Below are 111,622 nucleotides of genomic sequence, written 5' to 3' on the forward strand. Positions count from 1 at the left end.
CGCCTCCTTCTGGAGAATCTCTAGGCTCTGGGTGTCCGCAGAGGCGGCCCGAGGCCAAACTCAATGGCGGAGCGCAAAGAGCTGCCGAGACGGTTGGCTTCGGGGCTCAAGCAAGGCGCGTGGGGCGCTGCGCACGGGCCCACTTCTGTCCTCGAGGGTCCCGCTCGCCAGCCCTGCGCCCCGGGGACCCGAGGACATCACGGGGCCCAGTGCGGGCTGGAAGCTGCAACCTCTTTCTGGGCCTTCCCATTGCCCCTCAGGACACACAGCTGGGGTTGGAGAGAACCAGCCTGACTCTCCACTTGTGCACCTGATCCCCAGAGGGGTGCAGTCTCTGCAGGCGGCTGTCTACAGAAGAGTGCCCCTGCCTCACTGCTAAAGGGAACAGAATACATTATTGTATGCTTTCTTCATTTTTTTTTTTTCCCCCTGCCTCTTACTTTGCTGAACTAGGGAACCAATCTGGGGCCGGGAAAGTGCTCTACAACTGAGCCACATCCCAGCTATATTTTTAAAAGTAAAGCAATACAGTACAATTTTTGTCCCTTTGGATACCTTTAGATAAAAGATATCCAAATATGTTTGTATTCTTTTATAAATTTCTAATTTTAAATTTAGACTCAAAAATAAAAATTTTAGTGAACAGATTTCGATTCAGTTTTAAAATACTAACATTTACATGATATCTTTCGTAGCTAATTATGGCACAACACTCTTATACTGAGCACTAGAAATAGGTGTCTTGGCCATTATTAGGTGAAAAGCCTACCACCCCAAAAAAGACGAAGCTGGGGACAATGACACATACCAGCACTCCCGAAGTTAAGGTGGCATGATGGCGGCCCGAGCTCAAGAGTTTGAGATCAGCCTGAGCATGCAGAAAAAGCCAGGCAAAACTGAATGACCCACATGGTCCCCAATCGAACCCAAAAACAATGAGGTTTGAAAAATAGACCTAAAATCTTGTCATTAGACTTGGAGTATTTTGAGACAAGGTCTTGCTAGGGTTACTAACCTGCAATTCACTTGCCTCAGCTTCCCAGAGTATAGGGCTTACAGCTATTGGACACCTGTAAAGTGTTCATTGGTATATTTTAGATGTACTGGAATTACACCACCACACCTGGTTTAAACAAGTTTATTATTACATATTTTACCTTAGCATAAGTACCACTTTTCTTGCTAAGTATTCTCTGCCTGTAAAATACAGGTACACAGCCAGGGATATACCTCGGCAGCACAGGGCCTGCCTGGCAATGTGAGGGCATGAGTTTGATTTACTGTATAGAAAAACAATCATAGATACATACATATATATTTACTTTTCACTATGAAAAGGTAGGGGAAAAAGAGAAGTCAAGCTCATCATTAATGATTAAATGATTAAAACCCTACAGAAAACTGGAATAGATGAACTTTACCTCAATCTAATAACATCCATTTATGGCAAACCATCAGCCAACATCATACTAAATGGACAAAAACTGAAAGCTTTCAACCTAAAATCAGGAAATAGACATCAATGTCCACTGTCACTACTTATATTCAATATAGTTCTGGAAACAATAGCCAGATACTTAGACAAGAAAAGAAATAGGATAGGAAAGGAAAAAGTGAAATTATCATTTTTACACACAAACCACAAACTCACTGAGAGAGAAATCAGGAAAATCACAATACTCACAGTAACATCCAAAAACCAGAAATACTTAGGAATCAATCTTACAGAAGTAAAACATCCATACACTGAAAATTACAGTACTCTGAATAAAGAAATCAAAGGAGATCTCAGAAAATGGACAGATATTCTTTGCTCATGCATAGGAAGAAGCAACATTGTCAGAACAGCCATACTCCCCAAACAGATACAAAGATGTAATGCAGTCCTGATCAAAATATCATTAGAACACCTTGTGAATCTAGACAAAACATTTGTAAAACTCTTCTGGAAACAGAAAAAACATAGAATAGCAAAGGTAATCCTGGGCAACAGAGCTAAAGCAGGAGGCATCACAGTTTCTGACTTATACTACAAAGCTACTGAATTATACTATCTGAATTATGCTATCTGAATTATACTACAAAGCTACTTTGATAAAATCAGAATGGTACAAACAACTCAAAAGAAAATAAAACAAACCTGAAGATCAGTGGAACAGATTAGAAGACACAGACACAACCAGAAACACACTCAGCCACCTTATAGCCACCTTTGATAAAGGGACAAAACATTTTCACTGGAAAAAAAAATAGTCTCTGTAATAAACGATGCCGGAAAAAACTGGCTTTCCGTGTGCCGAAGACTGAAACTAGACCAATGTCTACCACCATGTACTAAACAAAAATTAAAAAAGGGTCAAAGATCTATTAAAAAATCTAAATATTACAATATAAACACTAAATGTACTGGAAGACAAATTACGTGGAAATTTCAAAGACATAGGGGTATGCAGACCGTTCCGGAACAAAAACCAAACTGCATGAGAAACACTTGAAAGAATCAACAACTAGGATCACATCTTATTGAAAAGTTTATGCACAATGAAAGAAGTCACCAACAGAATGAAAAGAAACCCCATGAACTGGGGGAAAACTTTAGCCAGCTGTCCCTCAGACACGAGACTTTGATCTGGAACATACAAAGAATTAAAAAAAAATGAGGTCTCCCCAAATTCAAAGACCCTATCCAAAAAATGAATACATACTTCTCAGGTGAAGAAATACACATGGAAAATAAATATATGAAAAGATGTTAAGCATCACTGGTCATCTGAGAAATGCAAATGAAAACAATTCTGAAATTTCACCTCAACTCAGTAAGAATGGCTATCATCAAAAATTATCCAATAACAAATGCTGGTGGGGCTGTGGGAAAAAAGAACACTTTCCATCCCTTAGTGGGAGCATAGAGTGGTGCAACCATTGTGCAAATCAGTGTGCACATTCCTCAGTAACTAGAATTATAGGTGCCATTTATACCAGATATTCCCCTTCTGGGTATCTTCCCAGGAGAATGAAAAACATCGCACCACTGGGATTTATATGCACCCATATTTTTAGCAGCACCATTTCTAATAAGCTAAACTTGAAAACAATCCAAATTCCCATCAACCAAGGAATGTACAAAAAATATGTATTATTATAAAATGAACTACTATTCATCCATAAAGATAAACTCAAGATTTTTATAGGTAAATGGATGCAACTTGAAACCATACCAATAAGGGAAATAAATCAGGAAGTGCTCACTTTTTTTTTTCTTATGGGTACCAGGGATCGAACTCACAACTGCCTGCTTGCAAGGCAGGTGCTTATGCCACTGAGCTAAATCCCCAGCCCCGGGAAATAATTCAGACTTGCATGTGGACCCACTGCCCACTAAGGCACTGCTAGGGGTTCTTTTTTCTTGTGCCAAGGATCAAACTGACAACTTTGGGCTTCCCAGGCAAGTGCTTGTACCACAGAGCTCAATTTAGGATCCAAAATTTAGTTCTTTTTTTTTTTTTTTTGGTACTGGGAATCGAACACACAACCCAGTGCTTACCAAGGATATGCTTATGCTGCTGAGCTAAATCTCTGGCCCCACAAGCTGCCTGGGATTCTAATTCCATGTTTCTTCACCAGCATTTGGTATGATTTCCTTTTGGAATTTTTGCCTCTTGCCAAGCTCACTATTGCTTGCTCTTAAATAGTTTTACATTTTCTGATTATTAATACTATCTGATGACTGGAATCTTTAACAATTCAAAAGTACTGGCCAGAAGATCCCTGGAGGACAGTTTTCCCATCCTTTAACTCCCAGAGTTGAAAATATTTCTGGCGAGCACGCATAGGTCATGTTTCCTGAAACCTGTTGTGAATTTGTACATTTGGGCAGTCAAAGCAGCACAGCTTCTGGCAAAAGTGATCAGTGCGATGCGGAATTAGGAGGCAATTTATTGGCAAAGCCTGGGGAGGCTGTGGGTGGATGCTCACAACATGGGGTTCAGTTGTGGCAACTCCTGTGTGTGAGGCCAAGGAAGCTGTTTCAAACCTCCTCTGCCTGAAGAAAGCCTGCTCAAGGCAGAGCCACAGGGTCCTAAATGGCCAAAGTGCCAGAGGGAGCGAACATGATAGTGTTTGAAAAAAAGAATACCACACACAGGCTGCTACCAAAAGTACTTCTAATTCACATAACAATAAACAATTTTTTTCTCTAAACAAAGGACATAGGTTGAAATTGCTAGAGCACCTGGGAATGTAGGGGGCAGGTCAGTCTTCCTGCTAAGTCCTGGTCCAGGATCAAGAAGGGTAGACTGGCAAGGGAGACTGCTGGACCTTGAAATGGAGCTGGTCTCTTCAGGTGGGATCCCCTTGGCAGGCAGAGCCAGTATGGGGTCAAAGCACACAGTGGGAGGTGAAACAGGCCTTGGGTGAAACGGGGCTCTCGCTGGAGGCTTGCGGGGGAGGGGGCAGGTAGAGATGGAAGGGCTGTGGCTTGAGTGTCAGGAGGGGGTAGCAGGGCCTGACTCTTCAGGGGATCCAGGAGGCCAATGGCCTGGGCTGCTGTGGTGGGCTGGGGAGGGCAGGAGAGCCTGAAGTCCCCAGTAGGAAGGCTCCTCCTGCCAGCTGTGCAGCAGATGCTGGCGGGCTTCACGGCCTGCTTGCGCCCAGCCCAGCGTCCCTGGCCTGGGTACAAGGATCTGGTCACTCTGTTTCTGGTCGGCCCCACCTTGCAGGCAGATAGCGCCTGCGTCTTGCTCTTGCATTCCGGGACCTCCAAGGAAAAGAGTGCATCCAACCTCTTCTTGCCTGCGCGGCAACTCCTTCGGGACTTCCCTGGGCTCCACTTGTCATAGGTCCTATGGTGACCACCGGTAAGGGGGCCTCGGGGAGGCTGGCTGGGCGCTCGGGGCCAATGTCTTCCACTCTCAGAGGGCCGCGTAAAGGCAGATCTGGGTCCGGGGCGGGCCCTGGCTGGCTCCCCCTGGGAGTGCGGGGCGCCCAGGGCAGAGGTGGCCCGCACAGGGCCCGACCGGTCAGTTGACGGTCCATTCTGGCTCGCTGGCCCCTGGCATAGGGGCAGCTGCAGAGGCAGCGGCGGCGGGCAGGCCGGGATCTGGCAGTCTCGCAGCCCAGCACAGAGGGCGACGGCGGCGGGAGCAGCATCGCGGCCTGGAGCTCGCCGGGGTAGCTGCTCAGGAAGGCGCCCATGACAGCAGCCAGAGGGGCGCCTCCTTCTGGAGAATCTCTAGGCTCTGGGTGTCCGCAGAGGCGGCCCGAGGCCAAACTCAATGGCGGAGCGCAAAGAGCTGCCGAGACGGTTGGCTTCGGGGCTCAAGCAAGGCGCGTGGGGCGCTGCGCACGGGCCCACTTCTGTCCTCGAGGGTCCCGCTCGCCAGCCCTGCGCCCCGGGGACCCGAGGACATCACGGGGCCCAGTGCGGGCTGGAAGCTGCAACCTCTTTCTGGGCCTTCCCATTGCCCCTCAGGACACACAGCTGGGGTTGGAGAGAACCAGCCTGACTCTCCACTTGTGCACCTGATCCCCAGAGGGGTGCAGTCTCTGCAGGCGGCTGTCTACAGAAGAGTGCCCCTGCCTCACTGCTAAAGGGAACAGAATACATTATTGTATGCTTTCTTCATTTTTTTTTTTTTTTCCCCTGCCTCTTACTTTGCTGAACTAGGGAACCAATCTGGGGCCGGGAAAGTGCTCTACAACTGAGCCACATCCCAGCTATATTTTTAAAAGTAAAGCAATACAGTACAATTTTTGTCCCTTTGGATACCTTTAGATAAAAGATATCCAAATATGTTTGTATTCTTTTATAAATTTCTAATATTATATTTTGACTCAAAAATAAAAATTTTAGTGAACAGCTCTCGATTCAGTTTTAAAATACTAACATTTACATGCTATCTTTCGTAGCTAATTATGGCACATCACTCTTATACTGAGCACTAGAAATAGGTGCCTTGGCCATTATTAGGTGAAAAGCCTACCACCCCAAAAAAGACGAAGCTGGGGACAATGACACATACCAGCACTCAGGAAGTTAAGGTGGGATGACGGGCGGCCCGAGCTCAAGAGTTTGAGATCAGCCTGAGCATGCAGAAAAAGCCAGGCAAAACTGAATGACCCACAAGGGCCCCAGTGGAACCCAAAAACAATGAGCTTTGAAAAATAGACCTAAAATCTTGTCATTAGACTTGGAGTTTTTTTTAAAACTTTATATATGAAGTGAAATGATATATGAAATTTATTTTTAATTATTCTAGCAAGGTTGAAGACAAATTAGGGATCCCAGGTAGATGGGACATATGAAACTGCGACTCTAGCAGAAAGTGGATCATTGCTGATGCTGAGTAATATATGAGTGAGCATTTATTACTTTATTATTTTAGCTTTTGCATAGTCGAATTCTATTAACGGGAAATTTTAAAAGTTCTAAATATGCATTATTATATATCTAAGGTAACATCTGTAACATGCCCAAGAGAATAAAAACAACTGCAAATGAGAGCTCTATGTGGAGTCTAAAGTACTTTTGCTATTTATAGTCAAGTGAAAAATCAAGACTCCTAACAGTAAGTACCCATTAAGTAAAAAAGGTAAAAGTTGAATGAAAGACTACTATTGCCACCTACTGGACACTGTAGTTGACTACCGGCTACAAAAGCTTATGGAATTTAAAAAAAAAAAAAAAAAAAAAAAACTGTCTCATGCCACCTGAAACATTCAGGTTTTAACAGAATAATATTAAATGATGCTATCAAGTTTGCCTCATTTGTGTTAATAAAGTACAGGGATGGTGGAACATGCCTGTAATCTCTGGACCCTGAGAGGCTGAGGCAGGGCAATCAAAATTCAACAACTAACCTGAGCATCTCAGTGACATCCTGTCTCTATAAGTAATATGGTCTGGTATATAGTTCGGTGAGAAGGTCCTGGGTTCAGTGCTCAGTAACACACACACACACACACATTTACATGCACACACAATATTGGTGATCATCTAATGATTTCCCTATTTCACATGATCTCTCATAGTTACAGACCAAAAAGTCAGAAGAAACTAGACCTGGCTCTTAAATTGTTTATTTTTTCATCTTATATTATCAGTTCTATATCTTCCGTGACTTGCTTAATAGAGTATGTTTTTTTGTTTTTGTTTTCCTTTTTTCTGGTAGTGGGGATCGAACTCATGACCACCTGCTTGCAAGGCAAGTGCTTATGCTGCTGAGCTAAATCCCCAGCCCCATTAATAGAGTATGTTATGGTTTGTGTCTAGATGTTCCCCCAAAGCCTCACGCAGTCATGAGGGCAGTCGCAATTGATTCATGGTCCAACGCTGGGATTAAGAGAATGAATCTACACCTGCGATAGGGCAGGTGGCCTGCATACAATGTCAGAGACAGAGAGAGGCTCTCACTTTCCAGCTCTTGCTGATTTTGCTGTCTTCTGCTGCCTCTCTGCCATGTACCACCCTGCCTTGGGGCCAGCTGATTATGTTCTGAAACCTCTACAAAGTGTGAGCTAAATAAATCTTTTTCCTTTTAACTTTGAGATCAGGTATTTTGTCTCAGTAACATGATAAAAGTAAATAAGACAGTATGTAACAGTGATTCTCAACCCTAGTGCTTCAGAATCACTTTACAGTTTTGAATCCCAAGTTTAACTAATCCCAAGATTAGAGTTTTTTAAATTACAGAAAAGGAACCACTGGTGTATATGTGTGGTCCTCAAAGTGTGGCTTCCTGGGCCAGCATTACCATCATATGGTTAGAAAAGTGAATTTTCAGTATTCATCCACAAGGTTGGGTGAAGTCTAGCAATTTTGTTTCATACAAATTTGGATAATGTGGATGCAAATTAGAAAACCATTAGTATTTGCAATAAAAACTTGTTAAGTCTACTTTTCAAAATGATTTAATTTGCTGTTAAGTAATAAACACAAATAATCCCATTAAGAGAATATATGACAATTCCATTTTTCTAGAGGCATACACTGTAAACACTCAAGGTTCTTGTCCCTATTAGAATTGAAAAATTCTAATAAATAGGGACTAGTTTGTTCCACAGGTCAGTTAACACCCTGAAATATTCTGAAAGCAAACTGCCACTGAGCAGATCTCATGCAAGTCTCACATTTTTTCTGCAAAATGAGAAACCACTTTCTCCATCCAATCACTGTGAGGACAAAATGAGAGCATACAGAGCACAAGGTAGCAAGAGGTGCTCAATAAAAGCAAAGTGCTCTTACTGCTTTGTACTAAGGTGAGAGCTTAGTGAGCAGCCTCTAAATTTTAATTTGCCAATGAGATGAGTAAAGCTTAGTGAAATACAGTGTTGTTCAGTTATTTAGATCTCCCAGGCCCATGAAACTTTTAAAAACAACTTGGGAGACATACATGGATCTGCAAACTTTCCCTCCCAAACTAGGTGTTATTAAAAACTCACCTAAAAATTTACTATCATTAGTTTTTTATAAAACAAATATCATTTACCATATCCTCTTTAAAAGTCTCAAATGAATTCATTCCTAAGAAAAGACACTTGGCAATCACTTGCCAAAATTATCTTTATATTTTCCATTTTGTATCAGTAAATATTTTGGGATCAACACTGGTCTTCAAACTGGCACTCAATGAAAGACTGCATCTAGTATCTTAGCCTGATTCTTCATCCATGAGAAAAGTTGTTCTATCTACTTCAGAGGATATCCATTCAACAAACCCTAAAACCTATTATGCTATTAAGCGGAAGAAATCAGGATCAAGTAAGTCAAATATATGCAAGTGATATCCACAGGACTTTATGTATGAGCATCAGAATATACTGTATTACAAAATATACAAATAAATTCTTGCAAATTGACTTCTAAAAAATCACTCACACACATTTCACTGGCTCAGTAATTTTCTATATTCATGGTATTCAGAATTACTCAGAATGAGGACTGGAGAGATAGCTCAGTGGTACAGGGCTTATCCAGCATGCACAAGGCCCAGGCTCCATTATGCGAGGGGTAGGGGAGAAAGGATCCTTAGAAAGAGCTCTTGCTATATTTTCTCTAGGAAGCAGTCATGATTGTGATGTTAAGTCATGACTCTGACATTCTCTGCGTTCTGGGAACTGATGATGTTATTGCCTTAGATGGCTATAGTTCCCAAGGGAGTTTGAAAGCTAGAAACTGCTATTATCTATCAATATGTAGACTGTGGATACTAAGGAAGATAATAATCTAAAAGATAGGTGTAGACACAGAGAAAAGTTTTTGAAACAGTTGTAAGAATTTTTAGTATTAAGATCCACTTTCAAAATGGGTGTGGTGGTGCACACCTGTTATCCTAGCACTTGGATGGCTGAGACAGGAGGATCACCATGAGTTTTAGGCCACCTGGGCTACATAGTCAGCTCAGGGACAGCCTAACCTATATAGCAAGATCCTGTTTCAAAAAACAAAACATAAGGCCATATATAGGCTGCCACTGCTGGGGGGACAGCCAGCCTTTCCCTGGAGTGTCATTTATGGGCTGTGGGGGAAGAGAACAAGAGGTCAACAAGAAGTAAGCTCTCCCTTCGAACCAGCACTGCGTGTGGGCCAGCACCACTGATGGAGGACAGCCAGACCACAGCCACTTTTGGCATGCAGGCTGGGAAACAAGAAGAGCCAACCCTCCCTACCTTGGGACTGGCTCATCTGGGGAAACACAGGCTGTGTTGATAACTAATGAGGTAAAATACAATTTGATGCTGTGGTGTTTGATGTTTTACTGACTTTGCAGGTCTGGGGCTGGTGGTCTGATCATCTATTCAGAAGATAACAGTATGCAGTGTGGTATTTATTAGGGCTCTCCTAAAGGTGCTAGTCATTGTTAATTCCCTATTATCTTGTTTGAAAGTCCTGTATCATTTTTTTTCTTAAACACATGAAGTTTTTAATATTACAGTCAACAAAGTATACTTCAATAACTATAATGGGAAAATTATAAAAATTGTATAACTTCTTCACTGAATGTTTACAAATAGGTAACTTACAGAGAATTGCTAGTTTACTCAAAACTTTTTGTATTTCCACAATAACTACAAAGAAAGCCTAAAGTGAAATAAATTCTTCAGACCAAATGCCTAAATGCACCATCACTTTATGTATCAATATTTAAAGTTTTTAATGTGAGAGTAGCATTGTCATCAATCCAACCTAGATTAGGCAAACTAACAAGCAAGAAAGCAGCTCACTTATCATATCTCATTTTCATTTATTTGTTGGGTTGGGTTTTATTCTGTTTTGCTTGATTTTGTTATATTTGATAGCATGGGCAGCTACTTCAAAGATAGCAAGATATATTATGGGAGCCATTTTGGATTTACTATTGTCTTGCTTTGAAGTCTTATTGCATTCATTATTTTGTTTTTATTGATTCTATTCTGTTCTGTTTGGTTTGATTTTTTCTAAGTCTGAAGGTATCTACAGCTATTTTGAGGACAAGAGGCATTATGGTAATCACTGTTGATTTTGTATTGTTTTGAAGTCCTGTGTCATTTATACTGGTTTGTTTTGATTGGCTTTTTTCTGTTTTATTTTGCTTAGTTTTATTCTCTTTAAAATAAAAAAACCCAAAAAATCATAAAAAAAATTCATTTCAAGGGTAATAATCAAGAAATCACACCAAGTGTAGAAATTATGAAGTTTTATAATTTTCTCTGTTGCTTCTTAATGCACGCAAATTAATTTCATACTTTTAGGCAGCTTCTTTACTTTTTTCAATTTCTTCTTTAGGCAATAATGGATCAATCTTTAATAGTAAACCTTCACTTGTTGAACTACGAAGGAAAGCGCGGACCACAAAGGGACCTGGAAACAAAGACAGAAATCATCTTTGATTTTATTTCACAGACTCCTCAGAAGAAAATACAAACATACAACAGGAAACTTTGCAGGATTCATATTTTCACTTGAAAAGTACTATATTACCTAATATTTTAAATTACAAGGAAATAGGGTTTCATTTCAGGAGACTAGCTATCCTAGAGATTTATCTTTGAAACTACATACTCACTAATAATTCATTTCTGTCTTCTAGAAGATGATCACCTGAAATTTATTTTATTGCAAAATCAACAATGAAGTGAGCAGGTGGTGATATTTACATTTGATGGAAATGCTATAAATATTTATTTAAAACAGCACAGGTGTTAATTTTGTGCTACCAAACAGTTGGTAAAATTCTCTAAAAATTAAAAAGCTTTTCAAAGGAACAATGCTAAAGAGTTTCATTTAAAAAAAATAACAATACTGCTCTAGAGGGTTTACTGCCCACCAATCCAATCCTGTTGTAGTCTCAGATGATCCTATACTACAAGCAAAGTCTCCGTGAAATATAAGTATTCGTACACATATGATCACTCAGTACTACAACTGTATTAAGAACAAAGGAATTAACAAATGAGGTATTTAATGATCAGCATGCTTAACTCCTTTATAAGACAAAAAATAACTTAATATTGGTTTTTATTACCATAGTTATAAAACTAAACCTGACAAAGTTCTATCATGGTGAACTTGTAAATGAATAATCAAATAAGTATAGTAGACCCTTGACTGCCTTCAATTATCCATGAGTGCAGTTTGAGAAAGGAATTTGAATGGCACAGAACACAATAAAGGTGCTAGATGAGCTTGCATTCTGCCCTACTGCAAGTTTCTACATCATGATCAACTTTCATGATTCTGTATGAATCACAACATTTAAAAAAAGTGACTCTTATGACAAAAAATAACCTTTCTTTTCTAAAATAGGCAACTGCTAGTATAAAGGAAAAAGTGAATGATGTGCCTTTAAAGTGGCATTTCATAAATGATTATTTTTTATTTTTGGGTACTGGGGATTGAACTCATGACCTCGCACTTGCCAAGCAGGTGCTTATGCTGTTGAGCTAAATTCCAGGCCCTCATAAATGATTTTATACCATTTTAAGTTCCTATTTAACATCACAGTAGGATTAAAGCAATCATGCCTCCAACTTTGTTATATTTAATGGTAGACATAATATAGGCATTTATGAAGATTTCAGGATATATTCTTTTTATTAATGATAAAGTCTCTCCCTAAAAACTGTAAATCTTTTAGAAATTAAATTTTATTTCTCTAATTCCTAGAAATAGTATTGCTTCATAGTTGGATGTTAACTGTTTTCTTAATATTTTACCTGTTGAAAAGTATCACAGGGCTATAGGGAAGTCTACCTTCAGCAAAACACTTACCCAGATTTAGGGGTCTGTGCCTGCAGACTTCATTAATAACTGTCTGCAGATTAGCAGCTATCTGGTCACACGACATATCCAACTGAAAGGAAAGGATATGTATAACATTAACAATGGAACAGTCAAAAGATGACACAGTTTGGGTAGTGTATGGGTAGTGTAGAATCCAGATGGTGTGTTTCAAATATTCATTTGGACTGGGGATGTATCCTAATGGTACAGTACTTGCCTTCCATGTGCAAAAACCTTGAATTCACTCTTTTAGTGCTGCAAGAATAAGAAAAAGACTAAATAAAGCAACATTCACCTAATATACTTACCTATTATGAGATCTTACTATGAATGTGGGGAAAAAGAAAACAACAAAGAAAACCTCTTTAACTCTTCCTTTAGAATGATACATTTTATATCAGAGATGGTGGCTTACCTGTAGTTCCAGTTTCTTGGGAGGCTGAGGTAGGAATAAGGCCAGCCTATGCAACCTGGCAAGATGCCATCTCAAAGTTTTTAAAAAGGAGTAGGACTGTAGCTCAATGGTAAAGCACAAGCCTAATACACATGAGACTCTGGGTCCAATCCCGGGTCTTCTCGCTCTCTCTCTCTCTCTCTCTCTCTCTCTCTCTCTCTCTCTCTCTCACACACGCACACGCACACGCACACGCACACGCACATACATACAGCTGCATTTACATCTGTATGTCAAGATTTTTTTTTTTCCCCTTTTCCAGACAAGGTCTCACTATGCAGTTCGGGCTGCTCTTGAACTCACTTTGTAGCTCAGGCTGGTCTCGAACTTGCAACAATCCTCTTGCCTCAGCCTCCTGAGTGCTGGGATTGTATGCCTGGCTTATATGTCAAGATTTAACAGCCATATAGAATATAGTACCAAGTGTTCTGAAGTTTTCCACTTGAAGGTCCTTGATTTCCAAGTAATTTCTGCAAGGCATATTTTGAATACACATACTATTTTGCATCCTCATTCCCAAGTAATTAGTGGTATTTCCTCTTAAAGTTATTTGTTGATTTACTTACAGACATTTAAAAAATAATGCTTTCATGAGCCTAAAATAAAAACTACTTGATTACATGCATGTAGATATACATACCTCAAGAGATTTTCAGAATGGTATGCTAACATTCCAATTTTTAAGCACTCTAACTAGGCAACATTAATTATCTTATTTGGCAAAAAAAAGTATATACAGTAAATGAGTCGTATTCATAAAAATCCCTAAACCCAACTTACAGTACCCTTGAAAAGTTCTTGTGTGGATTAATCAAAATTACTGAGTTTTTATTCTTAAACAGACCTGGTAAACTTAATTATACTCCGCTGTTTAGAGAATATTGCATTATGCTAAATAAATCAATTTCTAACAATTCATTTAAAGCTTCTGGCAAAAAGAAAGCATAGAGAAAATGTCCAACTCCAAACAAGATTTCTATTTTGCAATGATTCTGAAAGCATTGTGAGAAATGTCTTAAATAAGCATAAAGAAAATTCCTCCCAAACAAAGATAATTCTCTCATCATAATCAAACAACATTTATTTGACACTCACTTGGGCTGATGTAGTACCAAAAGCTAAGTGAGAAAACTGGGTCATTACTGGAAGAACTCTCACTGCGCCAATCCCCAGGAGGGAAGTTCCGAGGGAGGTGGGTGGCGGGTGGAGAGTGGGAATCAGAGTAAGGCCTGGTTCATTAGGTCCACAAACCTTGCAGGCTTTAATTGTGCAATGAAGCAAGAGTTCACTTGGCAGAAAAGTCACCACACTTATTTTACGTTAAAGAGAGCAAAGACAAGGCAAAGGGTATCCTTGTCTCCTTTCAGTGTTCTCTCAATTTTCCACTTTAATTCAATTATCCTTCTTTCTATTGCCAAATGAAGTGACCATCACAGGTCCGATACACTTACTTGGCCTTTTCTAAAGAACTATAGCCAGGCTGGGGACAGCGTGCAGGGGTAGAGTGCTTGTCTCACTTGTCCCGTGCTGTGTGTTCAATCCCCAGTTGGGGCGGGGGATGTTAGAGCAATGTTAAATTTGGAAAGTAGACAGAAGAAAAAAATGTCCAACGTATCTTTTTTGTATATGTAAAGTTGTGTTACACTTCATACATTAAATTTCTCAGGCTTTTAAAACTACATTCTGGAGAGGAGGAGCTGGGCAGATCTGGGGTGCCCTCACTGGCCTCTCTGCGTGTCTGGAGGACTCTGGATATCTGCGCCCAGACTGCTGGAGTTCCCTCAGGCTTCCAGGTGCAGTGAAGGAGAGAGGTGGGTTTGAGGCTTCCACATCAGCCTCCCCATTCCCGGCTTCATTTGGAGACCTGCTGAGCTCCCGATAGGTGGGCTGACCCACACTACCAGCCTAGCCCAGCCTGTTTAGCTGCCGCGCCTGGCCATAGGTCTGCAGAGGAGGAGCTGGGCAGATCTGGGGTGCCCTCACTGGCCTCTCTGCGTGTCTGGAGGACTCTGGATATCTCTGCAACCAGGGAGGGTCCACAGGTTCCTGAAGCACTGCGGCCTGTGGTGAATACCCTAACCCGGCTGCTACTGAAGAACTGTGGAGCTTCCAAGGGGCAGGTGGGCGCACAGTGTCCCTGAGGCCCAGCTTGTCTGGAACTGCGGAGTTCTGAGCAGGCAGAGGAGGGCCACTGGTTCTGTAGGCCTAATGGCTTGGAGTAGCGCGGCGCCAGAGTCTCAGTAGCTCCAAACATAGAAGGGGATTTTCAACAGATCCTGAGGAAGCTTTCAAATAACACTTGAAACACAGAAATATAGGAAAATGACAAAACGAAAGACCAAATTACAACCTCAAACCTCCAGCCCATCTCAAGAAACCCTAGGAGCGATGTATATAGAAGAAAATATATCCCATCCACCTCATATATTGGACACAATAGCCACTGAAATTGACAAGCAACTCCAGGAAGCTTTAAAGAAATTCAAACTCGAAATAATCTCCCAGATAAAAGAAGAAATGATAAAAGAAATGAAAGAGACTCTAAATATATCTAAAGAAAACACAGATAAAAAATTGGAGGAACTAAACAAAAAGATAGAATCCCTAGACGAGCAATATAAGAAACAAACAGAATACATAATGCAGATGCACAGAGATATACAGGAAATAAAAAACTCCACTGAAAGTTGTAAAAACCGCCTTAATGAAAGTGAAGATAGAATTTCAGACCTTGAAGACAGGATTGCAGCTAGTGAACAGGAAAGGAAAGATCTTTTGAAAATAACAAGGAACCAGGAAACAACAATTCAACAACTGCAAGACGATGCAAAGAAGAATAACATAAGAATGACAGGGATTAATGAAAGAGAGGGAGACAACATGAAGGACGTCAGGAGGATATTTAGAGAAGTAATAGCTGAAAATTTCCCAAGCATGAGATCAGAAACTGACATCAGGATCAGTGAAGCATATAGAACTCCAAACAGTCATAACCAAAATAAAACTACACCCAGACATATAATAATCACCATCCCAGAAATCCAACACAAGAATAGATTATTAAAAGCTGTCAGAGAGAAAAGACAAATCACTTATAAAGGAAAACCTATCAGAATCACAGCAGACTTCTCAGCACAAACGATAAAGTCAAGAAGAGCATGGAGTGAAGTATTCCAGATCCTAAAGCAAAATGATTTCCAACCAAGACTGATATATCCTGCAAAACTATCATTCAAAATAGATGGTGCAATACGATACTTCCATGACAAAGAACAGCTGAAGAACTTCATGAACACCAAACCAACCCTGCAAAAAATATTGAAAGACAGTTTAGATACACAAAGGAAAAAACCACAAAGCAAAGCAAATAATTAAACAGAACAGAAAGATAAAGATGCAACAGCAGAGAGATAACATTCCTACAATTAACCAGCATTTAACAGTAATAACCATTAATGTAAACGGTATCAATGCACCAATCAAAAGAAACAGACTAGCAGAATGGATCAAGAAACAAAATCCAACCATATGCTGTTTACAGGAAACCCATCTAACCCAGAAGGATACTCACAGACTGAAAGTCAAAGGATGGAAAACAATTCTTCATGCAGCAGGAATCCAAAAAAAGGCAGGAGTAGCCATTCTGTTTGCAGACAATGTGAACTTTAAACCAACAATGACCATAAAGGACAAAGAAGGTCACTACATACTCGTAAGGGGAAAACTCCAAGAGGAAGAGATAACTATCTTAAATATATACGCACCAAACTCCAGAGCACCCAGTTATATAAAACAATTATTAACAGAAATGAAAACTCAAATTATCAGTAACACAATTGTAACAGGAGACCTTAATACGCCACTGACACCAAGGGACAGATCAACCAGACAGAAAATGAGCAAAGAAATAACAGAACTGAATCACATCTGTGAACAAATGGGTTTGATAGACATATACAGAATGTTCCACCCAACAACATCAGAATACACATCCTTCTCAGCAGTACATGGATCATTTTCTAAAATAGACCATATATTAGCTCACAGAACATATTTAAGCAAATGCAAAAGAGTTGAAATCATCCCTTGCATATTATCGGATCACAGCGCTCTGAAATTAGAAATTAATGACAAAGGATACTGCAAAAATTCCGCAAACACATGGAAACTAAATAACACACTCTTGAGTAATCAGTGGGTCACAGAAGAAATTAAAGAAGAAATTAAACAATACCTAAAAGAAAATGAAAATGCAGATACAACTTACCGGAATCTGTGGGATGCAATGAAAGCCGTTCTGAGAGGAAAATTTATTGCACTGAGTTCCCACATCAGGAAAACAGAACGAATACAAATAAATAACTTGATGCTACACCTCAAACAGCTAGAAAAAGAAGAGCAAGTCAAGCCCAAAGCCAAAAGAAGAGAGGAAATTATAAAAATCAGAGCAGAAATCAATGCAATAGAGACTAAGAAAACAATCCAAAGAATCAACGAATCAAAGAGTTGGTTCTTTGAAAGAATAAATAAAATCGATAAGCCCCTAGCCAACCTTATTAAAAAAAGGAAAGAAAAAGCTCAAATTCATGCAATAAGAAATGAAAAAGGTGAAATCACTACAGACCCAATAGAAATACAGAGGATCATCAACACCTATTTCGAAAACCTCTACTCTCAAAAGTTTGATAACACAGAAGAAATAGACAGATTCTTAGAAGCATATGAAGTACCAAAGCTAGATCAAGAGGATATAAAACTGTTGAATAACCCAATCTCTGCTAATGAAATTGAGAATGTAATTGGGTCCTTGCCCACCAAGAAGAGCCCAGGCCCAGATGGATTCACTGCAGAATTCTACAAGAAATACAAAGAAGACCTAATGCCGACACTCCTCAAACTATTCAATGAAATTGAAAGGGAAGCAATCCTTCCTAAGTCATTCCTGGAAGCAAATATCACTCTAGTACCAAAACCTGAGAAAGACCCAACTAAAAAAGAGAACTATAGACCGATCTCCCTAATGAACACAGATGCAAAAATCCTCAATAAAATATTGGCAAATAGGATCCAGCAAATCATCAAGAAGATTATACACCATGACCAAGTGGGATTCATCCCAGGAATGCAAGGATGGTTCAACATACGCAAATCAATAAATGTAATCCACCATATCAATAAAGCCAAAAATAAGAATCACATGATCATCTCTATAGATGCAGAAAAAGCCTTCGATAAGGTCCAACACTTATTCATGATAAGAACTTTACAGAAAATTGGAATAAATGGTCTTTACCTCAATATAATAAAGGCCATTTATGACAAACCAACAGCCAGCATCATACTAAATGGCCAAAAATTGAAAGCCTTTACTTTAAAATCGGGTACAAGACAAGGATGTCCTTTATCACCACTCCTATTTAATATAGTACTGGAAGTACTAGCCAGAGCAATTAGGCAAGAAAAAGAAATAAAAGGGGTAAAGATAGGAAAAGAAGAAGTTAAATTATCATTGTTTGCAGATGACATGATACTCTACATAGAAGACCCCCTAAACTCCATTGAAATACTCTTAGATACAATAAATAAATTCAGTAATGTGGCTGGATACAAAATCAATACTCAGAAATCAATAGCATTCCTACACACGAACAACAAAATTACAGAGAGGGAAATAAGAGAAACTGGACTATTCACATTAGCAAGCAAAAAAATGAAATATTTAGGAATTACTCTTATGAAAGAAGTGAAAGACTTATACAGTGAAAATTATAATACACTGAAAAAGGAAATTGAAGAGGATCTCAGAAAATGGAAAGACATCCCTTGCTCATGGATAGGAAGAACAAACATTGTGAAAATGGCCATTCTCCCAAAACTGTTATACAGATTCAATGCAATCCCAATAGAAATACCATCAACATACCTTATAGATCTAGAGAAATCACTCCTAAATTTCATCTGGAACCAGAAGAGACCTAGAATCGCAAAGGCAATTCTAAGCAGCAAAGACAAAGCAGGAGGCATCACAATCCCTGACTTGAAGTTATACTACAAAGCAACAGTAGTAAAATCAACATGGTATTGGAATCAAAACAGAGCTGAAGATCAGTGGAATAGATTAGAAGATACAACCACAACTACGAACACACTCAACCACCTTATTTTTGATAAAGGAGCCAAGCAGGTTCACTGGAAGAACGACAGTCTCTTTAATAAATGGTGCTGGAAAAACTGGCTCTCCATTTGCCGAAAACTAAAGCTAGACCCATGTCTATCACCATGTACTAAATTAAAATCTAAATGGGTCAAAGATCTGAATATTAAAACAGAAACACTAAATCTATTGGAAGACAAAATAGGTAGAAACCTTGGAGACATAGGAGTAGGTAAAGAATTCATGAACAGGACTCAAACCGCACGGGAAATACTTCCCAGAATCAATAACTGGGACCACTTCTTATTAAAAAGTTTCTGCATGTCAAAAGAAATCTCCAGCATAGTGAAAAGAAAACCCACAAACTGGGAAAAGATTTTAGTGAACTCTCTCTCAGACAAGGGCCTCTTGTCTAAAACATATAAAGAATTAAAGAAACTCAGACCTCCGAAATTCAAAGATCCAATCCAAAAATGGGCATCTGAGATGAATATGCAATTCTCAGATGAAGAAATGCAAATGGCAAATAAATACATGAAAAAATGCTCATCATCATTGGTCATTAGAGAAATGCAAATTAAAACCACACTGAGATACCATCTCACTCCTGAAAGAATGGCCAGGATCAAGAAAACCGACAACAAATGCTGGAGAGGCTGTGGGGAAAAAGGAACTCTCCTGCACTGCTGGTGGGAGTGTAGACTGGTACAGCCTCTGTGGAGATCTGTCTGGAGATTTCTCAAAAAGTTGGGACTGGAAATCCCATTTATTCCAGCTATTCCACTTCTAGGCATATTCCCAGAAGAACTGAAAGCATCATACCACAGTGATATATGTGCACCTATGTTTATAGCAGCACAATTTGTAATCGCCAGATCTTGGAAACAACCCAAGTGCCCATCAACTGAGGAATGGATAAAAAAGTTGTGGTATTTCTATACAATGGAGTATTATTCAGCTATAAAGAAGGATCACATTGAGATATTTATCAATAAATGGGCGCAGCTTGAGACCATACTCATTAGTGAAATAAATCAATCTCGCATGTGTGAATACCGAATAGTTTCCCTAATGTAAATAATGATTCAAATATATAAAAATATGTGGTAATCATGATTCCCCATTAGGTGGCCTTGAAGCCTTATAAAGTTTTCACTCATTAATTAGAAAGGCTTTATTCTGGGCTTCTTGATATGAAAATATTTGAAGCTAGAGTATATGAAGTTTTACCCAAATATTTCAAGGAAAAAGACAGTATGGTAACTACTATTAAGTCAGGTTATAAGGTGGTGAAGTACTAGGTTGTTGAAACAGTCATGCTGTGACCTCTATTGTTATATTGTTATGTCCTGTTTTATCTCAATCTCCCCCTTATTGTTTCAAAAAAAATTATTTAGTCATTTCTTATGTTTGTCTTAATTAAAGAAAAAATTCAAAAAAATTAGGATATATAAATAGTAACTCTTTTCGATTTCCTATTAACTTGTTTTGAAGTCCTGTAGTACTCCCACAATCTTGTTTTGACTGATTAGACTCTGTTCCATTCTATATGATAGTATCAAGTTTGAAGACATAGGCAACTACTTCGAAGACAATATGATTCACTAAGATACCCATTCTGGTTTGACTATTGTCTTCTTTGGAAGTCCTGTAATGTTTACAATGCCTAAGTTTTATTGGTCTTGTTCTCTACTGTCTTGTCCAACTTTATAATATCTAATAAGATAGACAATTCTTTTTAAGGAAACAAGGGAGAACGTTGATAACCATTGTTGATAAACTTGTACTCTGTTCTACACCATGTGCTATGTCTATCCTTGGTATTGACTGACAGCTTTGTTTTGCCATATTTGACTGTATTCTTCCCCCCCCCAAAGAAAGTAATAAGCACTAAGGAGTAATAAAATCCAAGATGTGTAAATTTTGTTGTAAAAAAGAGAGGGAAAAAAAAAAAGAAAAGAAAAAGAGCTCTAACGGATATAACAGCAAGTGTGTTTGGGGGTGTTAAATAGCTGACTTTATCAATGTTTTTGGAACATTGAACACAGCTGTTTGCAGTCTCCCTGTTTGAATGTCCACCTTGTGTTCTTTGATACTGTGATTTGAGGAATTATTTTCAAGAAAATAGTGTGTAATCTACTAGCAGGTAATTTCTTACTGTTATGTTTTTTTGTTTTGTTTTGTTTTGGTTTTGTTTTGTTTTGTAGTTCTGTATTGCGTGTACCCTTACGCCGCTTTGGTTTGTTTTGTGTTTTTCTCTTTTTCCTCTTTAAAAAACAAAAAAAAACAAAAAAAAAACTACATTCTGTGGGCTTATATTGCCATTCCTACAATAAGTGAAAAACAACATGTTTCAGAAATGTGAAACAATCATTTCCTTTGCAACTTTCAGGGCTTCCTTAGGCTCTGCCTCTGAGGTTCATCCATATCCCTTAATTTAAATTTTAAAAAATATGACAATGTTTTAAAAACAGTTTATACTTTTGTCCAAATTTTAACACCTCTAATCTTTAGTAATGTGCACTCTACTGAATTTTAAAGTATATTTATAACCACAGCACTTTACTTTTTCTTTGAAATATTGTTCAAAATTATGGGATTACTGGCTACTGGTGACAATCAGTACTGGTAGTTATATAAAATAACATATATGCATGTATTTTATCAAAACTTGCACAGGAAGTTTATTTGGGCTGAGCACACGTCAGGAAGCAACACCTGTGAGCTTCGCTCCCTGCATCTCAGCTACTCCGCACTCCCAGTTGTGCTTTCCTATGGAATAACAATTTGTGGTCTTATGACAGCTGGAATGAGTTTTTTTTAAGGCGAGGATGTTATCTGTTAGATTCTCAACAGCAGTGTGTGTGTGTGTGTGTGTGTGTGTGTGTGTGCGCGCACGCGCGTGTGTGGCCTGGTGCAGAAGGGGGAAAAAAAAAAAAAAGCAAAGCAAAGATTGCATTGACCTGACCCCTTCAAAGAACTCTGCTAAATACTGCCTTTGAACATACAGTTAACAGTCAACATAGTATTTATGTTTGGCTAAAGTGATTGCTCACTACAGTGTAAAATACTTATTTTCCTCATCCTATAGCATAGGTGCTTTGAAGAAAAGATGCTTTTTACTGAATCCTACATTCTGCTTAATATTCTAAGTGGAAGATTTTACCAAAGATGTCAAAGTAGCAAATCAGTGGATACAGGTGCACTGTGCCTTGATTTTTTTTGCCTTCACTCACAGATTAACCCCTTTCCATATAATTCTTAACCTTTTTCTTCAATAACATTTTTTAGCATTACAAGAAAGCTAAAAATCAGTCATTTTAAACATTTTCGTACCTTTGAGATGTATGTTGTTTCATCTCAGCAAAATGTAGCCATGAACATATCCAAGTCATAAATTCTTAAACTTTTATTAGGCTACTAAAACTTGCTCCAGAAAGACACACACAGGCAGATAAAAAGTTAGCCTATGTTTTCAGAATCTACACAGATTCTCTGATTTAAAGGTGAAGAGAAAAAAAAGTCTTCTGAGGAAAGTGCCTCAGTTAAAAAGGATTTCTGGGCCACACTCTGAGAACCACCAGTAGAGTAAGTTGTAAATTTGTTCAACTATTTTGGAGGACTATGGATTACAGTGTTTTAAAAATAAAAAGGAAAGATTTTTACATTTTACAAAGGACAGAATTAAAAACAATAATAACAAATATGAAAGAGGACATACTAATGACCTTTAACCAATACATGCTTCTTTTAAAGTAACAGCCTCTGTCACTGTAACGTGCCGATGGTCTTTAGATGACCAAACTTCTCTCACTGGAAACTCCTGCTTTGCATAAGCACTTGTTCATCCACTTGGCCCTCCAAAACCCCTCCAAAACTCCTCCAAAACTCAATACTGTAAGATTAAAGTGTAGACTAGAGTTTCTGAATATGGGTCAATACTCTTAACCCCTTGACTACCACCAACTTAACTCAAAGAAAGGCAGATAATCTGCATTTTTCTTACAGAACATTAAACAGTAGTAATAATAATTGATGTCCAACTCCATTACTGGGTACTTGCTCTGAGTCAAGCTGTGGTCTAATATCTACATAAATATTTATTTTTCCAAGAACTCCACAAAGTATGTAGAATTAACCCTCACAACAGGAACTGGGATCTAGAAAACTTTATCTTACATGCACAGTAAGAAGTGGCCTAGGACTATGAGTGCGAACTCTCAAGAAGACAAACATCAAAGTGATGTTTGTCTCCACTAGTTTGTGACCTTGGCTGCAACTGTAGTATGTTGCTGATCTTCATGAAAAATGAGCAAAACTGTCTGAAAAACACAAATTGTTTTTGTAAGCTATCAAGAGAAAAAAAAAAAAGAACTATGTGAGACAATGAAAAGAACACTCAAAAAGTTGAATTTTTCTTTCTACATAATTGATCTTTTACTTTCTAATTTTTAGAGTTAATGTCTGTATAATTTAGTAGATTCATTTAATCTCCACTTTTTGTCAAGCAATATGTTACAAACTAAAACCAGAAAGATTAGTAAGAAACCAGTCTTGACCTCATGAAGCTCACAATCTAGTTTAAAATACAACATGACAGGTGCTACCCTAGGCAGGTGAGCAACTGCTACAAGGGCAAAGAAGTGATAGACTGTCATGGAGGATTTCATAACAACGGTGATAAGCTGCGTCTTAAAAGATGAGGGTTTTAGAGGACACAGAGCATCTTCCAGGCAGAGAGGGCCAAGCCTAGGTGAAAATGAAGTGGGTGAATAAGTAGTGAATAAGTAGCTCTGTGTCTAGATAACATGCAAAACTGCAAAGAATGGGGCTAAAGAGCACATACACATACTATCCACTTGACACAGGCTGAGCAGAGTGGAGGGCAGTATGCTGTGGAGGAGAGAGAGGAGCTGCCCCGGGCAAACAGACTTAGCCATGGGGAGGGGCTGGAGGGGGAGGCAGCAGTGTCATCATAACTGATTTGTCAAAAATGGCTAGAGCAAAACAAAACCACTATCTGGGTCCAACAAAATAAGTCTGGAGGCCAAATTCAGCCTGCAGCTGCCAATTTCTAAGTCTGGTTTTCAGGCTGTACCACTGAAAACAACAGGAAGTCCATGGCCATACCACTCTGAGCACACCCAATCTCATCTGAAAAGGGCAAGAAATACTGAATTTGAACCTGAGGTAGTGATTTGAGATTAGATTTCACAGAGATTTAAATGTAAGGACTAGAATATATCCTGTTAGCAGTCAAACCTATTTAATGTTTCTTAGCAGAAAAATGTCATATCTGGCCTGTTTCAGAAGGAATTCTCGAGGAAGGGTGTGAAACAGAAGTTGGCATAGTTCCTTTGTAAATGGTGAGACAGAAAATATTTTAGGCTTTGCAGGCCAAATGGGCTCTGTTACAACTACTCAACTCTGCTGCTGTAGCACAAAAGAAGCCACAGACAATACATAAATGAGTGCAGCTGTGTTCCAAAAAAACTTCATTTACAAAAACAGGTGGGGAGCTGGAAGTGGCCCAAAGTCCACAGTTTGTTGATCTGTGGTATGGAAAACAGACTGAAAGATGTTTAAGGGGGTGAATGGATAAACGCAGCCATTATTATTTGTTACAGCAAAAATGGTTTTTCTTTTACATTGTTTTCTTGAAAAGGAACTTTTTCTGGGTACTGATAGACTTACCGTTTATTACTATGCATCTATTATGCAGATGAGACAAATATGTGTTTGTTGGGCTAAGAATTGCACTGCCATTTTAAAATAACAGTAGAGAAAATGTTTGGCAATGGTTTCAACAGCTGCTGCAAATTTTCTATATATATTTGAAACAAGCTTTTTTAGGACTCAAGAGAGGGCCCAAATCTGAATGCAAAAAGGCAAAATTAGTGTACTATATGCTAAATAAGGCCATCAATAAAGGCTACCAAAAAGACTTTACTATAACTAATACCTAATCCAAGTAAAAGCTAAAGTCAAGACAAGAGACAAGGTTCTAAGGGGCACAGGGAGGGGTCAGCAAGGAGGACTGGCAGAGGGGACAAATGCTGAGGAAGGATGTCAACAACATCCAAAATGGCGACCCCAAGTATGGAGAGGTTAGCCGGGGCATTTGCCTTTCTGCCATCACTCTCCTTCCTTGGCAGAGCTCAGGCCTAGACCAGACACTAGGCAAGGCACTTTAAAACTGAACACTCCACAGTTTGGAGTGTGACAAGGCTGCAAGTCCTCATTTCACATTATGGGAGCCTTAAAATCCTGGCTGCCAATTGGGTGAGGAAGGCCTTCGTCCTATTATGTGAGGTTAGAGTTTTGAACTGGGTAGGCTGTACTCTCAATTACTAACTGTCCCTGGAATTACTATATCTAACATGCCTGACCAGCCTAACAGTGAGTGAAACTGTACAGCACACAGGTGGGGGCACAGAATGGAAAAATTTGCTTTTATCTCGTCAAATTCAGACTTGTCAATAAATAGCCACACACTAAGGCAGTGACAGAATGTATTGTGTGCATGAATGTATTATCTTCATAGAAGTGATGTATATACATTGTAATGCAATATTTAAAACAATCAAATGCCCGTGAAAAGGAATACAATTGAGTAAGTTATAATATAGCCATACAAAATACTATAGAACAGCCATTAAAAGGGTATTTTAGGGCTGGGGATTTAGCTCAGTGCATAAGCATCTGCCTGGCAGCTGTGAGGTAGTGAGTTCAATCCTCGATACCAAAACAAAAACAAAAAACAACCAACTAAAAGGATATTTTATAAGAATTTAATGACAAAGGAAAGTGTTTAAGATAGTGTTAATGAAAAAAATCCAAAACAATATGTAGTAACAGTCAAATTTTAAAGACTATGCATCAGAGCAGAAGTGAAAAGTACTGAAATGTCACTGACAATCAGGAATTTTGAATAATTTCCCTATGCTATCCAATATTCCTATTCTTTCCTATGCTATTCAGTATTTTTCAAATATTTTATTATGTACACTTATCTCAATTTAAAAATTAGTTGTAGTTTAGCATTTAAAATTACAGAGGCTAGAGATTTCACTTAGTGGTAGAGTATTTGCTTACTTAGCATGCACGATGTCTTCAATTCGATCCCCAGTACTACACACACACACACACACACACACACACACACACAACCACAAAAAGTAAAATTATAAAACCAGCCCTTTTAAGATTCAAAAAAGTTTAAGCCTATCTCACTTTACTCACTGTACTCTCATTGCTGAGACAAAATACCCCAAACCGAAAGTTAAAGGAGGGAAGATTTATTTAGCTCAGTTTGTAGAGGTTTCAGTCTGTCATCAGCTGGCTCCAAGGCAGGGGGGCACAGCTGAGGGGCAACAGTTTAAGGCAATGAAGACAGCAAAAGTAACAAGAGCAAGAGGAGGAGAGCATGCCTCTTCCTCTCTTACACTGTAGGCAGACTAACTGCCTTAAGGCCTGTGTGGCACTTACACCATCTCCATGCCTCCCTCTAAGGGAAGCTTAGGACTTTTGCAAAATGAGGGCCCTGACCTCCTGCTGAGTCACTTAATTAACCTGCTAAACTTCTCAAGTTTACACAATGTATCAACCATTGCAAAGTGATACTTTATTTCTTTATAGAGAAACAAAGCAAAATCAAACTAAGACATATTCTCACTGTTGGCAATGAGAAATAAACTCAAGGTCCTATCCGATCACTACTATGGTGGTAACAAGCTAATTATGTTATCACATGGTTAGATATTTTTTAAACTACATTTTTACACTGAAAGATTTAAAACTGACCTGGAAGTGTATAGAATTTCATGTATTTTAACTCATACATACATATGAGTAACAACCATTCTAATACAGGTTATGGAACCTAGAAAACTCATCTGATTTCTCCTTAACGAACACACCATCCACCCTACCTCCTGGTTACTACTTGTCACTAGGGTTTTGTGTCTTCAAAAATGTCATAATCTGTAATTTTAGCTATTCAGGAGACAGCAGCAAGAAGGATTGCAAGTTCAAGACCAGTCTGGACAACACAGCAACACCTCATCTCATGATAAAATAAAAAAGACCTTGAGATCTAGCTCAGTGATAGAGCTCCCCTACAATCAATCCCTAGCACCACTACCACCAAAACCAAAACAAACCTCCCCAAAATAAAAAAAACACTCGCCCCAAAAAACCAGATAGAATAACAATATGTAACTCATTAAACAATGTCTCCCCATTTCCTCTTCCTGCTGCTTTCCTATTTTTTTTGTCTCAACTTCATTCTTCTAGAATGTCATATAAGTGAAATCATACAGTATTTATCTTTTAGAACTGACTTCACTCAAAACCATGTCTTCAAGGTTCAAACATGTTATAGCATGTATCAGAATTTCCTTTCAAAGGCTGACATTATTTCTTTCTATGTATATACCAGATTTTGTGTTTCTATTATCTGCTAATAGACCCTTGGGTTGCTTGTATTTTTGGCTGTTATAAATAATGCTGCTATGAACAGATACGCATGTATCTGTTTTACTCTTTGCCTTCGATTCTTTTGAGTATATATCTAAAACTGGAATTGTAAAATGATAGGTATAAGCATTTCAACTTCTCCACATCCTCACTAACACTTGTTTTAGAGACATTTATGGGTGTGTACATGTGTACATATTATTAAATTTTTATAGCAACCATCCTATTGGGCCTGATACAGTATTTCACTGTAATCTTAACTTGCCTTTGATGGTTTACTGGTGTATGTTTTCTTTTGTTTATCATCCATGTGCATATCTCCTTTGGAGAAACCCACATTCCGATGCTTTGCTCATTTTAAAACTTTTTATGTTGAGTTGTAAGAATTCTATTCATATTCTAGTTTTGTCATATTTATGATTTCTAAATGTGTTCCCTTTTGTACTCTGCTGACAGTATCCTTTGATACTTAGAAGTTTTAAATCCTGATGAAGTCCAGTGTCTTTTTTCTTTTGTTGGCTGTACTTTTGATATCATTATTAAATAGCCTATAGAAGCTGCTATGTCTATCAATAGTTCATACCATTTTTACTGTTGAATAGTATTTTACTGCATGGATATGCCAAAGATTTTTTAAAACCTGTTCATGTGGAGAAGGAAAATTCAGTTCTACTAACTGTTAATGATTTTCAATAGAGCTATAGGTTGAGCATTACTAGTCAGAAGACTCAAAAGTGCTTCAAAATCTTATATTCTTTGAGCACCAATATGATACTACTGTAATTGTTTCAAATTCTGAAATATTTCAAATTTTCAGATTAGGGATGCTCACCTAGTAAAGGTTATATAGACATTCAAAATATGAAGAAATATGAAATCTGAAATACTCCTGGTCCCAAATTATTTCAGATACGGGATACCTAACCGGTAGTATAAACATGTATGCTTAGATATTTGTATAAATAGCAATTTTTATTTTACTTTACAAGTTTCATTTCTGTGGGATACAATCCCAGAGTAGAATCTCTGGGAATCATAAATGCACAATTAGTTTATAGGATACTACTAAACTGTCTCCCAGAGTGGCTATCCTATTTTACAATTTTAAATGTATGAGAGTTTAAGTCTCATCACAATATGGCCATTATTTCTTCAATTTTCTACATGACACTTTCTCCTCCTCTTCTAGGGTTCTAACGATACGAAAATTAGATCTTTTGTCATTGTGCCAGAGCCTTTCCAATTTTTTCAGTCATTTTTTTTTCACATTGAGTAATTTCTATGACCTATTTTAAAGCTTTGTCTTTCCTCTGTCATCTTGATTAAAGTCACAATTTTCTAAGCCCCCCCCCCCCCCGCAACTTGTTCCCTTTCTGTGATCACCCAGTGACTTCACTGGAGCTCTTGTTTTCCAGTGTTCAGCCAGAAGCTGGAGCTTTATTTGGCCAGTTCCAAACAAGCTGAGGTGAAGGCTCACCTCTTTCCTGAAAGCAAGCTCCTCTAATCAAACAGGAAGGTTCTTCTCTTTCAAAGATGCAGAACCCGTATTCTTATCCACACCTGTCACTACAAGGACAAAAACATGTGGCTGCAGGGCTTCTCCTGCCACTTCCTGAGGTCAGGCTGAGTACAAGTAGGCCAGGTGACAACGGAAAGTGACAAATGTTAGCATTTATCATCAGTTGGTGGTACTTCAAAATCTGGTCTTTTCCCCTACGCTGCTATTATTCACTCTTCAGAGCCATCCGGCTCACTGTTCCACACTTTTGGTCCAGGTTTTATAGGGAACCTCTCAGGTATGAGGTGTTTGTAACCCACTTTTTTCTGTAAACGTATGGGCAGTAAATATTTTAGGATTTAAGAGTCACATATGAATCTTCTTCCTTGCTTTATAAAGAAAACTCCTTAAAAGACCATCCTAAACTTATAGGCTGTATAAAAACAGGCTATGGAGCAATTGTTTGCCTATGATTGCTATAGAAAACATTAGTCAACAAGTATTTAAAGATGTATTGATGCAGTCAAGCTATGGTATGAGTTATGTTCTATATCATTCTAACAAATTAGTATGTTTACCAAGACCTACAATAAGGGGGAAATGGGTATTCTTAGGTATGAGCTTTTATCAGGGATTGTGATAAAGCTATTTCAAAAATGCTTCACTTAGTGCCTATATTTCACAGCAAAGCTGGGCACAGTGGCTGATGCCTGTAATCCCAGCACTTGGAAGGCTGAGGCAGGAGGATTGCTGTGAGTTTGTGACCAGTCTAGGCTGCAAAGTGAGTTCAAGGTCACCTGTACTGAATACTGAAACTCTGTCTCATCTAAGATATACTCCCTCTATTTACATTTTACAATTTAGTTTCTTCTCCTAAGGACCTTATACATGACATAGTATACTGAAAAAAAAAGATAAAAAACCACAAGAATTTGTAATAGGATCTTAAAGATGTTGTGGTTTTTACCATGAATTCTATATTAATGAATGTCATAACTTGTATAGAGCTAATAATAAGGAACTAACTACATTTCAGATCCATTCAAATTCTCCTCACACTTGGATAAAGACAGAATTTGATAAAAGTTATACTTAATGTCCTGAATTTTAACAAAAGTTGTTAAGTAAGTATGCTAATAGCTACTTATTAACAACTTAACTGCCAACAAAGGGGCTGCCAACAATGAGAAGCAAATTAGTGTTATCACCTCTGATATAATGCTACATTTATGTTTTTAGCATGTGTTATTCTACTTATGAATGGTCACTACCTTGAGTTAAAGTAATGAATTAATGGGAAAAGCTAGATGTTGGTCTCAAATAGCATGGATTTCCTGATGCTATTATTTATGTCTAATAAAGGGAAAGTTATCCTTCTAATTCCCAATAGTTCTAGAAAATTATCATCCGATTTCATGACAATAAAGTAAGAAAAATGGAAATAATAAGTATTTGTATTCTAATATTCCTCCTGGTAAGAACATTGGCAAAAATCCATCCAAAGGACATAATGTAAAATATAATATGAATGATTCATCACAATTAAATATCCATCTCTCTCAATAAAGAATCATGACAGTGTTAGTCCATAGTAGATTCTGGATGAATATTAACTTCTTTCTTAGCCTCACACCATGAAAGATCTAAGATGTATTCCCCCTCTATTTACATTTTACAGTTTCTTTTCTTTACTTTTTAAGGACCTTATATATGATATATACACTGTAGTACACTGAAAAAGAATACAACAAAAGAAAAGTCATTCATTAACTAAAAGGAGTGAGGGAGAAGGAGGAGAAGTGGCAGTAAGCTGTGAGCAAATGGCTGCCGCCGCCTTTTATTGTGCTATCATTGTTAGTAGTTGATTTGGACAACGCAAGGCACTTTCTGAACATAGGAACTTAAATCATTCAAATTCCACTTCCCATACTGTCTAGCTTAACTGAACTCCAACACACTCACATTTTCTTTTCCAACAGGTTTTCAGGAAAACTCAAGCTCTGATTTCAATACAAGGTTTTACTATGTTTTTATTCCCTTACCTTGAACTTGTTCATTTTTGCTACAATATACTCCAGCTTTTATCAGCAGCCACACTGATAACATTCTTGCCTCAATACAACTCACTATGACACAAGAAAAGAAAGTGATACCTATGAATGGATGGTATATGCAACTTTAAAATGTGGAAAAGGGAAGAAAAGAAAAAAAGAACACATCAAAGACACTGCCTTAGATTAAGTAGTTCAAAGTTCCAAATATATTTGAAACCCAGACAAGAAACAAGTTAAGTCAGGTCTTAGCATGATTTGGTATAAATAAAGATTTGAGTTGCCCCGCTCTTTTGTAAAAAACAAGCTCCACCTTGCTTTATCAATATAATTATTGTTTACAAGTCCTCAAAACCTGTTTATTTGTATGACAATAAACGAGGGAAACATTGTTTTCTTCAGTGTTATAACTTAATGTCAAAGCTAGGCTATTAAATAGATGCATTTATATAATGTACTGGGGTAGGCAGAGAGTTCATGGACAAAACACAAACTGCTCAGGAAATATTTCAAAGAATCAACAATTGGGATCTCACCTTACTAAAAAGTTTGTGCACATCAAAAGAAATCACCAACAGCCGGCCGCCCTGTAATGCCAGCACTCTGGAGGCTGAGGTGGAAGGATCTGCAAGTTCGAGACCAGCCTGGGCTACAAAGTGAGCTGGAGGCCAGCCTGAACTGCATAGCGAGACACTGGCTCAAAAAAGACCAAAAAAAAGAAAAGAAAAGAAATCACCAACAGAGTGAAGACAACCCATAGAATTGGAAAAAATTTTAGCCAACTATCCTTCAGACAAAGAACTTCTATCTAGAACATATAAAGAATTGAAAAAAATGAGGCCTCCCAAATTCAAAGACTCTACCAAAAAATGGGCATCTGAGACGAATACACACTTCTCATATGAAGAAATACAAATGGAAAATAAATATATGAAAACACGTTCAACATCATTAGTCATTTGAGAAATGCCTATTAAAACTAAGATCCCATCTCACCCCAGAAATAATGGCTATGATCAAGAAATGAACCAATACCATGCTGGAGGGGCTGTGGGAAAAAAGGACTCCTCCACAGTTGGTGGGAGTGTAAACTGGTACAACCACTGTGGAAATCAGTGTGGACAGTCCTCAAAAAAAACAAACCAAACAAACAAACAAACAAACAAACAAAAAAACCTCTAAGACTGGAGGTTTCATCAACCCAAGCTATTCTACTTCTGGCTATTTCCCCAGAAGAATTAAAAACAGCATACCATAAAGATATATGTGCACCCATGTCTACTACAACAGCAAATTTGTATTAGCTAAAACTTGGATATAACCCAAATGCCTATCAACCAAGCAATGGATAAAAAGATATGGTATTTTTATACAATGCAGTACTACTCAGCTATGAAGGGTAAGCTTGAGACTTTTATACGTAAATGGATGCAACTTGAAACAATACTGATAAGTGAAATAAATCAGATAAGCCAATACTCATAAGTGAAATAAGTCAGAAGCACATGTGTAAATATCACATTGTTTCCCTAGTGTGAAAAACTAAAAGAGTAAATAAGATGTGTAATAGATGTTGTGAAAGCAAAAGGGGAAGAAACTGCTCAAAAGGAAATAACAACTGACCAGAATGGGGGAAAGGAGAAAAGAGAAGGGATATATATATCTATGATAGAATAACTATGCTAATTTCTATTTAGTTGATTGAAAAGAATGCTTTGTGCTTACTTTGATCAATTTCTCATGTCTTTATCTTGTAATCTAAGCAACTACTTTTAAAATAATATGCAACATATTAACTGTTTTTAATGTTATCTTGTTTTGAAATGCTGTATCATTTTTAACTTTTTAAAATTAAAAAATATTTCTTCAATATCTCAGTGATATTTTTATAACTCGTTCCAGATTATTCAAGATTTTCTATTCAACTATGTGTTAATAAACATGAAATAGTGGCATGCATGTAAACAGCACAGGCAGGGAGAAGCAGCCAGCCCAGCCTCTGAGTGCATGCCAGCTGCCATTAGGACTCTCTAGTGAATAGCCGGTACAAGCCAGAAGAGCCAGCAAGTCATGTTTTGAAAAAGCCATGAACCTCTACAGAAGAGCACCCCATACTCCACTGTCTCCTAGGGAACCTGGGTTAGGAGACACTGAGGTGCCTAACCCCTCCTTCTACACTGTGGATGGGTAGTCAATGTGAGAAGCATCTGGGACTTCATCTAGAGAAACCCATGAAAATGTCAAGCCAAAGAAGCAAAAGGTGATCTCTGGCCAACAGCCCAAAAAGAACAAGTCTAAGAAACTTGGTCATGGAAAAAAGTGGAAGTCACACACCTAAAATTTCTAGGATGATGGCAACTTCATCAGGCTATAAAAGAAATCAGATCAGAAATATCTCAGGTAAAAGAAGAAATGTCACATATAATAAAAGCGTTGCTGAGCGTATCTAAAGAAGATATAGATAGATGAAAAGAGAAGCACAGGAGAATGAGGAAAACCTTAAATGACAATATAGAAAAGAATTGGAATATATGAAACAGATTTGAAGAGATATCCAGAAAATTAAAAACTCCATCAGAAGCTGGCAAAATCACTTGAAAAAGACTGAAGAGAAAGACTTTCAGACCTTTAAGACAGGATGGCTTCTAGCAATTGTGAAAGGACAGAGCTCTTAAAAATAACAAGGAATCAGGTAATAATAATTCAATGGCTGCAAGATGATGCAAAGAAAAATATTTAAGAATGATAGGTGTCAGCAAAAAAGCAGGAGTTAACACAGATGACATAAAGAGATTATTTAAAGAAGTAATAGCTAAGAACTTCCCAAGCATGGTAAAAGGACCTGACAAACAGCTAAGTGAGGTATAAAGAACTCCAACTGGCCATAACCAAATAAATCTACACGCAGACACATAATTTCAGAAATTCAGTACAAGAACAGAATATTAAAAGCTGTTAGAGAAAAGAAAGAGATCACCTATAAAGGAAACCAGAAAAAACCAGGGTTAGCTATACTATCTGCAGACAATGTGAACTTCAAACCAAAAATCAAAAGATATAAAGGTTACTACGTACTAGTCAGGGGAATAATTTAAGAAGAAGAGGTAACAATCATAAAGATGTATGCACCGAACATAGGAACACCCAACTGTACAAGACAAATACTAATAGGTATGAAAAGCCAAACAAGCAACAACACAATTGTAGTAGGGGACCTAATACCCCATTGTCACAAAGAGATAGATCAACTAGACAAAAAGTCTGCAAAGAAATAACAGAACTGAATCAAACCTGTGAGCAAATGGACTCAGTAGATGTTTACAGTGTTCAACTCAACTACATTAGAATAAACATTTTTTTCAACCTAAACATTCTTTTTAGCTGTGCATGGGACATTCTCCAAAATAGACTACATATTAGCCCATACAACATTCTTAAGTAAATGTAAAGGGACTGAAATTATCCCATGCATATTATCTGAACATAGTACACTGAAATTAGAAATAAATAGCCAAATAAACTATAAACCCTACATAAACACATGGAAATTAAATAACAACCTCCTGCATAACCAATGGGTAACAAACAAAATTAAAGAAGAAATTAATACCTATAATTCAATGAAAATGCAGATACAACGTATTGAAACTTGTGAGATGTAATGAATACAGTCCTAAAAGGGAAATATATATCAATAAATTATCACATCAAGAAAACAGAACAAGCACAAATAACCTAATGCTACACCTCAGTCTTCTAGAAAAAAAAGGAGCAAGTAAAATTCAAAGCTCATAGAAGAGAGGAAATTATAAATATCAGAGCAGAAACTAATGTAATGCAACTGAAACTAAAAAAAACTATATCAAAAATTAATGAATCAAAGAGCTGGTTATTTGAGAGAATAAACAAAATTGATAAATCTCTAACAACCTTATCAAGAAAAAGAAAGAAAAAACTCAAATCCATGCAGTAAGGATTGAAAATTCATGCAATAAGATGGCATGGAAATTCAAAAGATCATGAATACATACTTTGAAAATTTTTACTCACATGGGGTAAAAAACACAGATGAAAGAGATTTCTAGAAAAGTATGAACTACCAAAGCTCAATCAAGAAGATATAACAATTTTGAATATCTCACTATCAGCTACTGAAATTGACAATGTGATTAAAAACTTAGCAACAAAGAGAAGCCCAGGTCCTGATGGATTCATGGCTGAATTCTATAAGAAATTTAAAGATTTAACGCCAATACTCCTCAAACTCTTCCATGAAATTAAAAGGGAAGCAATCCTCCCTAACTCATTCCTGGAGGCAAGTTTTACTCTGATACCAACCAAACCAAAAAGAAGTACTACAGGGCAATCTCACTAATGAACATTGATACAAAGATTCTCAATAACATACTGGCAAAAAGAATGCAGCAAATCATCAAGAAGATTACACATCATGACCAAGTGGGATTTATCCCAAGAATGCAGGCATGGTTTCACATATATAACTCGATAAACGTAATATACCACATCAACAGAGCCAAAAACAAAAATCACAAAATCATCTCAATAGACACAGAAAAGGCTTTTGATAAATTCCAATACTTGTTCATGATAAAAACTCTACAGAAACTGGGAATAGATAGTATCTACCTCAATCTGATAAAGGCCATCTATGACAAACCAACAGACATTATACTAAATGGACAAAAACTGAAAGCTTTCACCCTAAAATCAAGAACAAGACAAGCATGTCCACTATCACCATTCCTATTCAATATAGTTCTGGAAGCGTTAACCAGAGCAATCAGACAAAAGAGTCAAACAAAAGGAATGGCACAAAAGGAAGAAATTAAATTATCTCTATTTGCAGATGACATGATACTCTACATAGAAAATCCCCAAAACTATTAAAAGACTGCTAGAGTTAATAAACAAATTTAGCAATATAGCTGGATACAAAGGCAGCACTCAAAAATCAATAGCATTCCTGTACACAAATAACAAACTCGCTGAGAGAGAAATTACAGAAATAGTATCTGTCACAATAGCACCACCAAAAATTAAATACTTAGGAGTCAACTTAACAAAGGATGTTAAAGTCTTATATGCTGAAATTTTTACTACTCTAAAAAAGGAGATTCAAGAGGAAGTGAGAAAATGCAAAAATATCCTTTGGTCTTGGTTAAGAAGAACCAACATTGTGAAAATGGCCATACTCCCAAAACTGTTATACAGATTTAATGCAATCTCAATCAAAATACCATTAACATACCTTACAGAGCTAGAGAAAACATTCCTAAAATTCACTTGAAAACAAGAAACCTAGGATAGTAAAAGCAATTCTGAACAACAAACACAAGGCAGGGGACATCTCAATTCCTGACTTGAAATTATACAACAAAGCAACAGTGATAAAATCAGCATGGTATTGGCAAAGAAATAGACCTGAGGATCAATGGAATAGGTTAGAAAAGAAATAGACCTGAGGATCAATGGAACAGGTTAGAAGATGCAAACACAACTACAAAGACACCCAGCCACCTGACAAAGAGGCTAAACATGTTCACAGGAAAAGGATAGCCTCTTTAATAAACGGTGTTGGAAAAATTGGCTTTCCATATGCCAAGGACTGAAACTTGAGCCATGCCTATCAGCATGCACTAGTTAGTCAAAGTGGGTCAAAGACCTAAATATTAAAACAGAAGCACTAAATCTACTGGAAGACTAGATAGGTAGAAATCGTGGAGACACAGGGGTAGGCAAAGAGTTCTTGAATAAAACACAAACCATATAGGAAGTACTTCAAAGAATCAATAACTGGGATTTCATCATATTAAAAAGTTTTTGCACTTCAAGAGAAATACCAACAAAGTGAAAAAAAACCCCACAGAAAGGGAATGAATTTCGACTAACAGTCCCTCAGACAAAGGACTTATATCCAAGAACACACAAAGAATTAAACACCAAGCCCCCAAATTCAAAGCCCCATTCCAAAAATGGGCATCTGAGACGAATACACAGTTCTCAAATGAAGATATACAAATGGCAAATAAATATATGAAGAAATGTTCAGCATCACTGGTCATACCAGAAATGTAACTTAAAACAACACTGAGATTTCATCTTACTCTGGAAAGAATGGCTGTCATCAAGAAACTGACTGATAACAAATGTTGGTGGGGCTGTGAGGAAAAAGGAACACTTCTCCACTGCTGGTAGGAGTGCAGACTGGTACAGCCACTGTAGAAATCAGTATGGAGATTCCTCAAAAAACTAGGATTGGAAGTCCCATTCAATCCAGCTATTCTCTTCCTGCATATATTCCCAGAAAAACTGAAAAGGTCATGTCACAGTGATGTATGTGTAGCCATGTTTATAGCAGCTCAATTTGTAATAGCTAAATCTTGGAAACAAAGTGGCCCATGATCTGCAGTATTTTATGCAATGGAATATTACTCAGCTATTAAAAAGATGACATTGAGGCTTTTTTTTTTTTTTTTTTTTTTTTTGGTCTTTTTCCTTTTTATCGGTACCGGGGATCGAACTCACGACTGCCTGCTTTCAAGGCAGGCGCTTATGCCGCTGAGCTAAATCCCCAGCCCCGACATTGAGGCTTTTATAAATAAATGGAGGCAATTTGAAACTATCCTCATAAGTAAAGTCAATCAGACTCACACTTGTAAATATTGTATTGTTTCTCTAGTGTAAAAAAATAAAGTGAAAGAGTAATGAGATCCAAAATGTATAATAGATATTGCAGTAATGAAAGGGAAAAAAAAGTGCTCAAGAGAACAACTTGTAGGTATACACATACAACTCTGTGTATATTTAAGTGCGCAAGACAGAATAGTTTGTGCTGTCATTGTTTGTGAAAAAAAATAGTAAGAAAGGGACATGATATTTAAAAAGATGTTAGCCCATGCAGAAATACTAGAATATGTTCACTTTGACTAGATTTATTGTGACATTAAACTAAATTACTAAATCATGGGGTGAATGGAAGGGAGAAAGTACTACAGAGAGTAAAAACAAAATAACAGGAGAGGAAAAACATTTTACACATAACAAAAGGATGTATGTTTAGCCTAAATCAGGCTTTGTGTTTGCATTTGAAGATAAAACCATCCCAGGTATTAACAACAGGAAGGAAAAAGTTGTAAAGCTGGCTAAAATGCCTTATTATTAATTACTGTCCTTGAAATAAACCTCTTTCCATTTCCTCCTACCCAGAGGATGAGGCGTGGCTGCCAGGGTTCTGGGAGCCGAGTCAAAGCTCAAAACTCAAGTCTCACTAGGTGCCATGGCGCACATCTGTAATTGCAGAAACTTAGAAGTCTGATGTAGGAGGAGCTCAATGAGGCCAGCTTGAGCCATTCAGCAACAGTGTCTCAAAAAAAAAAAAAAAGGTCTAAGCATGTAGTTCATCATTCCTTGGGTTCAAATCCCAGTACCACATAAAGACACACACAAAATCAAAGGGGCATAGCCACACATTCCTATAATCCCAGCACTTGGGGAGGCTGAGGTAGTAAAATCATAAATTCAAGTGCTGCCTAGGATTTTAGTATGACCTTGTCTCAAAATAAAAAACAAAAAGGACTGAGAATGTAGTTCAGTGTGAGGCCTTAGGTTTGTGCCCCAGTACACAAGGAAAGAAAGTGCTAGAAACACAAGCAGTTTCCAATGTCCTAAGGTGAAATGAAGATGAAACATCAAAATTTCTTAGTTTACTTTTTAGAAAACATTATGGTGAAAATTTACTTTGAAAACTTCACTTGTAGGTATACACTTGAAAACAATTTCCTTGAAAGGCTAAAACCAAAAAAGTTTATTGAAAATGTAACAGCCAGTCACTAAACACTTTTCTGAAGGCCATTTTTATAGTGTGGAAGATTCTACCAAGTTGCCGCACTGATAAATGACTTATAAAGAGGCCAGAACTATTTTTAAAATAACTGAAACTAAGTAGACTTCACAGAACACTGTACCTTTAAAAGGTGTAGGGTGCATTATCAATGTAAATCTATGTTTTCACCTCCCATTTCAATCTAACTTTATTAACCTCCAAGAGGTTGATTCCATTAGAATTGACTTAAAAATCAACATTAGAAACCACAAGGGCTGTGGTATAGCTCAGTTTGAAAGTGCTTGCTTGGCATGCATCAGCCTCTGAGTTTAACTGTATAAAATTTTAAGTTTAAAAAAAAAAACTCATGAAAACTACTATATTTTCATATATGTGAGATTCTACTCAACTGGATTCAGACAATAGTTAGCTACCTAATACAAACATATATACAGAAATAGGGATCTGATTTTATAGGCTCTTAAGTATACATAATAGGTAGGGACGGTTATATAAGTTAGTATGGTATTATATACTATGATAGGTTAAATAAACCAAGCAAACATATTCCAAGTTTTCCTTTAATTTAAATTACACTCCATTTGTTCTCTTACTTATAAGTGCTTCATACTCAAAATCCTAATGTACCGTATTTTAGGTCTAGTAATTTTTTTCTTACTGAAAAGCTTTATTCCTTGACCTTCATTACTCTCCGCAAATGAAACTTCATCTACAATGCTTATACCACTTGAAGTAAGTGATGCAGCTAACACTACCAAAAGTGAAAGGAGAAAGAGGAAGACAGACAGACAGAGAACACAAGACAGGAAAGAAAGAGGAAGAGAGAAAAGAAAAGGGGGAGACAGAAAATTTAATTTTTAATATGCCTGTATGAAAAGGGATAGTCAAAATTTATAGAAAATTAGAAGGAACTTTTATCATGAAGGACAAGTCAAGAAAGACAATCAACAGTACAAATGGCTTTCAATTACATTCTGAAGTATTCTCAAAGAGCAGGCTGAAGGCCAAACACAATATCTTAAACAAACAGGAAACCATCAGTTAGGGCGGAAAAAAACAAAGAATGTTCTGAAAGCCTCGAAGCTAACATAAAATGGATTTGTGGTATGTTATAAAATACTAAAAGGAATCCTTTGAAAATTACTTTAATGTTCCTATTTGGACAGGTTTAGGCTTCAATGTCTGGATAGTATAATTTGCTTATGTCAAAATATACATCTGGCCAAGTACTTTCATAGTCAGTAGTGGACAAAATTCTTAATTCTGATTCTCATTTTACTAAATTCCAGCAATAATTTCATTTGCAGCACTGCTCCAAAAGGACTGTTTGAAAATGTATTGTAAACTGGTAAAATGTTTGTAAGATTTTCCATTTATTAAATAGAAATGTCTTTTTTTTGGTACCGGAGATTCAACTCATGACCTTGTGCTTGCAAGGCAGGTGCTTAGACCATTGAGCTAAATCCCTGGCCCTTAGAAATGTCTTAATAATTTCTAAACTGATCTTCAATTTGTGAATTGTTTATTTATACATATATTCATGCATTCATCACTATTGAATGCTTACCATCTGTTAGAAAGAAAAGGAGGGTGTTGGAAGGAAGGAACCCTTAATGTACTGATAGACATTTTAAACTCTTCCTAGAAGATATCCTTGATCTAATCCATGGCATGATGATGTCAATCATTGCTTCTTTTCTGTAACTTCCATATCTTTTATATATGCTATTATTATTCTTACCATATTTTCCTTATTTCCAATTTATATTCTTCTACTAGATGTGTCCTTCTAAAAGAAGTTGGTGAGGAGAATCAAGTCTGGTTTTGTATCACTAGCCTTATGCCAGGCACAGATATTAGTATTTGTTCAATAGAACTTATACATTAGTTCGACTGTTTTATGTTTTTACTTTTTGTTGTTGTTGTTAGATTATAATGAGCTAACAAATTTTCCTGTTCAAAGAATAAAGTTTTTAAAAAGTTTTTACATTAGGATAGTTTTTAAATATATAGGATAAGGTAAAAATCTCCAACATATGGGTCAGTCCCAAACACTGAATAGAAAAGGTTCTATTTTCTATTAGCAGTTAGCAGCTGTCAAGCAACTCGGTGTTTGTGAACATTTTGTTAAGTACTAAACCCTTAGCAGATAATGGGAGAGGTGAGTCAATTAAAGAGGGGTAAAGAATCAGTGAAGGCAGGGCCAGAAATGTGAAAAGGAACAAGAGTGATGGTCAGGCCAAGAGACTCAGAATCTTTAAGAAGCAGGATAAAAGAAGACGGTAACCAAAGAAGAAAGCAAAAGGAGTATCACACTAAATTTTTTTTTCTTTCCCCCTTGCCAGAGTTAGAGATGGAATGGAATTCCTGAGCCACTAAAAGAATGCACAGAACTTGTATCACTAATATGTCACCTATCAAACTGAAAAATATTTAAGTTTGATGATATCTGGTATTGGTTGGAGTATGAAGAAAGAGACACTTTAAATTAAACTAAACTAAATTAAAATTAGTTTAATCATTTTAGAAAGTAATTTGCAAATACTTACAAAATGTTCAACATGCATATAGTGGGAGACAACTCCAGTGACTCCCCCTGAATGCAAACAATTACTGTGACTTTGATTATTTGGAGACTTATTTCCTTACACTGATATGTAGAGAGCTGGCTAGGGTATTTCATTCTCTCCTCAATTGACTCTAAGCATTGCAAATAAGGCTAGCCAAGATGCTGGTATGTAATCTCTAAAGCCAACAAACAGTCCTGTTTCCTGGCATAGTGTTCTCCATATAGGATATGAGCACAGTGGGATGTTAGAGCTATTAGCTCCAGGAATATCAACCAAGTACTAGCCTCAAGGTAAAGAGGCTATGACTCCCTAGGGCACAAGAATTTGCATATCAGAAACTGAAGGGGCAGCCTCCCTTAATTAGATTATGCAAATTGATTCTTTTGCATATCTGTTTTTCTCACCTGGCTAGCCAGCTTAAGTTACTCATGTAATTCCTGCCATTCTCACTGTCACTCATCCCTGAGCCACCCCGCTTCTTCACAAGATAATAAATTCTGGGAGAGGCCTAAGGTCAAGGCCTTTGTCCACACATCCTTATGGGGATTGGATTTAGGATCCCTTGGCTGCCCTTAACTTGGAATATGTCTTGGTGTTTTTATTCTCACCATGGTGGTAGATTGGAATTAACTTGCTGGAATTCCAATGACATTTCAATGGGATTACAAATATAACCTCATGGATTGTGAGAAAAACTAGAAAGAGGATTTTAATACTTGGATGAATAAACTTGATATTTGGGATTACAATACATATGTTCTATTTCTGGAAACTTACTTTATGGGTATACTTGGAAAATGTTAGCAATATTGTTAAGAATTGCATTAAACCATCATTCACAATAGCAAAAATCTGGATAAAAATTAAAAACCCATCAGTAAGGAACTGACGATGGTTAGTGGTGGAATGTAACTCTATGCTGGAAGTAAAAAGAACAAGGCCTGAATACAGCCCCAATATTGACCCCTGCCAAAAGAGAGAAAAACAGAAGGAGATCTCTTTGCATCCAGGAAGTCACCATTCTATATTTTCATCCATTAAAAAGAAAGTTATAGAAAAATGTCTGTCGCATATCTTATATATAAATTACTGTTGCAAGGGTATTTATGCTGTGTGCCTTAACATTTCAATTACACAAAAAAACTATTAGGCATCTCACAAGAAAATAATTATACGAAGAGAGGTTTAGTGTTTCCTCATATACTTCTTTGATTTATTCATGTGCACATTAATATGTAATTTTTATACTGTAAGAGAGATATAGATAACAGAATTACGACTATTATATTGTTTTACATATTATAAGCTCAGATAAATTCTTTTAAAATTATTTAATTACTATCTGAAATTAAACTAATATTTAGATTATAAATATTGGCCAGATACATGTGTTTCAAGCTTGTTTCACTTTTTAAGAGGAAAAGCTATTGGGGAAAAAAATTGAAGAAATATGCTTTTCACTCTACAGCCTTTTATTTTTAAATTTAATGTTTTAAGACCTTCCCTTAAACCTGATCACTTAGCAACTTACTTTTATTTCCAATTAAAAATGCTTCAGGCCAAGAAAGAAGATAAATGGTGGCAACAGGGTAGCAGTACAAGTGATTAACAAACAATAATAATAACTTGTTCTGTCCTCAGGATGTTCATGTTATCATCTAAATGAGATTTTCACTGAAAAGAACATTTGATATGATATTGCATAGATATGATCAATTTCATGGATATGTAAGTTTTAGATACAAGTGGCAGGAAAGATTGAGTAAATTTATCTGCAAAAACTGCTGACAAATGTTAAATACTAGTGAGTAGAACAGCATTTGTATAGTTCTAATATACAAAAGCATTAGTGACCTGTTTATAATACCTAAGATACTAATCTTTATAATGAAGAAAGAGCTATATAATGAAGAAAGAGCATTTCTGACTACATGTATCACTTTGCTACAGAAGAAAATGTAAACTCAAGATCAATTAATTTCACATTGTATCAATACTAGAGCAAGATCTTGAAAGAATACAGTACTACAGAATATACCATTTGCACAAACCTAACAAGGAAGCAGATGATGATTTAAGTAGAATTTAACTAGTCTCTCCTGTACAGACAAATAGAAACATAAGCTGGTCGCTTTTCACTTACCCAAAAAAACATCTTTCTAGATCTGGGGTCAGCAAGTCTTTTCTGTAATAAGCCAAACACTAAATATTTTAGGCTTTGCAGACCACACCCAAGCTCTGTCATATGTTCTTTGTTTTGCTTTTACAACCTATTAAAACTGAAACCTAGGTTTAGGTCATAGGCTATACAAACACAGGCCACAGTCATGATCAGTCTAGCCCTGAGCTGTTGTTTATTGCTATTTTCCTTTTATCAAAAATAAGGAGGATTCCCTAATAGCATGTGCTGCAGTAGGTGTCCTTTATTCTACATTTATTCTCAATCAAAGTCTGCTAACACAGAGACCCCCCCCACCAAAAAAAACCTTTCAATATTCTCGTTCTCATTATATTACTTTGAAATATTTTAAAACTTTAATGTTATTACTTCTGATAATCATAATACATAAAATTTATTACATAACTGCTTTTGTCAACAGTAAACATTTTAGTCTTTTTTTTTTTGTACAGGGGATCAAACTCACAACTGTGCGCTTATGCTCACAAGGCAGGCACTTATGCTACTGAGCTAAATCCTCAGTCCCTAACAGTAAACATTTTAATACTTTTAAAACTATTTTGTAATGTCTGACACATGGTATATTTTTAACAATTTCACATAGTTTACATATCATATTAGTATTTTCTAATGTATAATTCAATAATCTTTTAGATTTATCAAGTTGTACAATCATCATAATAAATCAGTTTTAAACATCTTTATCACTCTAATATGATCCCTTACGCACCTTTATGGTTTATGTTAGTTTCCCCTCCTTTCCATGTAAATACTCATCACTTTTTGTGTTAAGTTTTCACTCAATGAACATTTCATACAAAGGTGCCATCTGTGCAGTTTGTGTCTGGCTTCCTTTCCTACGCATAAAGTATTAGAGGTTCAACCATATATTAGTAGTTATCTAGGGTTTTTTTAATTGCTAAGTAGTATCCTATTAGATATGCTACACATTCTTAAAGTATACAGTTGACATGTATATATATACTTTTGAAACCATCACCACTCAGGATACTCAATCATTTCCAAAATCTCCTTTTATAATTCCTGCTTCCTGCCCCTCTCAACCATCTCTGTTCTCAAGCCAACCACTGGTCTGTTTTCTGTCATTGTATATTAGTTAGCATTTGTAAGAATTTTATATAGGTAGAATCATGCAGTAAGTACATTTTTCTGGTTTCTTTTACTCAGCACAATTATTTTAAAATTTATCAGTCTATGTAGCATTATGAAGTTTCTTATTATTACTAAAGACTATTTTTGGTTATAGATTTACCTGTGACAGATTTTTACCTGAGATAGAGTCATTGTGCACTTTTGCACTTAAATATATTTTTATTTCTCCTGGGAAAATATCGAAATGCAGAATAATGTTTGGTTACTTAAGAAACCAGCAAACTGTTTGCCAAAGACAGTATATCATTTAATACTCTCCCAAATAGCATGAGTGGTCCAGTCCCTCCACAACCTCATCAACACTTGGTATGGTCACTATTTTTAATTTTATTCACTGCACTAAATGCGTAGTGACAGTTCACTGTAGTTTTAATTTGCATTGCTGTAGTGACAAAGATGCTGAACACCTTTTTGTGTGTGCTATCTGTTGTGTATCCTTGGTGAAATGTGTTCAATTCTTTTGCCAAGTTTTAAAAATTCAGTACCATTACTGAGTTTGGAGAGTTTATAAGTATTTGTGACTTATCAGATACATAATTTTAAATATTTTTTTGGAAATCTATGATTTGCCTTTTTATTCTCTTAACACTATTTTTAAAGAGCAGAAGCGTTTAAGTTTTCACTCAACTTTTTCTTTTAGAAGTACTATTGCTTTAGACCTCACATTTAAGTTTTTTATACATTTCAACTAATTATTAGATACTGTTTGAAATGTAGGTCAAAGTTAATTTTATTGCATGTAAATATTTAATTATTCTTGTGTTTTCTGTCCTTTGTGTTACCCTAATCTACTGACTGCTTTATCTCTTGACATCAGTATCACATTATCTTAATTGCTATAGCTTTACAAATCTTAAAATTGGATAGTTTTCCAAATTTGTTATTTTTCAAAGCTACTTTGGCTGTTTCAGATCCTTTACATTCTTGTGTTGGCTACTTTTCTCCTGCTGCTGAGAGGAAATATCTGACACCCAAAATGAAGGAGAGAAAGGATGATTTAGCTCACAGTCTGTGGAGGTGTCAGTCCACATTTGGCCAGCTCCAAGGCAAGGGAGGCTAATGGCACAGGGACACAGTTCATGGGGGTGGAAAACAACAAAAGGAACAAGAATAAAAAGGGAGGAGTGTGGAGAGAAGACTCTTTCTATATGATATTGTATGTAGGCCACACCCATAGCACTCACACCTATAATCTCAGCATTGGATCATGAATTAATCAAAAATTCTAGAAGCTTGTCCCCATGATAAATGATGGGGAGGACATGTTCTTGGGAGGACATCCAGACACAAACCATAACAATTCCCATATGAATTTTAAAATAAGCTAGTCATTTTCTAGAAGAAAAGCTGACTGGACTTTGAAAACCCAATAAGTTTATCTATAGATAACTTTGGGGATAACTGACATTTAATAATATCCAGTCTATAGATGCATGAACAAAGTACATCTGACCATTTATTTAGATGTTTAATTTCTTTCAACTATGTTTTGAAGTATTCAGTGTACAAGGTCTTTTGTATCTTTTGTTAGATTTCTCCTATTTCAGTTTTGATGAATGGAAATGGCACTGTTTTTAAATATCAATTTTTAATTGTTTGCTGCTATTGTACAAAAAACATAAGGGCTGGGGATTTAGCTCAGCGGCATAAGTGCCTGCCTGACAAGCACGAGGTTGTGAGTTCAATCCCCAATACAAAGAAAGAAAGAAAGAAAGAAAAGAAAAAGTACAAATGATTTTTATATAGGAGTTTGTGTCTTCAACCATACTTAAATCATTTCTTTGTTCTACTAGCTAGATCATATACTTGGTGAATAATGACATTTTCATTTCTTTTCTATTTTAGATGCCTTTTTACCTCTGATTCTTGCCTAACCACATTGCCTAAAAACCTCTAGATCAACAATGAACAGAAGCATTAAGAAGAGATAGTCTGTCTTGTTCCTTATCTCAGGAGGAAAGCAGCACTTAGTCTTCTGTCACTAAGTATGATATCAGCAGTTAGTTTTTCTCAAACATTGTTTATCAGATTAAGGATCTTGCTTTTGGGGGAGGAAGTTGCAGCTGAACCCAGGGTCTCACATGTGCTAAGCACATGTTCTATCACTGAGCAGCACTCCAGCCCAAGCCCGAGGATACTAACCTCTACCCCACGTTTGTTGAGACTCTTAAATCAGTGTTTGGATCCTGTCAAATGTTTTCTCTGTATCTCCGAAGGTGAATGCCTTAGTTTGACAACTACAACAAATGATTGTTGAATGTTACATACACTAAACTTGACATTCCTAGGATAAACCCTACTTGGTCACTGCTTCAGTCTGAATGTAACTTGGCCTCCCAAAAATATCATGTTGAAATTTGACTGCTATTATGGAGGTGTTGGGAGGTGGGACCTGTTAGAAATGATTAGGAGGTTAAGAGTGAGTATCCACGCCTTTCTCACAGAAATGGATTCATTCTCCAGAGAGCAAATTCTTTTAAGGCAAGGTAGTCCCTGTGTTCTGCCTCTTCAACATGCCTGACTGCTCTTCCATTTTTCAGGCACATTATGATGTAGTATGGGGCCAGTGCTAGAGTTGGCACCATGCTCTTAAACTTCTCTGCTTCAGGATCATCACCCCACATAAACCTCTATTCTTTATAAATCATACAATCTCAGGTATTCTGTTATAGAAAGAGAAAGTAGGCTAAGGCTGTCAAGATATATTACCTTTTTTATATACTCTAGTATTCAATTTGTTAAAACTTAGTTTAAAATGTTTACTTCTGTGTTCATGAATGATGTTGTATGGTAGTTTTCTTTGGTCTTAGTATCAAGGTAATTCTCAGTTTTACGTGAGAAAGTAAGTGAGGTCTCTATTACTTCATCTAAATCACATGCAGGACCAGTGGTTTAGCTCAATGGCGCAAGCGCCCACCTGGCAAGCAGGAGGTCATAGTTCAATCCCCAGTAAAAAACAAACAAATAAAAATCACATACACTCTTCTACATAGTTGTTGTTATGTAGCAGCTCCTCACCTGCTTCTTCCTACCCTAGTAGTACATATGTATCATCACCACCATTTTACATGTGGGTACATACTAAATAGTGAAAAACAGGCTCAGAAGCAAGATAATGCATTTCTTTCTAAGCCAGAACAATGATTAGAAGTACAACAGAATGAATCTAAAATATGTACTTAGCCTCCTACTATATCTATACTTTTTCACTGAGGAAAAATAAATTTCTGTCTCCAAAAAATCCAAGTAATATGATCTGGAGCCCATATCTTAATCATTATAGGATTTATTGAAAAAAATAAATGAGATGTCATGGATTCTTACACGTTAAGTCAGGAAGTATATAAACTAACAACTACTGAATATACTGAAAATATATCTTTAATTAAGAATATTATAAGGATATTCTATAGTCCCCAAAAGCCAGCCAAAGCAATGGTACCAACAAGGACTACCATTTAAAAATTTTATCTAATCTTCAAAGCCACATTACAAAATAAGTATTAGTATACACAGTCTATAGATGAGGAAATTTGATGAGGAATATAGATGAGGAAATAGCTTTAAGGCAGTTGCTTGAAGTCTATCATTCCTTATATAGACTAGGTATTCAAACTCAAGTCTCTGCAGTTTCACAATATCCCTTAAAATCTGTATCTGGATTTTTGTTTGCTTTCTAGATGACAGTAAGTCAACTCAAAGAAATAAAAAGCACTAAAAAGCTCTGCCAAGGACTTTGGGGAACAAGGAAATTTCAGTACTAGATTCTAGCAGAGCTCAGGTCAAGTAAGTCCAAGTTGAGCTTTGACGATGATGCTGCACGTAGGTATTTCACAATTGCCCATCATACAGCTAGCTGAATGCTTTTTCTACAGTTCTCATGATCTACAATGAACACAGCCCAATTAGCTTGGAGTACTAGCTGCTGGCTATAATGGAGAATTTCTGCTAAGAACTGAGCAGGAGAAAGAGAAACAATAACAAAATAATTTCAGCCATAAAGCAAGATGGCATGGGACAAAAAGCCTAGATACTTGAAGATACTCTCAAGTTTCAAATACTGACCTATTCTGTCTCGTTTTCACTGTGAAACTGTAGCAAAGTTTTCAACCTCTCTGGGCTTCCATACATTTATCTATAAAATGGGGATAATAATTTTGCCTCTCATATGCTTGACAATTAAAAGAAAGAATATACAGAACGTATTTACATCATCTGATACTTGGTAGGCAGGGTTTAAATTTTGCTATCAATACTATTATTATTCCTATAGTTATGAACAGATAAATCCTGCACTATAAAAAATAATTATTTACAAATAACTTTAAATATACGGGTAGTAAAATAGTAAACACATAGTTTTATAATCCTGACATATCTATATTAGTGTTCCAAAAATGGAATTGAAAACTGATTCCCAGCATGTTCTAAAAATAAGAAAATAATTTTTAAATCAGACATAATTTGTGAAAATAAATCAAATGACTTGATTCCATTAAATATTTCAAAATACCTACTACATGCCAGCATTGTATACTTTATATCCTACTCTCAATAACATTAGATAACAAAACATACATACTTAGAATAAATAACTAAGGCAACATACACATAAATGTGAATAAGCAGCACACAATTCTGGAAGGAAGAAATTCTTAGGTACCATTAAAATCTACGCATTCAATTTATAGAACAAGAAAAAATTGCACACACACAAAGACTGCCAAAAAATGCATATACTTTAAGAAAAGAAAAACTCGCGTAAATATTTTGATATTAAATTTACTGTGACATCATGAGATGAACACAAGTTACCTTTGACCACTACAATTACAACGGGTACTCAAAGTGGTAGCCATTAGCTTCCAGTCAGTTATTAGTATGGCAACCTGCTGCTTGGGTACCCTTGAGATTGCTGCACTTGTATTTTCAATTTCTTCTTTAAGGGTCGGCAATGTAGTGGGTTTTCTGTGATATATGACATCCTCTATGGTCCCCCCCTTATGAGGGCAACACCATCTACTGAAAAAACATCATAATATTTTTCCTTTCCTGAAATGTGTATACATCTTTTTGGCAGACACTATATGTGTAGTACCATTTCTAATGCTAGATCCAAAAACAAGTTCAAATGTATCTTATAAATTATTCATGAATACATTAAACAAAAAAGAAGACTACTTCATTATTTCCATTGTAACTTACTGTTGCTATTTTGGTACTGAGAAAGTTCTCCCTTTCTTCATCTACTTTAATTTCATGTCCATTTTTGAATAACGCAAGCATTTTGGGAATGTCACGGCCAATGGAATCTGGATAGAAAAATTTAAAAATCCAAAGTTATCTACTACATCGGTAGCAAAAATTACTGAAGAAGATTAATATATATCCATGCAAGACTACAGCAAATAAATTGCAGTGTACCTGTGAGTGGCAACTAGGGTCCCAGTTTCATAGTTCATGCCATTTGTGATGGCCTCTCACTGAATGTAGGAAGATGAGGCCCACAACTTGCCTCCAACCACAAGCCAGAGTGATTAATACACAACACAAAACACCACTGCCTGCGTTGGAGGAGGCTCTTACTAGCAGTGAAGAGCAAGCAGCAAATTATTGAGCTGGCACATGGGAATCACCTCAAGACAAGGAGGTGAGTGCAGCTTCAGACTAACAACAACAAACTAAAACCCTCCATTCAGCAGCCCGCAAGGAACTGAGTTCTATCAATAAGCCTCTGAATGTGAGAGTGGGCCCTCGGCAAGCCGGCAAGATGGAGGTGTTACCAGCTATGAGACCCTTTAGCAGAAGTCCCAGCTCAGCTTACATCCATTCACACAAAAAATGGTGAGATAGTAACTATGTGTTTCCTTAAGCCACTAAACTTGTGGTAATGTCTTTATACATTATAAACAACAGCTGCAAAATTGGTTACTCTGCTTTAAAACATAGATGACAAAATCTGTAAAATAATCTATGATTAAAGCTAAAAGTACAGCCTTGAAATCTTTTCAGGACTTTTATTTACCTTTGTCCTCAATTATCTGACCTGCCTTATCATAAAGAAATGAAGAAAAATAAAGTAAGATTTAGCAATGGAAACAATACCACAATGAATAATAAAGTCTGAAGGCAACTCATTACTGTGCAAAGGGCTACAGAAACTGGCCTAAGAATTAAGAACTGCAACTTAATTTATTAAATTATAAAATCACTTTGATCTCTATTAACATATAAAAGGAGCTAGAAGTAATATGCCAATGAGGAAAAACACAGCCAGGGAGAAAACAAGAATTTTCAAAGAATTATACATAAGACTCAAAAAATAAATTATATGGTCACTATCATTTGAACTCAAACATAATATTTCAACTCAAATATAATTTACAAAATATTTTTAGCAATTTAGTACTTGATGACAACTTTTCAGTAACATTCTGATATAAGGAGTAGTATACAATATGACACAGTATACAACAAACAGTAAGCTGTTAATATAAAAATGAGACAACTCGCTAAACTATTCATAAATCTATTTAACCTCTTGACTCAGTCTTTGTTCTATTTCCATACAATAGTGCCTGTACTTAGTAAGAGCTGAAAACTTATTTGGTGATATCTGAAGGTACTACTACTTTCCTTCCTGTCACTAAATATAAACTCTGTGCATCTACCAAAGGCCCTTTTCTTCCTTATCCATTCCCTGAAGCCCACTGCCACTCACTTATCAAAGGACACTGTTCCTCCTCTCTTCTACATAGTTAATTTTCCTGGCTTTTCCTAAATAACCCTACTAGATTACAAACTTGCTATAAAATCACCTGAATCATCCCAATTAGTTTATAAACTTGCTATAACATTTCCCATCTTAAAAATCAAAGAAGTCTCCTATGATATCACATAGCCTTCCAGTCACCACCTAATAATAATCTTCGGTACATTAAGTTCTCAAAAGAAAAGCTTTTTACCTTTTCTGTCTCTGCTTCTTTCATTGGTTCAAAACTACTTCAATCAGGTTATCATTTCCATTAATCCACTGCACACAATCTTGTCAGTGACCCTGCCAACGACCTTCACATCTATCAGGAGCCACTGAGCTAATGATTGTTCACGCGTGCTGAACTGAGAGCTCAAAGAGCCCAAGGAATGCCCTGAGGGCACAGAGCGACCCAGATGAACAGGTGTTCCCACCCTGAGAACACAGGCCTAAGAGGCGAGCTACTTAAACACAGGGATGTCATATGACAAACATAAATAAACACGCTGCGGTAGTTAAGTAGTTCCTTTCCTCCCCCATCTAGAGAGAGAGCTCCACCTGATCCCAAATTTCTGTATACTGTCTCTTATCTTTATGTCTTCATCCTCTCTGTCTTTCCCCCAGGAGCTTTGAAAGCCGTGAGTGCTGCGGCACACAATGCCAAATCTTGGAGCCATTTCTTAGAGTTCACGTAACTTGACCTCACAAAAACAGTTCACTCAGAACACCTCCCCTCTTCCCACAATATCTTGACTTGTCCTCTGAAACACATTCTCCCTACTGTCCCACTCCATTCTTATGGGCTGTCTTGATTGAACTTTACTACGTTGTGGCTCAATCAAATGGTCCCTCTTACTGTATGTATCCTTGCACACCCACCCCAGTGATGTCATCCAGACACAGAGCTTTAAATACCATTTAGTCATTCATAATTGCTAAACTTGTACCTCCATCTACAAACTCTCTGAATCCCAACATTTACTTGCTATCTCCACCTATATGCGGGTAATTAGTAAGGTATAAATGTGACAATTACTTGAAGAAAGAACAAATAAATGACTTCATGATTTTAAGTCTAATACAAGTGGGAAAAGAATGAGACTTAAAAAGTAAAGAGTATTTGTTTTCCCAGCACACGCAATACAACTGAAATACAGCAAAAAAGATTAGAGTGGCCTTTCCTCAGGAATAACAATTTTTGAAGCATTCTATATTTTTAAATGATAAATGTTTAAGAAGATGCAAATTACCTTGATTTGATCATGACACACTGTACAGGTGTACTGAATTATTCTACTGTACTACTTAAGTATGTACAATTATTACCTGTTAATTTTTAAAAGGAGAGAAGTTTCATTAAAATATGCTGAAGTGGGCCAGGGATATAGGTCAGCAGCGCAGCATCTGCTTGTCAAGCATAGGGTTATGAGTTCAATCCCTGGTGCCCAAACAACAAAAACAAAAACTGAAGTGAAGGCAGTTGATGGAATACTAAAAAAAGTATTTATACAGTTACAAATACAAAACCAGAAGTGTAATAGATTGTGCAGGATTTGAGTTTTTAAGCCAGTACCAGTGTAAAACAAGAAAATAAAACTGAAAAAATTTTCTTTTCTTAAATGTGGAATGGAATTCTCCAATAGGAGGACATATAGGCCTGTATTTTTCACTGAATTGTTAGAAATTACTATGCAACTTTACCTGATGTAGAGCTATATAAGATGCCATATTTCTTCCAGATACTTTTGGTAATTTGTGTATTTCTAGAAATTTATCAATTTTGTAATTTTTCAGATTCATTAAAATAATACTGTTTTCTCATTTCATGTCTATAGGGTATATACAGTACTTTTTTGTGGTATTAGTCTGTATCATCCATTTGTGTGTGTGTAAAGAGTGGTATTAATGGAGACTGAACCTAAGTCCTTCTCCTGAGTGACTACATTCTCAACTCTATTTATTTATTTTGAGACAGGGTCTCACCAAATTGCACAAGCATGACTTGAACTTGTAATCATATTGCCTCATTATCCCAGAGTAGTGGGATTACAGGTATGTACTATCATACCTGGTTTATCTTACAGTTTTTAAAATAAACAGTCCAGCTAACGTTTCATCAACGTTATCAACCTGTTTAAAGAACCAGTTTGCTTTTAATGATTTTTTTTCCATTTCATGTATTTCTATAACTTCTATACTGATCTTTAATACTTTCTTTTACTTTCAGTTTTTTTGGGGGGGGGCGTTAGGTGCCTAGAACAATTATTTTCTTTTTAAATGCCTGGTTCTTTTGCCTATTATCTTCTTTAATCTTCCCTCGAAGCCCTGAGAAGTACCTGCTTTGTAATGAGAAAACTGGCTCAGGGAAGTTATATCACCACTAAGAAATATCAAACACAAACTAGTCTGTGAGTCTTTTGTTTTGACTATTGTGCCCCAACTGAGTGATGCTCATCAATTTAAGCATTTTATGACCACTATACAAAGCACATAGTTTTGTGTTTTTGCCAGTGTTGATGACTGGTCTTATAGATTGTCATTTCCTATCTTCTTAGCTTTTTCAAATTGAGATCAGTTTCTTGGGCTTAGCTTAAAAGATATTTTCATTTTACAGATGAAATGGTGAGGGATCAATGTAAAGCACCTGATAGCAGCTCTGGCCTAAAGAAGGCTACTTGATAAATTCTGCCTTTCTTTTCTCTACTATATTTTTTATTTTTCAATTTTCACTCTTTATTAGTACATATTTCTAGTACTAGTGGGACACTGGCACATGTATATATCTTAATTCTTTCATCATCACCCGTCCCTCCATCTCCTAGACCCTTTTGCTTTTGTAAAGGTCTATCTGCCTACTTTTTATTATCTTTCATTTTGATCTTTTTTTTTTTTTTTTTTTTTTTTTTTTTTTTTTTTTTTTTTTGAGACAGGGTCTCATTATGCAGTTCAGGCTGGCCTTCAGTTCACTTTGTAGCCCAGGCTGGTCTCGAACTTGCGACAATCCTCCTGCCTCAGCCTTCCAAGTGCTAGGATTACAGGTGTGCACCACCACACCCAGTTCTCATTTTGCTCTCTTTATAATTTGGGTTTCTTATATAAGAGAAACCATGTGATATTTAAGCTTAAGTGTCTGATCATTTCACTTAACATTATGATCTCAGTGTACATCCACTTTCCTACAAATGACTTGTTTATTCTTCCTTAGGCAGAGTAAGTACTCCATTTTCTTTATCTATTTGTCTGCTGATGGACATATAGGTTATTTCCAAGAGTTAGCTAATATGAATGGTGCAACTATAGAGATATGCATATGTATCCCCATAATATGATGTCATTAACTCTTTCAGAAAAATATCTACAAAGGGAATAGCTGACTGGAATGGAATTTACAGTTTTAGTTTTTTTGAGGAATTTCCACACTGATTTCTATGGGATTGTACGAGTTTACATTCCCACTAACAATGTAGAAGAGCTCCTTTTTCCTCACCAGTAGTTGTTACTATTTGATGACAGCCATTCTTACTAGGGAAGAATCTCAGTACTATTTTAATTTTCATTTCCCTAAAGACCAGATATAGGCAACATTTTTTCATGTATTTATTGGCCTTACGTATTTATTCTTCCTTTTCTGAGAAGTATCTGTTTATTTCAGTTACCTATATTTTTTTACTGGGTCTTTTATTTGGAGGATCTAATTTTTTTTAGTTCTTTATATATTCTAGACATTGGTTCTCTCTCTTAGGGATAACTGGACTGAGTTTTTCCCATTCTGCAAGTTTTCTCTATTCCATCGGTTTTTTCCTTTACTGGAAACAGGTAAGCTTCCGGGAAGCTTATTTCATTCATTCATTCATTCATTCATTCATTCATTCATTCATTGCTTTTCTTTGATGGTGGTGGGGTGGGGACAGTCTCACTATGTAGTTAGTGAAGGCTGACCTTGAACTTGCTTACAAGGTCCAGGCTGGCCTTGAACTCAATGAACCTCCTGCCTCAGCCTGCTGAGTGCTAGGATTACAGATGTGTACCACCACACCCAGCTTTCTGGAAGTTTTCTAACTTGATATGATACACTTATTGATTCTTGATATTATTTCTGAAGCAACTGGGGTTTTGTTAATACTTCCAAAACTGATATACAGATTTAATGCAACCTCATTAAAATACCAAGAACATTCCTCACAGAATTAGAAAAAAATCCTAAAATTCATGTGAAAGCAGAAGAGACCCAGAATAGCAAAAACAATCCTAGGCATCAAGAGTAATGCAAAAGACATCACAGTCCCAGACTTAAAGTTATATTACAAAGTTACAGTGATTGGGGCTGGGGATTTAGCTCAGCGGCATAAGCGCCTGCCTTGCAAGCAGGCAGTCGTGAGTTCGATCCCTGGTACCGATAAAAACAAAAAAGACAAACAAAACAAAACAAAACAAAACACATGTGGATTAATGAAACACAATAGAGAGTGCAGAAACAATTCCAGGCACATTCAGCTATTTGCTCTATGACAAAAGAGAAAAAAAAAAAAAAAAAAAAAAAAAAAAAAAAAAAAAAACCACTGGAGGAAAGACAGCCTTTTAATAAATGATGCTGGGAAAACCGGCAGTCCACATGCAGAAGATTGAGTCTAGATTCATCTCTCTTACCATAAACTAAACTATAATTATACTCAATCAAAGACTTAAATGTTAAAGCAGAAACACTTAACCTGCTCAAGATAAAATAGATAATACTCTTGAAAACATAGTCACAGGCAAGAACAACAATTTTAAACTGCTCTATTTTAAATCAGCATTTAAAGCTATAAATCTCCTTCTAATAACTCTTCCAACTGGGTCTGGAGTTGTAGCTCAGCAGTATAGCTCCTGCTTAGTATGCTCCAGGCCCTAAATGTGATCCCTAACACTGAACTCCTGAAAAAAAAGTAAAAGAAAACAGAATTTCAACTAGAACCCATAAATTTTGACATGCTATATTTTCACTGTCATTCAGTTCAAGAAATTCTCTGATTTATTGAGGTCTAAGTTATTTACTAGTGAAATATCCAATTTTAATGTATTTAGAAACTACTCTTGGTTATTTACTTTTAATTTTACTCATTTGTTAAGTGTTATTCTGTAGAAGTCATACTGTGTGTTCACTTTTAATTAGTGAACTTCAAGTTTAATTAAGATTTACCATAGCCCCGCAAATGGTCTAGCCTGGTAAATATTTACCATCAAACACTTGGTGTTGTTAGTTGGTATGTTTTACAATTATCAAAAGTATTGAGATGACTGACAGTGTTGTTCAAATCTATTATATTCTTATTGGTTTTCTGATCCTATGTTCTACCAGTTACTGGAAAGAATACTAAAATCTCTAACTTTTTTGGTTAGTTTCCTTCTTTTTTTTGTTTTGTTTTGTTCTTGTCTTTTTCCTTTTTATCGGTACTGGGGATCGAACTCACGACTACCTGCTTGCAAGGCAGGTGCTTATGCCACTGAGTTAAATCCCCAGCCCCGTTAGTTTCCTTCTTTCAGTTTTGACCTGTTTGTTTCATGTATTTTTGGGGGTGTTTTTGGACAAATATGTCTTATTATTACAGAATTTTCCCAGTAACATTCTTCAGCTTAAAGGTGTACTTTGTCAACAATATATTAATATAGTCAACTCAATTTGTTAATTCTTATTATTCCATGGCATCTGTATGCAGCATTTTATTTTCACTTTATTTCTGTGTTTAAATATAAATATGTTTCTTATACATGGCATGTAGTTGAATTGCTTTTTCATCTTCTTAAAATCTCTACCTTTTGGTTAAAGTCCACTTAATACTTCTATTGATAAGTATGGATTTGGGTCTTTATATTGATAGGTTTTTTAATCAACAGATTTTGTTTGCTCTTCTTTTACAAGCATCTTTGTTTTAAGGAAAAGATAGTATTTCATTCATTGTTTTTATTTCTCTTAATATAGGAGTCTTTTAAGCTGTACGTCCTCTTGTATTTTTTACTTAGTCTAGAGATCACAATGAGTATATTTATTACAATCTATTTCATATTAATACACAATAAATGGATATCTACCTTTCGCTGCCTCCTCACTCTATTATGTTATTATCATGTCCAAACCTGCCTTATCTCCTTTAGGTTTATTTTAAAAATAATATTCACTTAGTTACTCAAGAGCAAAAATCAGTCTAGATTCCTTTTTCTCCTTTATATCCCATATCTAACCAATTCCTGTCAATGTTACCTCCTCAGTGTTGTACCACAGTCGTCTTCTTCTACCTTCATTACCACCATCAGATTATTTCTCTTCTCATTTTTTGCTATATTGCAATAGACCCCTTTACTAATCTATTCTTCAAGTTTTGCCATCCTCAGATGGCCGCCCTACCATTTATGTATTTCCCAGAATACCTGTTCTAGTGAGAAAAATGTAATTTCACTCTTCTAAGCAATGGTATTCAGTGGCTCTTGTCTACATACACGATAAAATCTAATGCAGGAATGGCACACAAAGCTCTCCAAGACCTGGCCCACTGCCTATCACTGTCCAATCCCATTAACCACCACTATCTGATAACACTTTATGTATCAGCAATAGAATGCTACTTATAATTTCCTGAGCACAGCTGCTCTCATACTTTTGTGCATTAATGAAAGCCATTTCTCCTGCTTGGAATATACTCCCCATGCAAATCAGGAAAGCAAATGCTTATTCATAATTAACCTCTCAGTTTACTGCTATCTTCTTTATGTAATTTAATTCTACAAAATAGTTCTCCTTTCTCTAAGTATTTTGTACATTTTCTACTAATAACCTTTCATGTGGCATTTTGTTCTCATTGCCTTCCTCTAGAAAATGTATATCTTCTTAGAATGGTAAATGTCATCTTTCAGTTCTTAGTACTAAATACAGTGACTAGCACATAGTAGACACTAAAAATTATCCCCTTATTCAACAAGAGTTGTGAAGGTAGAAATGACATGAAGTCATGAAAAAGAGCAAGTTCTTCTAAAGTAATACCTTAGGAGCAGTAGGCAGTATAAGTAGAAATAATGGTGGTTCACAGACAGCATGTATGTACTTTTTACAGACAGAATTTTTTTGTTTTTGTTTTTGTTTTTGGTGCTGGGGCTTGAATTCACAACCTTGCACGTGCCAGGGAGGCGCTTAAACAGCTGAGCTAAATCCCCAGCCCCTACAGACAGAGTGTGTGCTAAGCTAGTATACATTACCATAAAAAGACTATAGGGTGTTATCACAAAAGGCAATATGTAGATGATCTAATACAGACACAAAAAAGTCAGAAAACTGTTTACAGCTAGGCACAATGGCACATGCCTGTAATCCCAGTTATAGTACAGTGTTTAGGAGGCTAAGGCGACAGGATCATATTATGGTTTGTGTCTGGATGTCCCCCTCAAAGCCTCATATGGTCATGGGGGTGGGCCTTTAAAGATGGCTAAATCTAGAGTTTGTGATTGATTCACTGGTTAGTGCTGGGATTGGTGGAGTAGGTACCTCATGAACCCAAGGGGCAGGTAGCTTGCATACAATATAAGGGAAGGAAAGTGGCTTGCTCCTCCTCCCTTTTGCCCTTTTGCTCTTGGCACTTATGGTAACTGTCACAGCCTCCATAAACAGTTATCTCTCCACCATGCAACTCTGCCTTAGAGCCAGTGAGGATGGACTGAAACCTCCACAAACTGTAAGCTAAATAAACCTTCCTTTCTTCATTTTGGGAATCAGGTATTTTGTCTCAGGAACAAGAAAAAAGTAACCAAAACAGATTGTAAGCTCAGCCTAGGACAACTTAAAAAGAATTTGTCTCAAAATAAAAAAATAGAAAACACTAAAAAAGTAGCTTAGTGGTTGAGGATCCCTGGGTTAAATCTCCATTATCATATACACATAATCAGTTACTCGACATCACAATAAAGCCAAGACTGAGAGAGGTCTATGTTAATCCTTATTCTATTCTGTTTTGTAATGTAGCCAAATGTTCAGCTGTCATGGCTTTGCTATTCTTTATTGCTATGTAGTGTCTCTCCTTTTCTGCATAATCTCTTATTCTCCGCACTTTTATGTGCATCTATGTTTCTCCTTTTCCTTTCTTCCTTTCCTCTTCTATCCTGTATCCATCCCAGTACTGGGAATTGAACCCTGGCCCTTCACAATGAGCTATACCACTAGAATTTATTATTATTATTATTATGAGACAGGGTCTCACCAAGTTGGTAAATTGCCCAGGCTGAGCTCAAAATTGTAATCTTCCTGCTTCAGCTCCCCAGACAGTTGGGATACAGGCCACTAGTGCAGCTCTCCTTTCCCTTTATTTTCTTCTAACGTCTCTATTCAATTTCCATAATGAACATAACCCATACTAAACTGTAGTCTGGTATTTCACCCTGATGTATGTTCTCTTTTCTTCTTTTAATGCCGGGAGACAAAGAAGTACTAATTAGTGACAAAGGAGGTAAGTTAGGATTGTACATGCCAAAGAATTTCAAGAAATAAAGAAAAGCAGATGCTCAGTAACCACAAATACAATCATTCTAAAAATTTTTTATGAATTATAATTAACCTATGTTTCAGTTGCAGTGTTTAGAATTCTAGATCTCCTGCCAATTGAATGCTGTTAAAAGTTCACGCATTATACAGATATTTGTACAGTACCTACTGTGTGCTAGGTACTATGATAGGCCCTGGCAACAGACAAAATTAAAATGTCCTTGACCTAATGGGAGGAACCAAACACACACCACAAATTAAAAAACAGGAGGTAGACTTCCGGGAGAACATGGCAGATAGTTAACAGCAACTACCGGAGGCTCTCTGAAAGGCTCGGCTCAGAAATCAGGAATGATGCGGACTAAGGAGACATGAGCCGGTAGAGATATGCTCTGCTGACTCAGGAATGAACTGGGCTGAGAGAAACCAACTTGGAATGCAGTCCTGGTGCTAAAATAGGAACAGAAAAGTCTCCGTGTGGAGGCTGGACCCCGCGCCATTGGAAACCGTGGTTTGGATTTCCCGCCACTCGGCGGCTGACTGCCTCCACAGCGGCTCGGCAAGGAGAGACGCGCAGAAGCTCTGGGAACGGGAGTCTGCGAACGGAGTCGAAAACAGGATGGACAAGGAGGTGTACACTGACTGGTGGCGAGGGGAGTGAGAGAAACTGACACTCCACCACAGTTTGACTCCAGCGGAGGACTTTCTGGGCTTGGGCAGTCCTGTAAGAGCAGGGCGCGATGGCGACTCCAGCCACACATTCCCCTCTCGGACGGGATTGGTGAAAAGTGCCTGGCCTGTGTGACGCTGCGGGCGGACTTGGTAGGCTGGCCTAACCCAGATCCCAGAGCCTGACGGTGGCCCAGAGGGGTGACTCCCGCGTAGGCTGCCTAGTCCATAACTCCCTGGTGCGCTGCGGTGGGCGGGAACACCTAGCCAGCGCAATTTGATCAGGCTGTGGCTGACAGGCAGGGAAGCTGGGCCTCCAATGTAAGCTTGCATTTTATAAGGAACGGAGAAAATGGGGAAGGGAAGCAACAAGAAAGGCTCCTCGGCCCCCAATTCTGAGAAACAGGCAATAGCGGACACCACACCAATAGACATTAAGCGCCATATAGAGAGCCTCATAGACCAATTCAGGAATGAAGTTATCAACGACCTGAAGCTAGAAGTATGCAGAATAGTTAGAGAAATGCTAAGCACCACCCAGGAAAAAACAAATGGTGGAATGGAAGAACAGAAAAAGAGGGGAGAATTGTTTGATGGAGAAAACAGAGAAAGCATAGAGTACGTGAAGCAGGTTCAAAGGGACTATCAAGAAATTAAGAAGTCTATCCAAGACTGGCATAACAGCTTGAAAGAAACTAAGGACAGACTATCTGAGCTGGAGGGCAGACTTGTAATATGGGAGAATGAAATGAAAAACTTCTTAAAAATAACAAAGAAACAAACAGCAATAATACAAAGACAAGAAGATGATAAGAGGAGCCATAACTTAAGGATTAAGAACATAAAAGAAGAAGTAGGGACACAAACAAGTGAACTACAAAAGCTACTCACAGAAATAATCCAGGAGAATTTTCCTAATTTAGCAAAAGGTAAAGATACTCAGATGTATGAGGCATACAGGACCCCAGCTACCTACAACCCTAACAGAGAAACACCCAGGCATATAATAATAAAAATTCCAGAAATTCAATACAAGAACAGAATATTAAAAGCTGTAACAGACAAGAAACAGACAACTTACAAGGGAACACCCATCAGAATTACAGCAGATTTCTCTGCACAAACCATCAAATCACGAAGAGCGTGGGGGGAAATAATTCAAGCTTTGAAAGATAATAATCTCCAGCCAAGATTGAGATATCCTGCACAACTGTCCCTGGAAATTGATGGTAAAACAAGGTGCTTTCAGGATAAAGAGGAACTGGGGGAATTTGCAACCACCAATTCAACCCTACAGAAAGTATTGCAGGATAATCTAAAAAAAGAAAAATACAAAGAACCCAGAAATGGTGGCGGGGAGACCACAATGAATGGAGCAGAGAACAAAATGAAGAAGACAAACTGACAGCTACTGACAGAAAAAGAGCTCAACAGAGAGGGATGAGACAGAGAAGAATGGATGATAGGAACAGCTATTTTAGAGAAAATGACATCTTAATAGGTATTACTGATTTAGTATCATCTTGTTTTGAAGTCTCATCTAGCTTTTGTCCTTCTGTCTCCAATGGTCTAAACAGGTTGTATCTTATTGGATTTTATTATGTACGATAATATAAGCAAAAACCTTTTAAAGACAAGGAGATTATACAGAAACCATTGTTCATTTTCTGTTAGTCGATTCTAAATATTCTGTAATGCTGTCATTCTCTTAAATGGTTTTACATTGTTTTGATATACTTAATGCTACAGTATACAAAGTTGTACTCAAGGACTTCAAGAAAAGAGTCAATATGGTAACTACTTTTGGGTCAGAATTATCTGATGGTGAAACACTATTCTGCTTAAATGGTTATGTTTTGATCTGTGCTGTTTTGCTGTTATGCCCTCTTTTTTCTCAATCTCCACTCCATTATTTACTTTTTTACTTTTATCCGTTTAAAGGGAAAAAATAGCAGGATATAATATAGTAACCCACTTTGACTTTCTATTATCTCGATTTGAAGCCCTGTATTACTCTCACCATCTTGTTTTTGACTGAGGTTCCCCTATTCTGTTTTGATGGCTAGTATCAGGTTCGAAAGTTTAGGCATCAGCTGAGAAGATAATGAGATTCATTATAACGCCCATTCTCATTGACTTTTATCTACTTTTGAAGACCTACAATGTCTCCAATGGTTTGGTTTTGTCGGTTTTGTTCTTTACTATTTTGTTCAATTGTATTATAACTAATGATATAGGCAATTCTATTAGAGATAGCGGGAGGCATTATGGTAACCATTGTTGATCACCTTGTATTATGTTTTTATATTATCTATTATGTCCACCCTTTTGACTTGACCAATTCTGTCCTGTTATGTCTCATATGGTTTTACTCTCTTCCAAAAAAGCAATAAGAACCGTGGGAGCAATGAAACCCAAAATGTGTAATAGTCATTGTACAAAAGAGAGGAAAAGAAAGTGCTCTAAACTATATAACTGCATGTATATTTAACTGTATAAGATAGAAAATGATATCACAGAGTTTTATTGGATCATTGAACAGAACTGTTTGCAGTATCATTGTTGGAATGTCCACTCTACAAGCTTTAACTTTGTGACTTGAACAATTATTTTTAAGATGGCAATATGTAATCCATTAACTAGTGATTTCCTACTGTTCATTTTTTTCTTCTGTAAATCTGTATAACTTGTACCCTTTCACTTTTTTTTCTTTACTCCTTAAATAAAAAAAACAAAAAACAGGAGGTACCAAGAGAGATAAGTCTTAGAATACAAAATCATAATAATGAAATATCTATTGATAATGGGATGTGGAGAATAATACTTTACATAAGATGATCACAAAAAGGCCTCTCTATTTAGATGACATTTTAATAAAAATGTAAGCCAGGCAAATAAAGAGCACAGAAAACAGATGGGTCAATAAATCCAAAGACATATGAAAGAAAAGGACTTGATATATGAGAAATAGAAAGGTGGCTACTGTGAAGTAAATAAGGGAAAGAGTACCAGCATAATCTATCTGTAGTAACTCATCTATAATAATTATAACAGTACCTGATCATTAATGGAGTCTTTGACATAAAATATATCAGCAAGCAAGAGTCTAAATACAACATGGTATTCAATGAAGTCAACCAAAACAGAACTACAGATTGGCCTCTTTCATAAATATGAGGATGCAAAACTTCTTAAGATACTGTCAAACAGAATACAGTGAATCATCAAAAAGATCATACATGATAATCAAACAAGCTTCATACCAGGATGAAAGGGTGGTTCAACATATATAAATCATTAAGTGTGATACATCACATAAACAGAAGCAAGGACGAAATCACGTAACCATCCCAATAGACACAGAAAAGGCCTCTGACAAAATCCAACATTCTTTCATGATAAAAACTTGGAAGAAAGGTGACATGAAGGGCCTTATCTCAATCTGATAAAAGCCATTTAAGAGAAATCTGCCAACATCATATTCAGTGAAAAATCTTGAAAGCTTTCCCCTAAAATCAAGAACAAGACAAGGATGTCTACTATTATCACTCCTGTTAAACATAACACTTAAAACATTAACAAGAGCAATTAGGCAAGAATAAGAAAAAGGAAAAGAGAAAGAAAAAACAAAAGGAAACAAATTATCATTATTTGTAGATGACATCATACTCTATATAGAAGATCCGAAAGGAATTCACAAAAAAACTCTTAGAATTAATAACCAAATTAAAGGGGCTGGGGATTTAGCTCAGCGGCATAAGCACCTGCTTGCAAGCAGGCAGTCATGAGTTTGATCCTTGGTACCAGTAAAAAGGAAAAAGACAAAAAAAAAAAATTAAATATAGCAGGATAAAAAAATCAAAATTCATTAATATTCCTGTACATTAATAATGAATCTTTTGAGAAAGAAATTAGGAAAAGTACCATTCTCAATAGCACCAGAAAAAATTAAATACAAATTAACCTAAGAAAGTGAAAGACCTCTATAACAAAAACTATTACACTCCAAAAAAAGGAAATTAAAGACATCAAAAAATAGAAAGATATCACTTGTTTCCACATAGGTGGAATCAATATAGTCAAAATGGCCATATTTCTAAAACTGTTACACAGACCTAATGCAGCCCTAATCAAAATTTCAAAAGCAGTCTTCACAGTACTGGAGAAAAGAATTCTAAAATTCATGTGGAACTAGAAGAGACCCAGAATAGTAAAAACAATCCTAAGATAACAAGAGCAAAGCAAGAGGAATCACAATCAGAGAGTTGAAATTATATTACAAAGCTACTATAATAAAAACATCATGATACAGGCACAAAAACAGACATGCGGATCAATGGAGCAGAACAGAGGATGCAGAAATAACACCAAGTACATTCGATTATATGACTTTTCACAAAGGGGCCATATACTACAGGAAGGAGCCTTTTTAATACATGGTGCTGGAAAATCAGTTATCCACACTCAAAAGATTGAACCTAGACCCATATCTTACACTACATACTAAATTAAAATACATATGGATCAAAAATATAAATATTAAAACAGAAGCATTTAACTTGTTGGAAAACAAAACAGATAAAACTCTTGAAGTCATGGGCATAGGTAAGGACTTTCTGAACAGAACTCCAGTTTCCCAGGAAATATCTCCAAGAATCAACAAATGAGATCATATCAAATCAAAAGGCTTCTACACAGCAAAAGAAACAACAGAGTGAAGAGACAACCTACAGAACGGGAAAAAAAAATGTCACTTGTATCCCAGACAAAGGATTTATATCTAGAATATATAAAGAACTCAAAAAACTTAGATTCCCAAAAAATGAATAAATGAAATAAACATACAGTGTATAGAAGAAGTACAAATGGCCATTACATACAGGAAGGAATGTCAATATCTCTGGCCATTAGAAAAATGTAAATTAAAACAACTGAGATTCCAATTTTACCTCAGAAAGAAGGGCTATCATCAAGAAATCAAATAACAACAAATGCTGCAGAGGCTGCAGGGACATTGCTGTTGGGGATGTAAACTAGTAAACCACAGTGGAAATCAGTACAGAAATTCTGCAAAAAACTGAAAGTAGGAATTCCTTTGATCCAGCTATTCCTCACCTAGGTATCTTCCCATGAGTTAAAGACATCTTATTATAGTGATACTGCATACCCATGTTTATAGCAAAAAAACTCTTAATAAGCTAAATCTTCGAAGCAGCTTATATGTTTATAAACAGATGAATGGATAAAGAAAATGTGATATTTACACACAATTTTGGAGTCTTATACTGTCTTTAAGAAAGATAAACTTTAGACATTTGTAGGAACATAGATGTATTTTGAGATCATAACATTAAATGAAACAAATCAAACACAAGTTTAAATATCACTTGATTTCTCTTATATGAGAAACCCACAATACTCAATAAAGAACAAAATAAAAAATAGATAATAGGAAGTAGAGAAACAGATCTTTCTCAAACGGCAAGGGGATGAAAACATGACAGAAGAGAGGGAAAGAGGATGAAAAAAGGAATTAAGATATGTTATATACATGTACCAACTCCACACAAGGAATGTGACCAGACATATACTACAAAAGTACCAACCAAAAAAAAAGAAAGATCGAGGATGAAGAAAAGGAATTAAGATGTGTTATATACATGTACCAGCTCCCCACAGTGAATACACTTATGCACTACACGTAGGTAGTAGTAAAACAATTAAAGTACTTTCAACTCTTGATAATTTTAAGATCCAAGAGCTATACAATAACAGTAATCCCTTAGAGCATTCAATAGAATGCTCCATTCAATAGAATGCTCCATTGAGCCGCATGTTTATTCAATAAATACAAATATCCTTTGACCAAGTTTGCTAGAATATGTTTTGAAAAAGATTCCAGGTAGACCACTGGTATTCAATTCTAAGACCTATATGTTGGTATAATTTTCTATAATTATCCCTTTCTTACCTGCCAATAACTTAGTAAGGTTTAAAATAATTAATCTGAACTGGGGGTACAGCTCACAAGTATAGTATATGCTTAGCATGTGCAGGGCCTTGGGTTTAATCTATAGCACCAAAACTTAATTAATTAATTAATTCAATTGTTTTCATATGCCATAATACCTACAACAGGATAATGCAAAACAGAAAACTGACTCCATTAAGTAAACATTGTTTCATACTAGTATTTTTTTAGTGAATGCTAAATAAAAAAGGACAAGAAATTTAGAAATTTTTATTATCATGAAAATAAACATTTGAGATTAAAAAAATTTCAGAGGGAAAAAAATCAGTGATTAGCAATAAAGTCAAATTTCCTCCAAGAAATTTTAGAAAGTTTTAAATTTTCCTTTTACAAAACAAAAAAAAACCTGAGAAAACAAGCCAAATGTGTATCTGAAAACTAGAAAACTTGCCTACACTTATGCAAGCAATTAAAATAAAATGACTAAAACCACAACATTAATCATGTTGCAAAATGTGCACATTCAATCCAGCCAAACTGGTTCTACCCACTCCCATTAGTAAAACTGAGTTGACACAGGAAACTAATGAGCTCAGCTGCAAGGGCTTGTTTGTTTTTTAATTTTACCCAGTTGCTCAAAACTAATTTGTATTTTACAGGAGTATCTTTTGTTGGATAAAAGGGGAATCAAATGTTCTTAAATAAGGATAAGCTCCGACAATGCCTAACAGCTTCATCTGTTCTAATGCACATCTGGGAAACTCTGTTTTTAACACTTTGACAGGTTCATCATTAGTCTTCAGGTTCAAAGATCTCAAATGTTTTTCTAGAGCTGTTAAACAGATTGCATTAGGGGAAAAGGAAATGTTAAAGGGAAAAATATGTTTTTTCCAGGTGCCTTTGTTTAAGCAAATGGAAAACACAAACTTCAGTCCCTAAAGCTGGTATGTGGAAGGTGTAGTTCATTATGAAACCAGAAATAAAGTCCAGTAATAAAAATAAACATTTTAACAGGAAATGTGTTGTAATAAACATTATTAGATAACCTTTTAGCCTGAAAATAGTCCCAAATTTTGTGATGACCGTAGTAGTAAAAACAAAAAACAAAACAAAACTAAAAAAAAAACAAAACAAAACACACACACACACACACACACACAAAAACCTTGAGGCTAAAGAAAATACAATCCAAAAAAGTGATACAGAGAATACATAAATAATAAAGATGATAAAATTAAGGTTTATGATAAGCCAGTTTACGCCAAGTGTGGTGAGGGGAGGCTGAAGCAGGGGGATTGTAAGTTTGAGGCCAGCCTGAGGCCAACGGATCTTCTGTTTGAGGTCATAGCAAGATCCTGTCTCAAAAAACCAAAAAACTAGTTCACTGTGCAAAGCAAAGTGCTAATTGAACACAGATAAATTCAGTATTTGTCTGCAGTTTTAACTGGCTATATTTACTACTGTTTATTTTTGCACTGATTAGAGCTTGAATTAATTAGAAACAAAAATTAAGGAGAAATATTTTCAACTGCAATTCTAGTTTAATTTCTAATGTTCAATTTCAGGTCTTACTTAGGAAAGAATATAAGTCTGATTCCATGACAACAAACACTACTGTGATACAAATCTCTAGTAAATGTGCCAAGCCTAAGTCCAGGATCTAGTAAGCACATGTGATTCAATGTAGGCTGTCAAGAATAAATGATGGTACAACCAAGGAATTAAAGAGTCACTTGAATTTAGTCAAGTTACAAATCCTGGCACAAAATTCAAACAAGTGTAGAGGCTAACATGAATGGAAAGTTTTAGGTCTTTTTAGCTCAACTAAAGTTAAAATCAGAAGACAACCCTACTAAAAAAATGTTAAAATGCTTGCTCTGTTTACACAAGGGAATTTTATTCAAAATAATCCTTATCTACACCATACATCCAGTACTACCTAAAACAAGTGAACTGCTCAGCAAGTGAACTTGTTTTCCTCCAAAATACATCACTCTTCCATTAACAATTTCACTTAATTGGCTATGTCCCTATGTCCCTAGGCTTAAAAATTTCAGCGTCTTTTGATTCTTCTTTTTCCTCAAAAACCTATTGATTTCTAACTACTTAGTCACAAAGTCCTAAAATATGTTTGACACCGCTCATCATAAAGACTTTAGTTTCAACATTATCATTAGTACTCACTTACAACTTAACCACTTTTTAGTCTCTAGTTAAAGTGCATCTTACAAACTCATGCCACACTAAAGCTCTAAAGAACAGATCATGTCACACCACATTTCAAAACATGGAAGGGATATCTGTTGAACACAGAATAAAGGTCTGTGCTTATTGGTTCAATTCGAACTCTGAGTATAACATCAATCTACTTTTCCAGCATCACTTTCTCGTTCTGTCTTCTACTTCATTGTAGAGGTACCATTCCCTATAACCAAAGACAACTAACTGGTATTTCTTAAACCTGGTCTGTAATTTCCAATTAACTTTAGAATCTACAATTAATACATTCCTTTACTTAAAATAATATTCTCCTTGATCAATTCATCCAGTTATTGAGGGTACAGTTTAAATGCTGTCTCCATGACACCTCTTCATTGTTCCCCAGCTGTGTGTAAATCCTCCTTCAGGAAACGCCTATAGCACCTTGAGAATCTATCAAGTAACATCTCATACTATCTAAAATGGCTCTGCGTGTAGCAACCTTATTTCTCTCACTAGATTTCTAAACAGGAAATTCCTTAAGGAAACTATCTGCTGAGCTTATGTAGTCATATATATGCTTTCATGAGCATACATATTATATGAATAAAGAGATACAAAAGTAAAATGGTATAATGGCAACATATCTAGTAGGAAATATGTTAATCCAGACCTGGACTATTATCTAAATTCAAAGAATCAACAGTAAAAAAGTAACAGAGTTCTCAAACTAGATTACTAAATATTAAGGTCAAAGAAAAAAATCTACATACTATTGTAACACAAAACTCAAATATCAAGACATACTGCTTGTTATATATATATGTATATATTAGCAACTTTGTTTTCTAAATAAATAAAGTTGAGAGAGTTGTTGACAACATATTGAAATAAAAAAAGGAACTTTCCCTTACTTCTACTGAGCTTTGGAAATCTTTTTTTCAGTTTCTTCTTTAATGGATTAAGGTCAGGCATTATTTCTGGAACAGCTAAATAAAAATCTGCATGAATTTCATCATCTAAAATCTGAAAATCAAGAAAAAAAAGATAATCTTAGATTTCATGTAAAGCTTTATCTTTCTGAAAATATGTAATTTCCATTATGATTCAGAAAAGAGATAGTAAGCATAATTTTCTTCAAACATAAGAATCATATGAATATATTTATCAATTATGAAAACCATCAGAAACAAAAGATTCTCTTTTATTTTCCTTTTAAAAATAGCCACAATCATTACCTAAAAAAAATTTAAATATTTGCAATCTTCCACAGGGCAGTATTAAAACAAAACTGTGTGATAAACTAGAATATAGCACCTATGTCTGCACAAGCGATGTAACCTCACAAAGCTGAATTCATCCATGTTAAAACTGAAGAAACAAACTGAAAGTTCTGCAATAAATCACACATATAAAAATAACAACCATTGGCTGCCGAACTATCAGCCACTAGCTCTGTATATTTATAATGAAAAAGAACTAATTCTATCATTATTTTCACAAAGAATTGATTTGCCACCTGTTTGCTATCAATAGCTACAGATTAGAAAGGTAGTCAAAGACAAATTTTCTTTTAGTTTACTATCCGTACTCTTCTTGTATTCACTGAACAAAGAGTTAACAATCAATTTCTAAAAGAATTCTTATGAATTCAGGCAAATGCCCAAATAATTACCATGCTACTCATTATTTTCCACCTAAAAGTTTAGTTGATTATAAAATAAAGCAATTGTTTAGAATGATACTGCCTGAGTAAGAAGTATTACATCAGTGATTTTTTTTTTTTCATGAAAAATCTTACCAAAATATGTCACCCAAAGTCTTGGTTTAGAGTTGCACAGTGAATCCTAAAAATTTGAACTCTAGTAAAATTAAGCAGTGATTCTCAATTTTATCTTCCTGTTACTGGTTTTATTTTGATTTGTTTTTGGTATAGCTGAAGATTGAAGCTAGAAACTTAACACTGAGCTACATCCATCCCCCTCCTTTTCTTTAAAATTCATCCATTCAGGGGCTGGGGATTTAGCTCAGCGGCATAAGCGCCTGCCTTGCAAGCAAGCAGTCGTAAGTTCAATCCTTGGTACTGATAAAAAGGAAAAAGGCAAAAAAAATTCACCCATTCATTCATTTATTTTATGACTTGGTCTTGCTCCTCAGTATTTTACATAGCTTAGTTCATACAGTCTTCACAACACCCCTACGAGACAGGTCCTAACACTCTGGACAAGGACCAAGGGCTGCCTATACACTCCTGTGAAGCAGAGCCAGAACTCAACGTGGTTCTAGAAATATGAAAGTAAAGACACTTTTTAAATGTCAAAGAACTATAATGAGATTTCTAATCAAAGACCTTCTAAAACCAATCTTACGATATGTCCCTGTAAATTAAATTTTAAATTATGTTTGAAAGTTATTCTATCATCTTAAGGTCACACCTTAGAATAAAACAAATCTTATGTATGGAAATCATAAGGTCAGAGACAAGTAAAAACATGAAATTACTTTTAAATCACTCAGACCAAGCATATTTGTGGTATTTCAAACTAAAATGAATAAATAAGGTCTTACCTAAGAAACAACTTTACTAACTGTATCTCCTACATTACATTTTAAAAGAGCTAAATAAAATAGAAGACCAATTTAGAAATAAAGCATGCCAGCGGGGTGCTGCTCAGTGGTATAGTGCTTGCCTAAGGTGTGCAAGGCCTCTGAGCCCCAGCACCAGCAACTGAAAGACAGACAGACAGACAGAGATGAAGAGGAAAAACAAGAAAGAGGAGCAAGGGGGAGGAAGGAGAGAAGGGGAGGAAGGAGAGAAAGGCAGGAAGAAAAGAAAGCAAGGAGGGAAGGAAGGTGGAAGGAAGGAAAACAGATGGAAAAATAGCATATTCCATCTATTTAATAGAAGAGTTCTCTGACACTACAGACCAAGCTATGCTCTCAAATTTCCAAGAGTTTGTGTCATATTTACTTTTAATAAAATAAAAAAATTTAAGTAACTGTTGAAAAATTAAGATATTAAAATTAATGCTACACTAGAAAAAAAATGGGTAGTATGCTCTGACTTGGTTTAGAGCCGGTATTAAAACATAATCTCTCTTTATTATCCACTAATTCTGCTTCCAAAACTCACTTTGGAGATTCTCCTTAAAAATTTACAAATTTAGAGTATTACTGGAGCCGGAAAAATCAATTACAAGCACCTGGGCAACGTGGTGCACACCTGTGGTTCCAGCTTTGGGAGGCTGAGGCAGGAGGACTACTGCAAGTTTGAGGCCAGGTTGGGTCACATAGTGAGTTCAAGACCAGTCTAGAATACATAGCAAAACACTGTCTGAAAACTAAACCAACCAAAAACCAAAACCACAAGCACTGCCATATATTACAAAGAACAAACTCAAGTTTAAGACTCCCCTGAAAGAAAATCTGGGAATGGCACAAAGGATTACATTTTCTTTTTCTTTTTTTTTTTAATTTTATTTTGAAAGTAGTAAAAATGCAACAGCACAAGACAGAACAAAGCAAATCAAGACAATGCAGTGAAACTGGTGCAGGATTTCACAGCAGGATACTGCGATAGTAGTAATAGGTACTATGGTATATCTCTTTAACTTCACAATAGTTGTCCAGTCAATTAGGCATAGCAAAATCAAACCAAAAATAGAACATTATAAAACCAATTGAGAATACCGAATAGAGCAAAAGAAACATAACAAAACAAAACAGTGAAAACAACCTTTGCCTTCAAACAGAAGACAGAAGGAAATCTCCCATATTTGCTATACTGTACATGGTCATCCTCCCAAGAGATGCTGAGACATCTATCCCCAGTAGCTATGAGAGGGGGCGGGGAAGCATGTTAGATTTTCAGCCTGCAGGGCAGTAGGCTCACAGGTAATGGTTCTCCTCCAGGCCCACGGCGCAGGCGCTTACCAAGAGGGTGGGTGCATAAGCTGCCTGAGTCCCAGGGCCGGATCTCAGAGTTCTGGATCTCCTCCTGGCCCAAGGGCGGGTCAGGATTACATTTTCAAGTAATTTTTTTCTACTCTTCCACCCCCTCAAAATGATTATATTTAAAAAAGGGGCTTTTGGAGAATGTAAAAAAAAGCCTTTATGTTTTCAAAATAACCGTGTGCTTCTTTCCACCCCTTAGAGGGGGAAAAAAAAAATACTGTTCTTTCAAAAGGGGCTCCACAGGCTTCCTGTGTTTTCCTAAAGGCAGGGTATATAATCATTTGTCAGCTACCATGCTGAGCCTGTGTCACCCTGAACTGACTAGGGAATAAAAGCTGAGATGAAACAAAAGCACTATATTGTAGAGGTCAGATATTATATTTTGTGAGTGATCTACCAAGTGAATCACACTTTTACTTCAAGGAAGCAAAACAAGTATTTGATCTTTTAAGACATGAATAGATATCTGGGTATGCTACCTTTGAGATTTTATTTTAAATCTCACATTCAAAACCTGAGTCATATTGTTCTTTTCAGTCAACCCACAAAACTCTCAAGACACATTACGAAAGCAAAATAAATGAAAATTTAAAAGTAACAATATAAATGAAATATAATCAAGAGTAGACTATTTGGTTTATGTGCTGTTGAAGCAAACACAATAACAGACTGTGTGGATGGCTTTTTCTTACCTTGATTTAAAAACAAAAATAGAAATTTTTCCTCATTCTATAAAAATCTATTAATAGGGGCTGGGGATTTAGCTCAGCGGCATAAGCACCTGCCTTGCAAGCAGGTAGTCGTGAGTTCGATCCCTGGTACCGATAAAAATGAAAAAGACAAAAAAAAAAATCTATTAATAATTTCTCAAAAGACAAGCGTCTACAGTGACTATTTCAACTTCTCAATGACCACAGAACAATCTCTAGAATTAATAAACACAAAAAAAATTACCATACCTTCTGAATCAGATCAGTTCCTCCTGCAAAAGCAGCTCCTTGTCCCTCTGCTATTTCAATCTCTGACGGATTCTATCGAAACAAGTTTGAATAGCAATCTTTAATTTTAAACAAACGCAGTACATTTTTAAGTATTTTGTCAGAGATAATATCATAACTCTCAATAAAACTTGTATTTTTAATTAAAAATGCATTAATTTTCAGCTGAGTATATATTAGATATACTACACAAAGAAGTTTAATTTGTAGGTAATTGAGGTGCTTTTTGACTGACCTGAGGAAATACACTAAAATGGCATTATTAGGAACTTACCTAACTACTACAAGTTTATAAATACAGTACCTTCCAAAAGTAAAAGATTCAAAACTATTTGGATTTTTTTAGTGTAAACCAATAAACCAATTTATAAAACCAATATGAAGAGAAAAAGGTTTAAGAACTCAATGAACCGGAATTTAGCCAGTATCTGAAAAATACCAAAATAAATAAACAGTATTAGCTATTTTCTTTCTGCATGTTCTATCCTCTTAGCTTTTTTTTTTTAACAGAACTGGGAATGCACCTGTCAGGCAGGCGTTGCACTGCTGAGCCATATCCCTGGCTCTCTTTATGTTCCACCCTTACCATTTGATCCACCCTTACTATTTGATTTTACCATAAAAATGTTTTCCTTAGTAAAGTTTTGTGGTATTCCAACAACTACATTTCCCAGGTTTCTGGGAAGAAAGCAGAGGTTCTTTCTTAACGATACAGCAGAGAAAATTAAAAATGCCTCCAACTTTGAGCTTCAAGTAAAGAATCAAAACACACACACAAAAAATCACAAATGCATTAATCAAAAAATTTGACTAAGAGCTAGATTGCAACATTAGCTGCATATTTGACTTCTCTATTTTTAAAAGTTGCTGGGCTTCCACAGAACTAGCTGGACCTACTCCTATAAAAAAAACCCTACTGTTCCATTAAGCTACATCATCAATGTGAAGGTCCTAGGTTAAACCCCAGTACTACATTATCATCATTATCATCATCTTCATCACTCTAACCCTATTTAATTCATTGATTCTAATCATCAACATGATCTCTAGAAAAATTAAATAATATAGGTAGTTGAGAAAAGTTACATACCCCTGTTAATACAGCAACTTTATTGACTTCTAAAGAAAATGGATATGGAAAACTAATAACGCTGGCAAACGGTTCCACTCTTTTCTAAACACAAGAAGGAAAAAGTATTTATAAAAAGTCCATCATTTCTATTATCTTCCACATTCTACATAAAACAACTGACAAGATTTTAGTTTTTTAATTCTACCATAATCCAGAACTATTCACTGACTACAATTTAAAACTCAATAGCTTATATTTTTTTTCAAGAAACTAATAAAAAACTAAATCTCTCTTCCCAGCTCCATATTCCATGGCACATGGCATCTATCTCTGTAGCATTCATGAATCTCTCAAATACTAACAGATATGTTTGCATTATCTGTATCTCACCAGCATCTAATACAATGTTTTCCATTTCAGTTTTGCCTATAGATGTTCACCAGCTTGAATTAGTTTTATTATAAAAGCATGAAATTTCCCGACATCAAGAAGGACATAGACACATACTGAACAGACAATCCAGTTGATCTGCTCAGTTGATCATTCCTAATTGCCAACATTGCTCTAAACAAGTTATGGCAAACCTTTTAGAAACAACTGCCCAAACTGCAACCCAAAACCCACTTATTTATGACAAAGTGCCAACACTGCAATTAAAACTGAATACTGAGTTTTTAATTTAGAAAAGGCAAGCCAAGTGTGATGATGCATGCCTGTAATCTCAGCACTTGGGAGGCTGAGACAGGAGGATTGCTGTAAGTCTGAGGTCATATGCAAGTGAGTTCACTCATTATATGGACTACATAGTGAGTTCAAGGCCAGTCTGAATTAGTTAGTGAGACCCTGTCTCAAAACAAAACAAAACAAATCATACATTAACATATTTTGCCTCAAAAGAAAAATAACACCTGTGCCATAGGTTTGCTACACTGTGCTAAATAACTAACCCCTGACAGAATACTGTCTTAATGAGTCTATTTTGAAGTCACTTTCAAATCTATTCTGGAAGTCAAATGGAAAGCCCAAAACAACAGCAGCATTGGAGGCAGGCAGAGGACACTCATGCAAAACTAATGGGTTCAGTCATTTTGGAAGAGGGACCTAGGTAGACAAGAGGCTCAGATCTCTTGGGGAGACTTCATATAGGAATAAGTTCTTGGTCCTCTGCAATGTTGGTATGGCCTGAAGAATTGAAAGAGGAAAAGGATTGTTCTTCTAATAAAATTGATTTTAAAATTATGCTTTTACAAATATTTTGAGTAAAGACATCCTCTTAAGGATACCATTTGAAAAAGAGGTATAAATTCTTAATTTACATCAGCCATACAATTTAGTTTTATTGACTGGAATTCTTCTGCCATTAACACATCACAACTGGTGTCAGTAAACTGCCGCATACTAAACAATCATGCTAATGGCATCTCCTATGGAATACTGACTTCTACAAACACTTTATGAAAACAAGAAAGAAAAAGGCTTTAGGATGATGATAATATTTTCTCACCGTCACCTGTTTACAAGTTGCTTCATATATGAAATGAAGCTTGAGGTCCTACAGGACACTACTGTGAATGGCATTCATGGCTCACTGATACCATCTCTGACACAACAAAATGTTTGAAATAAAAAAACTAACACTAACATTAAGGTGCAAAATAGAAACTGCATCATGGCTACTATAAATTGTTTCTAATGAATGAAAACTAACCAATGAATACGGTCTTTTTCTGGGTAGGCTCTTGTAGAGGCTGTCAAATTGTGTTTGAAAACTTTTTTTTTTCTCTGACATCCTCAGAGACATCCTAAAAGGACATCCTCAGAAAAGAAATTAAAATACCATTTCAGGGGGCTGGGGATTTAGCTCAGCGGCATAAATGCCTGCCTTGCAAGCAGACAGTCATGAGTTCGATCCCTGGTACCGGTAAAAACGAAAAAGACAAAAAAAAAAAAAAAAAAAAAAACCATTTCAAAAAAATTAGATTACTTAAGTGAAATGCTTATAAAATGTAGGGCTATAAAGAACTTCAATATTAATCCAGTGTTTTTCTTAACTTCAGGTTTTTTTTAATAATCAAAAGTCTTCTACAGAACTCCAGTATAAAAATAAAGTAAGCAGAAAGGCTCTGACTAAAGCAAGAGTGGGAAACTTGGAACCATAACCATGCAAACCATGCAAACTTAACCTTAACCCAGGGCTATAAGGAATGTATTTTAACTAATCCAACACTCTTAACTTCAAAAAAAATGACACCCAGACTACTTAAGTCACTTTCTGAAGTTACAGTGATAATTCACTGTATTTTAACATCATTTTTGTTGATGTTTATACATTAGGGAAATGGGAAATAGGAGATACAGATATAGACAGATATATAGATATACACAGAGCTATGCAGAGAGACATTTATCAAATTCCAGACTGTTTTCAACCTATTGTATATGTGGAAGATTAAAATTTTTTTTCATTATGATGTATACGACGAACGTAAGATTTTCTAAAAATTATTATGAGACAAAATTTTAAAGATTAAGAACATCAATCCATACAGTCATTGTTCACAAATAAACCTATTTTAATTGAGTTCACATACCTTTTTTCCCAGTGCCATATCCAGTGTCAAATCAACAAAAACTCCTTGTTTTGGATAAGTATAGTCTAAAACTTGAAACTTCTTAAGTAAGTGAACAGCTTTCTCTACCTCATAGATCCGCCTTGGGTATAAGCGCTTTAAATAGACATCATCCTCAGGTTCACCTTCCATGTATCGATAGGACTTTATTTTTTCTATCTCATTTTTCTTTTCTTCTGATGTTTTTTCTTTGGCACCTTTGTTGGCTTTCTTTGCAGGTCTTAAAAAATAAATTCAAGATCAATATATCAATATGTATTCTAAAGGACTTCCTTTAAAGGGCCAGTTTACAAGAGATTATTTTAATTCAAAAGCATAAATTGTTTCATAGTTTCTCTAATTCACCAAATATTAAGTAAACTTTTATAATTGCTCACAATCAGTATAAGTTGAATAAGGCATTGATGTTACTCTCTAAAACTTACAGAAGAGATAGAAATGCAAACAGATAATTTCAAGTACTATGAAAATGTAAACAAGTCTTACAAAACGACACTTAACCCAGCCTAGGAGGTTAGGGATGAGTTCTGGGAGAGATAACCCCGTCATTGTAGGATAAGGAAATTAATTTGACACCCAAAGAAAGACCATTTTCAAAAAGCATGCTCATACAAAAACTTTTGCACAAATGTTCCTAATAACATTATTCATAACAACTAAAAGGTAAAAGCGACCCAAATATCCATCAACTGATGAATACATAAAACATGGTATGTCTTAGGTCTCTGGGAAGCCAAGCCAGCACCTCCCCTCCCTGGTAGGCGGAGGCAGGGTGGCAGACTGCAGCCCTTCCAGGGGAAGAACCAGCAGTGTCTCCTGAGATCTACGCCATGTTGGAATTGAGGACGCTGTGAAAACAAATGACCATTCTGCCTCCCTGCTTAGCAATAGTGAACCTACTGCTACATGGCCTAGAGTCAAATATCCCACTTCCCCTATCTGCGCCCCCCCCCCCCGCCCATTAGCAAATGGGAACCAGAAATCTGAGCATTTCCTGGGAGGTTGACCACAGCAAATAAGGGGGACTTCCTTCTATCATTTCTTTGAAGGCAAATATTTTTATTACTGTTTTACTCTTTTCTGATTAATGGTACTGCTCTATTCAATATTCTGTTTTGATAAGTTCTATAGTGTTCTATATTTCATCTTATTTTGATATACGGGGTTGAAAGAACAACTATTATAAAGATAACAAAATATACTGTGATACCTATTACTGTTATCCTGGTAACCTGCTGTGAAGTTCAGTACCAATTTCACTGTACGATCTTAGTTGGCTTTATTCTGACTTGTTCTGTTGTATACTTTCAAAATAAGAATTAAAAAAAAAAAAAACAAAAAACATGGTACTATGTATGATGGAGGTCCTCAACAAGAAGTAAGACAGTACTGATATATGACATATGTAGTAACCTTAAAAATATGATAAGTGAAAGAAGCCAGTCACAAAAGACCATGTATTGTAACTTCAATTTATACAAAATACGAAGAATGGGCAAGCTGGATGTGGTGGCATATGCCTGTAATACCAGCACTGGGAAGGCTGAGGCAGGAGGAGAGCTACAATTTCAAGGCCAACCTGGGCTACACAGTGAATTCAGGGCAGCCTGAACCACATAGTGAGCCTCAGTCTCCAGAAAAAAAGGGGAGAAAAAAAAAAAAAGAATGGACAAATCTACAGGGATTAAAAGTGGGTTTGAGGCAGAGATTAGGGTAAAGTCGGCTTGCTGGAAAAGATGGCATGGCTTGTCAGACATGGATATCCAGGACACATGCAAAACACAGATTCCAAGTACTATGTGTTGTACTAATCAGCAAGAGCTATCTGTAGGTGTTCTGGGGCAAAATTTGTTAAAATGACCTAGACCTGACCCCAGAATGGAAGATACAAAAGATGGCAACAATGAATCCTGGCCCCGCAGTGCTCTCCCCTCTTCTATGTGTCTGCTCTGCACACTGCAGAGCATACTTCTTTTTCCTGCCTCCAATAAATGTAAAACTTCTCTACCTTTGGCATCTGCGTCCAGTTCTTTGTTCAGAGCCACAAATAACTGACCCTTGAAGGACCCCACAGCAACTCAGAACCCCAGGAACAGATTTAGTAGTCGTGTAGGGCTGAGAAGCTGGGAGAAGAGTGACACCTAATGGGAACAAGGTGTTTGGGGATGCTCATTAAAATGTTCTGAATAAAACTGGTTGTGGTAATGGTTGCACAACTCTATAAGTAAACTAAAAACCACAGAGTTGTACATTTTAAGTGGGCAAATTGCACGGCACATAAATTATATTTTAATAAAGCTGTTATTTAAAAACAGAGTTGGACAGGCAAAGAAAAACATAACAAAAAGTATTCAGTTGTGAAATAAAATGGTATACAAGGGGAGGCATTGCAAGTTCTATGTGACGTATAACAGTGGTTAGCAAACTTCTATGAAGAATCAGACAGTAAATGCATTAGCTCTATAAATTGTGTTCTCTGTCGCAGGAGCTCTGCTGTTTCAATGCAAAAGCAGCCACAGGGAATACATAGATGAATGAGCACAGCTATGCTTCAATAAAACATTATTTATAGAAACTGAATTTGAATTTTAAAGTTTTCATGACCACAAAATATTCTCTATTCTGATCATTACAAACTGTAAAAATCATTCTTAGCTCATAATTATACAAAAATAGGTGGTCGACCAAATCTTGTCCAGGGGCCATAATTTACTGACACCTGGACTAAAAAGGTAAAATTGAAGACAGGAAACAAATAGAAGATGAAACTGAAAAAGCAAGACCACAAAGGACAAAGGGAAGTGAGTGAAGGGAAGTGACATGTGACTTTCAAAGTATCCTGGCTGGACCTGTTAGCACATGCCTATAATCCCAGCACTTGAGAGGCTAAGGCAAGAGGACTGCCTCAAGTTTGAGGCCAGGCTGTTCTACACAGTCAGATGAAAGCCAGCCTGAACTACCTTGTTTTAAACAAAAACAACAACAAAAATCGAACAGTATTTTTGGTACAAGAAAAGAGATGGATAGCTCTAAATAAAGCAGGATCAGAAATTCTTGATACAAGAAAAGAGAAGACAAGACCCAGAACAAGAATAGTAACTGTAATAAAGAAAAAATGATAGAATAGAAAAATATTTACAAAGTAAATACTGCAGATAGGGAAAGAGGAAGAAAAGACAAATAATTTTTAGGTTCCTGGATTCAGGCAAAGAGTATACCAGAAAGAAGACAAAATAGGTTCCCTGTTGACAAAAGTAGTCACAGAAGTTAGCTTGGGATACACAGAGTTTAAATATAGATGTGTTATTTGCCCAATTATTTATTCTCTCTCCATTAAAGTCCCTTTTGTAAGTGATTTTATATTTCCTCCCACCAAAGGAGTGGAATATACAGAATCTACCAAAAAAAAAAAAAAAAAAAATCCAATCAGGAAAAGAAAAACATGCATAAATATTTTCTCTTTTTTTTTTTTAAGATTTTTTTGTATTTTAAAGAGAACAAAAGAAAACAGAATGAAACAAAGCAAATCAAAACAGGAAAATGCAAGCAACACAGCATTTCACAACAAAACAAATGGACATCAACAGTAGCTAACATGTGTCTTTGAAATAGTTGTGCATACCTTTACACACAATAATATCAAACATAACAATACAGTAAAAACAATTCAAAAGAATGAAGGCATTACAGGACTTCAAAACCAAATAACAGGAAATGAACAATGGCTGCTATAATATCTCACTTTTCTCAAAAAATTTGTCTATAACATCACACATAATAAAATAAAATAAAACACACCAATCAAAACAGAAGAACAAAAGCATGGTAGAACTTCAAAACAAGATGATAGTAAATCAGCAATAGCTACCAGAATGTCTTGTTTTCTTCAAAATAGCATTCACACCATCTCACATAATAAAATCAACAAAATAAAATCACCAATGAATGAAAGCATTATAAGACTTCAAAACAATATAATAGGAAACCATGATTGCCATATTTCCCATTATATTCAAAATAGCTGCTCTTTTCATCTGAAAGCATAGTCTAACAATAGACAGAACAAGCCAAACCTAATAAAATTATGTAAACAATGCAAGAGTTTAAGATAAGACAATAAGAAATTAACAGTACTTTCCACCTTTCCCTCCTTTTGCTTTTTTAAAAAATTTTATTTAAAGAAAGACTAAAGAAAACAGAAAATGGGTAGAAATAATACATACTTTCAAAGAAAGAATAAACAGTAATAAATCACTAGTTGATATTTACATATTGTCCTCTTACAAATAGTTACTCAAAGATACAAAAGTGGAGCATATAAAGTGGGATTTCAAACAGCGAGACTGCAATCAGTTCTGTTCAACAAAAAAAATCAGTCTGAGCAAAGAATAATAGTATTGCTGATTTTCACATTATGACACTCCTGGATCAGCACTGGGTATTGTAGTGTCTCTTTTTCTTCAAAGTATTTGTTCATTTCATCATGTGCCATAAGATCAGTTAAATTGTTTATTGGTTCTATGCATGCATGAGTCTTAACATGTATTTCTATCCTTTCTATATTAGAGGGAGGAACAAAACAAAGCAAGACAAAACAAATCATATTCCTATAAACACACAAAATGAAAAAGACATATAAGACCACTGTACAAGGATGAATTCCTAGAAAAATATGAAATGAAAAAAGACATATAAGACCACAATATTAGATGATCTACAGTAGTTACTATGCTTTCTCGTTATTTTCAATAGAATTGTCTACATCATCAGACATAATATAATTGAACAAAGCATTACATAGCTATTTTAATATAAACACAACTTTGGAGATATTGTAGGACTTCAAACACAGTTAATAATCAAACCAGGATGGGTATCTTTTACATCTTGTCATCTTCAGAGTAGTTGCTTCTACTCTTAGACTTGATACTATCAAGCATACCAAATTCAAATAAAAACAGTCAAGGCAAAATAGCAGTCTAACAAACCAGCTTCAAATAAGATCAGTCATAGTAAGACAATGTAAGTAATACAGGGTTTCAGTTTTAAGTTAATAGGAAATTAAGGATAGTAACCATGGTATAACCTGCTATTTTGGGGATAGCTGTCTCATACATAAATATTTTCATATTAAATTTAATGCAATATCATGAGAGTAGGGCAAGTTACTTTTGGCCTCTACCGTTATAACAGGTGCTCAAAGTGGTGGCCATTAGCTTCCAGACATTTCTTATTTCACAATTTGCTGCTGTGCATACACATTATTTCCCAGCCCCTTAATGTGGCCCTGTGACTAGTTTGGGCTGACCAAACAGAGTAGAAGCATGTTTCCCACTCCAAGCTTAAGTTAAAAGAGCATCATATGCTTCCAGCTGCCATGTATGCATTTCTGTCATTTTCATGAAAAGAACATCACTTAGCTAGCCCAAAGGTAAGAGGATGACAGACATGTGGAGTAGAGCTACCCCAAAGGGCCCCAGGCAGTATTAAACAATTTGCAACTGACCTACAAATTCACAAAAGCATATCTGACTCCACCTAAGTCAGCTGACCTCTAGATGTGTGGGCAATAATAAATAATCATGGGGAGGTTTGTTATATGGCAAAAGGTAAAATCGTGCTTACAAAACACCTAAGAAATTATGTTCAATAGGAAGTGCAGGTAAGAATTTGAACCTAAGAAAAAACAGAATTAGAGGTGGTATAATTTTTCAGCATTAATTCAATTTTTTTTTTTTTTTTTTTTTTTTTTTTGCTATCTGGAGATTGAATCCAGACATTCATGTACATTAGGCAAACGTTCTACCACTGAGATACATTCCTATCCCTTGTATTTATTTTTCTTATTTTGAGATAGTCTCATTAAGTTGCCCAGACTGGCCTTGAACTTAGAATCCTCTTGTCTTGGCCTCCTGAACAGTTAGGGTAACAGGATGCACCATTGCTGGAAGTTTTACATTAGTAAAACTAGCATTATAGAACAATATTCATGTTCTGTGGAAGGGAGGATAATTCTGCCTCCAAGGATGTTGAGATCTAATTTCAAAAAGTTATGAATATGTTACCTTACATAGCAAAAATGTGGTCATTACATAGTCACATTTGGAAATGTGACTAAGGTTAAAGACTACAGAAGACCATACGGATGGCTCTCCTTAAATATAGAATTACCTCAACTTTTGTTAAACCTGGCCCTATTTCCATGTTCTGATATGTATAGAGGCTAAACTATTTCCTTTTCCCTTCAACTGGCTCTAAGCAGCATAAATAGGGCTGGCTGACGTCCTGATGCACAGTCTTTGAAGCCAAGTAACAGTCCTATTTCCCTATCTCTGTGTCTCTCCCTAAATGGTTGAGCCCAGTAGGATGGCAGAGCCAACGCTCTATGTCAACTGGGTTCAAGCCTCAATCTAAAGAGGTTATGATTCCCCAAGGCACAGAAGTTTGCACATCAGAAACTGAAGTAACAGCATTAAATTGCTACCTCAATTGTATTATGCAGATTGATCTTCTCTGCATACTGCAGAGGTGCTTTTTGGCTTCCTAACTTGCACGGTACTCACGTAATTCCCGCCATTCTCACAGTCACTCATCCTTAGCCACTTCCTTCTCAAGAATTCATAAAATCCAAGTTAGGGCCTGGGTAGTGAACTTTGTTCCACGAACCCCTAGACTGGACCAGACTCAGAACTCCTTGGATGCCTTTAACTGTAAACATGTGTGCTTTACTCTTTCCATGGATTGCATTGGAGATGATAGATTAGAATTAACTTGCTGGAATTTCAATAACGTTTCTGTGGGATTACAAATATAAACTTCCCAGATCATGATGAAGATGGGGAAAAGGCCTCAACAAAAAACCTAAAAAAGAGACAGTATCCTGTAATTATCCATGTGTGCCCGTCTTCTCACATGAATCCTTGAAAGTGAGAACCTTTCCCCTTCCCCAGCTGCATTATTCAGAGATGGAAAGATGACACTGCAGAAAGGCAACGGTTAACAGGATACAACATTCTACTGTTTTAGAGATGGAGGAAGAGGGCATAAGCTAAGGAATGTGGGGAGATACCCAGCTGGAATTGCCAAGGAAATGGACTGTCCCCTAGCCTGCAGAAAAGAACTGCCAGCATCTGGCAGTGCCAGATATGTGACTCATAGAGGTATAAAATACGAAAAAAAAAGTATTATTTAAAACTTCAAAGTTCGTTATTTAAAACCTCAAAGTTTGTGGTAAATGATATGGGGTTTTATAATATTTATGTGAAAAAATGAATTACAATAAAACAATTTTTTTTCAGAGGGCTCTTAGGGCTGAGGTTATAGCCCAGTGGGACAATAATTACTTAGCATGCAGAAGGCATTGGGTTCAATCATCAGCAACACACACATATACATATATATTTCCAGTCTCCCTTTTAACACTCATTAATCCTAAGCAACCCAATAGTTTAGCAGTTAGTGGTAGTCATCACTTTAAGGGACTGAGGACAAGTCTGTTTGAATGCCCAAGTGGATAGATGTCTCAAGAGCTATCTTGAAGTGCTCCACAAAATTCTGTAATCTTCAGAACTTCAGAAACCACATTTTTTCTTTTATTTTGTAAAGGAACAATGAAGCCAATAGAAGGAGACTTTAAAAGGCTGTTTTAACAACAAAATCTCCTATTTAAAATAAAAGAGCCAGGTATGATGGCACATGCCTGTAATCCCAGCACTTGAGAGGCTAAGACACAAGGATTGATGCAAGTTTGAGGCCAGCCTGGGCTACATAGTGAGTTTAAAGCTAGCCTGAATTATATACCAAGACCCTGTCTCAAAAGATAAAATAAAATAAAATAAAATAAAATCATAGGCCTAAGATCCTAGCTGTAGCCTGAGGACTTATTTTACATAAATGCAGATTTCACTAATTTTTTAGCAATGGTTGCACCTGTATATTTAATCTGCCACTAATATGAAATACTCAGAGGCCGAAATATGAATTTTTAAATTAATAAATTCCAAAACCCAAAAAGAATCTGATACATAATGAGACTGAGATAGTTATATAGCAATTCTTTTATTTGCATTTTGACCCTGTTTCCCAAAATATCTGAGGTGGTTCAGTGAAAACATTTTAAGGTTTGGCTACAACGCTGCATTTAAGAAATAAAAATAAAATATATCACTATAACAAATATCAATTAAGACTCAGGAAAATACATGAGGGCTGTCTATGTAGCTCAGTGGCACAGTGCTTGCCTAGTGCACAAGGCTCTGGGTATGGTTCCCAATAAAAATGGAGAGGAGGAACACTATTCAGATTTTAAAAGCTGCAGTTTAACTCTTTCAATAATTAATCTCACATATGTACTGCCTGTTGTCCATAGCTTCCCCAAAAATGTGTATTTTAATTATCATATTCAGAAGAACTTTTATTTCATTGCACGCAAGTAGGCAAAGTCCTACCCCAGAAATGTGGAAACACCATGATTTTCAGAATGAAATAAATCATACTAGAAAGGTTTTTTAGTCTGTTAATCAAACTGCCTCATTGGTCCCCTACCTCCAAAAACAGGAAAGAAAAATTAATTCCATGGTCGGACCCCATAAAATATGACAAACAACAGTGCTATAATGAAGTTCACTTCAAGACCTTTGAAAAATCTGTGACCCAGAGAGGGAAAGACCAATGCAAGTTTTCCAAGGCCAAGGAATCCTTTTACCTTAAGAAATTATGGGCAGGGGAATTATACGACCTCTGTCAAACTAAACAGAAGTAAAGAGAAAATGCCCAGGGCGTATTAGTGAAATAAATTCACTAACATCTCTGATACTGGTTATTCATTACCCTTTAAACACAGAAGTTCTGTTTCCGCTTAAAATGTAAAAAGTTGGAAAGAACATTTACAAGAAAGAACTAGATAAAATCACCTTTCTTGATCCTATCACAGAAGGAGCTGCTGTGGAGGCAACGAAGTAGCCTAAAAGCCAAGGAGAGTCAGCTCCCAGCCCCCTCCTACCCACACCCTAGCATCAGCTGTGGCGGACCAAAAGAGAAAGGCAAGGGGGTAAAACATTAGGACAAGCAGGACACACAGGAGGTTTACATTTAGCCCCAAAGCTTCGTGAGGCTGGAGGCTAGAAACTCCCCACAGCGTGCAGGTGGAGACAAGGCCCAGGTAAACAGACACTGTGTCTGGGAGGAAAAAAGAAAAAAATACCACGAAAAAATCCAAGGGAGAGAAAAATAGTCTTGAGCACAGGATCCTTTACCAGAACATCTGGGAAAGAGGCGGGGAAAGTTGTCCTCAGATCTTCAGCAGATGCAGACCAACAGGAGGAGCGACAGGAATGCTGCGGAAACCCTTTGCCCAGTGCATGGGGCCTACGAAACACTAAGACTGGATGCAGGCCACCCATCACACAGCCCAGCCGGCAACTGGAAATAGGCAACAGCAGCATACTGCTGAGGAAGACCAACAGTATAAACAGTGACACCACCAGCATCCGCACTGTCTTCAGACAGCTGCGCAATCAAAGCTGAAAACAAAGAAAGCTTGAAGCAGAGGAAGAAAAAAAGCCTCCAGGGACCTAGCGCCCACCCTGAGTTTGAGGTTGGTGATAACCATAGCAACCACAAAACCAAAATCAGCTGGGCCCCTGACTATATTTATTCAATACCTGAAGCACATGCCCATTAACAGGATTACGAACTGTTTACTTCAGTCCCTACTGTTCTATGTAAGATACTATTACACATTCAATAAAAATTTCTTTAGATATACAAAGAAGCAGAGAAAAGAACTCACTGTCAGAAAAAAACAAAACCAGACTCAGAGGGCCCAGTGGTCCTTTTATAAATCAGAATCTGCTACTGGCAAATAAAGGGTATGTGCTTGCACATACATGGGGTACAGAGAGACTCAGAATGTCAGAAAGGAGATGAGAGCGCAGACCCTCCATCCTGCCTCAGATCCTGATGAGAACACCAACAACAACAACAAAAACAGGCATAGAAAAAACCTATTTCTAATGTGCTATAAGGTCAGAACATTAAAAACTAAAGATTATAACTAAAAGTATGAAGTTATGATTCTGATCAAGCTACTGAATAACTGGCAGAAATGAAAAAATGCATCTGCTTACAAAGCTTTCTAGATTTCTTGAAGTATGCCTGTTTGTTTTGTGCCATGCTTTTTAAACTAGTGAAAAGTATTTTTTAAATTGTACTGCAATATAATTTGAAGATATAAAGCAAAAATTTCTGAGATTAACCAAAATAACATTTAAAGTTAAAATATTCTCAAGATAATATATGTAATAAACATAATTGCACAAAGCAGAAAAAAAAAAACAATCAGCCCACTAGAAGATTGAGCAACAGACACAAATAAAAAATACACAAAGAAACTAAAAACTGATGATATCCAACACTATTAGAACTAGTCACTATTATTGCTCAGTAGAGACCCAAGCTGGTACAACCAGTACTTCTCTAGAATTCCAACAAGAGGCACCCAAAGGAAGCTTCTTTTCTGGCTACCTTCCTACCAACTTTAAATTTGTATCATCTACTCCTCATTCCCCTGCAAAATTCTATCTTTTAAGTAATTCAAACACTTTTTGCCCTCTGCTCCATGGGAGAAATTAACTGACCTATCATTCATAATCACATAGCACTTTGTCTATTTCTCTGACCATTAAAACACTAAACTGAAGTTACATCATAGATCAGTGCTGATTTATAATATGCAAAGAATTCTTACTCATCAACAACAAAAAATATGGAGCATGAACAGAAAATACACAGTAAAGAAAAAATAAATAGCAAACAATTTGGTTCACAAACAGAAGCAATGGCAGAATTTTGTTTTTGTTTGCCAACTGTGCACAGGGTGAAGAACACAGGGTCTTGGTTACTTTTCTCTAGTTGCTGGGACAAAATACTAGATACTCAAAATGAAGGAAGGAAAGGTTTATTTAGCTCATTGCGGAGGTTTCAGTCCATAATCAGCTGGTCCAAGGCAGGGCGGCAGGGTGGCACTGCTTCCAGGCAACACAAGGCAGCAGCCAGCAACAGCAGCCAGAACAAAAAGGGGAAAGAGCTAGCCTCTTTTTCTCCCGTATACTGTAATGCAGGCCACCTCCTGCCCCCCAGGGCAGATGTACCACTCACAAAAATCTCTGTGCCCTCCTCTTACACAGGCTGAGGATATTTATAAAGTAAGGATCCTGGCTCCCAGCTGAGTCTCTTAAATTTCTAAAACTTTGCAAGTTGACACAATGTATAACCATAAACACATAAACACAACCATAAAACTGCAGCCATTCTCAAGAATGTGGCCATCTTTTCCAGAATTGTAGAACAGATTAAGTTCCTTAACCAAGGTACCAATGTACAACCTCATTAGTAATATAAATGAAAATCATAATGATACCTTTTATTACCTACTAAACCAGAAAATATCAAAAAAATTGGCTATACTAATCATGAGGAAATAGACATTTCAATAAAACTTGATGTTGCTGATGTAAACTGGCAAGTCTCATATGAAGGAAATTTAGTATTACTTATCAATATTATAAATGGATATATCATTTGACCCATTTCTATTTCTCAGTTTATACCATAAAGTATGTCCTGTTTATCTCCGTATCACCAACATGTCACACAGTGCTCATGAAGCAGGATAAATAAAAGCTACTATGGCAAAGTTCCTAATCGATTACTTTTATAGGAATAAGAATATATTAAACAACTGCAAATTTATATATTCACCAAAAACTTTCCACATTTAGTTTTCATTTTGGATATCCCATAATCTAAAGTTCAGAGTCTATCAAATTACATCAAAAAGATCAAGAAGATTTACCTCTATTTTCTTTCCAGACATACCCTCCAAAGTCACTCATTTCATTATTTTTACTAACCATGAGAATGATTGCTTTAGCATCATTGTGGACTGAAATCCTCCTTCCAACACATTCAAGCTATGTAACCCTGAATCTTTGGACTTCTGTTCCATCTGAAAATGCTTATAAAAGTGTCTATGTTTCATAGAACTGTTAAGATTAAATGAATACAATATGCATCTTGAGACCATACTCATTAGTGAAATAAATAAGACATATGTATAAACATCATATTGTCTCAGTGTAAGAAGCTGAAAAAAACAACATATGTATATGTGTATGTATATCTATATAAAAATAGTTAAGATAGTTCTACTACTACTTTCTTTAAGTTCACTGAGAGAAGGGAAAGATTTGTGCTGATATTGTTTAGACAATTGAATGCAGATGTCTTGAGCTCTGGGTGAATAATTTGGGGATAACAATATGCAATGTATGTACCATTGTTGCCCACTGACATGTTCTAAAATTTTTATTTTTCCTTCTTTTTTTTTTCTCTTTCCCCTTGAAATAAAATAGGTTGGAAAAAAAATTGAATACAATATATGCAGTATGCTTAGATAAGTATCTAGTATTCTATAGTAAGCATTCTATATATTTTAACTACTAAATATTTGTCAGCTTCTCAGGGTCTTATTATAATTATCCCTGAGCTGCTTCTTTCACCTTCAAAAATCATGACATTAAGGAGAAAGATGACAGGCACAGCGGCACATGCTTATAATCCTAGCACTTGGGAGGCTGAGGCAAAAGGATGGCTGGGAGTTTGAGGTCAGCCTGAGGTACACAGCCTGAACTACTTTCGACGACCCTGTCTCAATAAATAAAAAAATAAATAAATAAAAATAAAAAAGGAAGACATTCAGAAAAATAATATTGACTATCTCTGTGTCTACATTCACTAATATCAGTGCCACTTGGGGAAATAACAATGAATACTATACTCTATAACCAGATGATACAAGATAAAAAGTGGAGGATTTATGAAGATATGGGCAACTATTTCAAAGAAAACAAGAGACATTATGGTAGTCACTGTTGATTTCCTGTTGTCTTGTTTTGAAGTCCTGTGTTGCTTGCATTGTTTTGTTCTGATCTGCTTTGTTCTGTTTTATTCTCTTTAAAATAAATATAAAAAATTTTTAAAAATAAAAACTAAATTTAAAAAAGGTTGAGGAGTTGGCCAAAATCTGCCTTTCAGTCCCTTGTCTCAGTAGGAAGCAAAGCAATAATGCTTTTAGGCTATCATACAGTCTTCAGTTTAACAAGGTACTGGGCAGTTACAATAGAGAAAAAGATAGTTCTAATTTCATTCAATATGAAACCAGTTGTGAGAACATATTTTATTTCTTTATGTTTCCAAACTATGTAAAAGAATACAAATTTAGACATATATATGATACAAATCTAAAATTCTACTATATAATCTTAGTACTGGTGATCCTGTAATACCTAATTATAAAAACCAGATAGGAGGACAGAATGTAACTGAAAGAACAAAAAGAACTATATATACACACACATACACACAGTACATCTTAATTAAAGTTCATTAATTCAAACAGTAGATTTTGTTTTACACAGGCAGTGAAAGTATACTAAATAAAGCCTGAGTTCTGAAATCAAACTCTTTGGGTTTAAATCCTTGCTGCAGCATGTAGTAGCTCTCTGACCTTGGACTTCTAATACAACCTATCATCAGTGTCTTGATTTTCTTCTCTGTGTAATAAGCATAATAACAATAGCTCCTCCATAGCGTTGCTGTAGGGGTTGAGTCTATTGCTGAGTATCAGTGTTCAGTAAATGTTAAGTATTATTATAATAAGTTTTATCTTTTCTTTAGTACTATGAATGCTAAGACAGCAGAGATGATATATTTTTACAACAGTATAACTTTGTAAGTCTTTAAGGAACCTAAGCATGTTTCTTTATCAAAATTTTAAGCAACAGTAAATGAAATAACAGTTACAGTACTTACTTTGTAGCAGCACCAGCAAAATGTCTGGTAGGCACTTGAATGTTTACAGAACAAGGACAAAGAGATGTCTGATGAATCATCTTAGAAAGGCTATGCCTTTGATTATGTGTCAAGACTTGAAAGGAAAAACATAAAATAATCATTATATTAATAAATTTTATATTCTAAAAATTAGTATTTTTAAAACAAAAAATGTCCAACATTTGTGATTCTTTTTGTATGTATGATTCTAAAACACTCTTTAAAATGTGTAATGAAAACCAAATTTCTAGAAGCTAAGCAAACACATGATATTTGAACAATTTCTTATCTTCATTTATTTTTAACTTAACGTAGTTCAGAGTCAACATAGAATGTTAGTTGTATTGTTAAGGAATATGTGTATGTACCCCTGAAATGTTTAATAATTTACATTTTATTTATTCAGTTCTTAACAGATCACACTTTCACAGAGTTGTGTAAGTATTTCTGAGGATAAGAAGAAAGTGAGGACTTGCCTTCCCCCAACAACTGTAACACTACTATAATTAAGACATTTTGGTAGTAGCACAAATATAGACAGACAAAGCAACAAATGGCTCAGCAATAAACCTGTACACATATGGACAAAGATATTACTGCATATCACCATGCAAAGAATTCAGTAAGCCCATGCTGAGATAAATGACTATTCATAGAGAAAAAATAAGATTGGATCCCATCACCATTTTGAATCCCATGTCACATACACACAAAACTCAGATATAAAAAGATTAAAGACTTACACGTGAATGGCAAAACTGAAAGACTTTCAGCACACTGGAAAATACTTTATGATGTTTGGGAAGGGAATGATTTTACAAACAAGAAAAAAATCACTAACCAAAATGTGACTGCATTAAGTGTAAAAAAGTTCTTTTCATTAAATATATTTTAAAGTAAAAAAGTGAGTCAAAAACTTGTAGGCTATAACATGCATAAGTGACAAAAGATTGGAATCTTTAGTATCAACCTAACTAAAAAATGAACACAAGGTATAAAGAGGCTTCTAAATGAAAAAATGCACAACCTTTTTAATAAAAACAAAAACAAAAAATAAAAACCTCTTTATAACTTTATAAATTTAAAACAAAATATCTTACCTCAGTGGTACTTAAGTGGTGCTCAGTTGATTGTTACAGATTGTTACAACCAAATTAAGATTAACCAGTGTACAAAAAAAACATGTTATGTGAGAGCAATTATCTACATGGATAATATGAATTGGAAAGTACTTTAGAAAACATTACTTTTTGCAGCTGAGCATCTACATCCCAGTCATGCAGCAATTCTATTTCTAGACATGTACACTCACTACATACATGTGCTAAGAGATGTGCACAAGAATGACTGCAGCACTGGCCATAGCAAAACTGCAGAGAAGAAATCAAACATTCATCTACAATAGATAAATACTTCGTGGTGTATTTCTATAACAGAAAGCTACAGGACTTTAAAATAAATGCTGCCATTAAGTGAGTTTCACAAACATAATCTGAAAAAGAAAAAGTGGCAGAAACGCTATTTACAATCACTGAAAATTATCATTTCAAGAGAAATATACCAAACTGCTACAGACTAAGAATAACCAAATTACAAAAATATCACCATTTAAGGAGCACTATTAGACCATGATACCTATATTTTCAATCCATTCTTAGCAATAACCTCACTTGCTACTTCAAAGAACATGTCTTCAAAACTTCCTCAACTACTTATGAACCTGCTGAATCTGCACTCGTCTCTACAGTCTTCTCCATGCCTGCCTTGGGGTAAGAAGATGAAAACTACTCCAGACACTTTGTTATTTTTTTAGTTGATACAAAAAATTTAGCATTCCCAGGCATCATTCCAAAACTCCCCTCTCAACTGACTCTAATCTTCACCTTCTCTAGATCTTATCCATTTGGTCATTTCCTTCTACAACCATTAGACTCAGCTCATTCTCTATCACCTACCACCTCGATTATAGCTGGATTATGGAAACAGCTTCAAACTGTTCTGTCTTCTGCTGTTGGTCTTCTCCATTTCTTTCCTGCCTATAGTCAGTAATGAAGGATCACTTTTAACACATTCAGCAACAGGTTGTAATTCATGTATCTCACTGCCAAGCAGCTCTGATGCATTGGTGCCCTATGTTCATTATAACTGTCCCATCAGGCAACATGAGATGATTGTAAATCTACCACAGGTGGTGTAAGCCATTCAATCGACAGTCATGCATGTAGCACTAGTGATTCAAACTCACAGGAACATGTTAAATGAACATTATGTCATGTCCTTACCCCTCAGAGGCTTAACCTGGCTCTCTGAGAAAAGTGAGTTCCTATTAAAGTACTCCATGAGCTACTTCTAACCTATCTAGTGAATTTCATCTAACTCGATTCTCCCTTATGTTTACCATGCTTCAAATGCACGCATTTCCTTTCAGTTACCTGAACACACCCTGTTTTTCACCAACTTACAATTTTTGTATACAATCTTCCTCCCATCTGTGACCTTTTCTCTTCACATGGCTAATTCCCAGAAAGCCAGCCATCTTTCAGGGTTTCTACTTAAAACATTCCTTATTCAGAACAGTCTTCCCTGAAGATTCACCGTAAACTAAGTCTCTCATATACTCTTACAGAATCTCCTACTTTTCTTTCTCAGCATTTTAGGGCATTTATAAAAGAAGAAAGAATTATTGATAAGTGTCTGCTCCTAAATAGATACTAAACACCAAACCTGGAAATGTGGACAACTTGTTCACCATGTATCCCTAACACTTAGCTCAGTTTGGCAAATGGAGACCCAATAAATATCTGTTCAAAGATGAACACATTAGAGCAAAAACTGAATTCAAATTGCTTTAAGTATTAGCCACTATAACAAAGTGGGGTGGTACATGAGTGTATCTCTGTGTGCATGCATGTGTGTTCACGAATAGTTTTACTGGTACATGACTAGCTCTTTTCTTTAATTATCCATAGCCACTTTTATGCTACAATGATAAGAGTTCAGTAGCTACAAAATATGTTCATTAACAAGATGAATGGGTTAAAGAAAGTACAGTATTTATATATAATGGAGTACTACTTTACAATGAAGCATAAACTTGAATAATTTGTAGGAAAATGGTTACAACTTGAGACCATAATGTTAAGTGAAATAAATGATAGATAAAAGATAGATAATAGGAAAAAGGAAGATCTTTTCCAAAGGGGAAAGGGACCAATACAAGTATTTTCTGGTCCCTGCTATAAACATTTCTCTTTTTTTTAAACCAGGAATAGGAGTAGGTAAAGCTACTACAGAGCACAGCACTAAGGCACCTACAACCAAGGTATGTGAATGTCATTGCAGAAGGCCAGTCAAGAACTCTGTGCTTTGGATACTGTCCAGAGAACAAAAAAACAACTAGCAATAGAGTCCACCTAAATTCCCACATGCTTATCAAAATACGTGACTGGCTGGGTATAGTGGTATATTCCTGGCGTCCCAGAACTTAGTAGGCTCACGCAAGAGGATTGAGAGTTTAAGGAAAGCCTGAGCCCCACAGCAAGTTCAAGACTAACATGAACTACAGAGTAAGACGCTGACTCAAAAACCTAAGAAATAAAAAAAATTTTTTGAGTCTTCAAGATGGGTATATATCATATCACACAAATTTTTGGTCATGCCTTTGTGTTGGTCTCTTATACACTTATATTTCTATGTATTCATTTCATGCAGTTTGAGGAGGGTGTCCTAAAATAGAACTTCTCAAAGGTTAAGCACAAATAGATATATTAGCAGAGACACAAGATTTTTAGAAGAAAATACAAGTCTTGCTACATAACCTATAAGGGGTATTATGGCCTGTGTCTAGATGTCCCCCCAAAGCCTGATGTGTTCATAAGGTGAGGCTTTTCAAAGGCAGCTGGAATAAAGTGTGTGATGCTGAGATTAAGGGTATGATGCTGGGATCAAGGGTATATGATTACTAAATTAGTTCATTAGTTGTTTGGCATAGTTCTGGGTGTGGATAATGAGAAGGCCCACCCTGGGTGTGAGTGCTACCCACCCCGAGGGTATATAACCTAGATAGAGTATGAGAGACAGAAAAAGGGGTGCTGTTGTCACTTGCCACTCACTATTTTGCTACTTTGCTGCTGTGCTACTTTTTCTGCCTTCCACAGGCCAAGATCTACTTCCCTCTACCACGCTACCATGCCTTGGAGTTAGCCGATTACAGACTGAAACCTCTACAAAATGTGAGCCCAAGAACACTTGTCTCAGCAATAAGAAAATCAACTAAGAGAAAGGTTGTGGTGCAAGATACAGCAAAGCTATTCTCATCGGAAGATGGGGAAATTATTTGATGATCCATTATTCATTCATTCAATAATGAATGTGCCAACAAAGCATAAGGGCTGATCAAAAATATGTTTAAATTCTAAAATTTATTACAGTGAAAGATGCAATACCATTAATCTCCTTCAATATATTCTTCCTTTATTCAAATACACTTATCATATCATTCTTGCCACTTTCTGAAGCAATTCTGCAAGTCCTCCTTCATGAGTGTCTTTACAAAGAATGACCCAAAACACAGTGAATGCAGCTGTCAAATGCTTACCAACAGAAAGGCAGGCTCATAAAAACTTACAATATGTCTTCATCCACTTTACTCACCCAATCCAGCATCATTGCCACTTCTGGCTCCTTTCCAAAGTTAAAAAACCATGAAAGGCAAATGTTTTTAAGCACTTCAGTAAATGGAAACAGTCATAACAATACAACTAAAGACATCTAAAAGTACTTCAGAAAATGGTGAGAACAATGGGAAAGTATGTTTGAAGCAAGGGGAAGTATTTTCAGGGTGATTAATGGCAATATCTTTTACTGTAATAAAACTTAAATTTGAACATTCACTGTATTTTTGATCACACTGAGTATGTGCTAGCACTGCTTTAAACAGTTAAGACAGTGCTGGTGAATAGATAGCACATGTGTCACAGTAGATTGTATCATTCAGGTTCGCTATCACTGATTTAAGCTATGTCAATGGACAAAACACAAAATCCCTATCTTCATGAAACTTATGTTCCACTGAGGGGAGACAATATTAATAAATATAATATGGGGGAAAAGAAAGAGTGCATGATAAACAAGACTGAGTACAAGGGAAAAGTAGTTTGCAATTTTACATTTATTTATTTATTTATTTATTGTCTTTTTGAGACAGGGTCTCGCTATGCAGTTCAGGCTGGCCTTGAGCTCACTTTGTAGCCCAGGCTGGTCTCGAACTCGCAACAATTCTCCTGCCTCAGCCTCTCAAGTGCTGGGATTACAGGTGTGAGCCACCATAGTTTGCAATTTTAAATGAAGTGGTTAAACTAGGCCTCATTTTAAAAGTGGCATTTGAGCAAAGAATTAAAGAAATGAGAAAGTTAAGAGTGTAAGTATCTAGAAAAGTGTGTCAGACCAAAGATCTCAAGACAGAAGTGTTCTTGGTATAAGGAACAAGGAGGAACCATGTGTGCTGGTAGACATCTGTGATCCCAATGTTGAGAAGAATACATCAGTAATACCATGAGTTCAAGGCTACCCTGAGATGCATAGCAAGATCCTGCCTTGAAAACAGAAAGAAACAAGAAAGCCATTGGGACTATAGCAGAGTATGAAGGAAGTTAAATGAAGAAGAGATCAGAGAGGTGAATTGGAGGATGGGGAAAAAAAGCAAGTAACAGATGATGTAGATGACTGTTGGCTGGTGTTATTCAATAGATGTATTACACAAGCAACATGTAATTTTAAATTTTCTAATGGCATCAGTTAAAAAAAAAGGCAAAAATAATCCAAGCATGGTAGCACACAGGATAATCTCAGGATTCTGGGAGGCTAAGGTGAGAGAATCACAAGTTTTAGCCCATCCTGGGCAACTTTGACTTAGATCTTATTTCAAAAAATAAATATGAAAAGGGCTGGTAATATAGATTAGTGCAAAGGTCCTAGGTTCAATCTAGATATTTTACCTTTTTTGTACTAAGCCTTCAGAATCTAATGTGCATGATCTTAGAAACAGAACCTTTTTTTTGGTACCAAGAATCAAACTCAGGACCTTGCACTTGCCAGGCAGGCACCTGTGCTGCTGAGCTATATCGCTGGTCCCTAGAAACAAAATATTAAAAAGTCAGATTCATAGTAGTAAGTAGAAGAATGATCACCAGAGGCTGGGATGAGCTGGGGGTAAAAAGGGGAGGGAAAGAGAATAGTTAATACAAGGGTGATGCTGGATCAGAAGAATAACTGCAAATGTTCTATAGTACAGAAGCACAACTATTAACAACAATTAATTGTACACAGGGCCAGGGATTTATCTCAGTGGTTCAAGTGCTTGCCTGGTAAGTACATGGTCATGAGTTCTATCCTCGGTACCAAAAATAAAACAACAATAACAACAAAAACAAAAACAAATTAATTGTACATTTTAAAATAACCAGTAAAGGGGATCTTGAATGCTCCCTTCAACACAAAGAAATGACAAATGTCTTAGGTGACAGATATGCCAATTATCCTGATACTATCACTACAGAGTTGACATGTTAATTGTACCCTATGAATTTGCACACTATGGTCAACTTTTAAAATATAAATATACATAATGATCACATTCATTATAGGGAATTCATACCTATACACAATATATCTTAGTTATTATGGGTCAATTAAAAAAATATTGGTCTTCCTGTAAGTAGCCTAAGGTGATTTGTAAAAATGGTTCACCCAGAAAATCTCACAAAAATCAAGCAAATCAAAAGGTTCAAATTTTCACTTTAAGAACACCTGTGGGGCAGTATAGCTCAGTGGTACAGTGTCAGCCTGGCAAGTACAAGGTCATGAGTTCAATTCCTGCTACAAAAAAAAAAAAAAAAGTCACCAAGTACCTAAAAGATGTTACTTTTAAATGAGCAATGTGTACTATTTGATCTTACAGAAAGAACTGATACAAAACAATGGGGCTGAACAAAGGACTTGTGCCTCCAAAAAGTGATGAATTTTTGTAGTCCAAGCTTAAAAATGTTGAGTACTGCTGAAAATATCAATACTCTGGCAACTGAATATATCCAGATCAACAAAGCATGCTTACCTATCTCATGATCAGGTTAACACACACATGAGCCTCCCTGCCATATTAAGATGATCCACACTGAAAACGAAGAAATGGTTCCTAAACCAAAAGAAGTCGCACCAAAGAAAACATATCCCAAAAGAAACTGAAGAAACAAAAACCATGTACAAGAATAAATTCAGGATAAGATAAATGCAAATAAAAGCAAAAATAACATATACTAAAAAATCTATGGGAAGCTGAGACAGGAGGACAAAAGGATCACAAGTTTAAGTCCACCTGGGCAACTTAATGAGGACCTGTGTCAAAAAAGAAAAGCACTGGGGAAGAACCTCAGAACTCAGAAGAGAGGCAGAAAGAGAGGGAAGCAGGGAGGGAGGAAAAGGGAGCAAGACGGGAGGGAGGGTGCGTTGATCTAATGTGTACTTGGCACACTAAATGCATAACAGCCTAATATGAAGTGTTCAGTGATGACTAAGAAAATTAGTATCACAACTGTGGGCCATTTAAGGACTCTGGACAGGCTTTTCAGAGCTCAGGGCACATGATCATATGATTTAAATTTTTAAAAGAACAATTTAATACATAATCAGAGAAGAACTATAGAGAAAATCCAGGTAAAAGACGGTGGTAACTTAGAACAGTGTTACAGTAAAAAGTCAAAATCTATGTTAATTTGAGGATTAAGTCAACTAGATTTTCTATGAAGCATGAGAAAAAGAGAGCAGTCAAAGATCTCAGATTTTGGCCTGGACAACTGAATGGGTGGAGTTCCATCAAATCAGATGAGGAAGACTGCAGCTCTGAAAGTGAATTTAATTTTAAACATGTGGTACCCATAAGCTATCAAAGTAGAGACCTAGAACATTCAGATGAGTGTAAGACTAACTTCAGGAGAGAAGTCCCAACTGCAGATACAAAGTTGACCGTCATAAAAATACAATAGTTAAGGCAATGAAACATGGATGAGATCACTAAAGGAGAAAATTCACAGGCAGGTGTGGTGGTGCTTGCCTGTAATCCTAACACTCTGGGAGGCTGAGAATGGCAAGTTTGAGCCCCACTAGGCAACTCAGCAATTTAGTGACTTAGCAAGACTGTATCCAAAAAAATAAATAAATAAAGAGGACTGGGGTTGTAGCTCAGTGTGAAGGCTAATTTCTAGAAGAAAAGGGGTGGGTGTGAATTTATGCCAAAAGAGTGAATTTAGATACCAAAATTATGATACCAAAATACCTAGCTTTTATGAAATTCAAAAGAAAAAGACTTGGTAGAGAAAGACGAACAAACCAAGTCATGAAAAGCAATGACAGGAGAAATAGGAAAAATATTAAGAAAAAGTATCCTGGGGCTGGGGATTTAGCTCAGCGGCCTAAGTGCCAGCCTTGCAAGCAGGCAGTCCTGAGTTCGATCCCTGGTACTGATAAAAAGGAAAAAGACCGGAAAAAAAAAAGTATCCTGGAAGAGCAGAAAATGTGGCAGACAGGAATGATAATCTTCTGTCCCCTTTTTTGGTTTTCTACCATATATGAAAATACCATCAATCTCTTCAGCAATAAATATATGTATATACATATATAAATATAGATATCTTACTCACTTAAGTCTGTTGTGGTCTCTTGCAAATCTAAATTTTCAACTACTATCCCAAGTAATGGATATTGGTCTTAACGTCTTCTCTTTATGAAGTTCATAAGGAAAACTGATACAGCGTTTTATAAAGGGGGCAGTGGAGAATCAGAGACTGGGGATGGAGCTCAGTGATAGAGGCCTACCTAGCATGCATGAGTTCATTCCCTAGCACTGCAAAACATCGGTGACCTTGGATTTCATGGAAAAAAAAAAAAAAAAAACGAAAAACAAAACAAAAAAATCGGTGGCCTGGGAAGAGTACAAGCTTCAACCCTTCTTTCACTTACTGTACGAATTTGATCAACATAGTAAGTCAGTTTCTTCCTCTGCAAAACGTTGATTATGGTTGTAGCCTCCGCCTGACAGTCTACCTTAATTCAGTAACAGCATATGGGATATCATTGTACTTCAAACACACAACAAAAACAAAAAAAAAACACTGTTCAAAAAAATTCATTCTAAATAAATTACACAAAATTGTGAGCTTCATTCATTCCTGAAAAGCTGCTATTAAGAAATACTACAGAATTTGCATCTCAATGATAAACATTTATCTAAATTAGATAACGTCTGGAAGAACTGGAATCATCTGCAGAGAACACCAATCAGCACTTGTAAAACTGTCAAAGTTTATAGGCACAACCCACTTAAATACACCACCTTTCTGTAACTGGAACTCTAGGCACGTATCAAACTCTACGGACTCCCACCCCACACAATCAGGACCAAAGATAGGACCCTGGCCTAGCCTTCCCCACGGCTAGCTGGGCGGACTCAACGCAATCCACTTCCCATGCCATCCTCAAAAGACTGGGTCTAAAAAAAGTGCCTCTGAAAGGGCACTTTTAAGTGATAATCCCTCCAAACAACTTGGAACCAGACAGTGCGCGGCAAATTTCGAGCACTTAAAGCTGACCGGTGCTGAGCTGACTCTGGCTGGCACTCTGCCGCACCAGAATTCAACTGTCAGAACTATGAAGTCCAAGACAAACCTCTAACTTACCCCTGCCGAGGTACCTTACGGCCGCCGCCATGTTAACCGTTACGGATTGTGTTGGCGAAATTTGTCCCACGTTTCAACTGGGAAGACCTTCACAAAGGTTCCGCTCCGGAATTGGCGGAAGGGGAAGGGTTTAGAAAGAGCAAGAGGAACGGGCGGGGACGAAAATAGGCTTCCCGCAAGCGTGTAGGTGTCACTGTAAGCTCTCCGTGGCCTTCGCGGTCCTCGGAGCTGTGAGGTTTCGGCAGGACGGTCTTGTTGGAGACGCTGTAATTTTATTCTTCCCTTCTTTTATCTTTTTTAATCATGCAGATGTATTCAGAAGGGTTGTAATAGGTCGTGAGGGAGCCTATCTAATTTGTTCAGGGCCTTTTAAAAACCTACAAAGTTGGGCGGAAGCTGTGGCTCAGCGGTAAGCTGCCCACTTCCCCCTGAAAAGGGAAGGGAAGTCCGCCAGGCTCCCAACCTAGCAGAGGGCAGGCGTTCCTCTCCCCAGCTAACTCCCTACTTAGCTCACTATAAAAATCAATAGTTTTAATTTACACTAATAGTAACGTAAGATTAATATTTACATTCCCATCCCAACACTGCCATAGGGTCAGTTGAATAAAAATACAATACTTGACATTTATGTAAACATGTCTAATTTTAGTTTGGCAGCTTTGAGACTCATGATAAATTATTCTGGAAAAAGAAAAGTCCTGAATGTCCTTTCCATTCCATTACAGCTGTTGGTGTAGTTTATCTAAAGCAAATCTGGTCACGGATTATATCACTTCCCAGTTTAAAATAAAAGCCTCCAATGAGTGGCATCTCTAAAAGGCCCCCCTGGCCCCTGCTACCTAACTCACACTCACGCACGCACACGGTTTCTCACCCGTGTGGCTTGGATCAGTCTGTCCTCTCTGCTTGAAGTGTCTTGCATCTTGTTTTGTTATCTTTTTAATTTCAGGTTGGACTTTACTCATGGATGAAGTTTTCCTCTGCCTTGCCAGGCTGAGTTATAACCAGCTTACCCCGGTTTTAAGTAGTTCCTAGGAGTTGTATCTGGGTTTGTTTATTCGAAGCAATTTTAAAATATAATTTATGTGTCATACAACTCACAGGCTTTTTTGTTTTTAGTAAATTGTGCAAGTCACTGTGTTTTAGTAAATTCGAAGAGTTGTAAAGCCATTGCTATGTATTTCCACACCTGTCTCAACTCTTTGTGGGCAGAATTGATCTCATTCATTTTTGTAACTTCAGCACCTATTACAGTATGGGGTCATTTGTGAGGCTCTCAATAAATGCTTAATAAATGAATACATGCATGCATGAGTTAGTAACTCTTAAAATGTCAACCACACAAAGTTTACCTTATTCCATGCTGCTCACAAAAGCTGGACTGGATCTAAGAAAAATTTCCCAGATGTTTTCCTTCACATTCATATGTAGTGCTCATCTACATAAAATTAGAAAACTATTGCCTTTTCTGAAACAGTTACTTCAAAGCTTTCACAACCATTTGTGTCTCTTATGCAAAAAAAAAAAAAAGCACTGAAACATGCATTTACCTTTATAAATTTCTTCTTCCTGCCTGCCCTTCTTTCCTAACCCTAACCCTCCCCTTTTTTCCTACAAATACATAAGCATCTGTCATGTGTCAAGCAGTGTACCTGGCTAGATATAGATGTAATGAAAAAACAAAGTCACTCCCAGGACACTTAAAAAGTAATCCACTTTACAGAAGTTCACCTAGTCCATTTCAGGCAAAGCAGACACCCAAATAAGGGATTTGGAACTTAGTCTTTACATTTGTTCCCCATCTGCAGGCCTCTTTGTGTTTCTGTTCTAATCGGGGAATATGACCATTCAGTATTGAGACTCAGTAGTGGGTAGTATAGTTCCCATCATTACAGCAACATCCTATGTAGGTACAGCTTGCCTCATTGCCTCCTTTGGACACTGGAAATTAATGGCATGAGTCGGGGGGCCCAGTGTCCAGTTATGTCATAATAGGTCTTTTAGTTTGAAAATATATAAAAACTATAAAACAACTTGATGAAAAAAATCAATGTGCTGCAGTGGAAACTCCAAACCTTTAAATATTCATTACAAAATAATGTTCTTCCTTGCTGAAAAAAAGCAGTGAAACCTTCTGGTTAGTTGGTGGTGCTCAAGATCCAAACTTCTGGTTTTTAATCCAAGTATCACAACTTACTAGTTGTGTCACAGGATAAGTTATACTTCTCTGGGTCTCCATTTCTTCCTTTGTGATACAAGTTAATAATGAGACAATTTCTTTTTTCTTTTCTTTTTTTTTTTATTGGAACCGGGGATGGAACTCACGACTGCCTGCTTGCAAGGCAGGCGCTTATGCCGCTGAGCTAAATCTCCAGCCCAATAATGAGACAATTTACAGAGGTACTTCTACACTATCTGGCACAGTGTAAGTGCTCGCAAATAGATATCATAAGTAAGTTTACAAAATCAAAATGAAATATCTGCTTATATAGTAATATAATTGACACTGTTCTTGTCCCCATACTATATGTTCTGCGGTTCTGGAGTCTGCTTCTAGAGATTCTTTCTAAATTTGTCTTGTCCTGAACAAAGAATTGGACAAAACAAGTGCAAAAGGTAATAAGGTTTTTACAGTTATTAAAGGTAGGAAAAGAGATATGCTGTGCAGTGCAAATGGGCCATTTAGCTGCAGGAAAAGAAGTGCACCCTGCAGACTAAGTGCAGACCATTGTGAAAGGGAGCAACAGTGGCTGAGAGCTTATTGGCTGTTGTCTTTTGTCATACCTCAGGCTGACATCAGAATTAGGCTATGCTGTCAAAAACTGGCTTGAGTTCTCCAAAGAACTGAAAACACCATTCTCTGATTGGTCCCAGGTGCTGCATGATTAACGAGTCATGCCTACATACCCAGCCAGTTTGCCACACCCTAACCTGCTTCACCAATATATGCCAGGATGCCATTTTGTTCATATTTAGCATTTGCAGAAAAGCTTTAGGCTGTGTTCATACTCATTCTCAGAGTTTGTTTTAAAATGAAACTTCTAGTGCTGGTCGTGGTGACACATGCCTGTAATCCCACCACTCAGGAGGCTGAGGCAGGTAGACTGTCTTAAGCACAAAGCCAGTTTGAGCTATATAGTGAGTTCAAGGTCAATCAGAACTACATGATGAGGCCGTAGTTCAAAAATCAGTCAACCAACCAATCAACTGAAATGTTTCTCTGTTGATTTCTGGAAAGATTTAGGAGCTCCAAAAGTCTTGGCAAAATGCCAGCTTGGCTAACATTTTGGGAAAAATTCCTAAATATGTGCCTAGCCCTGTTGTTGTACTGACTGGTATCTTTACTTTCTTCAAGCATCTCCCAGTTGAGCTGTAAACCCTTCTACAAGCACAGTCAATTCCTGTTTGGAATTAGAATTAAAAATAGATTCTTGGGCTGGGATTTAGCACTTGCCTGGTAAGCATGAGGTTGTGAGTTCAATCCCCAGAACCAAAACAAAATAGAGTCTCTTATTGGACAAAAGGAACTCTGGAATATTTCTGTGTCAGTAGTGTGCACTAGAATCACTCAGAGGGCTTATTAAACTCAGATTGATAAGTTCCATACTATAGGTTTCTGATACAGTAGGCGTGGAGGGGAAACCTGTGAATCTGGCTCGCTTGCTTGCTTGCTTTTCTTCTGGGAATTGAAGCTAGATCTTCACACTGAGTGACACTCCCAGACCTTTTTATTTTTATTTTGACACAAGGTCTTGCTAAGTCAATAAATTGCCAAGACTGAGCTCAAACTTCTGAACTTCTTGCCTCGGCTTTACAGAGGCTGGGTAACAGGTTTGCGCCATCATACCCAGCCTAGATTTGCATTTATGTTAGGTTTTCAGATGATGCTGATGTACTGGCCTAACTCTTTACTTTGATAATTACTTCTGGTATAATACCATGAGACATTTGTATCCGTAACTAACATTACTTTTTGTGTAATCATTTTATACTCAATATTATGTAGGCTACAAAACATCTCCATGCGGCATCCTCTAGAGCCAGAGTCTACCCACTCTTATCTTCTCCAGTTCTACACAGAAACTGTTATTTACCTCAGAAATGTTCAATATTGCCAGGTATGATGCCACACACCTATAATCCCAGTACTGAGGAAGGCTGAGAAAGGAGGATCACACGCTTGAGTCCTGCCAGGGTAGTTTACCAAGGCCCTGTTTCAAAATAAAAAAAATAAAAAGGGCTGGGAACATAGCTCAGTGATACTGTGCTCCTGGCTTCAATCCTCAGGACCACCAAAGGAAAAAAAATACACAATCAGCAAGAAGAATTTCCAATGCCTTTATGTATATTTAACTGAATTTAAAGTGTTACCAACTCCTAAATTCCCTACTCTACCCCTAACATCTGCTCATTTATTCAGATTATTTTTTAATAAAAATTTATCTAAAATAGTAGGTATTTTTGTTTTGTTTGGTTGGTTGTTGAATTTAGATACACTATCTCACTGTTTAGTCCAAACCAGACTTGAACGCACTGCGAAGCCCAGGTTGGCCTCCAATGTGCCATTCTTCTGCCTCAGTATCCCAAGGTGTTGGGATGATAGGTGTGGGCCACTGTACCTGACTAGTTTTTAGTCTTAAATTTGAATATTTATGAGTGACAGTTTGCAACTCATTTCACTTTGAACTACATATGTGGGAGCCTTTCTATCTCTCCAGGAGTCTATTTTAATTCCAGGTTTAATGAGGAAACCAGAACTATCCTGTGGTATGCTGACAGAAGTTTAACAACTGTTTTTTTTTCTAGTATGAAAGAATTGAATTGGCAGTGTTTGCCTATTTCCATGCTATAAGTACTTTCAGAATAATTGATTTCAAGCCTCCAAAGACAAAATCAACCAGCTTACAAAATTTATTATAATTTATCACTTGGTTTTCACATGGCTACAACATATTACTGGAAGTTTCCTAGTAAAAACTTTCTGTAAATATTAAACCTAAATTAGCAGTGCATGGTAGCACACACCTATAATCCCAGTGTTCTGGGAGGATAAAGAGGCAGGTCACAAGTTTCACTTCAGGTTGAGGAAGTTAACAAGAACCTGCCTCAAATTTTAAAAACGGTTGGAAATGCAGTTAAGTGTAAAGGCCCTGAGTTCAAACCTTAGTACAAGGGTGGGAGACCCCCTAAATCAAACCAAAATCTGTACTTCTCAATTTTTTTCCAAAACTGGGCCCTTGCATTTTCTAGACAAGCACTCTGAAATGGGGTCTCATTAAATCACCCATGCTGGGCTCCCACTTTCAATCCTCCTGTCTCAGTCTCCCAAATTGCTGAGATTACAGATGTGTACCCCACGCAGGTGGTCATAATCCTCAAACTTTAGTACACACAAATATTACCTGGAAATCTTATTAAAGTGTATGTTTGCAATTGCTAGGTCTTGGATAAGGCTCAGAATTTTAGTTTCTAATGGACTTCTAGGTGATATGGATGCTGCTGTTCCTGAAATAGTTTGAAGAACAAAATCTCCATCAGTCTACATTAGCCCCAAACTAGGTACTTTTGAATAGACTTTTTTTCCCTAATACATGTAAGCTCTAGTGGATTCCTGAATGTCTCAATATAAACTTCATTACTTCCACCTTGCAGTGGAGATATTAGAAATATGAGTAATCCCCTACTTCTGATAGAAACGTCTTCTCTCACATAAACAAAATTCATCCTGTTATTTGAATCAATGCAAACCATATCCTGTCATTTGCATATGGTTTGTTCTTGCTAAAACTGATGCTGAAGTTTAATTCCTCAATGCCACAGTGTTAGGGGGTGCAGCCTGCTGGGACATGTTTGAATCATGGGAGCAGAGCTCTCATGAATGGATCATTCTTTTCCTTGGGGAAGGGATTAGCTATGGCAGGAGTTAGTCCTTTTTCCCTCTATAGCCCAGGTTACTCCCATGTGCTGTTCCATTTCTTTCTTTTTTAGGGTCTCACTTGACCTTGTGTCATGAGGTTCACCAGAAGGGAAGCAGATGCCAGCATCATGCTCTTGGGCTCCCAGCCTTCAGACTGATCTCTCTCTCTCTCTCTCTCTCTCTCTCTCTCTCTCTCTCTCTTTCTCATACTGGGGTTGAACCCACTGAGCTACATCACCAGCTCTTTTTTAAAATATATTTTTTCCAAGTAGATTCTTGTTACATTACCTACTTTAGCCATGAACTTGTGGTCCTCTTGAGTAGCTTGGATTAAAGGCATGTGCCACTGTATTCACCTTTACCTCTATTCTTTATAAATCATCGAGTCTCAGGTATTCTGTTATGGCAACAGGAAACAAAGACATAATATTCATCCATACTGTGGCCAGTGAACTGACTCAAAAAGAAAAGTTGAACCAAGTATTTCTGTCAAGAAACTGGCATTGGGAAAATGAAAGATTGAAACGTAGGTGGCAGGATTCAAGCTCTTAAAATCATAGGATAGGTTCACGACTGGGGAAAGACATAAATTGTCAGGAAACAGGGATGATGAGCGAGTAGAGTTACATGAATCAGTTAGTTGCAAGAATAGGAGGAAGTGGGGGATGCTGAGAGAAGTAGGTACTATAAGGAAGAAAGAGATCACTGCCTTCAAGAGGAAGATAGCAAGTATCATCTCAGTTCCTGTCACAGTTCGTGTCAAGCCTGCTCTGTCACTGTGCTCCTGTGAGCTCCTTGCATCTATTATAAATATCTCTACAATAACTCCTGCTTTCTTGAGCTAGCACCAGTACATTTCTGTATCTCCTTATAAAACCTAATTAAAACTGCAGGACTCTAGTTATTCTGGTCATGATACATGAATTGGCAGATCTATTCCAAGACTGGTAGCACAGCCTTAATCATGAAATCTCAGAATCTGAAAAGCTTTTGGATGTCTTTCATTTTCGTACCTTTTTATAATTCTCTGATTAATTTCTGGTGACAAAATCTTGAATATTCTAAAAGGTAGCTCATTCCAATTTTTTGGTTAACACTAATTGTTAAAATGCTGTTGCATAAATTAAAGCTGAAATAGTTCTGTAACTTGGACCTAACTACATACTTTATGTCAGTTCCATTTCTATATGGCAAACTTTTTAGAATTTGAGAACAGCGTTGGTGCCGTCATTTAAGCCTTTCCTTCACATGCATAAATATGTTCCCATCTTTAACCACCCACAGTTTCTCCCTTTTGTGACACAGCAATGACAGACTGTCATCTTCCTAGGAGTCTCACCAAGCTTATGCTCTAGGTTGCCTGTGTCTGTACCTACCACTTGCCTCGTGATACTAAGGATGGAACCCACAGCCTTCACACTGAGTTGCATCCCCAACATCAGTGCCCCTTTTTTGAGACAAGGTCTTGCTAAACTGCTTAGTTGCCCAGGCTGGGCCCAGACTTGCAATCATCCAGTCTCAACTTCCTAGAGTCCTGGGATTACAAGCATATGCAATCATGCCCACTGCCTGTATCTGTCTTAAAATGTATTTACAAACTGAACAAAACCCTTTAGAGGAGAAAAGAACAATAGTTCTGGAAAACATAATGTAATTCTAAGTTCTCGTGGCCTCATATAGCACTTTGTAATTCACTTGCTTTTCCTCAACACTTCTTTATGATAAAAAAGCCCAAATATCCTGAATTTTTAACTAAATTAAAAGGATATCTTTGATGAACTTTTTGTTTTAATATTTCTAGATTCTAGAATAACACTGCACATATGTATGTATGTATATATATATAGTACAAATCACATCTTCACTTTTAAATTTTCTAATAATGACATTAAGTGCAAAGAAACAAATATAATTAATTCTACAATTTACTTAACCCCCCAAATACATAAATTCAACATGTAATCTAAAAACTATTTATACAGTTTACATTTTTATATTAAATATTTGAAATCTGCCATGTCCATTATACTTGAAACATGATGTAAGACTACATTTCACATGTTAAAACCACATGTCACTACTATTTTGGACAGTACGAATACTACTACTACTTAGTGTATACCAGGCATGCTTCTAAGGGGTCCACATATTTTAATTCTTTAAATAATCACAAAAACTCTATGAGATAAATGCTATAATTATTCTCATTTCACAGATAAAGGAGCCAGTCACCAAAAAGTTAAGTATCTTGCCCATTTAGAGAAGTCAAGATTTGAACTCAGAATGCCTGGCTCCAAAGTCTGTTTTTTTTTTTTCAGAGTCACCATTCTTAACCTCAGTTGTACATGTGTCACATTCATATGTTGTGCCAGACACTATGCTAAGCAGCCTTCATATGGTATCGTGCTTAATTCCCATTTTCAAGACGGAGAAACTAAGACCCAAAGAATTTTCTTACCCCAGGCCACAGGCTATTGTTAGATTCTAAAATCAGAGCCAGTGCTTCCGACCTCTGCACCTTCCTCCTTCTTGACTACTGCCCTTATACTTTATACTTACCAACACCGATGAGTCAATATTTTTTATGCTGATACTTTCAATTAGAAAATGGCCAGATAACATCAGAGTGTGTGGGAGAAAGTAAGCAACATGTGAGCACATATATACTGTGTTTTGATCTTCAAAGCTAAGCACATAAATCACAAGTGCCAACAAAACACTAATTAGAGTTAATTTTTTTGTCTGTGATTCGCAAAGGAGGTAAAACTGGTTTGGAATATTTATCTAAAATATGGAGATGCATATTAAAAAAAGCTTACACACCTGAGAAAAGTAACAATACCAAAGCAATTCTCGGAAAGATATCTTATTTTTATAGCAGAGTGTGCATAACTCACCAGAGGTGGGTGTAAGTAATTGGAAGGATATGACACTCTTCCTCCCTTTTGTGCTGTGTGGCTTTGTTTTGTACACTTAGAAGTAAGCTTGACATTTTGTTGTTACACTCCTTTTAGGCCTTGTCTTTTTATTATTATTAGGTTAGTCTGAGGCTGAGTTCCCTGCCAAGTTCCAGCCTTAGGGTTTAATAAGTTCTTCTCTATTTCTAGGTATCTGCTGTGGAAATAAGCCTAGGGTTTTGAGGCAAACTTGGGTATTATTTCTTAATTATTTTTACCTGAATAATATTGAATGTGAATACTCCAATATTTACCCATGACAAGTAGCATTACATCTTTATCAAAACATTTTCTTCCATCTGTTTCTGTTGTTGCCGCTGGGTTAGCATTTTTCTTCTTCCTGTAGTTATTAAGTAGCAGAGGCAGAAGAGTACAGGAAAGTGGGGGACAAAGACAAAAGATACTCAGTGGTGGGATCTTCAATAATCAGGAAATCAGAGGTCCAGTCAGGCTGCCCTAGTGTGATCAAGCCCAGAAAGGGCCCCGACTCCTTACTTCTACCTTTACATCTGAAGAAGGTGATGATGGTCTTTGGGGAGCACATGAGTCTCCACTACAGTGCCTCAGTTCCAGTGGCCCTTCCTCTTGAGAACTGATCCCAAACTGTAGATATTTGAAGGGCTAATCATGTCTCAATAAGAGACATTTTTCTGGCATCTCTGGGAAAGACAACAGAGCTCTAAACCCTAGCATAAAACACACCACAGGGACTGGGCCAAAGACAGGAAGTCATTATCATCTTGAGCCATCAAGAAAAACAGACTATATTTAGAAAGAAAATGGATTTCTCCAAAGGTCTAAGAAAAATAATAATGACCACGGCAGGTTTATGAATAGAAGAGTTATTAGATGAAAAGCCTTTTAAACTAACAATCAATTCTGTACTGGTAACTTTTAATCTTTTCTTCTATACTGGTTAACTTTTAACTTTTATCATAAATGATATTTAACATTTAATTCTTTCAAGAATGCATTGCTGTCCTGAACTTGCCCCAGGAGAGCTGTGGAAGGCCAGGGAGAAACAGGCATGCCAGTTCTCAAGGCCCTGCTATAGGAAGAGGCCAGACACTTTCTGTGGTTGAGAAGGAGGGTGGGGATTTTTGCAGGTTTACCACAATCACTATAAGCACAGCGCCTAGAACAGATTCAGGAAGTCGGGTCTCTCACTTAAATGTAAGCCATGGCACCCTGAGAGTCAGATACAAATTGGACCCACAGAGGGGGAGCCTGCCATCCTCAGGGGTGTCTATGCTGGGCTCTGAGAAGTGAATCTTTCTGAGGAAAGTGAGGTGTTTGAAGGGCATAGGACCAGCAAGACGGGGCACAAATTTTGAGTGTGATTCTCAGGAAACTGCCTCTGTCCAGGACCTTACAAGGATGAATGTCACAACGGGATAGAAGATCACAAAAACCAGCAGACAGAAAAGGTTGATGCCATACAGTAGCAAATGTGTCTGGGAACACTTAATGAGACACTCCCTTGGGAGTGGGGGGAGTTTTCAGAGGTGAGTTGCAAAGCCGCTAATTATTGGTAGGGTCCCAAAGGGAGAGAAATAAAAGGTCTTAGTTCATATTTGGTTTGGGAAAACACTAGTTGCATGGGGAAAGTCATCTAAAAGTTATACAAACAAGTGTGACTGTTACAGTAATTATGAGGTTTGATAGATCTTATTCAATGTTTATTTTCCTTTGACTAG

The 111,622-nt window shown here is 36.6% G+C and overlaps 1 protein-coding gene across 3 annotated transcripts; it reads right to left on the reverse strand.

Moving 5' to 3' along the window:
* Positions 1-10,658: 10,658 nt before the first annotated feature.
* Mrpl1 (mitochondrial ribosomal protein L1) lies at positions 10,659-101,257 on the reverse strand. Of its 3 annotated transcripts, none has more exons than XM_063247222.1 (9): positions 101,052-101,257; positions 91,303-91,417; positions 77,500-77,650; positions 74,819-74,902; positions 73,690-73,761; positions 69,691-69,802; positions 49,886-49,992; positions 12,248-12,329; positions 10,659-10,837 (listed from the first exon to the last, which is right to left on the reverse strand). In XM_063247222.1, exons 1-9 carry the CDS (start codon positions 101,080-101,082, stop codon positions 10,725-10,727), a joined length of 867 nt encoding a protein of 288 aa, XP_063103292.1. In that variant the 5' UTR covers positions 101,083-101,257; the 3' UTR covers positions 10,659-10,724. The 3 variants fall into 3 exon arrangements, with proteins under 3 accessions (XP_063103292.1, XP_003477711.2, XP_012996963.1); XM_003477663.5 differs by having other exon boundaries at positions 77,392-77,650; XM_013141509.3 differs by lacking the exon at positions 74,819-74,902 and having other exon boundaries at positions 77,392-77,650.
* Positions 101,258-111,622: the final 10,365 nt, after the last annotated feature.

Source organism: Cavia porcellus, unplaced genomic scaffold, assembly GCF_034190915.1.
Source record: "Cavia porcellus strain 051 isolate PalLab524CR breed Dunkin Hartley unplaced genomic scaffold, mCavPor4.1 scaffold_4, whole genome shotgun sequence".
NCBI lineage: Eukaryota > Metazoa > Chordata > Mammalia > Rodentia > Caviidae > Cavia > Cavia porcellus.

Bases quoted from the DNA above. Each gene is read 5' to 3' on its own strand.
- Mrpl1 (XM_003477663.5), bottom strand. From the start codon at position 101,082: ATGGCGGCGGCCGTAAGGTACCTCGGCAGGG. The intron at 91,418-101,051 runs GTAAGTTAGAGG...TTTCCTTTCAAG, and splicing joins CGTAAGGTACCTCGGCAGGG to TCTTGACACATAATCAAAGG. The intron at 12,330-49,885 runs GTAAGTTACAAT...CTTTCCTTTCAG, and splicing joins TCAGTACCAAAATAGCAACA to TTGGATATGTCGTGTGACCA.